General features: G+C 47.3%; 5 protein-coding genes across 9 annotated transcripts; 2 read left to right on the top strand and 3 right to left on the bottom strand.

Annotated features, from left to right (window-relative positions):
- Nucleotides 1-320: 320 nt before the first annotated feature.
- On the bottom strand, nucleotides 321-34,171 carry LOC149349962 (uncharacterized). 3 transcript variants are annotated; one of them, XM_089578940.1, is made up of 8 exons: nucleotides 34,039-34,171; nucleotides 33,881-33,944; nucleotides 32,693-32,784; nucleotides 28,132-28,207; nucleotides 18,098-18,281; nucleotides 10,248-16,058; nucleotides 4,618-4,676; nucleotides 3,736-4,208 (listed from the first exon to the last, which is right to left on the bottom strand). In XM_089578940.1, the coding sequence occupies exons 3-8, from the start codon at nucleotides 32,782-32,784 to the stop codon at nucleotides 4,167-4,169; spliced, it is 6,264 nt and encodes a 2,087-aa protein (XP_089435066.1). In that variant the 5' UTR covers nucleotides 33,881-33,944; nucleotides 34,039-34,171; the 3' UTR covers nucleotides 3,736-4,166. The 3 variants fall into 3 exon arrangements, with proteins under 3 accessions (XP_089435065.1, XP_089435067.1, XP_089435066.1); XM_089578941.1 differs by lacking the exons at nucleotides 33,881-33,944; nucleotides 34,039-34,171 and adding an exon at nucleotides 33,195-33,732 and having other exon boundaries at nucleotides 3,735-4,208; XM_089578939.1 differs by lacking the exons at nucleotides 3,736-4,208; nucleotides 33,881-33,944; nucleotides 34,039-34,171 and adding an exon at nucleotides 321-487.
- A 6,996-nt stretch (nucleotides 34,172-41,167) lies between these two features.
- Nucleotides 41,168-43,319, top strand: LOC149349963 (membrane metallo-endopeptidase-like 1). Its single transcript, XM_089576839.1, has one exon. The coding sequence runs from the start codon at nucleotides 41,319-41,321 to the stop codon at nucleotides 43,176-43,178; it is 1,860 nt and encodes a 619-aa protein (XP_089432965.1). The 5' UTR covers nucleotides 41,168-41,318; the 3' UTR covers nucleotides 43,179-43,319.
- Nucleotides 43,320-55,853: 12,534 nt separating this feature from the next.
- On the bottom strand, nucleotides 55,854-64,073 carry LOC149349964 (docking protein 1-like). The gene is made up of 4 exons (XM_089578944.1): nucleotides 63,861-64,073; nucleotides 63,568-63,747; nucleotides 63,259-63,433; nucleotides 55,854-56,348 (listed from the first exon to the last, which is right to left on the bottom strand). The coding sequence occupies exons 1-4, from the start codon at nucleotides 63,921-63,923 to the stop codon at nucleotides 55,873-55,875; spliced, it is 894 nt and encodes a 297-aa protein (XP_089435070.1). The 5' UTR covers nucleotides 63,924-64,073; the 3' UTR covers nucleotides 55,854-55,872.
- Nucleotides 64,074-66,849: 2,776 nt separating this feature from the next.
- Pstk (Phosphoseryl tRNA kinase) lies at nucleotides 66,850-106,258 on the bottom strand. 3 transcript variants are annotated; one of them, XR_016290181.1, is made up of 7 exons: nucleotides 105,796-106,246; nucleotides 101,524-101,773; nucleotides 100,689-100,872; nucleotides 87,810-87,967; nucleotides 82,924-83,103; nucleotides 71,156-71,463; nucleotides 66,850-69,599 (listed from the first exon to the last, which is right to left on the bottom strand). XR_016290181.1 is itself a non-coding variant. In XM_089578942.1 (6 exons), exons 1-5 carry the CDS (start codon nucleotides 105,982-105,984, stop codon nucleotides 82,934-82,936), a joined length of 951 nt encoding a protein of 316 aa, XP_089435068.1. In that variant the 5' UTR covers nucleotides 105,985-106,246; the 3' UTR covers nucleotides 69,768-71,463; nucleotides 82,924-82,933. The 3 variants fall into 3 exon arrangements, 1 of the variants encoding a protein (XP_089435068.1); XR_016290182.1 differs by lacking the exon at nucleotides 66,850-69,599 and having other exon boundaries at nucleotides 69,768-71,463; nucleotides 82,924-83,119; nucleotides 105,796-106,258; XM_089578942.1 differs by lacking the exon at nucleotides 66,850-69,599 and having other exon boundaries at nucleotides 69,768-71,463.
- Nucleotides 106,259-120,307: 14,049 nt separating this feature from the next.
- On the top strand, nucleotides 120,308-123,553 carry eRF1 (eukaryotic release factor 1). Its single transcript, XM_089578945.1, has 4 exons — nucleotides 120,308-120,727; nucleotides 120,844-121,019; nucleotides 121,073-121,966; nucleotides 122,031-123,553. The coding sequence occupies exons 1-4, from the start codon at nucleotides 120,627-120,629 to the stop codon at nucleotides 122,183-122,185; spliced, it is 1,326 nt and encodes a 441-aa protein (XP_089435071.1). The 5' UTR covers nucleotides 120,308-120,626; the 3' UTR covers nucleotides 122,186-123,553.
- Nucleotides 123,554-139,435: the final 15,882 nt, after the last annotated feature.

Below are 139,435 nucleotides of genomic sequence, written 5' to 3' on the forward strand. Positions count from 1 at the left end.
TGAAAAAAACCCTAAATCAAATCAAACCAAACCAAACCTATTCTTTTCCATCTTCACTCAGCATTTTTTTTAAGGGCACTTTCCAAGGCTAGCTTTTTGAAATGCAACTTGATTTCTCCCTTTCTTTTACTTTCCGTAACCTTTACGAAAGTCTCCTTTAAAGTCGAGGTAAGAGAAAGGTAAGGCCAGCTTGTGAACATGGCGGTTAGGGTTTAGTCCCAGGCTTGCACCGATATTCATTGGCTGCTTGCGAGTACAAGGCAGCAGCTGGTGCTTACCATGGGAAACAATATTCAAGCACAAATGACCACAAGGAAGAGTTTTTGACAGCTATGCATGGAGCACAGCTGAAGTCAATGTATTTATTGCAAACGAAACAGGATGGTAGCCGTTGACAAAGATATCTGACCAAAGTGAGAAATGCAAGTGGAAATGCAGACAGCACTGCCCACTACACCTTCTTACGAGTCCGCTTTGGGGGTGGCACCTGCAACAAAAAATTATCGCGCGATCAAAAAAAAGGGGAATGCACAAATATGACAAAGAAAACATTTCATGGGCTGATCTGGCAAGAAAATTTTTAGAAATGGAGAAAATATGCGACACACTCTAAGGCATCCACACTTTTGCTCTCAATACTCTGACCCTTCTTGATTACATTTGTCGAACAACCTAAACTGGCCAAAGCAGCAGTGCAGATAAGTGTGCTCTCTGCGTTACCGTGAAGAATGCAGGGGTGCCCTTGCAACTTTGCAGCTGTTCTGCCTTGATGCTCCCGACAATATACATGTAGTAAAGTATTAATGGAGACGTGAAAAAGTCACTGCTGCACCCTTTTGATCTTGGAATTAGGCAACCATTGCCCAGCCTTTTGCCAAACATATGTTGATGCAAGCAGTTCTTGACACTTTTTATGCGAAGCATATTACTAGAGGTACATTACAGCCCTTCACCGTGGTTACGCGCCGTGCACACCACGTGGTACAGTGACGTCACACCACGTGACATACCACGCGACACATGACGTCACGACAGAGAAAGACGGAGGTAAACTACAGCCCTTCGCCGTGGTTACACGCCGTGCACACCACGTGGTACAGTGACGTCACACCACGTGACATACCACGTGACACATGACGTCACGACAGACGAAGACGGAGGTACACTACAGCCCTTCGCCGTGGTTACACGCCGTGCACACCACTTGGTACAGTGACGTCACACCACGAGACATACCACGTGACACATGACGTCACGACAGAGGAAGATGGGGGTCCACCTCGCGCCGTCGCTGTGGTTGCACGCCGTGCAGACCACGTGGTACAGTGACGTCACACCACGTGACATACCACATGACACATGACGTCACGACAGATCGCCGTCACGCGCTGGGAGAGGGAGAACGATGCCATCGCACAGACACCGGAATGTCCTCGAGCGGCATTCCCGCGCATTTCGAACGCGCGTTCACACTCGGTGTAGGTGAAACGCTCGCTCCACCGGGCAGGCGGATGCGGCTTCCGTGGCAATCCAGGCGCCCACCCAACGCGCGTCTCGCTGTTAGTCGGCGTTCCGCTGTAGCCATGCCGTTGTCTTCCCCCACGATGAAGGCTTCTAGTGGTTGTATTAAAATGACCAAGTATTCAACCAAGGAAAGCCATGTATTACCAAGCCTAGCCATCAATATGCTTCGCATCTGACCAGGGTTAACCAAGTTAAGCCTCAGCCATTTTTTTTCTTGGGGAGGGTCATTAGATTTGAACATTTTTTCCAGTCCCTTGAAGTTCTAATCAACGAGGTTTCACTGTACTCGAATTCCCAGATGGCAAACACAGAGCACAAACAGCAAGCAGAGAGACAAGCCGATTACTGAAAAAAACTTGTCTGCCAATTACAGTACTCCCTAACCCAAAATTTAAGCGTAGCATGAATATGCGATATATTGAGGCAGAAAACGTGGATGAAACTTAAGCTACCTCGAAGAGCACAGTGTGAAGCTTTTGCACTTTGTCAAGCAACTACTGCACTGAACAAACTATCCTCAATCGTGCAGAGCAGCGCGGTGCAACTCTTGACTGCCTGCGGCGTCCTCTCCTGTGTTAGCTGCTCCCTGCAAGAATGCGTTGCACTGTGCTTGTCTCACTCTTCATGGAAGAACACCGATGCCGCAAAAGAAACATCTTTGTTTGGGCCAGGCCACAAGATGCATGGCCCGCACATTCAGAGTTCTCATGGTAAACAGCGTGGACTCCACAAATGGCCCTTATAGACGCCCATGCATGTGCTGGCTGACCTTTCTACTGCTGATTCAAGGCTGACTCAAGATGCGAATAGAAGTTTTGTGGTAGATCGTACGCTGGTTGAACATACAGCAGAATCTCGATGAAGCAAATCCTATGGGGTTGCGAAAAAAATTATATTGTCTTAAGTTTTGTATCATACAAAACAACCAAAATCAGTATGAAGCAGCACGGAAAATGTACTCGTGCAGATCTGTTTTTGGCTGACGGTATACCTTTATTTACGACCACGTGGCCACAGCTCACTACCGGCCATCGCGATGTCGGTGATGTGCAGGCAGTGCATACATACTCACTGCTCCTTTTGCATACAGCACGACTTGTGATCGCGGAGTCGGTGATGTGTGGATAACATTACCATAGCGGAGAAGTATTAGTGTTGATGCATATACAGGTTGCACTGTGATCAGTGAAAAAGCAATCCCATGAGATGGGTCCACCATGTTTATGAACCGCCAGCTCAGTTTGCAAGCCATCGTTGCAATAGTTCATTGCTTCAGCAGCGATGGTGCTGACTGTTCTGCCAGCTACATCGGTGAAACAAAGAATTTGCCACAAAAACTTTGCAAGCACACAAACGACGTGTAACGAGAGCACAGTGCAATCGTGGAGCATTCTGAGGACTCGGACCACCGCATTGACTTGTAGACACCGAGCCGGATCCATTGAAGCGACAGATCGTAAAATCCTGACACATCTAAAACATACCCGGAAATGTAAACTGCGCTCAAGGCTCTCTTCCATCAGTGTGCGGCCTTTGTGACAACCCACTATATGTCCCAACTCATGTGACTCACACGGTAGGACCCCCGCAATCTCGTTGTGACCTACTTAGATTCACACGGTGGTGACCCCGAGAGGCAGCAATTAGAAAAAGCATGTTTTTTGCTTCCACCCAGTCAACCCTAAAGGAGGTGCTGAGTTGACAACAAAACGCTGTTCTCTCATGAGAATTTGTTTGGAGTATCACAGTTTTATCTCTAGAATGCTAAAAACGCAAGCTTCTCACAAATCACAGAGGACCAATCTGAGCTAAGGCGCTCAGCCAAAGCAATGAAGCTTGAGTGCAGCATGCAATTAAGCATGTGAACTTGGAGCGTGAAAATTGCAACCTCTGTGGCATGCAATTCATAACAGGTAAACCCACAAATTCGCATGTTGATGGCATGCTCAAGGCAAAGCAGGGAAAACACCACTGTGTAACCAATTGTTGGCGTTGTAATGCAGACCCCCCCCCCCCCCCCCCCCCCCCCCCCCCCCCCCCCCCCCCCCCCCCCCCCCCCCCCCCCCCCCCCCCCCCCCCCCCCCCCCCCCCCCCCCCCCCCAAGTAATTCAAGAAGACAAATCCTGACTGAGCCCAGTTTCCCCTTCTCGGGTACAGCGCCAAGCATGAAGATTCCACATGCCACCAGCACCCAGTGAAAAATGATGCAGCGTAAAATGCAAGCTGGGGCCCAGAAGCAGCATGCTGCAACTGATGTGACGGATACAGCGATTCAGCTTTGCACTGTTCCACTGTAGCTGCCACCAACCATATTCGTGTGGAGAAATCAATGTTTTTATAAACTGAGTTTTAACACCCAGAAAGTAAAAGGACATGGACAGGGAATGCTGCTTTGATGCCTCGAACTAAATTCAACCAGACAGAAAAGCTAAAAAAAAAAAAGTGTGCTGACCTCTCCAAGAAGGGGGTTGTTTTCGTGACAAGCTCTTTACCCATGCACAAGTAAATATGCAATGAAAGCGATTAGTACGCTTTATTTCGATGGTCCCAAAGTAGACAGAAACCACTAAGTAGTAAAAATGTTGCCATGTAAGATCCGGGAGCAGGCCGACTCTGGCGCATCACGAGGGGTCGTAGCACTGTCAAAACTTTTCCATGCGTTTAACACATGCCAATCCAACCAGCTGCTCGCTCAGAAGTGGAAGAATTTTCACATGAAAAGCAAAAAGGACTTGGTCGCAGCACAGAACACATTCATTTATCCGGGTCCTGAAGCGTGCACAACAGCAGTTTCATAAATATGGCTGCCGTAACAGCAAGTCTGCTGAAGTAATACCCCACGCAAGTTATGTATGCCAAACTGGGTGGGTGCCTGCTGTGCATGTGCAATTTCCAGGTGGGGACACTCACCTGTCACTGCTCATGAGCAGCAGGCACTCAGCCAGTCCTGTGTATACTTACACTTGTATGCATTTGGCAAAACATTACAAAGAGAGGCTGCATTACTTTGCTGTGTCCCAAAGAACAACAATACCGCATTTCAAACTTGCATGCATGTCTTATTCAGAAACCTTTGCAATTTGGTTTTCTCACCTCCTCAGAGTGATCTTTTGCTGTCTTTCGAGAGGCACCAGGTTTGTCATCTGTACACTCTGCATGAGGAAGACACAAATGAGTGGATCAGATGCAGTTAACCCTATTTCAGTCTCATGTGCAGTCACGCATATTAGTACGGTGTAGCTGCATGACATTCCTTTGCAACATTCTAGTAATCATCCCAGGGTGTCTACCAAGTTGACCATTTCCAAATTCGCCATGTTTTCCCGAGTACTTTAAAGGGGCCAAGACATGGTCTACCAACAAATTGTGGTTTTACGTTGCAGGTACTAGCAATGACACTGTTATGCGTGGTTGAAAAAGAAGTAGGGCTCTACGCGCGCACTTCAGCTAGAAATTGTAATTAGCAGTTGTCGGCTCTAAGCCCCTCCCCCTGGCAGCGACAGACATATCGAAGCAGCCTGAGTGACGTCATGAACTGACAGTGCCGTCGTCTGCCGCAAAGCTGCCACGCACACGGTTGGTGCGAAGCAGAGCCTCAGAGCGCGCGCCTACTCGAGTCTGGCCGTGACACATTGTGGTGAAGTCACAAGACCAGGCAGAAGCTAGACAGAAACGGGAGGGACACAGGCCTTTGTCCCCTTGTCAAGACTTCCCCCTTCACCCATTTGCACCCCTAGCCCAAACAATGAACAACCTGCTCCCCTAAGCTCACTATACGGCAGTGCACAGTTCAGCCACCAGCAAGCATGTGACTGTCAGTTTGTCACATTATGTCACCACGGATAGCGAGCTCACCAGTGCTGCCCGACTGCCACATGGTTCAGAAGTTTTAAACCATAGATTACAGTACGCATTCTCTGCAGTGCATTTCTTGCTTGACGACGAGATAGTCTGAATTTTTGCAGAATTCCCTCATCGACAGACCACTTCGTTTTATGTCAAGAGAGGTTGGCACGGTGCCACCTGCATCTCCCGTCAGCCAACACTGTTTTTTGAGCTCAAGCTCTTTCACAGAAGTGGCTTTCCAGTTCAATCCTCAATGCATCAGCCTCCTTTTTTTTCTCTTGTCCTCTCCAGCTCCTCTTTCCACCATGCGTTCATCCCCACGGTCCTTTTGAAGCATCCTCTTGGTCAGCTGTACACTGGAAACTCTCCAGCTGATGACACAGCGTCAAAGAAAATTTCTTGGTTCCTTCCGATTTTAGACAAGGCATTCCTTGTTAAAAGAAAATCCTCACTTGAAAGATGCTTTTCCGCACAAAAGAGAGAGAATCATCTTAGCAAAAGTGAGTAGCACCGTGTTTGAAACACAGAAGCCTTCCCAAAGGGCATCCAGCTGATCCATGCTCCTGTTAATTTTTCACACTGCTTGCGTCGAGGCTAAGGAGCACACTTGCTTGTAGGAGCGCATAGCCCGACCAGCTTATGCTCCGGTCATCCATTAATGTTCCGTTACAACTTCGACTGCAACAATTAGAAGCCTTTCCTCAAGCTCAGGAATGAGCGCACACTTGAGATCCAGAAATGAAGATCCCTTTGACAGCTTGAACTTCAGCAGCGACCTTTCCACAATCTTTTTGCCACAGTTCTTCACGAAAGCGGCGCAGTCCCTTCTGAATTAAGGATAGTAAAATCAGAAAGCTTAGAAACCTTTCAGAGCGTTCTCCAAAACAAAGCCAAGGTAAATCTTGGGCACCGCAACAACGTTCGCAGGGTGGTCCATGGCGACCTTTATCAACTTTAATGAACTGTCCGCTGCCATCAACCCTTCTTTCTTCACCATTTTACTTATCAATGATCAAAGAAAGGTTTCCAATGCTGCACCAAGAAATGAAAGCATAGGTGAATCACACTGGAGCTGAGCGAAGAATGGCTGCAGTCCCTCAGCAACAGCAAGCATAAAAGTTAGTTTTGCAAACAGCAGATGATCATGAATGGCTGTTTTGATCATGCTGAAACTGGTGCTGGTTGGCTGCTTGTTCTTGTCTCGACACGACTCGACGTACACTTTTAGTTACGGCAAGACCTCAATAACCCTCGAAATTAGATGGACATTCTCGAGCCAAAGCACAACGCAAAACTTCAAAAGGTAAACATTGCTCCTGGTGATGCATGCATATTCAGCATGTCGGGCAGGTACACACTTGAACAAGTTGTACATAACCTGCAAAAGCTCCACGAGCTGCCATTCACTGCCACATGTCCAGTTTTTAACACGCCGTTTACTACATAAAGGCCACAGCTTCTTTCGACAGCCATCATTGGATTCACACAGCTCTTTCTTGGAGAAATTTTACATTCACGTTTGGTCCGTCCATTGATATCTTAAAGATTTTCAATCGAGAGTCCATCTGTAGCATTTTTAAATGCGGACACCAAATCTTCACCTTTAGTACGCCCAAGAAAATGCGACATCAGGTAGCGCATTTTCACGCTCTGCTCTGCATCTGACCAAAAGTGAACCAACCCGCCTATTTGACCTTTTTGTGCAACTTCATTTAACAATTCATCAAATGCCACGATGAGATGAGCGGCCTTGGAAACTTCCGACACAAGGCGCTCTTTGAAGGTGCGAGGCCACCCACCTCGTCTTTGCAAAGCTGCACTTTCTTCGCCATAGCTGATAACGGGAACATCAATGGGAATGGAGCAACCGATGCAGTGGCAGCATGGAATGATGTGCGTCTCATAAAAGCACTGAGACACATCACCTCATCATTTATGAACTCAAGTACCGCTGAAAGATATCCTTTCCTGCAAGCTCGGGTTGCATGTACGTGCCGTAGTTGAAGCAGTTAAAGGCTGCGCTGAACCTGACACCGCTGGCCCGGCGTTGGTCATAACGGTAGCTGGCGGGGCCAAAGGGTGCTGCAATGGATGTCCTGGCTCCAGTCGTGGCCAGTCGGTGCTTCTTTCATTGAGCGTGACTTGTCACTGCTCTTCTTCCCGTGCTGCTAAGTGAAAACTGCTTTCTGCACAGTGCACAGTACGCCGCGTTAGCGTTTCTTTGAATGGGCCTAATCCAGGCTGCAAGCTACAATGTTTCGGATTCGTCTAGTCATAGACGAAAGTGCACTGAAAGGCTGACATACTTGTCATGCCACACAAAGCTTGCCTGCACCACGGCCCCATCGCAGACATTATAACTAAGTTCGTTGAGAACGAAGTAACTAAAGTCCTGATAATTAGTTACATTGCAGCTATGCCAGCCATGGCAGATCGCTGCAGGGTGCGAAGCTATATTCCCCTTCTCCCAAAGCTACACAGCCTGCAGTCTGTGCATGCGCCCCTTCAAGCACTGAAACGTTTTCTGCCGCCTCGCTGGAGCTGTCTACTGGTAAACCCAAGAAAACAAGGGGAGGCTGTTGGTCATCGAAAAGTCCTCGTGCGAGCTGTACGACGCGTGCTCTCTGCATTGCATGGTCTCAGCGATGACTGTGCTGGGCAAGTATCCGCTTTCAACTCGCTCTACAATTCAAAGCACCGAAAGGATTTTTGTCCTTTTGCTTTGGGAGGCCGGTGGCCGCTAAGAGCATCGTGTACGAGCCGTACAAAGCGAGCCTAAGGTGCGTCCTCTTTGTTACGAGAGCCAGTATTACAAAGACTCTCGTTCCCTTTAAACAAAATTACAGCTCATTTTCCCTGGTATAAGCACAAAGTCTTCATTTTTCCAAGAGATTTCCAGACTATTAAAATTCCCTAAGAATTCTTGGTTTTTTTGGTTGGAAGATACAAATGTGCATTAATCAACTAAGTCATTAAGAACATTCTACGGTGCAACTTTTTTCAACCATTTACGAAGAGCAGGAGCTAAGAAGTCAAACTGGTGATGAAAAATGTCGTTAAGAGTAGGGACACACAACAATCATGCATACAAAGTAGAGACTGTAAGTGCAGACAAGTGAGCAGACACATAGCGAAAGTAAAAGCAGGCTGGTCAACATGAAAATGCTATGTACAGACTTTATGAAAAGTATAAATCCCAAGGGGTCTGCTTCTAAGCACTCGAGAGCGGCTCCTCTTGCATACTCAGGGACCCTAATCTCACGAAGGCGAGACGTTGAGGACGAACTGAAGTCCTCAACACTCCCAAGCTTAGGACTGTGAAATGCACTTAAGAGCCGCGTTACACGGCTTGGAAGCCATGAAACCTCTTGGGCTGTATATTTCTGACAAAGAATGTACAATAACAGGTGTTTAACAGAAATGACTAGGGACTCTGCAGCAGATGACAGTGGCTTTCAGAAGTCACTTTGCAAAGTCAATACAGTAGCCGACCGATCTTTCGGACTCCAATAATTCAGACTTCGCTGAGGAACCGTCGCGCACCTCACAGGAACGTGTACATTTTCACGACCGATATTTCGGACTTTGTGGAGACTAAAAGTTTGGATTTTCGAACTAATAGACGCCAACAATATTGTGGAGGTCGTTTTTCAACCGAAAGTTTGTTATTCTGGCCTGATATAGATGCGAGTGGGCATCACTGTCACAACCAACCGTTCACCGCCACCGTGAAAGGCGCCACCTTGGATTTAAACAGAATCGGTGGGTGTAATCGGAGTGGCTTGGATAGGCTTGGCTATTTGTTCTCCATGGTTGCCATTCGAGATAATGGAATGCCCTCTGTTGCCATTGAGATGGCTTACAAAGAGCATGCAATCGCATTGAAAACGCGACAGTGGGACAGCTGCAGCGTCCGCCGCGGCTTGGACGACGGCCCCCGCGGTGTGGGGCAGCAAACGTGGTAAAGGTGGGAAGGAGGGACTGCATTCGGAGGCACTCGCTTCTGCTCGAGTCTTCCCGTGGGTTACCCATGGGTTACCTCTCGGTCTTCACAAGCGTCACTGCCCCATGCAAACTGACTGTTCTTGCTTCGCGTATCGAGTGCATTCATTCACGGCATGACTGCGGCAGCGTCGCACTGTCTGGCTGATGATGTGATCGGGTGCGGGCATGATGAAAGCATGGCTATGACTCAGAGGCTAATATCGCTTGTAGGCAGAACATGGGGAGCAGCAATTTTCGAGATTTCGGAAGCCAGTTTTTCGTAGAAAAGGTAACTTTTTTCAAGTTAACGGACTTTTCTGACTGTTCGATTATTCAGATCATTTTTCGGGTCCCGCGGAGTACGAAAAATCGGTCGCGACTGCATCTTGAACCTTGACCGACCGACTGACCGACCGACCGAGACAAGGTGTTGCACTTTCGTAAGTTCTGTAAATTGGATTTGCGTCGAATCAACAGCCTTCAAGACTGCTATTTCAACATTCTGCATTAAGACAATTAAAAGGGTAACTAGGAAATTTTGGCTAATTAATTAGTCCTATAACCATGACCACTACCTCGTCACTACATATACTCAGTGAAATTATCTATGTGACCATCAGTGTCACTTTTTTATTACAAAGCTGTAAAGATTAAAAAGAATCACCAGGTACAAACATGTATAGCATCACACCATGCATGATATTAACATGAATGGCACACTTAGAACAATTTTAATAATAGCACACACGTACTTGCATGCGCATTCTTGGAACTGAAAAGAAAAAACCACTGGCAAAACCTGCCTATGGGTCTACAAAGCAAAAAATTGAACCGCAAGGGCTAACCCCCATAAGACGAGCACATAAAAGAATAAGCTTCAATAGTCTACTTACCAAGGACAGTCTCGAGTGCTTTGGCACGTCTTCCCCGGGTCTTCTTTGGAGTCTCCTCAGCTGCTGTCTGGGCCATATCAACTTTCACAGCAGCAATCTTCCGCTTGCTTCTTTTTGGTTCCATGGTTGTCGCTAATGCTTTGCCTCCGGCGTTTGCTGGTTCCACAGTAGGCTTCTCAACATTTGGAGAAGTGACAGCACCATCAACCGCTTCTTTATCCCTTTGTGCTTTCTTTGCTCCAGCAGTTGCACGGCGTGATCTGGTGATTTTTGGATAAATGGCCTGTTCCATGCTGTCTAAAAGCTGTGCACCATTCTGCTGAGGTGCATCCTCTGCAGAAGTAACACGCTGCTGGCGGCGCCCCTTCTTTTCAGCAACAGTACCAATCAACTCTTTAGCATCAGTATGCTTTTCTGCTATGGACTCTTCCTTCAAATCAACCTTGCGCTTGCCACGGGTTTTCCTAGTGACAGTGACCTCTTTAGTTAGGGAAACCTCCCCCTGCAGATCCTTGTCAAATGTCATATCCTTCTTTTTAGGAGTACTGGCCATTACCAGGCCCGCAACATCTTGCGGGGTTTCATCTTCCTTACAAGCTTTCCTTGAACCCCGAGTATGCTTGGCTCTGGTTGCTTTTGTACTTTGTGGGTGGTCTACTTTCTCTTCCTCTTGGGCCTCTACATTGTCCTTCCTTGAGCCCCGAGTACGGCAACCTCTTTTAGGCCTGGCAGGTTCATCTGCCAAGACATATACATTGGTTGCCGATGAGCATTTTGATGGGGACTCACCTGCAGCTTCTAGCTCAGGGACCTCTTCCCCTTCATTAGCCTTCCTCACGGACCGTGCTGTCTTTGCACGCAAAACTTTTCTTGAAGACTTCTTCGTATCTACTGCTTCCAGTTTTGGCGATTCTCCAAGCTCCTTGCTTGAAGGCAGCATTTCTACAGCTCCTGAAGTTTTCAAGGGGCTCGCTGTGCATTCTGCTTCTTGCCCTGGGATCTTTACGTCGGCTCTTTTGTCACTTTCTGCATGTTTAGACCTGACAGCTCTTGTGGCCTTGCCAGATGCTGCCACAGTAGCATCTGTGTTGTCAAAAGCCGCATGCTTAGATGGTGACATGACAGCTTTCTCTAGTTCTGTGGTGTCATCTGCAGCAGTTGCCCTTTTTGATGCTCGTGTCCACTTGTCTTTTGAAGGCTTTGAAGAAGGCTTTTGATTTGAGTCTACTGTGGCTTCCTTCTCTTTCTCTTGGACTTCTAGTTTCCCCTCACTTGAAGACGTCCGGCTTGATCTTATGTTTCTCGTCCTGTGAGATGCTTCCACTGTACCCTGCTCCAAGGTCCCTCCATCTGGAATCACCTCGTCTGAAGGTTGCACTTCCTTCACTCCTGAAGCCTTTGATGACTTTGGGGTGCCTGCTGGCTTCTGTGCTGGGGCCTTTTTGTTCTTCCTAGAAACTGTTGGCCGCTCAGCTCCTGAGCCTCTCGTGGTTTCCTGTAAATGCACTTCCTCCAGCCCAGAAGTCTCTGCAGTGACATTCATTGAGGCAGGTGTCCGGCCAGATCTTGTAGCCCTGACTGACTCCTCAATCACTACACACGAGTTATTTGAAAACACCTGCTTAGATGGTGAAGTACCTGTTTCTTGCTCAAAGTCCTCTTCTACTACATTCTTTGCAGGTGATGCCCACATAGCTGTTGAGGCCTCCAGAGACTTCGGTGTGTGTGGTGTCTGCTGCTGTGGAGTTTCTTTTTTCAGCTTCTTTGAAACAGCTTTCTTTGATTTTGCAACTTTAAGAGAGTTTGGTGTGAGGCCTACCGTCTCATCCCCTGGGACTCCTTCTTTTGACTTTTCTGAAGCTGGGGAACGGCTAGACCTTGTCCTTCGAGTTCCAGCAGATTCAAGCACCACAGGACTGATGTTCATTAAAAGTGAGTGTTCAACTGGTGATGTGCCCATTATGTTCTGCTCTGTGGCCTCTTCGCCCGCACTCATCTTGCCTGAAGCTGGAGTTTGTTTGCCTCCTGAAGTTTTCAAGGACTTTGGTGTGTCCACCGTTTGCTGTGCTAAGGCTTTCTTCCTCGATACTCTTGAATCTTCCAAGGGATCCTGTAAGCAGACATCCTCCAGCCCAGGAACCTCTATATTCACGTTCCTTGGAGTTGACGAGAGGCTAGATCTTGTAGATCTGGCCAACCCCTCAGCTACAACACATGTGTTATCAAAGGACACACGCTTAGCTGATGAGGCCAGTGTTGTTTGCTTACGGTCCCCTTGCTCTTCTATCATCTTTGCAGCTGATGTTCGCTTCACTCCTGCAGCTTTCACAGACTTTGGTGTACCCGTTTCTTGCTGTGGAGTTCCATTATTCACCTTCCTTGAAACAGATTTCTTTTGTCCGCTAGCTTTCAAAGAGCTCGGTGTGGAGTGTATCGTTGCATCCCCTAGAGCCTCTTTACTTGAATTTTCCAAGGCTGATGTACAGCTAGACCTCGTACTTTGTGGCTCGACAGATTCAACCACCACAGGACTGACGCTCATAAAAGGTGAGCGTGCAACTGGCGATGCATCCATTATGTCCTGCTCAGTAGCCTCTTCACCTGCACTGATCTTGCCTGAAGCTGGAGTTTGTTTGCCTCCTGAAGTTTTCAAGGACTTTGGTGTGTCCACCGTTTGCTGTGCTAAGGCTTTCTTCCTCGATACTCTTGAATCTTCCAAGGGATCCTGTGAGCAGACATCCTCCAGCCCAGGAGTCCCTACATTCACATTCCTTGGAGTTGACAGGCTAGATCTCGTGGACCTGACCAATCCCTCAGCTACAACACGTGTGTTATCAAAGGATACGCGCTTAGCTGATGAGGCCCGTGTTGCTTGCTTACGGTCCCCTTGCTCTTCTATCATCTTTGCAGCTGATGTTCGCTTCGGTCCTGCGGCTTTCACAGACTTTGGTGTACCCAGAGTTTCTTGCTGTGGAGTTCCGTTATTCACCTTCCTTGAAACAGATTTCTTTTGTCCACTAGCTTTCAAAGAGCTCGGTGTGGAGTCGATCGTTGCATCCCCTAGAGCCTCTTTACTTGAATTTTCCAAGGCTGATGTACAGCTCGACCTTGTACTTTGTGGTTCAACAGATTCAACCACCACAGGACTGATGCTCATTAAAGGTGAGCGTGCAACTGGCAATGCATCCATTATGTCCTGCTCAGTAGCCTCTTCACCTGCACTGATCTTGCCTGAAGCTGGAGTTTGTTTGCCTCCTGAAGTTTTCAAGGACTTTGGTGTGTCCACCGTTTGCTGTGCCAAGGCTTTTTTCCTCGATACTCTTGAATCTTCCACGGGATTCTGTGAGCAGACATCCTCCAGCCCAGGAGTCTCTATATTCACGTTCCTTGGAGTTGACGAGAGGCTAGATCTTGTAGACCTGGACAACTCCTCAGCTACAACACATGTGTTATCAAAGGACACGCGCTTAGTTGATGAGGCCCGTGTTGTTTGCTTAAGGTCCCCTAGCTCTTCAATCGTCATCTTTACAGCTGATGTCGGCTTCGCTCCTGTGGCTTTCAATGTGGCTGATATGCCTCCTCTTTTGTGCTCCGAAGCCTTTTCATCCGCCTTTGTCGAAACCAATTCATGGCTAAACCTTGCACTTCTAGTTGTTCTAATGGATCCTTTAACCGCAACATCCGCATCATCCAAAGCTTCATGTCCAGGTGACAATGTGCTTACGGCTCGGTTCATTTCTTCGCTTACATTTCTTGAAGGCAAAGTACGTCTAGACCTTGGGGCTTTCAAAGGGCTTGGTGTGCCTGCTGTCTCAAGCTCAGAAATCTCTTCTCTCATTTCCTTTGAAGTTGGTGTGTGGCTAAATCTTCCACTCCTGGTAGGCGAAGTGGCCTTCTCCAGCGTACTTTCAAGACTGTTTTCAAACGTTTGGCTTGAGCGTTGGAAAGCTTGCTCAATCTTCCGAATTTCTGGACTCTGCCCTACCAATTTCTTTTCTTGAGCCTCTATGTGCACCTTTGTAGAGATTGATGTGCGGCTAGATCGCTTACTAACAGCCACCTTGGAAGATTGTGCCATGACGTCCATGAGTTCCAATGACTCCTGTTCAGATTGTGAAGTGTCTCGTGCAGCTTGCACTGGTACACCTTCTTCCTCATCCCCTTTCTCAGAAGCAACTGCACCCTCTTGCTCAAAACTGGCTTTTCTGCTTTTCTTGTCAGAAGCAGGTGCATGATTTGGCAAGCGGCTGAGTCTAGTGCTTCTAGTAGTTCTCTTTGAGTCATCTGCAGAGACATTGAAGACATCCTGCAATAAGCCTTCACTGCACAGTTCACTCCATGTCTGTGAAGCTACTGCACTTTTAGTTATGCTGCTTCTGGCAGCCCTAGAAGAAGTTTCAGCAGGGTGTCCTTTGTCTCCTGGAGATTCCTTAAAGCTTGGAGTACTGTTTGTCGGGATGGAACGCTTGGACCCTGTCTTCTTGGCAGACACACTACCTTCCTGTTCTAGAACGCCCAGAGTGCTTGCACCAAACTGGCCTTCACAGTTAAAACCATGAAGTGAACCAACAGTTTCATCAGCAGTGGCCACTGTTTTAGCAACCGTGGTACATTCAGAGTTCTGACCAAGAGATGACTTGGCCCTCGTGCTCCTAACACAATGGTCTGAAGGTGTCTGAGCCCCATTAGTACTTTTCTCCAAGGAGTGCCTTGAACGGCTGCTCACAGGGCTTGCCTGGCTTTGCTGAGAGCTTTCATTTGCAACTTGTGAAAGCCGTTTCTGGGTACGCTTGTTGCCAAGTGAGGAACTAGACTCATCTTGAGCTGCAAGACGACCCAACTCTCTCTCCTTGCTGATGGAATCCGTATGGTTGGGTGTTTTGAACAAGGACTCGCATCCTAGAGAGTCAGCTGACACGCTCAAAGATGTGTGGGGCAAACTTGCTTGAGAATTCCTGAGTGCTCTCCTTGAAAGGCCAGGTGAATCAAGGAATGATTCATATGTTGTAGCATTACCATTTGGGCGGCAGCTCTGTGATCCTGGGGTTACAAAACCTGAGTTTTTTTCCAGATGCGAGAATGAAATGCCTTTAAGACCCTTGTCGCTCCGCAAGCGACAATTTTTTGCTGTTCTTGTCAGTGGTGTACTGGCAGCAAAAAATTGAGCAGATGTGTCCACGTGCGTAAAAGCTTCAACGCGGGCAGCGCAGTCTTCTGTAGAACTTGAACGACTTGAAGGACCAGACAGTCCATTGGCATTGCTGTGGCATGCCAAAGGTGTACGCTGAGCAGGTCCACAGCTACCAGACCGCCTCTGTTTGCAGAAACTTTCCTCTACACTATTTTGGCGGGACCTTCTCTTGAGCGAGCTGTGGCTCTGTCTTTCCTGGAATGCAGGGTGCGATTGTTCAAGGGGGCTGTTAGCCATGCCTGCCAAAGAGCTCCTTGAGCGTGTCGCTCGTGTCCTTGGTTCATCAAGCAAGGGTGTTGATGAGGTACTTGAATGCAAAGCTCGAAGCTTTGGCTCATCAATCAAGGGTGTTGATGATGAAGAGCTGTTAAGGTGGCTGTTGCCCAAAGTATCAGCCTCTGGACCACCCTCACCGCCATTACACTCTTTGTCAGAATCTGATGCAGACAAAGGTGACACAAACACTTCTGGTGGAATGCGGGGAGTCTTGAAGAGTGATTGGTCAAAGGAATATGTGGTGGGCGTGCAGGCACCAGGTGTCCCATCCGATTGTTGCACAGGGTGAGCATCATTATCAATTTCATTCTGCAGTCTTGAACTCTCTCTTGAATCTCCTGCAGCTAAAAACAAAAAAAAAAAAAGGTTTTCACAGATGCATGTTACATACTTGCTAGTAGCTTTCCACACTTTTTTCCTTAATGAAATACTTTGTTGTCCAAAGATATCAAGCACCTCATCTTAGATGCAACAAGTAGCAATAGAAAGGGCTAAGCTCTTGGTACCTCATCAGCAATTACAATCTTGGTACCTCATCAGCAATTACAATCTTGGTACCTCATCAGCAATTACAAGCAGGTACACAAGGCAATACGCGTGCCTTACACAGCAAATAACAATACTGTTTTCAATTCTTCATAAACTCTGCCACAAACGAAGACTGACACAGAAACGTTACCTCTAAAAAAATATTCTGCATCTTGCCCATTCCTTCAGAGATTGTACTCTGAATAAAATTGTTGCTTAATTGACAGTCATGTCATGAGGGGCCATGAGCAATATAAATGGCTACTGTACAGTCATCGAGTCTTTGTTCAAACAATAATTAAGTGTTGCTTAACCACAATACCCAACAACTACTGTATTGTATACTGAAAGGCCTTAAAATGCATAGTGAAAACTGTTCGCCACATTATGCTAGTACAAAATCACTGAACAGCTCTCCTCTCCCAAAAATTTAAGACATTGAAATACTTTCACGACAATCTCCAGGTACTCAACATTCCGTCAAATGAACACTTTCTGCGCACACCAGTCAATATGCCACTCCAGTGTCGGCTTCATGGCAAAGCCTGCAATCTCAGACTAAAGTGACCTGAAGCATCCAAACACTTGGTATCCATTTTTTTCCACTCACTTGACTACTGAGATTCTACTAGCCCTTTCAGACCTACCACATTAACTACGGCAGAGGGAAAAGCTCCTGCTGGTGTCTGCACAGGATTTTATCAAAACTGTGTCAGAGGTAGCTGATTCACCCGACTAACAATTCGACATCCATTAAGCGTGGCCCGCATGGAGCGTTTTTCCGGGCGATTCGTCGGCGTCGACGGCACCGGAGCGTTTTTTTGCCGCCGGAGAGGACGCTTTTGCAAAATCGTCGGGTTCTGGCGGAACAGAAAAAAACGCCGATGCTCCGCCGACGCTGGGAGAGGGCAGCAACAGAAGGCCAATGAGAACCGGAGCGGGCGTCATGTGATTCTGGACGGAGCCTCGCCGGCCGAGCAAGACGCACTCGCGAGCTTGAGATGGCACTGCAGCTTGACCCACAAAACTGCGTCGCGCTTCCCGGAAAGACGGGTGTTTGGCACTCCGAGGGTGCTTGGGTTTCGGGTTTCTCGCCCGAAATGGCCGAGCAGCGTGTTGTGTTTCGGAGGAGTCGCGTTTAGCTGGCCGTGCCGTAGCGTCCCTCAGGGGCACGTGTAAACGGTAGCGCCATCTAGTGGCAAAACGCCAAAGCACATCAACGCTGTGTTGAAGAAATTTTTATCCGTAATTACTGATAACTAGGGTGTGTGCATTGTGAGCCTTTTTTCGTCCCAAGAAAAACTGCAAATAGATGAAAGTGTAACAAGTGACTAAAAGCTAGACAACTGCTTTGCCAGGTGTCCTTCTTGAGAGGTAAACACACTGCATTTAGTTAGGCCTAAGAGCTTGAAAATTGCCAAATTATCTGAAAAACAGGGGGCTAGTTGTCGCTTATACCTCTACGCGTGGACGAGAGTGTGCGAAATGAAATCGAACCGCTACCATTTGAGCGAGCTATCGCATCAAAGAATCCAGCGGTGACATGTATTTATTCCGAAGCGGGCGAGCAGGGCGCCGCCATCTTGTCAACGTATCCCGTAACGTGGCCGTAGCGCGCGCCGCTCGGCTGCTGACCATGCGGGAGTGAATTCATAGACGCCGGCGCGGGCGTCGGGCGCGCGACGCGATTTCGCGGGCAAAAGACGCTCCATGCGGGCCAGGCTTTACTAATCAACATCAGATGTCAGTATTGCATGCTGTGATAATGATAGCATAAAATGGAATAACTGAGGTAGTAATGCAAACTGTATAAAGTAGTAGGTATAATTCTGCACCATCCAGGAAAGTACCTTACCTTTTGGCTGGTGAGAAGCAGCAACTTTAGAACTCTTTCCTTTCTTCCGCTTTTCCACCCACTCAAAGCGGAACTGCCGTGAACCAATTTGGACAACGTCCCCATGGCTGAGGAAAGACTCGTTGCCTACATCTTCCCCATTGTGCTGCACGTCAGCGGTGCCAGTGACATTGACAACATGTGCCTGCATGAAAATCTTAGAATTAGTCCCCATACAGCAATGTAGAGTACCAGCAATATAGCTTGAAGGTTTGATAGCGTTGCAAAGGTCAGTGTACAGCACCTTCGTGGTACAAACCACTATCTTCTAACAGACAAACTCCGCTTGTTCTCAATACTTAGCATGTCCCACAATACAAATTGTAAATTGTGGGGTTTAGTGCCCCGAAGCGACAAATGGGCTATGAGGGACACTGCAGTGCAGGGCTCTGGATTAATTTTGACCACCTGGGGTCCTTTAGACGTGGGTCTTGAAATTATTATTAAGGATACTGCAATCAAATTAGGTGCATATATGTGTTCCTTCTTTCTGTAGTTCCCTTACGGGTCGTTAAGACACTTTCTATATTTTTTGGTTTCGATTGAAATGGGGCTGTAGCCAAAGACCTGCCATCTGGAGCTATGATAATTATAATGCTGTATATCATCATATAAAATATTAAACTCTGTCCAAGCACCATAACTATGCAGTACAGTTAGGTGACATTATGGTTCACAAAATTTGAAATTTTCGACTCAGCCAAACAAAAACAGCATAGCTCCACAGTTTAGTCCTTTCTGAATTCAATGGCATAAGATTAATTGAAATTGCAGTATCAAAACATGATGAAAACTTCCGTAAGACAACTCATGTTGGCAAAAGACACGCAGCTGAGAAAATCACATTTGAAGTGCACACGCCAGCCATTCAGAGGTTGCTGTAGGGGCCTCAAAAAACAACGGAATACGGACATTCCAAAAAAATTTCACAGTAGTGAGTAATACCAGGTAGTGGGGCAGGGACCTAACTTTCAAACAAAACCAAGACTGCAGCCATCAGGGTCGCGGTCGTGGGAATCGACAGGTGCGAAGTCCTGCCACATTTCGGTCCGAAATCGCCATTTCCGGGCTTCGTAGGCGCAAAATATATATATATTTTTGTAGTTGGAGGTTGAATTTAGACCTTGAACTTTTTTAGGCAGGAACTTTATAGTGTATTGATCCTGAATATACCATTTTTTGATCATTTCAAGACCCACGTCCCCCTTGACAAGCGCTAACCTCACACACAGTGACTAGCATTTTGCCTCCATCGAAACACTGTCACCAAGGCAGGGATTGAACCCACGTCCTTGGGCTCAGCAGCTGAGCACCCTAACCACTCAGCCACTGTGGCAGGGCATCACAACACAATACAGGGAGCAAGAAGTGGATATCATTTGCTGTATTGAAGCTCCAGGTGAGTATGTCTGACAGCATCAACAAACACTTCATGTGAGGCAGTTTGTTGCATGGTAGTAACCTGTCTGCTATTGAATGCAACGAGATTACCAGTGCCACAGGACCTAATGCATGGTGAACAAAGATTTCAGCACTTCAGACTGTTGAGCATGAAGAACCTGCAAGGACCATCTGGCTCCGTACTGTGCACTGGAAACACTATACTTGCATTGTGGGTTTTTTGCGCAAAAGACACGACACAAAGAAACGAGGTAGACAGGACTTTTGTGTCGTGTCTTTTGCGCAAAAAACCCACAATGCTTAGGCACCAACTAGCCTGCAAAAACATACTTGCAAACTATACTTGCTTCCCACAGAAAAGGAAGCCTCCAATCTCAATGCCATTAGATCATTTTTTTTGCCACCTTGCGGCACGAAATTTCTGCTTGCCATGTAAGCCATGCAAGCTCACAGCTGACAGTGGGCTGCACCTAGCAGTGATTTCTTTGTTTCAGCTGGATTTGCATCTTTCATGTCGCAAATGGGGCAGTTTTTTTATGCCACATAGCGAATGCAGTAAATAATACCTCGCGAACTAGTGAGTGGGGTAGCCTGTCTTCCACCACTTTTGTGCAAATGTATTTTGCCACAAGTAGTAACATACAATAATCTTTTTTTCGTAATTTCAAGCGTAATGCGAATTTTCAAAATGAATATTATTTCCACGACCCTTCAGATGTTTACTTGAAACGATGCGGCATTTCGATGTTGCTATTTGCATCCATAATGACAGTCTGTATGAAATTTTGCACATCCCTCTAAAAAATTAACTGCTCGTACTTCGCAGGAAAACTAACAAATTCCTGAATGTTATTTAGGTGGAAAAAAAAAAATGTTTCTTTTAAATCGAAATCAAAAAGGCGTGTAAACAATACCTTATCAGAAAACCTCGCCAGGGGCATACCAACTTGGATTATAATATGCACAGCTGCCATTTAATCTGGTTGCGCACGCCTGCTCAAACTGCCAGGCGCTCCCAGCTTATCTTACTCGTCGCTGCTTAATGAGGCAGTGGGCCGTTGCCGTGTAATCTTCAGTCCCTGGCCGTTTCGATATCTAAACGATAATTGTAACCCCCACATCCTGCGCTGTAACTGTCAATTTGTTGCATATTTTCATGCCGCGAACTCTGAACTCCAAGGTGTCACAGATGAACCACAGCTCATCACACCACAGTGCAACAAGAGCACGTCGCCACGAAACGTGGCGTTATGCACACCTCCCGCCTGTGCAGGCACACGCACATAAAACCTAGAAAACAGTGCCAGCCATGCAAAAAATGCATTAAATAAAGACTGGAACTCTAGATAATAAGACGGATTTAGAGTAGTGGAGACTTACTAGCATAGATATGTCCCGGCTCAGTGGACGCCGGCTACGCATATGCAGTAGGCCCGCCTGGCCGCGCCCATGCCACTGTGTGTGCACAGGCATCGTCCGAAAAACTGGTACACATCAATGCTAATACGACTCTAGTATGCTAAATCTCTCTATTCACAACTTGTGAAATTTTCAGCGATTTTACAGAAAAACACAATTTTGTTTCAATTTCCCTTCAATACCACTTACTGTGAGCTTACTTTTCCAGCATCCGCGCTTTTGATTCTATGAGCAAATAGCAAGCTAAATGATGTGATATAAGTGCAAGATACTGTCATTTGGAAACGTCGCAACGTTGGGCCGCGGGTCTGCATGAACTGAATATGTCGCAATTTCCCAGTGTTTATTTCCAAACACTCTGAATAGTAAAAGTTTGGTGCAAATCAAATAGTGAACAAGTACTATCCACACATACGTATGAAAAATCGAGATTGATATAGACCGAAGCTTTTTTTTTCTTCAATGTGCAAGGTTTCTTATGTGGCAGTGAACAATGGCAGTAATTATTTATGGTGCAACTTATGAAGAATCTCAGACAGATCGCACGGAAATTCCACCTTCAACATTAAGAACCATTTTGCTCTGAAGAACATCTTTAAGCACCATATTTCACTAGGCAAAGCAAGAAAAAACTGAAACGATAGGCCACTTCCATGTGCTAGACAACAGCTGGCAGCCAAGTGAAAATGGTGTGAGCCAAGATAACCTAATACAAATAAAAGGAACCCTACAGTTAGGTTGCAAAGAATCACTCTTAGAAAGCAACAAATCACAATGGAACATTTGCTAAGTGAAGCACAGAGATACTAGACTGCCTAAAGGCAGGCTACTAACACTGGGAAGACAACAGTGCCAGTCGACAAATTTTTCCAAAGATGAAACCATCGACTTTCAGCAGAAGGAAAGAGAAAGCAAGACAGATAAGGACATATGCTTGTTAAGGACAGTGGCCACATGCCACAGTGGGAATAGTAATTTTGCTCAGCTGTGCACTTATGTCTGTGTGAAGGTGAACAGAAACAGACATTCTGAAGAATTATATTGCATTAATAGAACCCAAAGAGGTCAAGATAGAATTCCGAGTAGACTAAGGAGCCGGAATCAACCTGCATCAGAGAAGAAGCTTACAGGGACAATTTGCGAACTCCACTGCAGCAAGCAAGCATACACGTAGCACCGTACGAATTGAATGCAGCCCATCCAGTGTTGGGAGTGTTTCAGGCCAACATGAGAGCTCAACACAAGAACACAGAGTCAAATGTTTGTTATCAAAAGAGAGCATGCATCCTTGCTAAGATACAAAACAGCAACACTGGTCTGATAAAAGTTCTATATGGAATTGCCAGCAAACCACACACAGATGCCAAGAGGATTTCCAAGCCTTTTGCAAGTTAATAGGAAAATCAAAAAACAACTAAGAAAATATCCAAATCAAATAAGATTCAAGACCAGTGGCCTGCCCTAACAGAAAAGAGTAGAAAAAAAAAAGAGAAAATTACAAGAACTTGACACTATAAGGCAGCAGCAGGACTGACAACATGGGTCTCTGACAGTAATTGTCCCTCAACAAAACACCCAAAGTGCAGTTAAAATGCATGCAGACATGAGGAAACCAGATGTTGCCATCAAAAAAAAAAAAAGAAGACATGTCATGACACAAGTGCAAGACATAATTGGTATCCTGAATGAAGCTAAATACTACTTTGCAATATTCGGCCTGAATGGAGGTTATCACCAGCTGGAATATGAGTGAACAGAAAACCACATTCTCAACACACCAGTGTGTGAAGATAAAAAAAAAAAAAAAGACTTCCCCTTGTAGTAAATGCAGCAGCAGAAATCTTCCAAGACATCATTTGAAAAGTTCTTCCATACAATGACGAAATCATCACCATAAGCAATGACATATCAGTCTCGACACTCTCTCGAAGGGCACTTATGAATGGCTTTGCCACACGCAAAGGACACTGCAAGAGGCTGGGCTAATGCGGAACATGAATAAGTGCATGCCTTTGGCAACATTCTCAAAGTCAAATTGGGCATCACAGCAGAGGCTGACAAGGTGGAGGCAGTCGAAAGCAGGACCCACCCATACAATCCCTCAAAAGATCGCTGGGAACGGTGAACTATTGCGGGCAATTCATCCTACACCTCCGGCCCAGACTGTCTATCCACTATGTGTGCTTACTCAAGTAAAGAACACATTTCAGTGGACCAGACGAGAACAAGAGCCCTTGACCCAAGAAGAGAATGGCAGCAACCCACTCTCCTGACCACTACAACAGCAAAGAAATGTGCCGCACCACAGATGCAGAACAAGAATTATTTGGCACAATGCTGCTGCAAGATAGAACAGACAAGAAAATTAGCATTCTTGTTGACTACAGCTCAGTACTGACTCCTAAAGAGAGACATTATCCTCAATCAAAAGGAGACATGTTAGCAACAGTGTCAGCAGTCATACACTTAAGGGTATACAGCCAGCATGTCTCCATCCTCCAGAATCTGAGTGTAAATTATCAACCAGATTAGGCCATGTAAGTTGACGACTACAAAGTTGAATACGTATCAGGAGAAGGGAATCTGGCTGACTAGTACTCAAGACATGCAAGAAGTGTTTCATCTCATAAATGAGAAGGTCAAACCATTCAACAGCGCGCACTCTTAGTGTACCACCTGTCCCCAAAGCAATGACGATCAATGTGGGAAAAGGCCTACAAGGATGACCAACTGGTGCAACAACTAAAGGCCATCCAGGATATAACAGGAAAGCATCTGATGGGGCAAACACTTGTTTAGAAGCCTTTTGCCCAGACTTGCCAAGAATCCATTGAAAACAATGTCACCCGAACAATAGCAATCACACACAGAACACACTTGGGCATCATCAAACCAAAGAGCTCATCAGGGAAAAGAACCGGCTTCCCAGTCTTCACTAGAAAGTAGAAGCTGTCAAAGAATTGCAGTGCATGCCACAGCACTGAGAACCTTGGCAGGTACTATCAGCCAATTTCAGGTGAAAAGTACAGCGTGGCAATGATAGAAGGGGCGTTCAAGATTCCATCCGGTTGCTACACTTGCAAAGGTGCACAACCAAAGAGTGACACCCAAAATGCTTGAAATATTTGCCACTTATGGACACTACTGAAAATCAAGACATACAGCGGCCTATTTTGCAGCTCAGAGTTAGTAAAATTCACACCAGCGAATAGGCTCGAGCACCACAGAATAACTCCACAGTGGCCTAAGGCCAATGAAGCATACACGAAAAGCTGCAGTGAAGGAATGGGAAACAGAACTACAATAGTGTTGCCTCCAAGAGAAAAAACTAAAAACTAAGCTTCCCCAGGCCCTTCACAAGGAGGACAATAACCTCCCGAGAGTATACTGAAAAGAAGCAGTACACTGTTCCTTATTCACTGTGGAAAGGACATCTGTTCTCATGATTCGCAAATTGACAATGACTCACGAGTCCCATCTCCAGGCCACATGTAGTTACAAGAGTACAGGACCAGCACTAAAGGCATCAAGACGAGACGAGGACTTTTCACTACAAAGCCCCTGCGAACCCCAGCAAGCCAAAGGCGACTGGCATGACTAAGTCAACCCAGCTGTGTCCACCAAAACAGATGGAAAGACAGCACGGCATGCGAACTCAGTGGAAAGCCCTACAGCTCCAACCGAAATGAGCAGCATCCCAAATCATGGATACCAGCCAGAAAAACGAGAAGACGCTAACATGTTGCAAATGCTATTTAGTAGAGTACTAACTGGGACATAGGCGTCTTTTGCAGGCAGGAAGGAAACATAGTTTATGCACTGGAACTTCGGTTATGTGCCGAAAAACATTTCACGACGGATTAGTACAGGCTTGGCGAACAATCATAGAGATATTGCATTAAAAGCCTTGATTATATTCCTTGATACAAAATTACACATTTTACTTCAAACGACGGCCTGTGGGAACTGCACAGAATGCAAAACGCTGGCATTGCACTTTATTGGCAGAGATGCGCGTGTATCAACGCGATCCGGTGCATTACTGCCTCCAATGGTTTTACTGACAGCTCAGACACTACACTTTACTGACAGCTCAGACACTACACGTTTTACCCGCAGCTATCAGTGCGAGGCTAGTCTTGCCTGGCCTGCTTTTTCATTTGCTTCACTGGCAAAGGTGCTGCGGAAATTAATTTCAGCAAGAGATGAGCTCAAGTCACTACGGCTGTTCACTCGTGACGAAAGGCCCATTTGCTTTGCCCGCAGCATCGCCCGACGTGACCCGCTACAGTCTCAGTCGTTCTCCTCCTCCTCTTACCACCATCTGCATACCTGTCTTATATGTAGCAAAGCAGCACACACCCTGGTCAGCAGCTTACTTCATTCTAAGCTAACCACCAAGCTGCAACCCCTCACCGCTTCCCTTCTCAGCTGCACTGTTCACCTCACCGATGCACCGCCAAGTAAACCTTCCCAATGCAGAAAACTAGTGTGTGCAGTTCTCGAGGTAAGCGCCCCACCTTCGTCGAAATCTACAAGGCCTCAGATGTCACCCACAATTGCCATTGATGTGTTCGCGGAAGGTGTTGTGATGTGTGCTCTCGTTGATACCAGCACTGCTATGGACATGAATCTCTGCTGACAAATCAAGAAAGTTACGACACCATTCTCTGAGGTTTCTTTTCGCACTGCTAATGCCCAGCAAGTCAAGCCACTCAAAGCGTGCATAGCACAAGTCGTTACACAAAAGGCCTTGTACACCGTTGAGTTCACAAGGACGGGTAGTAAATGAGCATCATCGTGAGACCCACGAGGATATCAAGGACAGTAGGCGGCAGCAGCAAGTTCTTGCGGAGGTCCAAAGAAGTGGACGTAAATAAAGCTGTGATGGCTGACGAGGCAGGACATGCAAGAGAAACAAGCGCTGAAGCTTCCGGTACAATTCAATCCTCAACTGTCTGCAGTGTTTATTCCTGCATGAAGTTATAGTGCTGGTGGTAAGCGGTAAGAAGATTGGACCTTTTTTATGATCAGAGGTGGCTAGATCGAAGGTGCTTTCTGCTGAAACTTTAGTGCGGACCAGCCAGGCCTAGGAACACCAAGCAAGCATCCACTGTCCCATCACACAATCCAAGCGAGCATAGGATTATGGGATGGGGGATTAATAGTGGCCAGCAATGACCACCCCACATACGATGCGCCAACATGCACCTGGTAGAGCAGCATACTGCAAGCATGGGTGTGCTCATCCCACATTCACCGCCAGCGAACATCACGACTTCTTTTCTTTTATGAAGCAAATGAAGGCACTGCTGACTAAATGGTGAAGAGACAGTGGTTCTATAAGAAGTTTGAACAGAAAAACATGTCACTGGCATGATCATGCCACTCGTCACAAAACATCTGCGATCAGTCGAGCAGTCGCATTTCTGATGTGTTGTCGGAATCCTCGTTTTCGAGGCGGATGCGGCACCTACTTGATGCGTAGCGACAGGTTAGCATGCATGCCTCATCAGCACCGAAATGCCCCCTGGCTGGATGGTCTGTGTACTAATTCTAGCAGAAAGAATAGAGGGCCCATTTATAACATGCAGAGAAATGAGATATAATTCATTTTACCAGCCAGAGTATAGCAGGTGCATTTATTACATGACTGCATCCACTGTGCAAGATTTCCTATAATACACAATTTCGAGTGGCCCCCTGAAAGTTGTTTGATCAGGGTTCTCCTGACGCTTGAAATAGAAGGGACACCAGACAGCTGACACCAAGCTCGGGGAAGAACGAAACCAAGGAATCTGAAACCACAGAGCACGGCAGACAGAAGAGCAGACTGCGAGCGCCAAGACAACAGCCTAGCCTGTACAAATGCGAATGCTCACAACAAATCAGTTGAGTACTCTATTCGGCCTTCAAGAGAGACCAGCCAGCAAACTCCCTCCATAAAAACTCCTTTCTTAAGGAGGTTCCTTATCCTCGGCATCAGTGTGCTACAAATCTTAGAGGAGTGTAAATCATAAAAGCATAAGACGACACACGGCTGAAAAATAGCAATTTTAGTCTAAAAATAATATTTCTGATTTATGCTTGTTTTATTATGTGCAATCCTTCATCTTTCACGTCAAACAGTACTAGAGTAGAATACAGAAGTGGAATTGCTTATACCAAAACTGCGACACAAATACGCCAAGTGACTGAAATATGACCAGTGCTGAGCTACTTTCATGGCCGCAACAAATTTGAATAGCACCGTTTCCTGCCAGTGAGATGTTTCAGGCAGGTAGAGACAGCCTTCCTGATTCAAACGAGTCTTCCAGCAGCTTCACAGCTCGAAAAAGACATCAGAAACGCGTTTCTGGTGCCTCCCGAATCTGCGTCACCACTGTCTCTTTATACCACTTGGAATGCATTTTCCTTCATTTATCATTCTCATGCTACCTCAGAGCTTGTGCATTACATTCTTGAGCCACAACATAATTAAATTTGGTATGGTCATGCTGTATTATAAGCAGAATGCAGCTGTACTATTTTTATTGGAATTTCTGGTAGCAAAAGTTATTGAAATTTGCTACAACCATTGGAGCCCCATCAAAGAGACATTCTAAAGAGTGCTAATTTTTAAGAAGTCTGGAAATTTTATACACAGAGCACTTTTTCCTTACAGCATAAAAGGAATCACAGAGAGCAAAAGGAGATATTTTTCACTGCCCTCTTGTCTATACTGACGACAATAGGTGCACAAAAACACCCCTATATTTCAACTGCATGATTCGCAAAAATTAACAACAGATTTAAAAATAACAGGGAAAAACCTATCAACTGTGAAATTTTCAGTCACCTGGAACAAATATTACCAAAACTGTTTGTTCTGGAGCATGTCCCCCTGAAGACCATTTGGAACTTTTGTTATCATTGCAACTTGGGAGCTTAGTAATTCAAAAAAAAAAAAAAGCATTCAGAGCCGGCAAGGAAAGCTTAAATTAGCAGAATAAGCTGCCAATACACGTCATATAGGCATGCACACATACACGCAGACAAAAAATTCCTAAAAACACTATTCAACAGCTATTAGTAAGCAACGTTCTGTGGTGACAAATAAAAAAACCAATCAATCCCTGCAGTGTCTCCACAGAATTGAATTAAAGCAACATAAGTCAACAGAAACACATATTCACCTGCTTATTTTTGTCCACAATGAACAGGCAATGGGTCGAACCAGCTCCCCGTATGTAGATGTCACAGCCAGCGATTCTAGTGTAACCAAGATAGAATTAGTTTCAGGGCATGCCTGTGGTGTGTACAACTTACTAATGTTAGAAGTCCTGCCACCAGTGCAGTGCACGACAACTTTTTCTTGCAAAGGTGCAAAAGCTACAGAACCGAAAAACGCCCTCTCTTCCTATACAGCTGAAAACAGTCCCTGCTTGCAGTTATTAGCTCTCTCTTAAAGCATAATATATTGTCATATTCATTACTTAAGGCATATTTGTAACAACTGCAACTTTCAATGTTGTAGGTCAAGAAAAAAAACACTTTTCTCAATTGCAAAATTGCTAGGCACATCTAGTCGCAAGGAGCTTCTAAAAATGCTGCCAACTGCCCCAGCAAAATAGTGCCAGTACCGTGGAAAGAGAAACACACCAGGAGACCTGGTGCACTGTTGTGCAGTCGAACACGGCCAGTGTCAATGGCCATCGAGTCGAGGGCCTTCGAGATTTTCGATCGCCATCGAACTCGAGGGAGTTGTGATGCTACTACATGGCAAATCGCTACGTTCGGTAGGCAAATCGCTACAATCGCTACGTTCAATTTCGCACAAATAAATAATTTTTGTAAAACCTAACTAAATGTTGAAATACACTGTTTTTGCAGTCATAAGGCACGTTCACACTTGTCCAAAAATCCGGAATGCGAAGCGGATTCGCTTGATGCAAATACTGGGACCTGTTCTCATCTGTTGACGCCCGGGTGAGGAGGAACTGCCAAGCCACTGCTGTTTCTCGCTTTTGCACACCACGTCGGCGCTCGCGGAGTACACAGATACAGTGAGAAAAGAGCATAAATTTAAGCTGTCTACGTACCACAAGCGTATGCATGCTTACATATGCTAAATGCACGCGCATTCGCACTTTTATTTCAGCGTATGCTAGCACAGACGCAAAAATAAACTCAGTCTATAGTGCCGCCATCTGGTTGTCAGGACGGGAACCATTACTGTCAACAAACCGACTCTGTTCTTAAGCCTAGAATCGGCAGAATCATCACTCTAAATAAACAATAAAGCAAATTTATCACTTATGCGCTTCCTTATAGGCAAGGTGAGATGAGGCGAAAGACCGGTGCCCCATTTATGACCAGTGAACGGACTGAAAAAGGCAGCAACAACGAGAATTCAGTTCGAAGCGAGGGGTTTGGCTTTGAAGGGCGCTGCCATGTTTGTCGCCGCGCGGCAGAAATCAGCCTGGGCCGATCGGCTTCTGCGATGGAGAGCATAAAAATAATGAGCTTTAAACCAGACCAATACAATTCTTAAATTATTGTGCAGACTAATAGTTTACTGCTTGCATTAAAGTTTGAGAGAATAATGTTTGTTCATGCTTATGTATCGTGCCGTTCGAAGCAATGCTAGCAACCTTGGACAATGCTCGAAGGCCCTCGAAATCTTGATAGAGTTCCGGGCTGCTCCGTTGACTCAATAGACTATTGACTCGATGGCCATTCAAACTGGCCGTGTAACAATGCTCGATCGCCTTTGAGTCGATAGACTATCGGTTCGAGGGCCTTCGAAATGCCCGTGTGACAGGGGTATAATACAGTCATGAACACTCCACCCCTAAAGCTTTCCCTTCGCTGCCAAGAAAAGCTGTCGTCGAGTGTAGTGTGTCACCTTTTTATCATCACACCTCTGTAACATTAAAACAAACCTATGACAAAACAACATGGAAGATAGACATGAAAGATTTCATAATCTAGAGTGTAGATCATTTATGGTGCAGGGGCCACAAAAATCTGCACTATAAGCAGGTACCGCACTATAAAAAAAAAAAAACTCAAAACACACACCTGATGGGTAGCTTCCCTTTCAAAAATGCTTTATCTATCACTGAACAAAAAGCAGCCCACTGAGTCCACTGCACGCTTAGATTAGGTTTAGCCTACCACACACAGCGCAACCGCAACTGCAATAGAAGCAATTTCACCACGGAGTGGGGTGAGGGGTAGATGGACGCACGGTGCCGACAACGTGATGACTGACATTCCTTCAAGAATTAACAGCATAACCAGTAGGGTGGTTACAGAAGACAATAATTGGGGTGTGCAAATAGTGGGCTTCTGGTTCAAAGTGAATTCAAACTGAATGTTTCGAATACTTCTGGCACACAAAAAAGGTTAAATGACACAATAAGCACTTTCAAAATCATGTATTCTTCTAACACACAAAGCCATCACATTCTGTGTCGACTTTTTTGCAAAAACGGCCATCGGAAATTTGGGGGGTTAACCTACATGCAGTGCAGACACATTTGTGGGACGTCCGAATGTTGTTCTTAATTGCGACTTCGTCCTTGTGCAGCTGCTGTGCACTGTGTGCAGCCCTGCGTCAGGTGCCGGAAAGGGGCACCCATATCCATGTGTCTTGTGCTAGCTCCTTCTTGTACTTTTAAAATACCAAACATTAGGATCGAATCGAATACTTTACGACTTGCACACCCCTAGCTCATAACCATGTACAAGCCAAAATATTTCTGACTGAACGTCCTGTAGCTGTGACACATCTACAGTGGGTTCCACAAGAAACACAATACTACCAACCCATGCAAAAATTTGCACTTCCTTGCTTGTTCATTAGTGTCCAGGCAAGTGTGAGGTGTTGCACATTAACACAGTTTTGGAAATCAAGCTCCATTTAATTAAATACTTATTTAAGAATTTTACAGCTTTTATGGAATATATCGCTGTATGTTTCATTTTAGTTTTAATTTGAATGTTTCTTCACCACAAGGCGGTAGCCCTCAACCAGAATCGAAAAGCTCAATCGCACTTCAGGAACCAGCTTCTGGACAAGCAGGCTGGGATCAACCTCAGTTTAATTGGCCACACAGCAGCACCAGATCTGCATCAAGCTTGATCCCTATAGACTCAATAATGATAAAAGGTGCATCTGTGACAGCAGTATGATGAGCTTTTCTTGTATTGGCCTCAGAATCAGGAAAACCACAAATATTGTAAAACAAGACTGCCCTCACTCAACTTCACACACTTCACCCTGGAATGAAGTGCCAGTGTTTCCTCTCTCAAGTTCTGCTACTTCCTTCACTTGGGTTCTCAACACCAGATTTAGACAAGACAAGTTCAAAAGAAAAACATCAAGCAAAATGCTCACTTTACTGAGCTCAACAAACTATTAGGTTACAGTAGGGGCAGACACTTTCACCATTTCCTGCTTTTTACCGATAAAAAAATTTAATGGCAATTAGACAAATGGTAATGTGGAAAATCAGTGTCAATAACATGCAATAATAGATTATGCAGAGGACAATGCAGGCCGGGGGTCCCAATCAGACTCTGCTCCAGACGCAAAGACACGAAATGACGCCAAATAGACATGTGCATTTCCCATAACCTTTGCACGACCTTTGCAATGTCTGTTTTCAGAAAATTAGCACAAGACACGAACTATGCATGGAGCATCGTAACGTGATCTCGCCTCCGTGGTGTCGCACCTCGTGCAGGGTGCATGACCCACTCCCCTCCTTCGGGTCACGCTTGGCTCCACGGACGCTTTTCAGCAACCATGATGAGACAATTTGCCTGGGAGCCTTAGCTTTAACAACTAGCTAGTGCTGTAAAACTAGCACCCAAATTTGTCATAATAATACCTGCTAAATGTCTACCGTAACTGTTGCCACTCAAAACATTTGTTGCAAAATGCACAGAGGCGAATGATGAGACAAGACAAAAGAAGTCCTGCATGCTTGGTTTATCGTGCTGCAATTCAGAATGGAGTACAAATATGCCCAGCTTCTGTTCTTTCGATATGTTCACTAATGTTACATAGTAACTGTATTTTGACATATGCTTCCTATCAAGTGACCCCAAATGCTCGTAGTAGGCTGCAGGCTGTTTCACACCTAAAGGGAAACTGGGAGCGCATGGCCGACACGCTTCGAGAACTGCTGCTGCCGAGAGCCAGCAAGAATGGGCGGCATCATGAGCACGCGAGGCAACAGCACCCGGCTGTGGTTATTCCACACCAGTCTTTGCCGCCGATTCTTCCCGGCTGTCGGAGACTGTGGTTCTCGGAGCGCGTCGACCACGCTCTCCCAGTTTCCCTTTCAGTGTGAAACAGCCTATACATACCTGATGCAAAAGAAGCTTTCTAAAAATGGTCAATGAAACTTGAATACTTGAGCTGATAATAGAATTCCGAAGCACTTTGGAGCCCCAGTGACAGCGATACAAAGGCAGAATGCAATGCAAATTCACTGCAGTAATAGTATGGGGAACGGTGCAGCAGCAACTTGGGTCATCATGCGCGAAACACATAAGTCACTGCACCTTCACCTCGGACGCAGGTTTCACAAAGTGAATGTTACTACTGCCATACTCCCAAGGTAACAGCAGCTCTCACACAAAGCAGCAGCTAGCAAAAGCAGTGTTTTTGTTTTGAGGCTGAGCATGATGACAATGTGATTCCTCGTATAACAACCACAACCATAGAATAAATATACATACCCGCCAACCGAGCATCGACCCGTTGGAAATGGGTACTCGGAGCCTGTGGTTCCATCCTTTTTAACAGTGACAATCTTCGGATACCAGGCCATCTAAAGAGAGAGAGAGAAAAAAAAATGAGTGCGCTTAAGGTCGAAGAAAACTGTGCATGTTGAAACCCTCCTCAACTAGGGCAAAACGGCCCCCAGATAAACAAATTATGATAAAAGTCTGCCATAACTACCGAGCAGCGAACAGTGGACGTAGCAGCAATGCAGGGTTCAAGTCAAGCGCGCTAAAAGACGGACAAAACCGCGCACGTCGAAATCAGTCCCCCAACACGCTAATTATGATAGTTCGCAGCGACCATACACCACCTTTCGCCTTTCAGCATTTCGCATCGGGCCTCAGCCTAAACAAATTGTATCAACGATTCCGTGCACATGAAACGTAAGTGCTTTATTAAATTCAGAATGCTCATCGCCGACTTCCAACGATGCAAACAAGCGTCATTTGCACTCACCACGCTGAAGGGGGCTCTCCTCCTAAACGCGCTCCAGTTCAAAGTCCACCGTGAGGGATTTCGTAAGATGCATACGACACCAGATGAGCAAAAAAACGTCCGAACGCTTTTTAAGCCAACAGCAACGCTTCATGCACTAGGACAAAAAATTCACCAGCGTCACTCAGAAAAAACGGCGATCGGTGCAAAGGCTGCGGGGGAAACGCAGCACAAGCGCAAGCTTCAATAACGCTCGGCGCCGGCTTATGCATTCGCCGAGGATAAATTTTGAACAACGAGAACAAGCGTGGATCGCTGAACTTCACAACACGTAGAAGGGGCTCCTTCTCTTATAACAAAGAAGAACGCGTTCTAGATCCACAGCAATTACAATGTTTTAACAAAACCTGACCGTTGCTCAAAAACATCAACAAAAGAACAAGAGACTGCACAACAGAGAATCCCTGAACGCTTCCATAGCCAGAAGCAACGCTTAATATAGTGAAACAAGGAATTAAACGTATGAACACGCGAACGCTTCCAACCACATGGGCTGCCGCCGTTACCATAACACGGGAACCGGCACAAATGTTGGAGAAAAACGCAGCAAAAGCAACCAGTTTCAATAACAACATTACATGAGCTTAAAGATTCAAATTCATCCCAAGAACTTTTTTTTTTTTTTTATAGCAAAACAAGGTACTCACTTAGACCGGTGCGTCCGTTGCGCGCGCAACGGTTTTTTTTTTTCCACAGTCCACTTCAAATTTCCTGAGGACAAAATAAATATTTATGGCATCATTAACAGACTACCAGGATAGAGAAAATACATGTTACGTAAACCAAATCTAGAAGGTGTATTTACCGCAAACTTCTTTTCCCAATTCTTCAAGTACCGCGCGTTTGAAAAATGAACCGACGGAAAGTTCCCCCGCCACCAACACCGCTCGCGCAGACTTACAACAATGAGAGCACCTCGCAACCTCCGCGCACTAGCGCGCCCAAGTGGGGGGCATGCGCAGAAGGAGCGCAGTCCAAATCGCAGCCTTCCGCTTTAAAACGTAGATCTTTCGGCGCTTTGGGTACTTTGGGCTATGATAGCTGGGGAACGTTATTTCAACAAGTTTTGGTGTCGTGTATTCAAGAGTTCACAAGGGACTATTCAACGCTGTGTTAAGTGCATTTCTTGAATTTTCTCTCAGATGCGCTATATGTGCCCCCAACTCGAACTGCGATTGTGGGGAGCGCGGCCGTTGGTTGGAGCACTTTTTTTGTTTTTGTTTTTTCGCTACGTTGTTCATGTGGCGCGAATCCGAAGGCGCTGGCCTTTGAGCAGCGGTCTAAGATGGCAGACAACAGCCAACTTTAATGCAAGATTCCTGCTTTGGAACGCTGCTTCTAGTAGCTGAGTTTAGGTGATTGAAAGGATAGTGCTCCTCTTCAAAGCAAAAAAAAAAATAGTCAAGGAAATGCTGGTTTGGTTTGGTTTTGTGGGGTTTAACGTCCCAAAGCGACTAAGGCTATGAGAGACGCCGTAGTGAAGGTCTCCGGAAATTTCGACCACCTGGGGTTCTTTAACGTGCACTGATATCGCACAGCACACGGGCCTCTAGAATTTCTCCTCCAAAGAAATTCTAGCCGCCGCGGCCGGGATCGAACCCGCGTCTTTTGGGCCAGCAGCCGAGCACCATAGCCACTGAGCCACCGCGGCGGAAATGCAGACATCCGTTAAGCCGGTATACGTTAATTTTGAGTATCTCAATTACTGCACTAAAGAGGCGTAAAAAGGCGGCGGCGGCAGGATTGGTAGGAAAAGAGGGACGGCTGGTCTGTGTGTGTGTGTGTGTGTGTGTGTGTGTGTGTGTGTGTGTGTGTGTGTGTGTGTGTGTGTGTGTGTGTGTGTGTGTGTGTGTGTGTGTGTGTGTGTGTGTGTGTGTGTGTGTGTGTGTGTGTGTGTGTGCGTGTGTGTGTGCGCGCGCGCGCGCGTGTGTGTGTAATCGTACATTCGCACAATCGTGCTGTAACTCAGCCGCTAGCTTGATCTGGGTACTCCCGTGCGCTGAACTCTCGGTTGATATTTTCAGGTGCAGTGACTCCTGCGCATTCTGAGTACCGTTTCAGTGCGACATATTCCTTACCGTCGGGTAAGCTGAGTTTGTATGTATGAATCAGTGAGATGCATGAAATACTGCGGTACCCGCGCGGATCTGGTAGGATTTCAAGCGGCGTTGTTTGTTTCAAAACCATGGAAGCCGGCTGCAATTCTGGCAGTATTCCCACCCCACGGATATATTTGCAACGGACGCTGACAAAGCGATCGTCCTCCTGAAATGTATTAACCCAACTGACTATACATTGATATGTTATAATTGTACTCTTTATATACAGACTGGATACAGGCATGCATGAAATGCTTTTAACTCCCGTTGACGGCGCGCCGCAGGTGATGCCTCCAGAACAGAAAACACGGAGTTAGGCCAGCCTGAACGAACTTAGGCGACGACTGGCGTTCCTAAGGTGATCTAAAGGTGCACCAAAGAGTATTTTTCGGTCGCACATAACATACTAGCAAATTAAACTCACGGAAATAAAAATACGCGTGGACTCCTTGCTTTCGGACCCAACCTCATCACCTTTCGTTTGCCAATGAAAACCGTGAAGGCAGCCAAAGTCATTTTTATTACCCTTTTTGGACGTCACGTAACAGTTTGATAAAACTGTACATATGGTTCAGAGAGCATATCATCGAAAAAAAAAATTGGCAGTGGCTTAGCTCTGGTTAAGCTTGGATATACAAGCGAAAAGCTGCAGTTATGCTTTGTTTGACGTCATGGCTGTCGCAGTTCGCGCACAATGCACTGGGAGCACCACGATAGCGGTATAGATTTTGAGCCAACTCCCTCGCTACCACTTCTTGGTCTTCTTTTCTTCCTTCCATGGCGAATGTCTACGTCTCTTCTACGGCCGCCGCCGCCGCTCACACGTGCGTTCTCGCAACGCCTTGCGAAAAAACCATCTCTTGGGGCGGCGGCGGATACCGCGCAGCAGCGGCAGGGGTAAACCGGTGGCGAGGAGAAGTCGCGATGGAGCGCGCGCCGCGGCGCGCGGCCTCTTTTATGTCCGCCGCCGCCGCCGCTCGGGCGTTATCGCAACGCCTTGCGATAACGCGATAAGAACGCGATAAGAACCGCTAGCAGCGGCGAAGGGTAAACACGTGGCGAGGAGGAGAACGGAGGGGGTGGAGAGGAGGAGGAAGGGCGCGCCGCGGCGGCGCCCAGGGGTGGCCCACGCGAAGCGCGGTGTTGACGAGCCTAGTGAAGCTTTTCGCTTCAAAAACAAGTCCTAAGCAAATGGACTCCTCGTCTGCTGCCGCGGGGTGATGCCCCACAGCCCGATCCGATGCGCACGCCTCGCTTCTTTCCTTGTGGTGCGTCCGCGGTCACGGTTCCCCTTACTAGAGGGTCCCGGGCGTGTCTACCCCACTCGCCAAATTTGCAGTCCCGCGACATCCATGGATCTACACTTTTTCGTTCGACCTGTGGGATGCCGTCGCGCTTTGTTGCGCACATTTTCGGAGGTATATCTCCGCGTATTACTACGTATTACTCCGCCGATGGCAGAACTGCCAGCCGCAACGCCATAGTGTTCCTTAATATCAGAAACTATATGCGAACATGCCGCGGTGGCTCAGTAATTAGGGCGCACTCGGCTACTGAGCCGTTGTTGCCGGGTTCGAACCAAACGTGAAGACGCCCGTGTGCTGTGCCATCCGCCGAAGCCCCCACTACGGCACCTTTTTCTCCCTCTCTTCTATCACTTCCACCTACCTGCCTTCCCTTACAGCGCGGTTCGAGTGTCCATAGAGATGGGAGAGGATTACTGCGCCTTTTCCTTTTTGGAAAAACCATTTCCTACGCGTCTGCCTGAAAAGCACTGGATGGATGGATGGATGGATGGATGGATGGATGGATGGATGGATGGACGGACGGACGGACGGACGGACGGACGGACGGACGGACGGACGGACGGGTGGGTGGGTGGGTGGATGGATGGATGGATGGATGGATGGATGGATGGATGGATGGATGGATGGATGGATGGAAGCGCGCCCCTTCGAAGTAGGGTGGTGGTACTTGCCAGAAGACAAAGTAAATATGTGGTTTAATAAACATAGAAAATGGAAGGAAAAATTTTTAACTGCCATCGCTACAGGAAGCACAGCTGGGGCAGCGGAAATAAAGGATAGCAGGTAGTGTGTAGAAGTGAAATGAAATAGGTGAGGGGACAGTTAGAAAGGATATGGGGAGAGGTACACCTTGAAAGAGATGTTGCGCTAGTTGGATTTGTGACAAATTATACATATTTTTAGCGCAACCAAGACGGGGACACAAACAACGAAAGAGAAACACGAGCGCTCGTGTTTGTCTTTCGTTCTTTGCGTTCCTGTCCTGGTTGCGCTAAAAATATGTATCATTTGAGAGGTACAGCCTTTGTCAGAAGTCTAGAGCCCAGGGGGTTTGCTGCTGGGCCACACTGCTTTGCCCGTAATGCGTCCTCAGCGTCCAAAATCTCCTGAAGGTAAGAAGATTTTTGGTCCTGCTCCCTCCGATGCGTAGGACTTCCACAAGCGCCACAATAGTGCTTAGAAGCAAACCGCCTGGGCTCTAAACTTTTGACAAAGGCTGTACACTGAGCAATAAATCTATTTACATATTAACATATATATACAGGTCGCATGCGCGTGACGATCTTTCCAAGCAGCATGCAAGCAAACGCACACGACGCAATGCACAGTACATGCCAAAGTAATTTTGAAGCGAAAGCTTCAGTACGGTACCTTAACGACCACTGTTTTCACCTCCAAATGACCTCGAGCTTCGAAAGCAAGGGAGAGGCGCATAACTGGCCCCCCTGGCACAGTGGACTCCCTGTAGCCGCGCTTTAAGCATGGAGCTGGGAAAGCAAAGGGAAGGCACATAACTGCCATCTTGGAACATTGGACACCTCAATCGTGCTTTAAGTTACGCGGCGGGTGTGACAGATGTGCGCTGCATGCGTTGGTATTGACAACGTTGTGCCAGAAACGCGGCACTGAAGCCATAGGCCGTGTGAGACAGATACTGCGCCATTTCCTTCCCTCGGAAACCAATTTACCTTTAAAAAAACAAGCCCGAAGCAATAGGACTATGTTTTCTCCTCGTCTGCTGCCGCGGGGTGATGCGCCCCACAGCCAGTGAAGCTCGGAAACGAAAGTATTATAGGGAGCTCAGCCAAGATTTCCTCTGCGGGTGGCTGGAAAAACAAAACGACAAACTGAAAAACCAGCGCGCCCGGATGGCGCAGCAGCTGCTGTGCCGCAGTGCTATGGGTGTTGTGGGGGGTGGTGGTGGTGGTGGAAAAAATCTTTATTGGTCGGGTTGAGGTGGACTGGTAGTGGAGCCCTTAGTCCAGGGCCTCAACAGCCCTCGTGGCCACCGCAGCCCAGCCGCCCAGCTGGCGCTGATCAACCAGGTCGGGCGACAGAAGGGCACGCTTCCAGCCGGCTGCATTTTGGACGGGCACCTGAGGGGCTGCCCGAATGGCCTGGCAGATCCAGACGGTGTGAAATAAAGTGGCATGCTCCCTGCGCGGTGTCATGCCGGGAAACCCGCCCGGATTCCAATTCTGCCGGCCGCTTTCTCCTACGAGCGTCCCTTTTTGACAAGCCCTGGTGCTGCGCCGCAAGGCACGCGCCCTAACGCTCCCTGACAAGCCACGATGCTGCGCCGTACGGCAGCGGAGTCCTAAGGAGAAGCATCTGCAAGCAACACGCCTGGACCTGTCGCAAGAGGCCAGACAGCGAGGCGCCAGATTCCTTCTCTCCCGGACGCCACCGCGCGCGGCAAAATTTGAAGCGGTTGGCCCGCGCGCTGATTGGTCCTTTCGGACTGCCGTCGAGTGCTGCCTTTGGATTGGCCAGTTCTGAGGGGCCACCGTTCCTCAGGCTATATAAGCCCCAACGCTGCAGCTTGGAAGGAGTGACGGTGTGACGGAGTGACCGAGTGACCGACCCACCGTGAGTCGAGTGCTGCTCACGAGTGGAGTCGGATGGTGTGACGTGCTGGTGTCTCGCTGATCGTCGCTGTGCGAGAACAGTCGCGTTGTATAGCTCTCGGCCCCCGTGCCGATGTTGAACTATATTATGCCCTGTACATAATGTGTAAAGCATTTTCTTAGTCTCACCGACGCCTGACTCGGAGTCTTCGCTACCGCTAAGAGAGCTGGCAACGCTCAGTCACGAAACGGGTGGCGAGCGCAACGGGACCACCTCTATGGCACAACAGCGAGCAATTGGCATGGTAGCGGGTAGGGTAAATGCGGTGGTAGCGCACGAGGTTAGCGGGTAGGTGCCGGTGTGAAGTCGGCGAAGGGAAATGGACCGCTCACGGTGGAGGCGAGGGTGAGAAAGGGATCATGGCGGCGTTGGGAACGAAAATGCTCTAGAATCTCGGACAAGACCGGGTATGTGGGGTCGAAACGGACTTTCGCGTCAGAGGAGGCCGAAGGGAAGTCAACCCGGTAAGAAAGAGCGCGGGCCCAGGCATGCGCCCGTTGATTTCCCTCCAGAGCCGCGTGACCCGGGGTCCAGACCAGAGTGCGAGGCGAATCTCGAAGAGGTATAGGTGACGGAGGACTCGCACGACAGTACGGTCGACGGTGAGATCGCGGGAGCTGCAGCAAGCAGAAGCGGAGTCGGACAAGGTGTAACACAAGGGTCGGAGCTATACTGCAGGTAGCGGAGCTAGGAAGGATCATGGCGAGGGTCACTGAGAGCTCTTCGGCCACATGAGGGTTCGAGGAGTGAATGGAGGCAGCCGTAAGCAGGCGATCGACCACGACCGAGGTAAAGGCAGGAAGGGCGAGGTGGGCGACAGTGTCTATATGGCCTGGAATGGGAGCGACGAGCGCAAGGAGCGAGGAAAGTGCATAGGGACGCGAGAGAACTGGGTGGAGGACCGAAGGTAGAGGTGAGCGAGAAGTTGTCATCCAGAGGCGGAGAGAGCGAGGCGGTAGTGTTGGACGGCTGTGGGCCTCTCGCGGACAGCGTTGTGGAGGCCGAGGGCGAGGAGAGAATGGGTGGACGTATATACTTCGGGAGGCTAAGAGACACCTTGTAGACTCGACGAAGAAGCACGTTGAGGCGATCGAAGTCGGACGACGTGATCGCCAGGTACAGGGTAACATATTTAAAACGGCTGAGAAGGGCCTGGACCAGTCGAATCGAGTCTTGTTCGGGCAGTCCGGCGCGACGATGGAGAATACGGCGGAAAAGGCCCAGAAGCTGTGCGACCGTGGTGGAAAGGTGGTTCAAGGAGGCCCCTGAGATGCCGTCCGCTTGAAGGTGCGGGCCGAAACCGCAAAGGTGGGGGACAACGGAATTGGTTGAACCAACAAGGCAAGGTGGATTGGAGGAGGTGGAGGCGAGCGAGGACGGGAGCGGCCGCGCACGACGAGAAGCTCTGACTTGTGCGGAGAGCAAGACAGACCGCGAGGACGAACGACGCGCGCGCAAGCCTCGACGTTGCCGTAGGCAAGACCCGGCAAGCCAATCGACGTCATGGCAAGACCGAGGAACGGCGGGCGACGAAGGCCTCGCAGCAGAGAGAGCGGCGCCGGCGATAACGCGCAGAGGGCGGACCTTCAACTTTCGGAACTGCCGTCTCAGACGAAGTCCGTGCCAGGAGTGCAGCGCGAATCAGCAGCCGCCGCGCCGCCGCCCAGTTCTCTCTCTCCTTTAGACATCCAATGCATAATTTCGCAAAATTTGTAACGAATGTATTTTGTGAAGAACGCATAAATTTTTTTTCTTCTTGCTCGCAACTGGCCGGTGTCCATCATTCTGAGCCGTATTTACGTATATGCGCCGCCCTCTTTGCCACCACGCGTACACCTTGCTGCGCGAACCCCGCGTTGCCACGCTCACTTCCGCTCTTTCTGCCCGTTTTCGTCTTCCTCTCTCAGCGTGCGAAATGCGAATTGGCTGCAGCAACGGACCTTGGCAGCGACGAAGAAAAGGGCCGAGCGAGGCGCGTGACAGACTCTCGCGACAGGGCCCCACCCGACCGCACCGGCAGCAGGCACAGACGACATCTTGGAGGCGGCCAAATGTGCGACCAAGGCGGCAGCGGTCGCAGCAAATGGCGCTGCGGCGTCACCGGGGCCATGCTCGTGGGCCTGCCCCTGTCGCTTCTGGGGCTGGCCACTTGCCTGGGCCGCCGCGGAACGGTGGGCTCCCCGGGGGTATGTTCAACGGCAGCCTGCCGCACGGCCGCGCTTGCGCTGAACGTATCGCTGAGCAGAAAGGTGGCGCCCTGCGAGGACCTGCAGCATTTTGTGTGCGACGGCTGGCCGCGCATGGAGCGCGCCAGCTCGCGCGTCCAGCTCATCATGAACTATGCCTGGACTTCGTACGTGGTGCCGCACCGCAAGCAGTCGGCCGTCGACAAGGTGGTGGCGCTGTTCCAGAGCTGCGTCGCCTCCCTCTCCCCCGGCGGCGGAGACCGCGGCACGCTGCGCGCCCTGCTCGCGCAGCTCGGCCTGACGCCCAGCACCGCGTCGCTCGGTAGCGCCTTCCGGGCTGTGCTGGTACTCTCTTCGCGCCACGCGCTGCATCTCCTGTTCGCGGTGGAGCGCAACGCCACTGGCATCACGCTGAGGGCCGTTCAGCCGCCGCCCGTAAGCGGACCGCCGGCCTACGTGCGACGCGTGACCGAGCTGGCCCTGCGGGACGACCCGGAGCTCGTAGAGCGCGACCTACGGTTGGTGGAGAGCGAGCTGGCTGCGCGCCCCGTTCCCAACGAGCAAGAAGAGCGCACCGTGGCCCTGGAGGTGGTTGCCGACGAGTGCGGCACCCTGCGCGACTGGCTCACCGAGCTGCCGGGCGCTAACACGCACACGCCGGTGGCCGTGCAGGCGCCGGTCGCAGTGCGCTGGTACGCCAACTTCTTCCGACGCCACCGGTCGGATCCTGCGTTGCGGCGCTTCGTGGCCTGGCACACGGCCCGCGTGCTCGGCTCGCTCACCCAGTATGACCTGTTCCGGACCACCCTGCAGAACTCGCTGGGCCGCCTGGAGCCCAGCCCCGCCTTGGTCAAGGCCACATGCGTGGCGCACGCGGCCAACCTGATGCCACTCGCGTACAACGCGTTCGTGGTGCGCCACTTCGTGACGCGCCGCTCGCGCCGCGCAGTCGAGTCGATGGCGGAGGGCCTGCGCGCGGCCGCCGCGGCCCGTGTGCGCGCCAGCCGCTGGATGAGCGACCGGCCCAAGGCCATGGCAACGGCCAAGATGCGCAAGCTCACATGGGTCCTGCCTCGACACCGCCACGAGTTGCCCGTCAACCGCGCCTACTCCCACACGGGTGACCTCGGGCTCACGGACTTCCTCAGATCGTACCTAAACGTGACAGAGCACAGCGTCCACGGAGACTCAGAGGAGGTGAACCAGGCGTCTGTGAACGTGGCTTACTCGCCACAGCACAACAGCATCGTCGTGTCCGCCGGCATGCTCAACACGCCCTTCTTCGAGGAGACGCTGCCGGCCGCCTTCAACTACGCCGGCTTGGGACAACGCATGGCACTGCAGCTGCTGCACTCCGTGGATGAAGAGGGGCGCTGGCACGACGAGCGCGGCCGGAAGCGGGACTGGTGGGACGATGCCACCGCAGACGAATTCCGCAATCGCCTCCAGTGCCCCAATGGCGGCGGCAAAGCAGTGCTGGAGAGCAGCGCCGTGCGACTCGCGTTCCAAGCCTTCCGCAGGACTCACCAGCACGTACTTCTTAAAGGTCTTGAGATATATACTCCTGACCAGATTTTCTTCATTAGCAGCTGCCACAAGTGGTGCGGGCATGAAGAAAGTCCTTGCAACATGGCTATGCGCAACCTAGAAGAGTTCGCAACTGCCTTCAAATGCAAGCCAGGTCAGTCGATGAGCCCACGCGAGCGGTGCCCGTTGCTGGTGTAACGGAGTGGACGCCACCCACCAGTGTTGCCGGCGCCCCAGTCTGCGCACAGCGGCCAAGAGAAAAAAAAAACACTGAATAACTCATAGACTGGTGGGTAGCAAGTTAAACAGTGCTCGTGGATGCCGACAGAAACTGCAAGAAGCCAGGCAACAGCGCGGAGTTCTCCAGACTGTCCAGTGAGGCATCTGAATCTAGAGTCTACACGTGTGGCGATCCACTTTCACCACGGCGCCTGCCGGAAAGAGTCATTTCATTAAACAACATGTGCCGTGCACTGCTTTCTCAGAGGCTACCTCTTTTTTAGCGATAGCTGCACATGGGAGCTAAATTCTTCGGGGGTAAACGGGGAAAACTGCCGCGTTCACCAGACGGCCAACCGGAAAGCCATCGAGCAAGGGCGCGTTGGGAGGAGGAGGATACGGTACAGCTACCGCGGCCACCCCACCTTTGCGACCAAGGCCCTCTGATGGCCAAAATTTAGCCTTTTGTTAAGGACCTGAAAACTAATTTTTTGAATAAGTATTTTCGCCTCCACAAAATATTCTGCAACCGCTGGCAGCCGCTCAGGCTTGGCGGCGTGCTAAACAGCTGCTGTTGCTTCCCCCTCGGCACACCACGAAATTATGCAACTACTGTCCGAGGCGCCTTGGTATTACTCCGCTGGCCAATCACAACAGTACAGGGTCATTCCGAGCCAGACAACCCCCTCCGGTCTTTGCCATAAAATTTGTGGCCTTTTATTGAACAGTCTAAAGTGCTTACATATTGTAACTGCGCGAACGACAAGGGACGATAGGACGGAGCGCGGAACTTCTTCTTTGTCTCTTGTCGTTTGCTCGGTTACAATATGCCTGCTAGACCACCTTTCCCTGTGAATTACCCATATTGACTTTGGGGGAAAAAAATTTCTGGTCATGTGACAGCCCTTTGAATTTCTCGGACGAGTGCAAAAGGTGGTCTCGCTAAACAATTTACAAAAAAATCAGCCATTTTACTTTTGCGCTCAAAAATTTTTTATACATAATGCATGCGCATTGTGGTCTTTTATCGACAGCAAGGAATATTGAGCAGTTTTCTGCGTTGTTTTAAAACATTATTTCACCACAAGAAACATCGTTTTTGCAATTTTTCAAAAACCTGTTTCGCGACATGCGCGAACAACTCCACATTTTTCGGCGGCTCTCTGTCATCTGGTATGCAATGGAAGGCTTAATCTATATTACAACGCAATATAGTTCAGAAAAAAAAATGAACTCAGAAAAAGGTGTGGGGCCGCGTTTTCGGCGATAAATTTCGTACACAGGCGTTCCTACTAAATATGAAATGTGACCCGATGTGTAGCTAATTTCTTTGTAATTTTATTCAGAAAATTTTATTAGAGTAAACGAGAAAAAATTTTGAATATGATTACCTCAGGAAGCAGGCGCCTCGCCATCTCTGCGCTCTGATTTCTTTTGCTCTCACCCACCTTTCAGCCGGAGCCGACGCAATTCTCCTTCCTCCCAAATTTTGTAACGGCAGTTGTTCACCTAATAAGGAAGACGCAATACAGCCCTTATTCCAAATACAGAATACATATTTTCTAATTTAAAACATTCTATTATTTTACTTAGCTTTTTTTCCCGCTTTTTTTTTCCTTGGCATTCACCACCGTACCTTGGCCAATCCCCCCGCGTGGGTATGTGCCATTTTCTTATGGTGAAGAAGAAGAAGAAGAAGAAGAAATGCATTTTGCTCCATCAGTGCAGCAAGTAGCGCAGTTAGGTGTTTTGTTCCAATGTTGCCCCAGTAAATATGGAGCACGCAATGCTTTGAATAAAATGAGTCGATATATATTTTCCGGAACATTTATTCTGAGCGTTCTTGTTTTGCGCGAACTTTTTAAAAAGGCAAAAAACGTCGTCGTGTTTCCCACCCTTTATGCTTCGTGCAATCTCTTCCGTGTTTCGTGCCGCAGTCTGACTGAGATGGAGCCAAGGGCGGAAGAGCAAGCTTTCGCGTTTCTCAGAGGGGGTGGTGCCGCTTTTCTTAGATGATGGGAGGAGAGCTGCGGGGGTTACAAGGTTCTCAAAGCAGGTGGTGCCGGTTTCTTTGGTGATGGCAGGAGGACTGCGGTGGTTAAACGGGCTGTGGACGACAACGGTAAGCAGGTGAGCTGGTTCGCCCGCTGAATCTTACGGCCGCGTGGACTTTGCTTCACAGCAACCTTAACTTTCACGGCAGCGATATAACTTTCATGTCGTGGTCTCTTTGAGGTGGGCATCTGGCCGTGCTGCCAGCACCTCAACATGGCGAATGGATGTCTCTCTCCTGGAGGACGTGCTGAGTGTTCGCGACATCCGCGCGGATTTGGCTGACTTCATTAGCCGTATCGATGAGTTTAGGCCTTCGATTTAGGATGCCCTGAAGACACGATGGCGCGACTGTCTAGTTCGAGTAGGCAGAGCAAGGCGCTGACGGAACACTGCCGCGCTCAGTGATGTGCTGCGCCGCATGCGCATAGTGAAGCAGTGGGGGGAGAACTCGCTTTTGAGATGCGAAAGTACTTCGAAACTCTTCGCGTCCGGTATCACCGCATCCTTGAGGAGGGATCCAAAGCTTTCCGTTTCACTGCGGTCTTACGTCTGCCCCAGCGCATCTTATGCATGTCAGTATACCTTCGCCATTGGAATGACCACCTAGCCCGCATCGAAAGAGTCACCATGCCCAACGGCGCGGTCTCAGAACAGCCTGCCGACATCGAGCGCGTCTTCCGCGATCACTTTGCGGCGCTCCTTAGATCGTAAGGTCGCGGAATGGGTTTGATGCTGCCATAGCCGCTTTTTGCGCCACTCTTCCCCACCCACCCGACGACGCAGCTGAGACTTTTGATGATGATGATGATGATGATGAGAGGGGAGAGAAGAGTTGGGAAGCACAGCACGGTAACTGTCTCCTTACTGGGACCACCTCAACCGCACTGTGCAGGGTTAGACAGTGATGGGAGGAGTCGGAGGGGAGGTACATACAGGAAGCGAAAGCAATACGCGCCCGCCTTGGTTATAAACAGGGGCGGAGGGTTGGGAAGTCACAAAGGACAGGAGGAATAAGAGGACACGTACAGACTTGCCTCGCGGGCCATGGGGGAATAGAAGAGCATTACGGCCATTGCAAAGGAGGCCTAACTTGCGATACTCCGCTTGGAGGATCGAGTGAACGTCCTTGGGATAAAGCTGTGCACAAACAAAAGAGATGTTCAATAGTTTCACTCACGCATCAACTCATACCGCACAAAGCACTGGTACTAACGCGAAGACGGTATAACTAACTGTTCCGCAGTCCACACGCAATCAAGTCTGAGGCGCAGGAGAAGGACGCAGTCAATTCCGGAGAAGAACTTAGAGGGATGGGACCTTGCCGCAGCTACTTTGCTGTCAGGATGGTGTTGTGTGATGTGTCTGTGTATGATGATACGTGCACTGTCGCAAGACGTGACGTCGTCTGAAAATGCAGGGTCACGTGTCGTGCGAGCGAGTTGGTCGGTATTTTAATCTCACTAAATATCGATGTGGGAAGGAACCCACTGAAAGAGGATATGATATCCAGATTCACGAAGTTCATGAAGCTTGGCGGAGCTGATCTGTAGGATAGGCGTTCCTTTTTCAGGGAATGTGAGAGACTGGAGAGCAGCTTTAGAGTCGGAAAGGATGGCCGCTTTTGAAAATTCTGGGCGTCCCCTGAGGAGGTCGACGGCAAGAGAATGAGCGGCTAGTTCTGCTGTCGTTGTGGAGGAGGGTGAGGGGAGCTACACTTCTTTTGGATGCGCAGAGATGACGCAATGCAAGCAGCTGCCGCAGATGTGGCTGTGACGAATCCGTCAGTATATGTGAGGAGTCGGTCAGTGAGTTCAACAATTTTGGTTGATGTCTCATGGCGAAGGGCACAAACGGGAGTACTCTTGGAGGTTACTCCTGGTAATGAGGTGCAGATGTTGGGTGTTGTTTGTAAGTGCGTAAGCCGCGGGCTAGGTGCCGATGCTGGAGGTGGACCACAATGTTCTTGAATTAGATTGGCAGCCTTGCCAACACGAGTGATTGGCTTTGATAGCAGCCTACCGAGAGTAGCATTAGAGTCAGGTGAGCGGTGAATGCGTTCAATGTAGTTGAGTAGGACTTTTTGTGCACGAAGTGAAAGTGGGGAGGTGCGAGTCTCCGCATGTGACTGCGACAGGAGAGGTACGAGGCAGTCCATAATACTTTCGCCTGGCACTACGGTGGTCTGCATCAATGCTCCCCCATTGGCTGGGCTTGAGGCTGAGGAGGGGCAGATCACACAAAGCCTTTGCTCAGTTAATAGCTTCATATATAGCCGAGTACACAAAGCTGGCGAGGATCCCTTGCCTCGTGCTGCAGGAGTCTTCGACCGCACCCTGCAAACACGTTTCATGTCTGCGGAGACAATTGATAACTGGGGACCACGTGAGCCGGGAGTCACTAGTGAGCCCCACGTACCGAACTGCCTTGCGTCAGGGGATACGGGAGCTCATGAGGTGAAGCCTTGACATACTTGCGCGCTTTGTAGCCGCAGGGATGAACAAGTAGAGCGTCGCCCTTGCCTGCAGATACAAAGAAGCCAGTGCTTCTTAGGAAGTGTTCAACTGCGTCGAGAGAGCGCTGAAGCCGTCGTAAGGAGTATGCACCACCGCTAGTTGGAGCTGTAGCATAAACAGCACTATCATCAGCGTATATTGCTACGCGGACAAAATGACGTGAGGAGGCTGGTTTACGCACTGAGGAAGGCGGGCGCAGAATCGGGGCTTTCTGCTCCTGCAACAAGAGAGAGGAGGTTTTCAGCGTCTTCAGCAGAATGAGACGCACATCCACTCTAGCACGAGATATGGACTGGAAGTCGGTTTCTACTGTGTCTTTTTTGACGGCCTTGGCGATTTCTCACAAGCTTGGTTAATGCGTTTCTTGAGCAAGGACAAAATCCGCCGTCCTTTAGCGCAGACCGGATTGTGCTTGTCCATGTTGTACAGTCTGAGGCCGGGGGGGAGGGCGGGGGGGGGGGGGGCTTCAGTCCCCCCCTCCCTCCCCTGAAATTTTTTCGAACTGTCACGCACTTTTGACCAAAACAACCACCGGCGCCGAAAGTCATTCTGGATTTTGTTCCCTACACTGTCTTTTTCAGACTAGAAAAGACATTCTGGCGCGAACATTGCTAACTGGGGTCGGATTTCGTGGGAACGCCCATGCACCTGGAGTCCCGTAAGGCAAGGAGCCCCATCCTAGCACAAACTTTCATGGGCCTATCGATGGCAAGCGGGCTCTCCGCGGCATCTCGCGGCGGCCGCGGAGTCCACAGAGCCACGCATTTCAATTCCGAAACTTAATAGGTATAAACTTCCCACAAACTTTTCACGCGAAAGCTGCATTGACATTTCAAAAGTCGTGCTTTAGATTTTCAAATCGGGAACTTCAATTAATTGATTGTTCTTATAAACTTATGACGCCAAAGGTGCACTGACTTTTTTAATCTCGTACATCGAACCATACAACGCGACAAGCCAAATCAACACACAATCAGACAAGTTGACAAAGCACGCAGCGAGGTCCGATGAGATGAAGCGTTGTGGTGATTCATTTGTGCCGTAATGCCACAGAAGAGAATATTATTCATTTTATCTTCGCACTTCTAATCTATATTTTGCAGAGCTCCTCGTTTATGCATGTACTCGCTGTTGAGACTAAAATTTCGGTGCAACTACTCGCAATACATGACCGGTGACAGCTGCTGCTGCGCAGTTCACTGGAACGAAGGACAGCGTCATTGAGATTTTTCCATGGGCGTTGCAATGTAGAAAAATGTAAAGGTTCTTGAACGACAAATATTCATTAAAATGATTTGTCCTCTGCTTGCTCATTTCATGGCCTTTACGTTTTTCATATCAGCAGTATGCACTGCTTTGCTGGTTTCGGAATGACATAGTTCTACATCGTGTGATATTTTCCTTACTTATTAAATACGCAAAAACATGAAAGCATTGGTATCAGTTATGTCTGCCATGGCTTTTAAGGCATACGAATACATTTTATTTAAAAAAAAGACATATTTCACTTGTCTAAACAGTGGGTAGCGTTATCTAATACACAATGGCATTGTCAATGGAAATGCAGTTATTATTGTTGCGTTTGATCCCTCCACAAATTCTATGAGGAGGCCGCGCTGCAGCATGAGGCCCCCTCCCCCGAACAAAATTTCTGGCTGCGCCGCTGCTTTTTATTATTATACTTTTTGAAGTCTCACCACAACATTATGTCGCCGCGGCGTGGTGGCCGATAACCCTGCTTAGTACTGAGCACAAGCCGGTAGCTTCGTTCCTGGTCGGGCGCTTGCGTCCTTTCTTGCAACACCTGTTCTGTGCCAGGACACTAGGTTTTCGGGTCTCTCACGCGAGATGTGTACGCATAAGCACATCCGAAGGGAAGTGGCGGGATGTTTCCTTAGATCAGGCCAACGCTTTCGAAAGCGTGTACCCCCAGTACTTGTTTTCGGCCCCGAGGCTGCTTCGGACTGCCTTCGAACTTTATCGAGCGTACCGCTCTTATGCATCGCGACCACACTGCAGAGTTACAGGTGAACGGTTCAGTCTACCTCCCTTGTGCGCCAGGGATGCAGTTAAAGAAAAAAAAAAGGTCGGATATGGCCGCGGTTGGTCTGATCGTATCGTAATCTGGGCTTCACGCCTTCGTACGCTCGTCCGGCGACACGTTGCCGGTTGGGGCAGCAACTCCAAACTTCTTGAGACAAAACTGATTTATTGAAGACGGGATCGAATACAAGAACTTGGAGAAAAAAAGGCAGTTTAAAAAAGGCTGTTAAAAGAAGGGCTGTAGAAAAGCGGCCGAGACTGAGACTCGGCGCGCTCGTCCTGCTCTTTGTTTGTAGCGGTTTTTATCCCCTCGATTATTGGGCGGAGCTTTATTAAACCTGCACTCGCCCAATTCCAATCAATACCGCTGCAATGGCGTCGTAGATACAAGTGGGCGGAGCCCAGTGCTCGCCAGAGCCCGACTCTAGAGGCGCCAGTAACGTCCACTGCTTAGCTAGACAGTCAGGGGTTTAAGAAGTCGCCGACCTTATTGTCCCCCACCCCCACTTCAATGTTCGTCAAGGGATCCTTTCAAGGGGTCGTCGGCCCCTTGGTCCCCGTTTCCCGCAGCCTTGGACAGCGTCCGAAGCGTCCGAAGCGCGCGACCCGCTATCGCCATTCCTAACCCCTCCAGACGGACACGGTAGGGGGAAATTAGCTACTGGCGCCATAGGCGTCTAGCTTAACAGATGCCCTCTGTGCCCGGTCCTGTAGTTGGACCCGCTCTTGCGGCGCGCTGCCTACAACCAGCGCATCCGCGGCTTTCCAATGCCAGGGCAAGAAATGGTCGTTGTCTCGGCTTACGCCGATGCCATTTCCATCTTCGCCCCGCCGCGGTGGCTCAGTGGTTACGGCGCTCGGCTGCTGACCCGAAAGACGCGGGTTCGATCCCAGCCGCGGCGGTTGAATTTCTTTGGAGGAGAAATTCTAGAGGCCCGTGTACTGTGCGATATCAGTGCACGTTAAAGAACCCCAGGTGGTCGAAATTTCCGGAGCCCTTCAGCGTCCCTCATAGCCTGAGTCGCTTTGGTATGTTAAACCCGAATAAGCCGAAGTCCATCTTCGTCCGCGAAACCCGGAGTTTCAAAGAGCCCCTGGCCACGTTTGATAACCATGCTGCACTGTCTGGCGCCCATCTGAAGGCAGACAAGAGCCACGCACTTCGCTTCGGCTCTTTTCGCGGCCCCCTTCCAATCCCTATTCCTTTCGTAGACGCCGACCGAGTGTTGGGCGTCTTGTTTCACCAGAGCGGATGTCCCGACGGATATGGGATGTGGTCGTCACTCGATCCACAAGCGCGCTGTCAAAGGCTGCGCAGTTCAGACTCGTGTGCAGCTACAGTATCTGTAGAGCAGTCCTAAATCACGGTATGATCTTTCATGCAGAGAATTTCATGCTTACACTTACTCTTGACGAAGAGATACTCTGTGAATTTTATATAGAGACGACGTGCACAAGAATCGAAGGTAGGCCTTGGTGATATGTGTTCATGGGCGACAGCTAATAAACGTTAACAAAACTTCGTGCTGGGCTAGTCAGATAAAACAAATCAGTTGTAGCGCTCCGTGTGTGTTGTTTCCTTTATTTGTGTTCGTCTTTCGCGCTGAACCAAGTTTCAGCTAATAGACGTCCGGAGACGTCTTAGCGCAGACGTATACAGGTTTACCAGGCGCCGGATACGCACGCGCGGTGACCACGCGTGGGCCCAGGCGTTCGGTAAGCCCCCAGGCGTTCGGTAAACCGGTATACGCCTCCGCTAATACGTCTCCGGTGCTAAAAACGTGTTTTGTCAGATACAACTCAAGAACGAAGCGGCTTTTCCCCGACAAAGGACCCCCTTCCAGCCAATGGTGTCGGCCGCTTCACACGACCCCTCCAGCGTGACAATGCAGGGAGTGGCAGATGAAAGGGGATAGTACCCTCCATGCATTGTGTCACGCTAACAGCTTCATGAGAATCGGCCGACGCCGTTGGCTAGAAGGGGCCCTTTGTCAGGGAAAAGCCGCTTCGTACTTGTCATCCGACAATTGTATGAATATGTAGACGGAAGACGAAGCGTCGTCTGCGTTAGAGGCGGGTGTGTGAAAACCATAAAAAAAAAGTCTTCGACTAGGAAACTTTTGTTAAATGCAATGCGCAAATACAGCCTCCCACAACTCCACATAACCACCCCCTCCAAGAGGTAAATCCGGCCCTAGTCAGCGTGCCTTCTCTTCTTTCGCCTTCCATCATCTAGTCTTCCACAACGTGAGAACCGATGTGACAACGCGTATTAATATGTAGCAGCAAGCGATTCGTAGATGCTACCACTTCTATAGATATATTTACTCATGTTATAGATAGATAATATGGTTTGGTTTGGTTTATGGGGTTTAACGTCCCAAAGCGACTCAGGCTATGAGAGACGCCGTAGTGGAGGGCTCCGGAAATTTCGATCACCTGGGGTTCTTTAACGTGCACTAACATCGCCCAGTACACGGGCCTCTAGAATTTCTCCTCCAAAAAAATTCTAGCCGCCGCGGCCGGGATCGAACCCACGTCTTTCGGGTCAGCAGCCGAGCACCATAACCACTGAGCCACATCGGCGGCTGATAGATAATATATTGCCGATAATTATCTATATTATCAGTAGGAGCCTTCACATCGATGGCGCAGGCAACGAAATGGTAGTGGCGGGTACCATCCTCGTCGCTGGAAATGCGCCAGTGGCTTTTGTTCGGTCTGCCACCGGACGGACGGACGGATGAATGGTGAATGTTTATGGCGCAAGGGCATAGCACAATATGTTTTCGATTACTCAAGGTGGAGTCACAGACCCATTTTCCATGTATTTCACCCCAGACAAGCCGAGCACCAGGCCAGGGGAAAGCTTGTACCCACCGTATCCTCGGTGGGTACCCAGCGGCACTGGGGATCGAACCCCGAACCTCCCACATGCGAGGAGGATGCTCAAACCACTAGGCCACAGCTGCGGTGGGATGGATATGATGGATGGAAGCTAGGGGCGTCCCCTTTGAAACGGGGTGGTGGTAGTCGTCACCATGCTAGGCTTTTCTTCTTTGTAATTCTTTAAGCAATCCGTCAAACTTAACGGTATTATCTATAAATTGGCTATTTTTGTTTAAATAACTATTTTAATTCTGAACTTGTAACCTTGCACCTTACGTCACCGCTCCAAATTTGAACCACCGTCCAATAGCTTTTTGCTAACTTCCACCGCGTCACGTGACGTGATTCATTCATGTGGCCATTGTTATCTCCAAAACATAAGGCCTCAGGGAGAGTGACTGCGCCTGCACTGACATCCAGATGGACACCATCACATTCGAGAATAAGATGCTCAACTGTATCTACAGATTTGCCCCACACTGCACCTGTGTCATCTTCTTGGTTATTTTTGTTTGTAGGTTTTCATTTGTAGGAACTGCTGCGCGCGCCCGCCGCAGACTCATCCCGTGTACGGCGCGCTGAGGCTTCTCCCCAGTTGAGCCTCGTATAACAGGTTCGCAACAGCCATGTTCGCAAAAGCGACAACGGCTGCTGATTCATCAGATACGCCCCCCCCCCCCCCCCCCCCCCCCCCCCCGCTCCTCCATTACCTACTGACTGCTGGTTTACCGCATGCTACGAAGTTCAGCGCGCAAAAAAGTAACGGATGAAGTGGCAGATTTACCGAACATGACTACACCAAGAATGTAACGTAAAGCAAAAGGGTGCAAGCGCAGCCTTTTACTGACGCTGTACTAAAGACATGACATCAAATTATAATCAAGTGGAACAGTTGAAGCTGTCATTAAAGCGGAAGGTCAAGAACTTGTGCCCACCTCCTGCTGCACAGCCGGTTCTGCCTGCCGACTGTTCACAGCGAAGCTGGTCTTGAAAGGCTCCCTGTAACCGCTTTCGCTGTAAAAAGTCCCGGGTTACTATATCGGCTATGTATAGACACAGGCCAGGGTTCAGAATGCTATGGTGGCTGCCTAGCAGAAATAGAGCTCACACGGGCTGCCAAGAGTGGCCAACTGAGCGATAACTTCGGCTACAAACATGTCAGAACGCGAGCTTCCCCTCAGATGTCGGCAAAATGAGACTGCACATCACTGCTTCAAATTATAGCTGACACAGTTAGTGCAAAAGTTAAAAAAAAATGGCTGTGGTTTAACTCTGGTTGACCTAAAGGACTGCGAAAGCAACCAGTCTTTCTTTAGGCTGTTCTTATGTTTCCTGCACAACGTTTTCACACAACTGCAAAGCTCCTTCCTTACCGCGCACCGGCGAAGCATAGAAATAGCGGCCAATTTCAAAGCTCTTAACGAACCGTACTTGCCACAATTACGCTTTCGGCGGCAAATTTTTGTGCGGGCTCGAAACGCGCGGCGTGCAACTTACCCTAGCGAATTCTTCCCGACAACCACCCTTCAGCGAACGGCGCCAGCTTCGCGATTTTATTTACATTTTGAGTTAAAAACTTTAGGGTGCTAGTTGTAGCGGCGAGTTTGAAGATGATACCATATAATCGGAGTTCAGTGCGGTTGACAAATGCTCCAAAAAGCCAGCCCACCACGGTGGCTCAGTATAGTAAAGCCACTCGTCTACTGAGCCGGAAAACACGGGTTCGTACCCGACCGCGGCGGCCGCATTTCGATGGAGGCAAAACGCAAAATGCGCCCGTGTGCTGTGCGATGTCAGTGCACGTTAAAGATCCCGAGGCGGTCGAAATTATTCCGGAGACCTCCACTACGGCACCTCTTTCTTACTTTCTGCTTTCACTTTCTTCCTTTTCCTTTCCCTTACGGCGCAGTTCGGGCGTCTACCGAGATATGCGAAGACAGTTACTGCGTCATTTCCTTTCCTAAAAAAAACCAATTTTAATTTTCCAGCCCAGAACAACGACTGCTACACACATATCCGCAGTTTGGTTATTAATTTTTGGTGCGAAAGCGCTACTTCACTGGAAAAGCTGAAAAATGCGAAGTGTGAAGCCTCAACCTTTGACGGAGCACCAGCGGCAGAGGCCTTGCGTAGCTGCTCTGTCAACGCGCGGAAGTTTTTCTGTTTCACCTTGTTGCACGCGAGTAAGGGCAGTGAATTTTTTTCTAGCACAGACTATTTTTATTTATGTTATTTCGAACTTTATTTGTATGCGGCTGTAATTTACCAACATTTAATATATTCTGCGCACCTTATGCATGCTGGCCAATTTTTATAATCCTTTTTATAAATGTCCTTCGTTCACAATCACTTACTTTAGTTTGCTTATAAACTTCCTCATATTTACCGATTAAGACTGCATGGTGAAATACAACTTGCAATTTCGAGCTTAACATTTCTGTATAAATATGTCATAAAGTACGTTCATTTATCTTCATTTTGATGTGCTGCGTATTAGTGTAACCAGAGTGCTTCAGTGCTTTCGTGTCACAATGGTATTCAACAAACGATAACGTAAAAAAGAACTGCAAAAATGTCTTTTCCTCCTTTATAAACGCTCCTCTTTCCAGCAGTTCAACAGCCTGTGTCTTGGCCACTTCCCCGCAGTGGGTATGTGCCATTTTATTTGAGGCCAACCAACCAACCTAGGAAGAGATAAGTTTCAGTATTGCAGAGAAAGAGCCATCTGGCTGCCAGTACTTTGTACCCTTCAGCATTGCAAAAAGATGGCGGCGATGTCCAAGAGATGGCGTTAACTCAGCGAAGGTACCCAAGCGAAATCCCCGGGGCGGCATTCAAGCGAACGTTAAGTTCATTTATTCGTGTCTCATTCGGACGTAGCGTGCGCATCCGCCCATACACCGGGGGATGTAAACTGGCGCCTGATTCGGGTTTGAATCCGTAAGCAGGTCCACTGCAGCAGGGAGGGAAGCGGGCCACTTGGTCGCATTCGCGAGCTCGTTTGGATTATTTCGCGGAACGACCGCCCAGCAGGCGTCGCGGAACATTTCCGCCTGTGCAGTGCTCGAGCCTGGAGGCCCTTCACGTCCTGCCCGCATTTTGCTCAGAGCAACTGCGACAGTGGTTTTTCAAGAACAGCGGCTGAGAGAAGGAGGACGCCCAGCGATAATTCTTTACTGAAAGAGTCGGCCGGGCTTGTTCACCACAGCGTACTCGGCGCCGTTGCGGCGCACGTGCGGCACGGCGGCGGCGGCGGCGTCGTCGTCGGCAGCCGGCGGCGGAGGCATGGGCACGTTCTCGTAGCAGTGCTGATCGAGCTGGTCGAGAAGCGCCGAGCCGTCGGCCGAGGCACGCACGCAGGAGGCGACGGCGCGGAAGATGTCCTCGGCGTCGGCGGCGTGCCAGCTGAAGAGGCCCTCGCCGGACGCCGCCTTGCGCCCGGCCTCCAGCGAGAAAGTGCCGGCCAGCAGTCCGTAGCGCCGGATGCTGTAGTAGGGCCAGCAGAGCAGCACGGGTCCCAGCGAGCCCTGCGGCCCCCGCTCGGCCAGCGTCACGCCCCGGGGCCCGACCAGCAGGAAGAAGGAGCCGTGCAGAAGGCCGCACCGCTCGGCGGCCTCCGTGGGCAGGGCGCGCACCCGAAACACGTGTGCTGCGCGAGGAGGAGGCACACGGTGATGACCGGGCTGTTGTGTCCCGCATTCAACAGCGTGGAGTCCGTGAGAAGGCAGAAAGACACAGCTCGGTCTTAAAACTGACGGTCCGTTAGAATAGATGCATTTTATATGTACAAAACCAAGAATAAAAAGATACAGATGGGGGATCCCCATCATGCAACCGTTGGAATAGATCGCGCTATGTCGGCGTGTCTTTCTGCCTTCGTTCGGTCCGTGTCCTTACTCCGCGCTGTTTCCTCAGCAGAGAGACACACACAAAAAAAAAAGAGAGAGAAGAAAAAATAAACATCACGTCAATAGCGACTAACCGACATCGAATGTATTGACTTCACACTGTGCGCTCACTCTGGCATCGTGCAGGATGTGGAGGTCATCTGAAAAGTGCGCTGTAGCGACCACGTGATGGTAAGGCCGCGAATTAGCCCAGACTTGAAGAGGGAACGGAAGAAACTAGGGGGGCGGAAGCCCATCAATGAGTTGGCGGTTAGAGGGAACGTAGAGGAATAAAATATCGCGCTGCAGAACAGATATTCGGCTTTAACAGTGGACGACGACCTTGACATTCAAGCAATGAACGATAATCTAACAGCTATCATTACGGAGTGCGCAGTAAAAGTAGGCGGTAGGATGGTAAGACAAGATACCGGCAAGCTCTCTCAGGAGACGAAAGAACTGATCAAGAAACGCCAAAACATGAAAGCCTATAACCCCACAGACAGAATAGAACTGGCAGAGCTGCCAATGCTAATCAATAAGCGCAAGGTAATCGATATACGGAAGTTTAACATGGAGAGAGTCGAGTATGCTCTAGCCTAAAAGCGCTGCAGACGAAACAAGGTATAGGCAAAAATCAGATACATGCTTTAAGAGACAAAGATGGCAATGACATTAGCAATATGGGTAAGATGCTCAGAGTAGCCGAAGAGTTCTACATAAAAATATACAGTAGCCAATATAATTAGAACGTTAATGAGAGGGGCAGTAGAGCAGAGCAATGGGACCTCCAGCCAGTAACGAAAGAGGAAGCAAAGAAAGCCTTAGGAACAATGCAAAGGGGTAAGCGGCTGGTGTGATCAGGTAACAGCAGATTTGTTGAAGGACGGAGGGGAGATTGTGCTAGAAAAAAGTGGTAGGGATTTAACGCAATTAAACTCAGTAAACGCGCGAAAACATGTGAAAAGCGTTCTTCAATTGGATGGGACAGGTAAGCTCCGCTAAGGGTATGACGAGATATATTTAGTGGGTTAATGCCCATATATGGAGAACAGGCAAGGGCGTCCGCAGAATTTTTTGCAGGAAGGGGGGGGCATTGGTTGTTGGCGCCGGAGGGGGGGGGGGATATGTTCGTAGCAAAAAGGCACTATTTGCTGAGTAAATTTATTTATTTATAAATAAATAAAAAATAAGTAAAATACACACATGAAACAAAAATTACTAGCACCAAATTAAAGCGTGGCTAGGAGAGATGCATTGGAGTTTATCAACGAGGAAACAATTAAAATTAATAAAAAATGCAAAAAGATGTTATCACTTCGTGGAGAAGAGTGCTCAGTCTTGCTGGATACGGGTTCTTGACTCGCCCGGATTGATGACCAGCACACAGCAACTGTACGCGCCTCGGATTTTTCTGGGCGAATTGCGTAATTACACGGGTGATAAATTCATTTCTGTGCTTCATTACACGCTCTCGGTGCACACTCATCATACACATTGATTGGAAAAACGGTAGAACGCGTACGTTGAAAACAAAAGATGACTATATATACAACGAAAACTTAATTACAAGATGAATGCACGCTCGCAGCTTCATACACCTCGCTCCATCTTGCTCGCGCATCCGCACAGTCGAGCAACCGCACACACTCTGCTCGCCGCTCGTCGTTTTTTCGTCCGCTGTTTTGGTTGTTCTCAGCTTCGTTGACAACCGGCCACTAAAAACACCGAAGCACAAACACAGAGGCGCGCGCACGTGCAAGGGCTTACTTGCCGCAATATCCCCGAATGCGCACTTTGGGGGGGGGGGGGGGGGGGGGGTGAAAGGAACGCCGCGCGACTTCCGAGGGGGAAGGGACACTCACCACTCCGGTCGGAAGATTTGTTTTTGTGTTTTTATGGGGTTCAGAGCCCCGAAACGACTCAGGCTATGAGGGACGGAGTAGTACAGAGTTCCGGATAATGTCGACCACCTGGGTCTCTTTACCATGCACTGACACGCACAGTACATGGGCGCTGTTGTGATTTAAGGTCAAGCCAGAGGTGACAGGCGAGCCAGGCAGGCGCCATCGGGCTGCGTTGACCAAAGGCGCTGGTTTTCGGAGAAGACGCAAGGAACGCTGGTGTGGGGGCGCCTCTGGAGACTGCGTTGCCGTGAACAAAGGCAGCTAATCCCCTTTGCCGAAGATTCTGAAAGCGGCGCTTCTACCGAACTGCGCTCTCCCGTGGATCGGAGGAGACAGCGAGCGGCGGCGGCGCCAACTCATCGCCCGCTTCACCCTGAGCAGCCCGACAAAGCGGGGGTGGACACGGCTGATTTGTCCTTCCCTCCTGAAGAATTCATCGGTGGCCGGCGTAACGAAGGCGAAAACAAGATGCCCTGTGCACTGTCTGCCTCTGTGTCGCTATCTCTCTAGAGAGCAAAGAAACAGACACCCATCTCAAGACGGCTCGAAACACATGCTCGCCGGTGTCGCTGTATGCCTGCAACAGGTTGCCCTTTAGTAGAGCTAACGATGGCATGGTTTGAAAACGGCGGAACGACGCGCGCCCGGACGCGGCATTTCGCAGATGTGACCCAAAGCGTGGAAGCGGGGCTGCTTTTACCCTTTTGGCTGAGCGCACCACCGCCCCTGGCGTGCGGCCATCACTCACGGTTCGAGTGAGTGATTTTCCAGGGGGGTGCAGCCGCCCCCCCTTGCTCCGCCCCCCCCCCCCCCCCCCCCCCTCCGGACGCCCACGAGAACAGGTCATTCTCTACATAACACTCATAGATGGCGGCGAGTCCTCATACCGCTACGAGTGCAGTGGCGCAGCAGTAAAGCAATACACCAACCACTGCACTAGCAGGTGACTGTTTCTATCACGGCCACCGGTAGGGATTGTGAGACCCATGTTGCTCCTCCCCAGCAACCTCCCGAGACCAATCATTAATTTAGCCGCCACCTGCCTCACTACTAGCCACCCTGTATACGCAATGCCTTAGGACCTCTAGCGTATACCAGAAGCTTGGAAGAACGCTAATACCATCTTAATGCATAACAAAGGAGACGTCACGGCCTCGCATCCCCTTTCAAAACACAGAAAAGCACGCAGCGTTGTTAGTAACAACTTTCTATCAAGTAGCAAATGGCTTATTCATTATTTTCAGCCAAATGAGGCACTGCATTTTCGATAAAAATGACGCCATTTTTACCGGCAATTCTGACCGCTACATTCGGCTTGCGCGCTGACACGCGATTTTATGGCAACTTTTTCGACTTGTTAACCTTTAACAGCGGAATTTTCTGCAAAATAATCTTAATATTACATCTGGACAACACTGACGACATTTTACACTCGCACGCGCTGTTTATAACCGGGTAAAGTTTATCACTGACTTGCAGGCGTTCTCGTCATCGCGACGGACGCATAATGGCATGAGCTTTTTAAATGCCCAACTCTGAAGCAGCGTTTCAAAGACGAAAACTTCTATTGACAATGCTCGTACGCTTTCCAAAATAATCGCGAAAAAAAAAATGCAGCCATATTTAAAATGACTAAGCGTGTTTTGTTTTTTTTTTTTTCTCCATTTTTTGAACACTGACGTTTTCCAAATACAGGATGCTAATGTCTGAAACACTTTTATGGTCTGTGCGGGGCGAATTTCTGCTTCTTGCTAACTGATGAGACCCTCTATAATATGAAACTGCCTAAACTTTTTTTTTTACGCCGGAAAGACTACTATTTAAAGTAGTAACAGACACTCCCGCCCCGTTCAAGCCGGGGCTCTGCCTCGAGCGCTTCATCATTGCACGGGCGCAGCCAATGCACAGCGATCACCAGCGGCTACATGGCAAAGCAGTTGCCGTCACTTCCTGGCAGCGGGCGCCGATATTGGCGGAAGAAATCCGGCGCGATAAGGCCCCGCAAGGCGGAACTTCCGCCTCGCTACCAAAAACTTCCAGTCGGGAACGGAGGGCGCGCGCTCGCACTGCTCGAGCGCACCCCCTCGTTCACTTGACGACCTGCGGAGGCAGTAAATCACGTCGCAGAAGAAGCCCACTGCGACAAGCACTCGAAAAGAGGCCGCCAGCAACGAAAAGCTGCGGCGAACGGGAAATCCCCTTTCGTCCGACGGGCAGTCATGAACTGAGGTCAGCGCGAGACCAGTATACGTCCACGCGCGGGAGCAGATTTCAAAGACGGACGACGCAGCCGACCACTGCGCGAAGAACGACGTCCGAAGCCGCGCACCGTCTATCAATCGCGGATTCTTGAACTCCGCCACACTTCAAACCTCACACGCCAGGTCCGACTAGCTCAGTTGCAGCTAATGTTGCTGCAGCAGCTCGTTTCAACTCGAGTCGAATCTTCGCTGCGACCCAGAGTGGGTGTTGCATTCACTTGCAGGCCACTTCAGTTCCTTGTCTCAGAAAAAAAAAAGGGGGGGGGGGGGGGGGTGATTATCAACAGGTTTGCACAAAAGGCGACGCAGAGCGCGCATTCTGCACATGAAACTGTTTCAAGACAGCACGCGCGGCTCAGTACAACGGGGCACGATACTGTCCCGTCTACCTTTCTGTGTGTTGTCTGTTTCGGCGCTGTAACCCTTTTCTGGAAACGATACTTTACCCTCGCTCTCTTTTTTCTGAACCGAGATGTTCCTTCAGAAATCACTACAAAAAACGATCATTCCGTCAGCATCAAAGTAAACTGCTGCCAGGTATTTTTCCTAATTCACAAAAGATTGGTTTGGTTTGGTTTGGTTTATTAGGGTTTAACGTCCCAAAGCGACTGAGGCTATGAGGGATGCCGTAGTGAAGGGCTCCGGAAATTTCGACCACCTGGGGTTCTTTAACGTGCACTGACATCGCACAGTACACGGGCCTCTAGAATTTCGCCTTCATCGAAATTCAGCCGCCGCAGTCGGGATCGAACCCGCGTCTTTCGGGCCAGCAGCCGAGCGCCGTAACCACTAAGCCACCGCGGCGGGAATTCACAAAAGAGGGAGTTGAATTAATGCGTTCCTCCGACGAAAGCTGCACACAGTGTATACGGACGGAGTTTGAAAGACGAAGGGGGGACGAAGGCGCAGCGGCTGCATGCAACCGCCCGTCCATCTTTCCCCATCCGCGCGCTCGAAAGCGAAAAACAGTGATCTCCCAGATCTCCACGCGCGTGCGACCTGTATATATGTATATGTTTACTCTGTAGATATGTAAATAGATTCATTGAAAGTGTACCCCTCCCCCTGTCCTTTCTACTGTCCCCTCACCCCTTTTCTTTCACTTCTACTCTCTGCCTGCTATCCTTTATTTCGCTGCCCCAGCTCAGGTGCTTCCAGTCGCGATAGCAGATGCCGGGGCAGCAAACATTCTTTTACCTTCCATATCAAATGTCAATAAATAGCCACTACTACTACTACTACTACTATGTAATAATGGCTAAACAAGGAAAGTGTCACTGATTAACCTGAATGTTTTGCGCTGAAAAGGTGAGCCCCCAAGTAGCTCGAAGAGAAAAATCCAGACTGGCCCCATCGCTCATCCTTGGGTACAGCGCCAGGCATGAAGAGTTCGCACGACGCCAGCGCACAGTGAGATGCCATACAAAGCGAAAAGCGGCGAGATGAGGCCCAGAAACAGCATGCCGAGGCCAACGCGGCGGGGACACCGATCGAGGACTGCGCAGGGTGCCTCCATGTTCCGTATCGAGGCACCCTAGCCATTCGCCGATCTTCATGCCGGCAGCTGACAGCAGAAATCGACGTTTCTGTGAACTGTGTTTTAGCGGCGAAAACGAAACTAACATTTACTGGTAGTGTTACATTAACGCCTCGAGACAAGTTCACCCAGCTGAAAAAGCTTAAAAGTAAAGCTTTGCGCTGACCTCTCAAGTAAAACTTTGTCTTCCTCGAGCTGCGTTGTCGACAAGCTCTCACCTACCCACTAACGAAGGAAACTTGTAATTATTGCTGTTTGTGCACTTTCAATCGAGGGTCACAGGTTACCGTGTACACTGTCCGCAAACAGGCTAACGCCGACGCTCTTCTCCGCTTCCAGTCGTGAGGGGCCGACGTTCTCGCACTGCCGAACCTTTTCCTCGCGCCGAACGTGCACTGATGCGATCAGTTGCGATATGTAGCCCTCGTGAAAGGACTGCACATTTGGAAGATAAAGGCATTTCCGCACAAAAAGCCCGAAGGAGCCGGTCGCAGCACGAAGCACCTCTTTTATCCGTGTCTCGAAGCGCGCGCGGCAGCCAAATGGTTCGTCAAGATGGCCGCCGAGGCAGAGAGCTCGCAAACGTGACGTCACGTGCAAGCTATGTATAAGCATGCAACACAACTCAATACTTAAGCCCTACCCCACCGCTTCCAATACTCTGAGCCTAAATCCCTGGTGTATACGCAGAACATATATAACAGACTACGAAGAACGACGAATGGAAACGAACGAACCTACAACCAACACTAATCATACGCTACCCTGGACTACATCTTTTCTGCAGCTGCAACTATTAACAAGAATGCAACATTGAACAATGCAGCACTAGAATTGAGAAAATTGGCGCAAAACGCCGGTGCGACGCTGTCGAGAGCAAAGCTGCGGCTGTTTCGCGCACCGGGGAAAACTTTCCACGCCGCCCCTCGTCTGCGATAACACTTACTCGCCACGAGGTGCCACTTACGAGCATCCAGCGAGCCGTACAGGGTGTTCTCCTCCTCGACAATGGGCGAGTCCTGCGTCGCTGGATTCGAGACAGCCTGCTGTCCAAAAGAGACGCCCCTGATCGCCTCGATCCACTGCGTCATCTCGCCGAAGGAATCGGCCGAGAAGTGCTGGCAGAGCGTCCGCGTGTGCACCTGCGACGGAACTCAGCTGTCACAAACCGGGCAAAAAAGCGCGGCGCGCACGTTCGTTCGAACGGTCAAGCGAGCTCCATTTCGATGACGGCGCCGCACAGCACGCGCTCAATTGACAGTTAAGAGTTGCTCACCTCGAAAACATTGGGCTGGTTCTTTTGCAACGCGGGCACGACCTTAATGCAGTCCTCCAAGGTGATGCACTTCTGCTGGGCATGGCGAGAGAAGCTCTCCTCCGAGTCGTACACCTCAAACCGCTTCACGCCGTGCCGGCTGCTGTCGTACAGGGCGCAGTACTTGTGCAGCCACGACTTCTGAAGAGGCAAACAAGGCCGTCGTCGAAGCTTTTAAACGAGCGCACGGGCACGCCGCCGCGAAGCGAAACAACGACGCGCAAAAAGCTGCCGGGTCGCGACGCGGATACTACCTTGAGGAATCCCTGGTGCAGGACATACAGGTAGCCAGTCTTGGCGGGTTCCTCGCTGCCCATCTCACCATGGTGCACGGCGCCCCGTCTGCGAGCGCAGCAGCCGCGACCGGCGACCGCACGAGGAAACACCCTCCGGATATGGAAACGTCAGTGGACGTTGCAGCAGCAGCGGCGGCCGCGCCAGCACCATCGGCGCGATCGCGGAAGTGCCTCTGAAAATCGCCCGCCGACCCGCTCTGTACGCCGCGCGCGCGTCGGCGCTGCGGGCGCCGCCGAACAAGTGGGTAAAGTGGACGAACACGTCACCAAACAGGGCGGCGTGCAGTCGGCGTCGCGCTCCTTTAGGAACACGACACGGCAACGCTTATGAAAACGCAGACGGCCTCCATCAAGGACGCCCACACGGCAACGACGGAGTGCTGGAGCAGACGAAACAATTAGCGGCCGCCAGTTTCGGTTTCGCGAGCGCGTAGGACCAAACACGCATGCGCAGCAACGCAAGGTCACGTGGCCAGGCGCGCCACAGTCAAACGAAACGCTCAGGCTAGAAAATAGCAAAATATCGCAGATGCACTGGAAGAATACAAATGCACGCAAGAGAGGCAGGAAGTGCACACGCAAAGTGGCAAGAGTGTGCTTGACAGCTGCTGTCATCTCATGCGCCTCTAAAGTCAGCTACAACTCAAGAATGCAACGGCGAATTCCCCTAAAAAGAGGCTCCAGTTCTGGTTCTGCAGCAGAGGCTAGGCAGGGGGAGCGGGCGCCCTGCGGCACCTACCCTGAAACCCTCCGCACCCCTAGACCGAACAACTCGCTCTCCGGGGCATGGGGACGAACAGGGCTTAATAAAGTATGGCTCCATCGGAGTGGGGTCTCTAGTGATTCAAGCACAGGTGGAGAGGGTAACAGAGGGAGAGAGATAAAGCGACTGGCAACCTGTTTTAAGCAGTTTTATACAAAGGGGAGAAATAAATTTAAGAGTGACTTTTTTTTTCTCAGTTTATAACATAGTTTCCTCGATGGTATCTGAAGTAAAATATCTTACAGTGAAACGAAACGTCGGTAATTCTACCGAATGCACGTTCATGAAACCACTAGTTTACAGTATTTTTTAAAACATGGATAAAGGTAGCATTTCTGAACAGTCTCGACAGGCTGTGTGCAGATTCCGATTCGCCAGCACGCAAAGACAATGAAGGCGAGGGGGGTCTCACACCCCTCATCAATATTAGAGGGGGTTTGAGACCCACTGAGATCCCCCCGACTTTAAGCCCTCGGGGCGAAGGCCTTTCTCCTTCACGTTCTTGCCTAGTCTCTTCCTCATGAAAACCGGTCGACGCCATTGGCTGGAGGGCCGCCTTTGAGAGGCTTCGCCGCTGCATTCTTGAGTTGTGACATGAACAGCGAATGCGCAGTAGGAGCTGCCGGTTTGTTCTCAACCAGTGGAGCTCTCGGTGTGTATAACGAACTGGCGGGCAGCACAAAAGCATAGTGCGAAGATGTAGAGTGTGGGTAACTGAGTGTTCTATTTCACGTATGAAACGGATAAAAGGGATTTTCAACCGAAATGAACACGGTCCTATCTCTGCCTTCTCTAAGACATCTCACAGGCGATAGAAGTACTGGCGGGAAGGGAACATAATTTTGGCGGGCTTCTTGGCCTTGTGGTGAGTATGGAGCAGAAGGCTGGTTCTATGTCAGCCCCATTTAAGATCTTACAACAGAAGTTAGGCGGGAAAACATCCAATTTTGGCAGGCTTTTCGGGCTCGTGGTGCACCGGGTATAGACGAGTTCTATCACTGCCCTCTTTAAAACATATAATAGACAAGAGAAACTTCTGCAAAAAGGCACCTAATCCTGGCTCTTTCTCAACGAATAGTTGCCTGTCTCGACACTGCCAGGCTGCAGCCCTGCCATCTGTGCGAGCTGCCCGGTGCATACCTGGAACAGTGCAAGCTCTCTTCCGAATTCCTGCATCAAGACTGATTTATGATGTGTTCGCATGTAACCCTTACCGCAACTCTACTGTGTCACAGTAGCGGATCCCTCGTCGCTCGTCCGACTTCTCCATTGCACGGCAGCCCTTGCTTGCACCTTCGTGCGCACTCCTAAAGCCCCTCGCTCTCCTTGCTCTTCGCACCACCACTGTGCGGCGGTACCCAGCGGACTTCCCATCATTGCCCGTTGCTCGTCGTGCGGAGGACCTCGCGCAAACCTTCACGTGGTTATTTCGTCTTTTGTGCTGCTTCCTCGTTGCACGGCATATATCGCGCGTTCTTCCCTTCGCCCCAGCGCTGCGCGGTGGCATCAAAAGGACCCTCCATCGCAGTTCGACCTTCCCGCATTGCAGCGACTATCGAGCGCACACACCTCTTCACACCTTAGCTGTGTAATGGTTCCTCAGCGATCTTCCCCTGCTCGTGCGGCGCCTTTCCACGGTGCTGCGTCTAGTCTGCGTGCCTCTGAGTGTGTGCCGTTGCCCAGTGCTCCGATCCAACCACAGGGAACTGTCCCTTCTTTGGAGCTATTGCAGCTGGCTGCAGCGTTTCACCAGACTTACGGTGCCTCCATGCTCTGCTGCTACCTGGGCGGAGCTGGTGGAGGCAGTGAATGGTGATGGCTCGTGGTTCCTGCATTGGACGCAGCGACTCTGTAATATCTCCAAGGGCTGGTGTCGCAGTAGCAGATGAGGTCGCCAGCCAACCGCAGCAACTGCAAGTGGCCCCTCTGCTCATGCGGGTGTCATATTGACTTACCTGCCACTGCATGTCTCGCCACCCATTGTCATTGTCCCGTAGAAGCTGCGGTCTAAATGTGTGTTCTGACTATTCTCCTACATGTCCTCCATTAGCACTGCAGAACCCCATTCCCACCTACTCGCTCCGCGTCCCCCTCTGTCCTGAGTCCTTGCGCACCCAATCCCCCTCAAATCTCATTCTCCACACCCGGGTTTCAAGGAGTGCTCCTTTTGAAGAGCAGCAGAACTGCCAGTGTTTATGCCCCAATATTATAACAATATACCCCCCTACTATCTTGTTCACATGTATGGGTATGGCTTGATTCGCTTCTTTTATCAAGTTAGTATCAGAATCTACTTTATGTCTAGCTAAGATAATTGATTCGCTGTGCTTATGTATCCCCGCACCTTTCGGATAGGCTTTTCGGCTATTTTGTCATCGTGCTTGTACTTTCGAGATCGGCCTGTGATGGTGATACCTGTATTTTAGTTCTCGATCTTTTCTACTTTACACGAGCTTTGGTTTCAGTGAGAGTGGTGTTTTTGTGATTAGGAGCTGGTAGGTATTCTATCGATACAAGCCAACTTCAATTTCTTCTCGGAGTCCCTTTAAGGCTTTATGCTTGTTAGTGCCGTTATTTTTGGAGTTGGTGCTACATGTCCAGATTTAATGCCATTGTACTTAAGTCACAATGATGATAATACCTGCAAGGCAGTCAGAAAAAATACCTGAATATAAACGGTGATAATGAGTACAATATCTCGGGAATGTTGTTCAAATGAAATTTAAATATTATTTTGTGGAATCCTGCTTGACAAGTTGAAAATGTAGCCATAAACTCGCGTGCGAGCACTCAAGCCAAGAGCATGTCAGAAGTGCAAGTAAAAATGGCACCCTTTGCGTTGAAAATGAAGTCGAGGTGCCTCATTTGACTGAAAGTTACGAATAAACCATTAGCTACTGCATAGGAAGTTGTTACTAAAAAAGTTGCATGCCTTTCTGCATGTGGAATGGATATGAGAGTACGCATCGCTTGAGCATATCTCGAGCGAATGTGTTGCCACAAACTCAATATGTCGCAAATGGCAGTAAGGCTAATACCATTATATTTGAGTGACTGATACACCGCGAACGGAATTAAAATTTAAAGGGGCTCGAAACACCTTCCGAACGGAGCACATCAACTCGCTCAATCACTGCATAGTGTTGTCAGGGGGGTGAAACTTCCAATACCTCCCAGTGGCCACGAATTACAGACACTGTACTCTGTTTCATACATCAGGAGCAACGCTTTGAAAAATATGAAAGTAGTCCGTGTGAAAAAATAAAGGAAGAGGTGTTACACCTCGCTTATTTCGTGGCTGAGTGATCTACGGTACAATGAGGCGACAACTTGTTAGCAATAAATGCGCATTTACTCAAGCTCATGACGAATGTATCATGAAATAAGCCTGCAGGCAAAGCATTTACTTCTTTTCGCTTATCACAAGGAACACACTACTTTCTGACTGTGGCCTGACAGTGCAAACAAGGGCGCTAGCTTTGATAGGGTTGCATCTGATGTATAAAATGGAGTTTAGCGCCAATTCCTACTCCAGTTACGTTCATAGCGGTCGGTGGACGAATAATGGCGTATTAAGCCCCATGACAACAGACGGCCGAAACACGCAGGCGCAGGAGGCGTTTGCAGGGCATCTGCTTCACGTGCGGACTAGTCCCAACTAGGGTCCGCTAGGGGAGGTGGGCAGATGCATCACCATCTGCCTGCTCAGCACGCAGCTGCACGCCCCGCTTTACTTGGGTTTTTGCACACCATTCCTTTGCTGTTGTGGCATGTTAAAATTTGTTGCACTGCTGGCCAACAATGTTAACGCAGCACTGAGCCAATGTACGGAGAACAGAGGATATATTTTCCACGGTTTTATTGACACATATATCCTTCCCACTACTTTCAATCTAAAAGAGATATTTTACAAAATACACAATATGTCCACGTTACAGCATTCTGCATAATACAGACAATGCGTGTCGACGCATCAGAGGTGTTAAGTTTCTCTCAAAAGGCACAACTGACATTTTCAATACACCATTTGTTTCATCATTCACACAATACATGTGCGATCATTCCGTGCATACTGTGCACGCAATACAGAAGGATCATTCTGTGCAAAGTGAGTGCACGCAATTTAATGCATGCACAACACACCTTACAATTGTAGATAATTGCAGAAAACTGTAAAAAGCGCAAAAGATTTCGATCAGTATTATGCAACACAGTTTATTTCAGGATCAGGAAGGTCGTTTCAGTTGATTGCCCACCTTTAAAATCATGTAAATCACCGAAGAAGACATTTTTTAGAGCAAAATATTTTATGAGGCATGAAAACATAAGCTTTTCCAGCCATTTTAAAAAAACTGGAATAATGCTAATCAGCCTATAGTTAGTCGCGATGTTCTTATGGCACCGTTTAGAATGATAGAAACTCCAAAACGTTTCATTTCATCGTGAAAAACACCAGATTCAAAAATTAAATTAAATATATGTAAACTAGCATGCAAAGAAGGAACCCTAGAACATGCTTTAGCAGCTTGATTTGCAAATTATCACAGTCTAAAGCAACAGAGTTATTTAGGCCACTAAACATTCTGGACAGTCTGTAAGTTCCATAAAGTAACTGTTAACGGGGCTGAAAATTATATTTTCATCCTGTGTCACAGGGTGTGATGTTCTGCCTTTGCTGACGAAATGTTTATTGAAAGCGGTTATTACGCGTTATCATTCTCAAGTGACGTCGCGTGATTCAGGGAGTTTTGATTTTCTTTCAAGGTTTACCTGCTTTGATAAAAGCAGAATATGGCTCATCTGCGCATGTCTTTTTAAATATAAAAGATCAGTCACACGCACTTATTTTGTTTTTGAATGGTTCCATTGCATTAGCTGTAATGCACTGAAAGGAAAAAGTTTCATGGAATGCCATCTTCTTCACGTTTGTGCGCCTGGAATAAAACATGAATACAGGGCAGTGGTCGCTTACAGCACAAGCAACTGTGCTAGTACAGTGAATGGTTTTCCCCGTTGGTGATAATTAGGTCTAGTGCCGATGAACCTGACAATGTGATGTAACTGGGTGTAAAAATTATGTTAATAAAACCAGATGACAACACTACAGCAGTGAAATCAAAGGCGGTATTGCTCTCTTCTAAAACACCGATGTTGAAATCTCCAGAACATGTTAGTTACATTTTGTTTTTAGAGATACATCCCAGGAACTCATCAAAAACATTCGAGAAAACACATGTTACCACTGGGAGGACTGCATACAGCTGATAAAATTTCATCCTTGTTTCGCAACAGTAACATTTCATAATCAACAGTCACTTTAGTATGTTCACGCAGAATATCGTAATTTCTAGAGGCATCAGTATAAATGGCAGTACCACCACTTTTTTGACCTGGACAATTAAGAAAAAAGCCACCGTACCTATCAAGGTTATGGATATGATATCCATCACAGTACCATGTTTCAGTCAACATAATTGTATTAAATTTAAAGGTAAATTGATTTAAAAGGCTACTAAAGGTGTCACCATTGTTTATTGCTGAATGGATTCTCAAATGTATTACAGAAACGCTCGACAGAGAGGGGGGGGAAAGTGGATTCTGGGAGAGCAAATTCTTGATAGTCTATAGTGCGCAACTAATGCACTTTTCGCAAGTTAGTTACCTTTGAAAGGTCATGTTCCCCGGTAATCAATATTATCGTCGAGCCTTCTCTCTGAATCTCAAAGATTATATTTGTGCTCAGTTTTCTTCTTGATGGCCACACCAAACAGCCTTTTAAGCGCGGGACAAAAGTGCCCACTGACATATGTCGGAGTTAGTAAGTCTGGCCGCCTTTGCTTTCTTGACTGCCGCATCACACTTGGCGCCTCGACCATGAATGAAATGAAGGCTTGAAATTGCACTATTATGTTAGACTTGGCTGGATTGAGTGTTGGCACTCGGTGGCAAACTTCAATATCAGCGGCAGTGACTAGGACCTCAATAGCATTACCCACTTTGGAAACGACGTCCAGAACATTCTCGTCTTCATGTCTTTAGATACCTTGGATTCGTTCCTCGAGCATTGCTCTAGACTCACAATTCTCTACTCGTATACATCGGCCTTACTCTCAAGAAAATCAAACTTTGCACAAAGCACTTGATTTTCATTTTGCAGGGCTGTGTTTTTTGCAACTTCAGCATCTAACCTACTTTTTAGTTCTTCAATTGTGGAATCCGCAAATTTCATGCTTTGAGCTAAATTTTTTTGTTCATTTCACGTATTATGCAGTTTGATGCAAAGGTATCGTTTGTATGCCTCATGTAACAATTTCAGTTCTTGGTGGAGCTCATGTTTCAGGTTCAGGAAATATGCTTTTATTTCCTCTTTAAATTTAACCAAGTTCTTATCCATTGAGGTAACACTCAAAAAGTACACAGGCACAGGTAAAGCTTTGTAGCAGTGATGACAAGACAACAGCAAAGAGAAAAGTGCACACAGGACACTGACCTGCAGCAAAGAGTAGAACGGCATTCAGGCACTGTTCCATTTGCCGTCGCCACTTCCAAATGAGTTTGGCCTGCTGATTGTGGCTCCTTATAAGCCCGATGCGTTGATGGCCACACCACCTGGTGCTGAGCAATCTAGATGCGCTGCTTGTGCTGGTGCGTACGGCGAGTGGACAAGTCACCGGAGCGGGCACATGCGGTGGGCAGATATTCCAGGCTCAGTAATGCTTAACCAGCGGTAATGTGCAGTGAAGAGCAGAACGACGTTCAGGCGTTGTTACAGGTGTCGTCGCCGCTACAGTTAGGGACCTGCATGACAAGACACGCGAATGCCTGTCTGCAAAGACCTCAGGGACAACGAATAATGGTCGCTCACATACCTTGCCGCTTGCGTCCAGCCCCATGTTGCTAGTTGCTCACCTGTCTCCATGACTCCCCGCACACCCCTAAACAGCCTCCGGAGCAAGCGCAACTTTGCGTCTACATCACACCCCCGTGGCCCAATGTGAGGACCACACTTTCGACAGAGGACACTTCTGACAGAGGAAGAAGTGCCTATAATAGAGCTAGTGCCTCCCAAATTTCACATTTTGGAGGTTATGAAGCTGTACAACTTTTCCCCTGTAGCTGTTCAAAAATATACTGCGTTCCGTATTTATCACTCAAGGTTGTAAAAAATTCTCCAGCGCAAACTATTAAGGCCGACCCACATGGAGCGAACAGACGCTGCAAATTTCATGCGGCGCGGCGGAATGCCGACGCCCTGTCGTCGTGCTGCACCACATACTGCGAAAAACAGGCGACCACCACCAGACCGCAGCCGTCTTGATTTCAGTGTTGCTAACAACATGGCCTTAATCTTAGTAAACTGCAACAAAAAAACATTTTTAAACTTGCTCTAAAGCAGGGTGTCGAACCGGAACTGAACCCGAACCCGAAACCGGAACCGAACCCGAATTTTCGCCCGGAACCGGAACCGAACCGAACCCATATTTTTTTCGCCATCTTGGAACTGAACCCGAACCGGAACGATTCAAAGGAACCGTTCCGAACCGGTTCGAGACCCGGTTCAGCCCCACTTTTTTGCATCCCGGCATACGTCTTGTTTTTCGACAAAATGAGATTATCTATCGCACAGATTTACGCACCCGTATAGCTGTCTGCGCTGGGAAGTGCGGAAATGGTACCCAGTATATGTGACAGCAAACTTACAGGAGGTCTGGTGCCTGGGTAGAAGCCTAATGGACGCTTCTGTAATGTACTACCGCCAATTGTAAAGACTTGCACGTCAGGTTTATGTGAAATCTTGAGTTATTACTTCTCCCCTTTTACATATTTGCGTAAATCTTTAATCAAAATGTTAGGACTGATCTAACTCAATAAAGTACTGTTTGGTTTAGTTTGGTTTGGTTTATTAGGGCTTAACGTCCCAAAGCAACTCAGGCTATGAGGGACGCCGTAGTGAAGGGCTCCGGAAATTTCGACCACCTGGGGAATAATTTCTACCTGCTGGGGATCCTTAAAGGGCAGCTGCATAGGTTTTAGTACTATAGATACCAAACTTTTGCTTGCGTGCTTTCTTCTTTCAAACAATGCGTTAGACATTGGTGTACATGGAGCACCGCGTGGTATTCACCAACACATAATAAATAATTTATATCTGAATTTCTTCTTGACCCTGTTTCGGTTTCACCAACATAACGATGGCTGTGACGTGTAGTGGAAATTAGGTCGCGTGAGGTCCTATAAAACGGCAATATAGCTGCTGATACGTCGTTCGTTGCAAATATAGGTCTTGAAGTCGGCTGATATAAGTGCTAAAGTGAGTCAGAACAACGTATCAGCGTTTGTATCAGTTTTCCCGTGCCTCACGGGACCTAATGTTGAACTCACGTCAAAGCCATCATTCGGTTGATGAAACCGAAACAGCATGGGAGGAAAAATTATTTTCTAAATTATTTAGTGGCAGCAGGCGAATACCACACGGTGATCCATGTATTCTAATATCTATGGCGTCATTTGAAAGGAGAAAACACGCAATAAAACTGGGTGTCTATAGTCATTTTAGTACCGATTGAGAATGTGCCTTCCTTTTATTTGCGTCATTTCCCACAAATAGGCGAAATATTATCGCGAGTAATGTTGCGATGGTGGTTTCTGAGGTAAGGAAATGGTGCAGTCTGTCTCACTTCTTGATGGACACCTGAACCGCGCCGTGAGAGAGGGAGGAAGGTGGGAGTGAAAGAAAAAAAGAGAAACAGGCGAGTAGGGGTGGGCTCCAGAATAATTTCTACCTGCTGATGATCCTTAAAGGGCAACTGCATCGGTTTTAGAAATCGACGAGCTTAAAAGGGTCGAATGTGTGAAACTTCCAGGTAAGGTATGCGAAGTCCTTTTGGTCTAGCATTTGAAACGGTGACGTAATCACCAATTAAAATTGCGACGGCCTTCAAGCTTCTCCGCAGCGCACAACGCTAAAGGGGGGGACGCATGATGACGTCATCGAAAGTATCCGTACATTTCAAATGCATAAACGCCTGCTTTGAAGGAAAAAAAACCAACGGCACCGAAGTCAAAGCCCGCCGAACGTTGTTTGGAAGCGTCCAACGGAGCACGGCAGGGTGTGGCTGACGGCAGCAGTAATTTGAAATCATACCTTCCGTGACATCACACTGAACTTCCCCGCGCTCCTTTGTTGCTTTGAGGAGAAGTGCAAAATTTAATCGTCGATTACATCACTATTTTAAATGGTAGTGCAAAAAACTTAGCATGCTTTACCTACAACCTATATATATTTGAATCCTTGAGTATCGTGAAATTCTCAAAAAGTGGCGCAGTTGCCCTTTAACGTGCACTGACATCGCGCAGCCCACGGTGCCTTTTGCGTTTCGCCTCCATCGAAACCTGGCCGCCGGGGCCGAGTTCGAACCCGGGTACACCGAATAAGTAACCGAGCGCCCTAACCAATGAGCAACCGCAGTGGGTAGTGCAACATTTACTTTTGTAGGCGCTCACTGTCTTAGACGGCAAGTTCTAAATAAAACCCCTAACGATGGGCCTGTAGAGCAATAAAGAAAAAACATGGCTCAATGGTTGTGGAGCTCGGCTGCTGATTCCAAAAGTACAAAAACCAGCGTGCTCTGTCGCACGTCGAAAATCCCCAGCTGGTCTCCGTTAATCTGGAGTCCTCCACTACACCGTCTGTCATATAGCCCCAATGTCTACTCAACACGTTAAACCTGAGATATTACTGCTAGTATTACCAAAAGAAAATGTATAAATTGGTGCAGCTTCTTTTTTTTTTTAGAATCCGCATATTCTTGTTTGCGCGCGACGGAAATAAGCAACGAAAGGCGGGTTCTTGGCAAGGGTGGAGATGTACTAATAAGGAAAAAATTAAGTACCTATTACACAAAAGGGCAATGCGGAAATACATGTGCTCGCTGGCATGCGATAGTGATTACGCCCAAAAAGATGCTACTGCGATGCAATGTAACTACGATGAAGTGATTTCGTTATGCCGATTCACTGAAATCGTTCTGCTTCTAAGAAAAAATTGCTGCCAGCCGCCAGCGCGCGGCTCCATCCGCTGTTCGCGCACTGTTCGATCTTGAGTTCTCTGTCTGGCGACTTATATCTACTTTTCGCGGCCGGGATCGAACCCCGGTGGCGGCGGTTGAATTTCTTTGGAGGAGAAATTATAGAGGCCCGTGTACTGTGCGATGTCAGTGCTCGTTAAAGAACCCTAGGTGGTCGAAATTTCCGGAGGCCTTCACTACGGCGTCTCTCATAGCCTGAGTCGCTTTGGGACGTTAAACCCCATAAACCAAACCAAACCAATTCAGTTCTTTCACTATTTGTTTAAGTTTTGAAAAGATACTATACATACCCCTTAACACATACACATACAGTGCATTTCTACCTGTGCGAGCAACGAGAAACAATTTCAGCACTAAAATGATATTTTTGTCATGATGCTGTATTCTTTTGGGCACGAAGGTACGTCCTAACATGTAAGGTCCATGTCTGAAGGGTGAAAAAGGTTTTTGTGGCCGATTAAAACTAAGTCGAGCCCACTTATAGCGAACCTGACGGTCCCGCAGGTTCAATTTGTTATATCTGATGTTCGTAGCAAGTGGATTCTTCTTACAACAGCCAAAAATACTAAGGCCGCTATAAGTGGCAATTATTTCTTACAAAGCTGCGTTAAGCGTGCCTACTTGTGCAAAGCAGAGCCTGCCGCGGCTTTTTCCAGGCTATCTAGGGCGGTCATTTAATCCTCGTCGAGGCCTTGCTGCCAACTATCAAATTTAGGGACGTGTATAACTAATCATGGATGAAGTCTGCATGGCAACTGGTGGCAGGTCGGCCACGTAAATGAGATTCCTGGCAGTAGGATAATCTCGAACTTGGTGTTCAACGTCTCCGTCAGAGCAGGCGCTTCTGCGACTTTGTTGTCCGCAGGAACGTAGTTACCCGAGGAAACATCCGGTCGGCTATAGATCAACAAAGCGTTGCCAGAAATCTGCAATCCAGATTTCTTGTTTTCGAGCTTCATCTGTCGTTACTGGGCTGATCCAGCGACGAAGTAGCGCAGCGCTTGTGGCGCAGAAGGCGTCCGTTGCACTGTCCGCTATATGACAATGCCTGCACCTGGCAACGGCGCCAAAGATTGAGACGACTGGGCAGGCTATGCATACCACGTGGCTGGCATGGCCAGCAAGGATTTCAAAATTATCTAATCGCTGTTTTAAGTTGATCCGCGAGATTGGTCAGTTGCTTCGCTTTCGACGAATACCCTGTCTCACGCGCACAGCGCTTCTTCGACTCAGGATGCTTTGCCGAGCCGGCGAACGCGCTAGGCAATGATCGCCCTCGTTGGCCATCGACGCGGGTTTGGCCAGCGGCTACTTACTATTTCAATAGAAAATTGTAGCACATAGTTACCGTGTTTACTTTAGCATTTACAGTGTTACCGGACGCCGGACTTTCCGGTTAGCGCTGCGCACAGCAGTGCCACCTTATAATTCCATTTCTGTGTTGACATGTTTTTTCCGGGGCGGTGTCGTGAAGGTTGAGAGGCGCTATTTCATCTGCGTACTTAGCGGAAGAACGATGTCCACAACCTCGGGCTAGTTCACCACGCCACCTCGTTCGCTATAACCGAGTGGTGTGGCCAGAGTTGTTCGCTGTATCTGCGATGAATTTCCGTTGCCCTCATGCATATTTTCACGCGTTCACCACACCCGCTCAAAATAAGCGAGGGTTCGTTATATCTATGGTCATTGAAGTGGGCTCCACTGTACATCCGCTGATTTCGCTTTAATACACTAGTATCAAGAAAGTTTAGGTAAGGCTGCAGATGTATGGGTAGAGGAAGTAATGACTGATCGCAACATTTGTCATCTGCCTTGTGGAGAGGCCGTACAGGTAAGTAAAAGCCAATAGTGAGAAAACCGAATGAATCAGCAGTCGCGAGCATGTCCAGAAAAGACAGGCAAGCACTTATTCACCTATTAAGCATAGCTGCCAGAAAGGGGTTGTTTGTGGCTTTGGAAATAAACGCCTGAAACAAGTTGGTGGACAAATGGTGCATGCCATATAACCCCTCCTTATCACTCTATCAGGGGCGCAAAAAATTTTGTGGACGCAAAGGTTGCATTTGATAGCGCCCCAGGAAAAGTCACAAACATTCTATCACAAATAAATTTCTTACTTTACTATAGCGAGAAGCCACGATTAGCTGAGTTTTGGAAGATACTGAGCTATAGGGGCTCAGGATATATAACGTCAGTTACAAAGGCGATGTCGAATAGGTGATTTAAATAAAATATGTTTGGTAAGTTCTGGATGTTAGAGAGAGCCAGTGCTCCCACGAGGCTCTCGTTGGGTGGGGGATGGGCGGTGGAGGGATTCTCGAACATTTTCTTACCATGTAGTAAAGGAGGGAGGACAGGCAAGTCGGTTTCGGTGTGACGAAAAGGTATCTGTCTGTATGTATACGGGCCGATACATGACAGTTTCGTTTCTCAGTAGTACGCGGGACGTAGAGGGCGCGTGCAGCGGCAATTTTGGGGCCCCGTAAGTACACTGCGTACGAGAAAGTCCCAACTCACTAAAGCTTCAAGGGAGACCTATTACTCGCGCTACGGGGTCTCCCAAACTGCTCAAGCAGGAGGGTCTTGTAGATGCAAAATGTATCGGCTTTTCATCCTACACCTCATAAGGTGGATTATAGCGTATATACATAACCGATTTTCATTAATTTCGAGTTCATTTGATTTTGCGGCTCTTATCGTAAATTCGTCTTTTTGCTGCGGACAATAAATAAAATGGGTAAAGTGAGAACATCTCGCATTAAATAATTTTTTCATGCTCAAGTAACGCAGTAAACACGACAAAAGGAAGACAGAAGACGACACGAGCGCTGACTAACAACTGGTTACTTTCTTCTGGGAAAAGGGGCAGGACACAGGAAACAGCCCCAGAAAAACAGAACAAAGGTTAGAACTTAAAAACCATACTGCGCATGCACATCACAGTCGAGTCGTGACGTCTTTTTCAACGAAATTCGAAGAGTATCTTCGATAGTAGACGGCACTCACCTATCTCCTGTCCTGGACCTCACACAATGCCAAGAAAGCCTGACTCCTTATCTGCCAAACTGATAGATGGTGAAGCAACACACTCATCTGCTTCCCCACTTAGAAAGACAAGTCTCCTGTTTAATCACTCTGATCGAATTTGTAGGGAGATGGTGGAGGCCTGTATGATCAGGAAGGATGCAGATGAGCGTGTTGCTTCACCATACATCAATTTCACAGATAAGGAGCCAGGCTTTCTTGGCATTGTGTGAGGTCCAGGAGATAGGGGAGTGCCGTCTACTATGGAATATAATCTTCGAATTTCACTGCAAAAGCTGTCATATGACTCGACTACGATGTGCATGCGTAGTATGATTTTTTAGTTTTAATCTTTGCACTTCTGTTTTTTGGATTGTTGACTGTGTCCTGCGCCTTCATATACTTTTCCGAGAATGTAATAACCAGTTGTTAGTCAGCGTCTGTGTCGTCTCCAGACTTCCGTTTGTCCTGTTTACTGCGCTGCTTAAGCTACCGTTACCAACTTGCTCAGTTTTATGTTCTCGTAAACAAATCTTTGCATTTTTTTTGTATAGCGATGTGCAAGAAAAAAGAAAACGCATATCACTGAAACCCACCTGCGTTCTAATTTTTTTTGTCCTGAACCCGTTTGAACCCGTTTGAACCGGTTCGAGATGGTCCGAACCGGTTCGAACCGGAACGGAATGGCTCTCTGGAGCCGAACCCGGAACTGAACCCGAAAGGCGTGAACCCGAACCCGAACCGAACCCGAAAAAATACCGGTTCGACACCCTGCTCTAAAGCCATTGTTTATTAGAGGACGGCAAAGGAAACAAATTATTATTTAGATTTGTTTCAATTTTATCAACAGACCGTAGGCTAGAATAGGCAGAGTAAGGGCGCGTTCACACTTGTCCAAAAATATGGTGGCCGAAGCGGATTCGTTCGCTGCAAAAACTAGTACCTGTTCTCATCTGTCGACGCCCGGGCGAGGCAGAACTGCCGTGCCGCTGCTGTTTCTCACTTTTCTACACCATGCCACCACTTGCGGCGTACACAGATACAGTGAGAAAAGAACATAAATTTACGCTGTCTACATACCATAAGCGTATGTATGCTTACGTACGCTAAACGCAGGTGCATTCCCACTTTTAGTTCAGCGTATGCTAGCAGAGACGCAAAAACAAACTCAGCCTATACTGGTGCCATCTGGTTCACAGGACGGGAACCATTATTGTAAACAAACTGACTCTCCTCTTAAGCCTAGAAGTGGGAGAATCGTCACTCTAAATAAAATAAAAAAATAAAGCAAATTTATCACTTATACGTTTTCATATGGGCAAGGTGAGACGAAGCGAAAGACCGGTGCTCCATTTACGGCCAGTGAACGCACTGAAAAAGGCAGAAACAGCTGTCCCCACGCGGTGGAAATCGGTGTGGACTGATCGACCTCGCCGCGCCGCTTTCCATCCCGGTCGGCGTCAAAAGCGGCCAAATCCGCTTCGCTCCCCGGATTTTTGGGCAAGTGTGAACGCGCCTTAATACTCAGTGCATGCAAATTTGGACGCCATGTTGATTGTGGTTGGTTTGTAGAATCAAAAGCGGCTGGCGGAAGCTAGATGCGAGAGCAGAGCGCCCTCATTGATCCATGCTGACAGCTCGCATTCGCCGCTTCTGGTGAGCGGCTGACCACCAGACGAACGTATCTAGCACGGCTTGGTCGGCGGCGAACGGCCATTCGCAGGTTTTTCGTGAGAAAATCGCTCCATGTGGGTCGGGCTTTAGCCTATCTGGGCTCAACCACCGACCACAAGTTAGCTTATGATAGTCTGCATTTTTTGGCAAATAATCTAACATCGCAACTTGCCTGGATTGTCCAGAATCGGTGAAAAGCTGTAGTCGGCTGTGGTAGATTTTTCGCTGCAGGAAGCGGAGCAGCCGATTTGAGAGGCTGCACCATCTGGAGCACTCAGAGGCAACAAATGTCCCTGCCAGAGCTGGGCTGAGTCTCGCAGTTCCCCTGATGGTGCAGCCACTCAAACCGGCAGCTCCGCTCGCCGCAACGAAAACTCTGCTGCAGCAGACTGCAGTTTTTCACCAACCCCGGACGATATAGGCAAGTTCCAATGTTTGATTATTCGTTGAAAAACGCTGACTGTCATAAGGCTACCTTGTGGTTGGTGACTGAGCCCAAATATGCCAATGTTTACACAATAGAATTTTTTACAACCCGGACAGGTAAATACAGAACACATGGTATACACAGCTGCTCAGAACTATTGTCCTAACTGATATACATTAGTTGATAAAGGAATTGGAGATGTAGCAATGTGCACTAAACAATAATCAACACAAATTTTGAATCTTCCTCTTCTATAAACCTTTTTTTTTTTTAAATAAGAACTTTATTGGGATAACAGCAGATATGCACAGACACTGTTTGGACCGATAGCTACGAAGGCTAGCAGCTGGTCCAGTACAAAAATGACTTCTAGTTCAGTCGTAGAGCGCGGAAACTAAAGAGTTAATCATTATGTACACAACAGTACAGGCTTACAAAATAAACGCAACAAAAAACCAAGAATAAGATAGGAAACTGCAAGAAAACTACAAAGAATACAATACACTAAGAAATACAAAAATAAGAAAAGAATATACAGAATGCAAAGAAAAACAAATACCAAAACCAAACACCAAAAAAATGAAGTGTCAAGAATTCACAAAACAAGAGTTTCAGGCAAAATTTGATTCGACTTGTAATGCGGTTTAGAAGTCATTTTAAAATTTCTGGCTTCTTTTACCTCGATCGGCAATTCGTTCCACATTTTTGCGCCATTAAACTCTATCCGGCATTCACCACATAACATTGCTCCATTTAGGAAGGTTAAATTTACAATTGGATGCTTGTCTTGTTTTATGGGAAGGTAGGACAAAAAGGCCCAATGGAAGGGGAGAGCTAGTGTTTATTATGTTGTTTATCAAGAGCGAGATTTTATAGTTGCACAAGGATGGGAACGACAGTACATGATTAGCATCAAAAATACTGCTCCTAGAGTGATATGAATCAGATCTCATCATGTTCAATGCCCGTTTTAGGAGACAAAATAAAGGTGACAAGCAGGTTTTATATGTTTGGCCCCAAGATTCACAACAGTAACTGATATGTGAATGACAGAAAGAGTAGTATAGGGAGCGTAATACATCGTACGGAAAATAATATCTTGCCTTAATGAGCATGTTGCATCCGAAAGTAAATTTTTTGCATACGTTGTTAATTTGTTCTTTCCAGTGTAAATGGAAATCAAAAATAACTCCCAAGTAATTGAAAGACGAGACTGGTTGTATTAACGAGCTACGTAGAGTAAGTGTCATTAAATTGTTGGTTGTCTTGTACCTAGAGTGAAAAATGGCATACAGTGTAGACCACTTATAACGTATGTCGCGGGGGCCGCGACTATTTGCACTATAAACAGTACCACACTATAACGAAAACATTTGTTTTTTGACGTCAAAATAAATGCCATATGGGTAGCTTCCTGCTAAAAACTAGTCTATTTATCACTGAACAAAAAGCAGCTCACTAAGCCCGCTGCCCGCTTAGATTAGTTTGAGTATACCACACGCAGCACGACCACGGAGGAGTGCAATACAAGCGATTTCATCGTAGAGTGGGTGAAAAATAGACGGACGCGTGGTGCCAACAACAAGATGACTGCTGTTCCTTCAAGAAGTGGCAGCATAATCAGGTGGGCGATTATGCAAGACAACATGCTTAAAGTAGTGCCTTCGACCGGTGAAAGCAGTCTATGTGCTAATTACAAAGCGAAATTGAAAAAGCGTAACCTAAGCAGCGGAGTGTCAGCCACCATGGAATCGGTTCATGCTCTCGCATTTCCGTCGGACTGATTATCGATCACCGCATATTTTTTTGTTTTGTTTATTTTGCGGAGTAGGCGGCCGTGCACCTCAAAAGCCACCAGTGCAACACAGGAAAGCACACTTGCTGTTCCGCGTGGTCACCAAGCAGCTTTGAAAACCGCATTAGAACGGTATTTAGCTTCACGTGACCGCATATTAAGTGGAATGACTACATTGAGCCCTATGGGAGGCTGACCGGTGGCCACCAAAAGCCGTATTATATCTGGTCCCTCACTATAAGCGGTTATGTTATAAGTGGTCTCCACTGTACTTATTTTCAGCCACATTAAAGGTTAAGCGATTTTCAAAGAACCACGGAGAGAGGATTTTCAGTTCACTCATTACTGTTGTCTGAATTACAGGAAGAGATTCACCGGCAAATATTAGGACGGCATCACCTGCATACATTACTAACTGTGAAGAGTGAAGCGCCTGTGGAGTGAAAACAATACGAAACCCATAACAGAGCCCTGTGGTACACCGCAGGATATATTTTTAATATCTGACATGAAATCAATAATAACTGCCCTTTGTTTCCGTGAAGATAAGTAGCTATGAAAGAATTTATGTGAGCTCTCTACAAAACCATAGCTTTCAAATTTCTGCAACAAGATGGTATCACAGACTGTGTAAAATGCCTTTTTAATATCTAAGAGATGTAGCAATGTCACATGAAGCACCCTGAATTGTAATGCGTCTGATAGTAATTTTTTTTCTCATTAGAACCATCAATGTCTAACCTTTTTCCCAACTGGTTGGCAGTTGAAATGCCAGCTAAGTCTTAGCAGAGGATAAGATCCAATGGTAACAAGCATGTTGCGAAGTAAAACAGCTCTTGCATGTGCACCTATGTAGCACAAAACAGAGTAGTAATATGCTAGAAAAGCTGCAGCATCTGAGTGAAAATTATCCTTAGAGCCAACTTTCGGCAAGATTTACGAAGCTTATCTTCAAAAGCGTCACGAGCTGTACATGACAACTGGCAACATGCATGCCTTTCAACTAAATTTTAGATGTGCAGCCCCTAGAAGTACCAAAGCACTTGAACAGTCACCCCTCAAGGCCAGTTTACATCTTAAATCTAGCCCTAAACTTTGCTGCATGCAAATAAAATATAAATGCAAGGCAAGCTGCGGTGATACATTTGCTAATCTATACATTCAGTGACTGGATCGTTTTCATTGAAAGCCACAGAAAACTTTGCTCCAATTAACATTATATGCATCTAAAACGATATACAATGACAAACCTTGGTATCATCAGCTGCCATCTTCAGTGCTGGAACCTAGATGTGCTTGCATAAGTTTTTCCAGATTCATCTCTTTCCTTTCACTAGCAAAATCCAGGCCTCTTAAATAAGCTAACACATCCTGGCGGGCCTTCTGCACCTTGACAGACCATGAATGAACCTGGGACTTGGAGGATTTTTCTGAAAAAGGCAAGCACTGCTGCATTCAGGAAGGGGGCTACACGAACAAAGGAGTTGCTGAAAGACATTAAAGGAGTCGAGACACCAAATTACAGCTGCTTTTTCTTCCTTTAGAATGATGTGCAGCATATTAGGAAACATGGAAAGCCACATGGACTGTGCCAACAAGCGGTAAATAAATTATGATTGAATTTTTTTCCCACAGGCTGTTCCGGTTTCGGTTTCAGCAGAAAAACGATAGCTGCGATGTACAAGATTCGTTCAGGTCAAGTGAGGGGCACAAGAACCCTAGTATGGTCACTGCTTTCTTTGTTTTAATTCACACTAACTCTTATGCAAGCCTGCTCAAGAGTTGGAATGACAAAAATAAAGAAGCGGCTATTACAAATTTTTTGCATGCATTAGGTGACCAAAACGCATCTTGTGCATCACAGCCACCTTTCGGCTTTTGAAACCGAAACCTAAACAGCACGAGAAAAATAATTCAATTATAAATTATTCAGCTGCCATAGGTGAATTCCATGTTGGGACTCATGTATACCCTTCTCCAAAGCATCACTCCAAAGAAAAAATATGCATCCAAATATTTGGTATCTCTACTCTTTTATAGCACGCTTCAAACAGCTCAAAAACGTGTAAAAATCATAAAACAGAAGACACTTTTAACAGCAGGATGGTTTAAAAATTCAAATCACAATCAAACATGTTAATACTTTGAGTGAAACGCTCCAATAGGATTTTACTCTGGCTTAACAAAACATATACAACAGTTATGCATACACTTTGCTACTATGCTTGCAGTTTTGTTTGCAGGCAGAGTAAAATTCTTTAAAATATGTGCACAAATTTTCGCACAATCCAAAGAAGATCAGAACACTGCGAACAAATTGGGCATGAGACTGCATTTTTCCACCCGGTATAAACTAGGAGGACTGTGCAGGAGGGCAAACCCCAAAGAATGAATGAAATGCTGCGGGAAGACACGCCAGAAGCTTGTTGATGTTGCTATATTTATCCGAGTTTGCTATTACGCGGTCAATTTTACACTGCTGAGACAGGCACGCAAGCGACATAAGAAACAAGTCATGCCAAAACCACTTAGTTATTCACTGTGATCACTGCAAAGAATGTGAGGCTTTTTTCAGCACCACCATCATCGCCATATTTAAAGAGATGATTGCTAGACTCATTTCAGGTGTAAAATATTCATACGCACGTTAACAAGTGCGTCAGTCATTCATGCACAGCATTACTAATTAATTACAAACGACTTTGTACCGGCAGTTTCGGTCTCAGTTGGTGCGAGCGCAGAAGCCTTGACATCACAGTCGACCAGACAACCTGAATTACCACATTACTGACGATGTCAGTGTCGCTAGCAAGCACTGGTTGTTCCTGTGAACAACCACTGGGCTCGGTGATGGCACAATACACTCTAAAACACGAATAAGCCCATATGGGACAAAAACGAAGTAAGCTGTCCTCTACCACACTCCCTGTTAGGGGCAGGGTATGCTGTCCAAGTTCCGGAGCAGATCTCGATCACTAAATATGCGGAATGCTTATTCTCTGAAACGGAGGTCTATTCCCATTGCAAAGCATAGTAACCTGATGCAGTTAGCAATGGGTAGAGGCTTATAAACGCACCACCGGGGGTCTCGACGTTAGCAAATAGAAGAGGTTGAAATCTCTGTTAAAAACTTCGTACCTGCTAAACTTTGCATGTTTTGAAGAGGGAATTTCTTTCCATTACCAACCTTAAGTACTCCTTATTTTTAGTGATGGAAATCTACCCCAGGGCTTGGGCAACAAACCCTGTTCCGTAAAGGAAGTGTGCTACAGGACAGCTTGCTCACTTTTTTACACCTTTCATGTTTAGAGTGTAACTGGGGCAAATACACCTTTACATCACTCGATGCGAGTGGAAATATCGGACAACATTCAAAATCATATCAAATTACGCTTCACTCAATGCCTGCAACTGAAGCTTGTTAGAAGGCATCTCCTCACACCCATGAAACAAATAATATCATCTGTTCGAAATTTTGTGGCTTCACCCCCTTAGTCAGCGACATGTGAAAAAACTGGAGGCTACATCACACTTTGCTTTTGAGTTTTTGTGCTCGCTGTGTTTCCTGTATATGTGCTGCCCAGCCTGTAGCGATAAGATCATTTGACTGTTAGCCAGCACAGTTCTCTGTCGTCTCCTTACTTGTTCCGTTTCTTTGTACTGTTCCCTGCTTTTGAGTCAAGAAGGGCCAACCAGCCTGTCACAGCCCTCTTCAAAAATTGTTGTGGTGGTGTGACGAGTGATGGAATACCCATTACTCGTCCTCTTTTCTTAACATCAGTAAAAAAATTGGAACGGACACTTAAGCTCCATCTTAAGGGTATGACACAATAGCATAATGGGTTAATTCCCATATATGCAAAATGGGTCATTTTCGACAGTTATAGAGTCCACATATAGAGTCCTGGGAGTCCTCATACCACTCTTAGCGCACTTGCGCAGCGGTTAAGCGATGCGCCACTACCCTGCTATGGCAGGTGCCTTGTGTGACCAAGGATGCTCTTCCCGAGCGACCAATCATTAATTTAACTGCCACCTGTCACGGTGGGCAGCTTTCACACAATCCGGTGGGCAGGTTGTGATGACACCGCACGGTCACGTGACATAGGTAGCCCATCTGCCTCCTAGGCTGCTTCTCAGGGGATTTTTGTGTGGATTTTTCACTCACGGTCAACGATGCTGACTACGCTGGATTTTCTGAGACACGAGCTACTAAATGCTGTCGTGTTAATGTTGTTTCACAGTCCCTTTAAGCAATTTAGATACGTCCATTTAGTGGATACTTCCAGAATACAGACTCTCATTAATTCAACTGTCAATAATTTAGCTGCCACCTGCAATGGTGGGCAGTTTTCTCACTATCCAGTGTTCAGGTTGTGACGCTGCAAGGTGACGTGACCTAGGTGGCCCATCTGCCTCCTAGGTTGCTCTCTGGAGACCATCTGCTAAAGCCATTCCTGCAATTTTTCACTCACAACACCGGAAACGGCAACGCCGGATTTTCTATGTAACAGGGCCTTTAACGCTATCACATTATGGGATCACTCAAACTCGCACTCGCAAGGGCCCGGGCTCACTCAAACTGATGAACTCAAGCCCACCTAGGCTTACAATTCACTTGGGCTCACTCAGATTCACAAGTCATTCGGGTCAACCACATTTACTGACTCACACTCATCAGGGCTCACTCACCCATTTTGACCCCCGACTCACTTGGGCTCACTCACTAATTTGGGCTAACTCACTCATCTCATCTCACGAGCCATTTGGGCTCAATAACTCATTTCAATGCATGACTCACATAAGCATGGGAATGTGCTGCATACTATAGGTTCAAGCCATGCAAAAGATGTGTGTCAGAGGACCCCCGCCTCCTGTGCCTTGGCAAGGTAAAAGCTTCCAACACGTAACACATCCCCATGTGGCTCATTACCCCACCTGCATGAACCATACCTCAACAAAATCATGAGTGCTCACTCAGGCTCCCTCAAAAAAGTTTGGTCAATCTGTGGGCTCACTCGAACTCAGACTCACAAAAGCCCGGCCTCACTCAAACTCATTTAGGTTCAGAGTCAGGCAGCTACTACGGCCACATAGCACCGGCGGATCAGGAAGCTCCGCCTCGGCGATTGGGCCGGCGGACACAACTCATCTGGACTCACTCATTCTGACTTACGACTCATTTCGTCTCACTCACTTGTTCCAACTCAAGACAAACATGGGCATCCCTACGCGGCTCGTTATCACACCTATTTAAAGTAGCAAAGGGGAAGGGACAAAACGCTGTCTGCCTCGCTTCCACGCAATTCTCTTCTTCGGTAGCCCACAGACGGTAGTCCTCACACACGGTAGTCCTCAAGTGTTCTTGGTTGCAATAGTAAATCATTCCTCCCCTCTCCTGTCAGCATACAAGGAGGAAAAAAAAAACTAAGCGCACCCAACTGTTGCAGAAACAAAAACCCTTATCTGAGTCACAGCTTGGACTCACGACTCAAGAAGTCGCGATCTGAATGTGAGCTACAGTGAGTCGGCTCATGAGTCAGTCTGCCTAACTATGGTGCAAACTAAAGGAAGAAAATGCTGTCTGCCTCGTTTCCACAGAATCCTCTCTTCGGCCACCCACAGATGTCGAGAAGCTGCCTCACCCTCAAGCCTCCTTGGTCTAAGGAGTAAATATTTTCTCCCGTCTGCTTTCAGAAAACGATCGAGGAGGGAACAAAACTCTAAATGCACACAGTCGTCGCGAAAACACAGATGATGATTTGAAGCCTGGACTACTAATGCTTAATGCACAAAGTCAGAAACAGGAACTGATCTCACTGTGTAACATCAGTGTCAAAGGAAATGCGAACAGAATGACTGAGACACAAGCCCAAAGACACAGAAAAATTACCTGCTGGAGAAGAAATATAGGCAGGGTCAATTAACACTTCAAAGCCATGGTCTTCACACCAGAGAAGCAAAAGTAAAGTACACGAGTATTCGCCTCCCTAAAAAAAAATCTGGTTTTCCTTTGCACATTTCAACTCTCCTGTTTGCATTCCATTTGATGCTGACTACATTAAGCATCTTGTGCTAGGGTCAATGCACTGAACACCATTAATATAAATGTCAAAAGAAGTATTCAATGCCTTACCTCCTTGTGCCTGCCTTATGAATTTGGACACAATTGCACGAAGCTCTAGGTCCCATATGTGAATCTGACTGGCAGGAACCGGTTCTCTGATGGGGCTTGTGACCACAGGGGACCATGGTTGCCTTGACGCAGCCTCTAAAATGGCCATCACTTTCTCTCTGCATAGGTAGTGGAGAGACAACGGCTGCTTTTATTAAGGCCAATGAAACCTGGCACCAGTCCTTCCAATACAAAAACTGCGCAAGGCAATAAACACTCCAATAAAAAAAATGTTAACTAAGCCATGAAACACCTTCCACCCAAGCAACCAAATATTTGTTCCTTAGCTCTTTTTCCTCCTCTTACATTTACCAGTACACAGACAAGGTGTAAAGACTCATGCAGTACATATATCCATCTTTATTATCCTTATTACAATGCACTCGTGAATGCCCAATTCTTCCTTATTGTACAACAAACTAACATTGACATAACAGGCATAGGACGCCAAAAACGCACACTCCTGCTTTCGTGTGCTTTGCTAACGCATAAAAAATACCTTTAACTACTTCTATAAAAAAGCAATGACAGAGAAAATTATGCCACTTGTGGTTTCTTTCGACAGGCTACAGCTGTCCCATGCACAGGTAATAGATACTTTTTAATATTGCGCGTACCGCTACCGCTTACCGCGTGCCGTGCCCCGCAGCCGAGCACACGCCGATTGGTACTGACACAGCAGGCGGGCGCACTGTTGACGGGAACGTGGTGCCATCTGGCACCCTCAGAGCGATCTGCACATGTGCAGTGGTGGGGCACAGTAGGCAGTAAGCAGTAGCAGTATGCGCTACGGTAAACATATCTAATGTGTTCCTCCAGAGTAGGAAGCTTCATGGCACCATAATCAGCAGCAGCAAGGGTTCAAGTGTTCAACGACTTATTCCAATAGTCTCCAATTACTCCTGTGTTACGCCAGCGTCACCCTACCCCAAGAAACTTTCTAAACTCACCTAATCTGGGCTTCTACTGCCATTAATGACACTTCCCGTCACTTCATCTCCATTTTGTAGTGCTAAGAGTCCCCCAGTAATTGGTTCTGCACATAACGTGCCCTGATGAACTTTACTTCCTTTTCTAAATTACAGCCAGAAGATCATAAACTTTCACTTCTACTCAAATTAACACTGCTTTCTTTCTGTCTCCTACAGGGGGTGTTAAGTCTTGCCTCCTATGCTGAGAGTTTTATTATGAGATGGAATCAAAAGACATTCCATTCAACTAAAAGTTTTGAGTGACCTCTTCCTCAGGAGAAAAGCAATGTTCAATACAGTCCACACCAGCAGCGTTGCACTTCTGCCACCAGTCCATTAGCTTCTGCATGCCATCTAAGAGGAATGGCTGACGGGGGACAAGCTGTTGACGACCCTGACGGCACACTGTATTACTAACCCATTCATCAGACACCAAGCACATACCCTTCACGTGTGGTGTTCCTTCATCTTGAGAAACAACCAGAGGTGCGAAGCTGTGATTTGCTGGCTGTAAGTCAGGTAAGGCAAAACAGCCACCCTCACTCTTTGATGACAACATGCATTAACTAGTGCACTGGTAATGAAAGTGCTAACAGCTGGTGGGGACTCTACTTGTTTGAAAAGTGATGTGCTTCTGGAAAAGGGTACATTTCAAGCTTTCACAGAAATTCCATTGAGTAATAAAAAGGTTAAAGTCCAGAAGCGAAACATGAACACCCCTCATCATGTTATGCCCAATCCGCCTTTTTCACACTGCCACTCTGCACATGCATACCTCTTTTTCTCCAGCTCCACTAGTTAAAAACAAACCGTCAGCTCCTACTACGCACGCGCAGTTAAAGTTAATGACAGGCACAAATGCCAGATGGTGGCAGCTGTCAAGCACACACTTTCCATTTTGAAAGCACAGTATGCACCTCATAGAACCGGATCGCACCTGTCTCTCCTACATTTGTTTGTTTTTAGCCAGTTTTCACCATTCCATAGAGGACACCACATGTTGTGAAAAAGGCAGATTAAGAGAGCGTAGCATACACCGAAACGCAGCCATATGGCTACAAAGGAAAGCTATATACAGCTTTCTTAAAAACTTCGAAGTTTAAAAAAAATTTACCCAAACTCAGGGCTGTATCCGCAGTTTTGTTTCATTGCCTAATGCACTCTTTTAAATCTAAATCCAAGCTTTTCCATTAGCCTCCAAGTGCATACCTCACAGATAATCAATTTTATTAGGTATCCTATACACATCAGGGGTCTCAAACACGCGGCCCACAGAACTGTGGCCTGTGGCCCACCAGCCCTCCAAGTTTCATCTTTTATTCCGAAAGCTCGTGCCAGCTTCACGAGTCAGCTTCACCACCAGACTTGTTTTCCAACTGAAATCGGCTAACAAGTTACGCCCGCAGATGGCACTCATTCTTTGAGGAAAGGAAAAGAGGCATGCGCCCCTTAATCTGCATTATCTTCAGACTGATGTCAGTTTCCTTCAAGAGCGCACAAGGGGCGAGACACTGGACAACCCTCTCTCTCTGCCTCTCTTTCACTCCTCCAAACCCTAAATGAACAATGAACCCCCTCCCCATGGCACGGGGACAAAGGCCTGCTGCCTTCCATTTCCTGCGTATTCTGTAAATTGAGCCATTTCCCATCTCTGGGGGCACTACAGCAACAATGCTGTTATGCTCATTCGGTGAAATCACATTTCGAAGTTGACACGGACAACTACAAGCAACTAATGAAAGATCTGAAGACGCTAAGGGCACACCTCGGACTACACACAAAGCATGCCTATGTAAGTAGGCCGGAAGAGCCACATGGTTTGGGGGGGAGTGGTGCCTGCAGCCCTTGTTAAGTTCTCACCTCTTTACTGAAAGGAGGAAAAGCATGCCCATCTACCATTTATCTCTCCCCTCTCAAGCCATGAAGTTCCCGACTGCCAGCAACCCTATGAAAACCTCCCTCATTCCTTGAAACCCTACTCTTGCCCTTACGTAAATTCCGGCTCGAAATACCAGGACAACCAAGGTGAGAAAGGTTACAAGTATGAAAGGCTGCACATTTAGCTGGTGAAGATTATCATCTAGCAATTTTTAGCAATTGGAGATCAAGGAATTCCAGATGAGTGTTAAGGTACGCAGAATGTAGTCAAAATTAAAGAGGCCCTGCGACATAGATAAAGCATGAGGTCTTTATTCTTTGTATGCAGAGTAAGGGACATTGTGATACCAGTACGCCCGAACAGATCATCGAAATCGTAGTATTTAATATGTTTATCTTCTCCAGAAATGCTCGTTTCGAGCTGATGGTGTCGCAAGACAGCGGCTATTTTCGGCAGCGGAAATGAGGTGGCATCCTGGTTGGGAGTCCAGTTTGAATGTTTTCTTTATACTCGCGAAAGGGTTCAAAATATTACATCTCTGAGTACTGAAAAGCTTTCCGTATGCCACAAAAACTGGAAGAAAGCAGTGAAAGCAAACAAAAACTAATAAGAATAACGCTGGGGGTGACACTTTCCATTCCGCTTCAAACCTTCGTGGGGGCGAGCGCTGTTCAAACCTGTAACGTTGGTTCAAACCACAGCAAGAAGGCAACGAAAAAAAATAAAGCCAGTTGACACACCTTGCTCAAAAATGTGAAGAGAAAGTCCGGACAGGAGACGGGAGGCGAGGCTGGGAAAAAGGGAACGGAGGGGAGGGGGCCAACAGCATTTCAATCCTACCAACAAAGAAATGTCGTGAGCTTCCTTGTCTCTACGGCACCGCGTACATGGGGGGACAACGCCATCAAACTGGCAACAAGTGCACGCAAGCTTCCGCTGCGTGCGTAGGCGCGGTTCTGATTGGTAGCGCCCGATCTCAGTACTGGGTGAGTGAAATGAGTGAGTGAAACACGTTTTCGTCTGACCTTTTTATTTTGAATTTTCAAAGTGGAATAACTTTCTTTTGCATGCTCCGATTTCCATAATTCCTTTTGCACTGGTCTCTGGAACGAATGATGAATCTATTCAATGATATTAATCGGTACTGAGGAAAGCATCACGGTGCCCCCTTTAAGCTGGCCGCCACCTTTGCTTGTCTCCTCCAGCGCATTCAGTGGGTACCGACAATCACAGTGCCATGCAAGTATTCTTACAAAGGCATACAGTCTGAATTAAGGAGTGGTCCTCTTAGTACTTGTTGCATGCCTCATAGCAGACTTGTCACTTGGAGACATTGAAATGCACATACCACATATTATACCCATTTTTGGGGACAGCTTTTGCTGTTTCACCCTTTGTGACATTTGGGAAGCTATAGTAAGGTTTGTAACCTTACCAAATGCCATTCGGCGATAGCATGCTTTAACTTCTGCTTGACTTCTGTCACATCTATTTCAATATTTTCTACAGCTTTTGTGGCAGTAAGAACACAGGCTTTTTGCAGTGAAAGTTCAGCATTGGAATGTTGCTGTCAAAAGCTACAACAAACAAAAAGTTGAAGATGAAAAGTGGTGTTTTCAACCCAAATGGGAATAGTCGTATTTCTTCACTGAGTCACAGGACAAGGTGATGTGTTTAATCTGCCATTGCACTATATCTGTACCGAAAGAGTAAAACGTGCGACGGCACTTCGTGTCCTGTCATCATGACAAGTACGGTGCATTAACTGGAAAGATGCATGACGACAAAGTGGATTAACTGAAGGTGTCACTCGGAAACAGCAAGAATTTTCCCAAAAGCCTGCCAAAACAGAGGAATAAACAGTGAGAGCAAGGTTCATTATTTTCCAATATGCAGTTACATTTCAACAATGGGTTATTTGTGAAAAACTGCTTGCTTGAAGCCGCAGGCACTATCTGTCCCAGCACAAAAAAGAAATTCGAAAAGATAAGCCTTTCACTCAATACTGTTGCGGAGAGAATTATTGAGACAGGCCACAACATTTAAAATGCCTTAATGTGAAGTCAGGACTTCGAAGCCTTTGAAGAAAGCACTGACATTACAGTTAACGCCAGTGTGCCACCTTCATTCGGGGCATAGACAAAAATCTCAATGTGACAGAAGAATTACTAGACTTTGTCCCAATGAAAGGCACCATTAAAGGAACAGATATCATTTCAGCGCTTGAAGGAGTTGTTGAATGCACCGGCTTGCAGTGGGAACGCATGGTGTGTGTGGCAAGCGACGGTGCTCCATCAATGGTCAGAAGCAGGAGCGGCCTTGTAGGACATTTGTGAACAAAGCTTAAAGGGATCGGCGTCACTGAACAGTTTGTGGCAGTGCACTGCATCTTACACCAAGACGCACCATGCAGCAGGGCAGTGAATATGATATCTGTCATGGACATTGTGCTCAGCACACTGGACTTCATTCATTCAAGAGCACTCAGCTACCGTCAGTTCACACCTCTGTTACAATAGGAAGAATGCAATCATAAGGAAGTCCTATACCACATGCACACGTGATGGCTGAGCCCCGGAAGAGTGCTCAAGAGATTTTTTTTTAACCTCAGAGAGAAAATCGACAGCCATCCGCAGCCTCTCCAAACAGTTAGCAACTTTCTCTGTACCCTTTGCTGTGCACTTTGACAATGTTGAGCCCGGGTTGCAAATGGAGCTTACTGAACTTTAAACGAGCACCATATTACAACAGAAGTTTAAAGACGTAGGTGTCCCGGAGTTTTGCACTTTTTTGAATAAGACAATGCTTCCAACTCTGCAGCACCAAGCGACAAGAACCACTGCAATGTTTGGGAGCACATACTTTTGCAAGCACCTCTTCTCTTTATTGAAGGTGAACAAATATGCTATCATTCAAGGATGATAGATGAACACCTCAGTGCCACCATCCGAATCGTTTCCGCACAAGACCTAATGCTGGATAATGTCCCCTTGTCGCTGATAAGCGTTGTCATATCTCGAGCCAGCAGCATGCCTGAATAGAAGGGTAATTACTGCAAATAAAAAAAAAACCTATTCTTGACAAGGCCAGTTATCTTCGTAGTTTCTTTTATTTCCCACCGTGCAATGTTGACACTCTTCCCACACACTAAAAAAAAAGGGGCCATTGTGATTGACTCCCCAACCAATCTTTTCGTTATTTTCTGACTTCTTGCCCACGGGCGACGAAATTTTCTCAATGCGGCCTGTATAGCAATATGAATTTCAGACCCTTGCTATCCAAGCAAGGCCCTTAACTTTCGGTTTTACTTTTTTTTTAATCAAAGGGCTAAGTGGCAGGTGTTTTTTTTTTTTTTTTGAGAACTGGGCACAATGCAAGTGTACACAAAAACCATATTACTAATTGGATTTTCCTCATGCTCCTTCCACCAATGAAAGGAAGTGACCTTGAGCACTCATTTTATCATGAGACATGAGACATCATATACAGACATTCATCAACTTTTTGGACTCTCAAGAAACCGCAAAAATGTCCAAAAAACCTGATTTCACTAAAAGAACCACTCCATGTCAACTTTAACAGCCAAAATGGTGGAGGAAGGGGTCAAGAGTTTTGTGCACCTTCTGAAGCTTCACGTGACCTAAAATCTCGGGGTGCAGCGCCTGCACAGAGAACAGGTGGCGACCACTTTCAGAAGTTCGGCGTTCGACAGGTGTACTGTCATCGGCATGTTGCAGACGAACACGGGGGCTAAACAAAAGTAACAATTGGTACCAAATGCTTTCAGTCGAAACGAACTTAGAATTAATCGATAAACTGGTGTGTATAAGCTCCTTTCTTTGAAAAGCACTGCCATTTTCTTCCAGGCACAGTTTCCTAAAGCCATGCGTCTCTCACAAGCTTCGCTGTTGCCTCTTCACATGTTCGGGATGAAAGGACTCGGAAAAGATGAGTTTTGCAAACTGTCACTACTGTTCAATATCATGCACCGAACGATTACCGAGAAAGGTACAAGCTCGCAACAACGCATGCGCAATGTGCCAACCCGCGGAGAATATTGGCCTCACTTCCTTACAGAATGAATTCCACTTTATTCAATCAAACTTTCAATCCCTCTTGAGGGTCGAGTTAATGAGGTTCCACTGCACACGTGTGGCGGCTTGGCTACTGGCAGGGGTGCTCCAAAAATCAAGGTACAAAAATCAAGCAAACAGCTGGGATGCGACCGAAATTTCCTACCTTTTCACGACCCTCGGAGCAACCAGTTTTCTGCGCTGTGCAAACAGCATGGGTCTAGTGCACACAGTCTACTGCACAACAGCAAACTCAAGCTGGAGTTTGCTCCTTGATATAAGCACTGGATTTCTCCCCTGGTGGAGAGATGTGACCCCCCGTGAGCGCTGGGCCTGCTGGCAGCTGCCGGCAGAGCCAGCGTAGTTCACCTCTGCAGACACACACACGTGCTGCAGAACACGTGCACAAGAAGAGAGACAAAGACACTTTGTCTCTTGGTCAAATTCAGTGCTTTTGACCAAACAAGGGTGGTTTCTTTTTTTATTTATATTTTTTTATTCCTGGGCCTACAAAGAATCTAATTGGAATCTTAATTTTATCAGTGCTCCAGAAACCGAGAAATAATGACTAATCTAGATTTCGTGACCCCAGCATCCTGCCTCAAGTCCTGAAAAACGAACAGCAAAGTTTTCAAAGTGCGCATGCGGGCCCTTATTTCAAAGGTCGTTTTTCGCTCCTTAAAATACACATGCTCTCCTTTGTGAAAGGCACTAACACGAGAAAAAAAAATAAAACAACCCCTACACTCCTTGGTTTTGGTGACTTGGTTTCGGTGACAGCAAGCTTTCCTAAGAGCTTGGCGGAGAGCAGAGTGCCGTGCCGAAACATCCGCACATGACGAGTTCACGAGCTGAAGAAAGAGCTGTCCTCACTGCACACGCAACAATCATGCAGTTTGTTGGCGCTAGTGTCACTGCAACGCTGGCACCTTCCCTTGTTAGTTAAGGCAATCAGAAAGGAAGCACTGTGGGGAAACAAATCCTACGGGCACGGAGTGGGGCAGGTCCCCACAAACTCTGAAACGTAGGAACATGACCGCGCAGCGCCATTGCTGAGGGTGTTTCTAAAGCTACATCATGCAGAATATGTGTTGTTGTTATAAAATGACAGGTTTCTTAAATAACAACACTATCTGAATAGGTGAGGGAAGAGAAAAGAGGGGCTCGTTATGACATACATGACGGAAGCCAACGGTCACCAAAACCAAAGGAGTTCGCTATGATACATCTGATGGAAGCCAACACTCACGAAACAAAGGGAAGGAAAAGAGGGGCTTGTTATGACATATATGGCTGAAGCCAATGGTCACCAAAACCAGAGTGAACACACAGCTGTCAAATTTGGCAAAAACTGTCTCCAATTTTAAATAATTACATACAGAAAGTCTCAGTCTAACTGAGCGGGCTTCAAAAACTGTTTCTTTAGGTAGTATTCCACTTAAAAACAAATTTAGAGACACGGTAGAGTACAGAGCTGGGCGAGATAGCACATAGTTACAACTTACAAGAATAAAGCCAATGGAATAAACGCAGAGTGACGAACACAGGAGACATTTTGTCCAGTAAAAGGTTAGGAACCTTTTGGCTATCTGGGGAATTTGAGGTGGCATCTCTCGTGTTGTCAAGGTGGAGGGGGGCCAACAAATGTGTGACAACCCAGCGCCATCTCCTGCTATGCCAAGGGAGCGGTGGAGTCCCCATTCCGATTACTCAGGGAAGGGAACAGTGCATTGTTTACTTGTATACGATCCATTGACGTGTGTGTACACAAAACAGTGAGTGCTAGAGAGGGTCCACTTACACTCTCTTTGATAGCAGAAGTTTCTGGAAGCAGCCCTGGCAAAGTCAAAGGAACTAATTGTTGCCACCCATGACTACTAGATTTCTGTTCATTGGCAGAAATGTGCGAGAGAAGCTGTTCTCCTTTCTTCACAAAGAAGAATATTCATTTCTTTCATTTCTTCATTATCTTTTTTGGACTACGACGGTGCCAAGGAATTGGAAAGAAAGGGCACAAGTGGAGAGGAGTGGTGTTGTGCATGGAAAGGGTGACAACACATACTTCATGCACACAAACACTGAAATGCTGCACGGAGCAGATGACGCAGCTGCACACCTCACTACAGTTTTTTGGGTCTCTCCACAAGGAGCACAGACGCACGTGCCAGGCAGCACCCTCTAGCCCAGGTTGTCTCCCCTATGATCTCTTTTTAAAAGTCGAAAATGTCTGAATAATCAAGCATGTCCAAAAATTAGAGGTCCTAATTTTCGGTCAGTAAATTATTCACAAAGAAGCTACGTATGATGAAAAACTGGTGTTGCCTAAGTACATTTTTCAGAAGAGCTGGCTGAGCAGCCAAAACAACAGGCTGCACCCCTGCTAGTTGCAGAAGCAAGCGACAGCTTGGCTCAGTGGGTGGGCAAGTTGTGCGGTTCTTTGACTACGCCATTTTGTCTCCTCATTAAAATTAATGCCAAAAGGAAGAGCCATCACTTCTCTGACTAAAATGCTGCAAAAATGCTACAGTAACCTTCAAAACATATGCATGACTCATCCACCCACCGAGCCGGACTTGCTTCTTCATCCGGCAGGCGCAGAGCAGCCTATCGGATCAGCTGCTTAGCTCACGTCTGCAAAAACTGTAATTGCAGCCGGCAGCAGTTTCTCCTTAATTCCAGAAAATACGGTGTTAAGAACAGCATCAGCATGTTTTGCTTGGAAACAGCCAGCACACGTTTCTCCTGGGTGGCTCTGAGTACCTCCTGTCTACTGGACAACGACTGCTCCAAGGCCTGCCGTAATGGACCACCAGGAAAGGGCCCTGTTCTCATCTGGCTTCAATTAACGTGATTTGGTGTGTCAGAGTGTGGGAAACAAAAGAACGACGGGCTGAAGTTTGGACACAAAAGTGCCCAATTTCTGGTGTCAGCTCGCGTGCGGAGAGACACCACAGCAAGCAAGCAGGCATTATCTTCCCCAATTGCCGGTTGTGCGCGAAAGTGAACATTCAGGCCACTCCCTCCTGGATGAGGCCATCCTCTACCTAGGGACTTCAGGGAATGAGAGGCCTATATAACTCAGCTGTGAGTGTGGCAGAGACTCTCCCGTTTGCTCTGACGATTAACATAATGTAAATAAACCCTCTCGTAATCTTCCTCCCATCACCCAACTCCTTCACTCAACGGCACTCATGTCCTGGTGGTGGGAACGGGCGTCAACTTGACCGAGGTTCAGTCAAGCAGCAAGCTGCGACCACAAACCCCACCTTAAACAGCGGGCAAGTACCAATGTTAAATTACGTCTCAAAGAACGTAGACCATAATATGCTATCTTGTGAGTGATGTTAGTTCCCGATTTGGCCAGTAGTTTGTGCACAGGAATTTTTAAAAATCCGGCGACAAATATGGAGGCCTCTATATGATTATCCATGTTCATAGCATTTCTGCTTCAACACTAGACTTGCCTGCTCTTGCGAATGCTCAGTGAAAACTTTTTTTCAATGCATCTGACGTCTGGCATGTAGATTAGCCTGAGCACAGGCAAGCATCTTCATAAAATTATGGTGAACATTTAAAAGTATGAACAGGTACTTTTTTGAAGTCATCTTGAGTTAAGCTAGACCCTGAATGACTACAGTCAGGTAAAACTCAAGAATATAGCAGTTAACGCCCTCAAAGGAGGCCTTCTAGCCATTGGCATCGACCGGTTCCCACGACAAGCGGTTAATCCTCTAGCGTGAAAGTGCAGGCAACTGGCAAGTCCCTCCGTGAAATGGGATTAACCCTGACATCATGACCAGCTGGTACCACTGGCAGGAGGGTTTCGTTTGAGGGGTATTTGCATAACATTTTTGACCTGTATCCACAGTAGAGAGAAAAGAAGTTTACAATTGGCAACTATTATTGAAAAAGCCTCTCTTGAAAGAGCATGAGGTTTTAGCTAGTCTTCATAAAATACCTTCAGCTGTTTTCAATTAAAACTTCCTGTTGGGCGAGTTGGTAGTTCATATTGAATTAGAAATATTATAGCGCAAACAAAGACACGGACAAAAAAGAGAGGAAACACACACACAAGCGCTAACTGTCAACTGAATTTATTCGGTGAAAGCCACACCTTTTATAGGCCGAAGGATCGTGAGAAAAAATGACAAAAAAACAAAACAAAGGTTGAGTCAGAGCCAACAAATCGCGAGCGCATGCGCGGGTAGACAAGGGCATCACACGTCTAATGAAGATATTGGCTTTGGTTTTTCTATAGATATTCAAAACCTTTTTTATTCCGTGCCCAAAGATCAGATTTTACTTTCTGTTAAGGGATGCATTGAGGAAAACGGCGACGTGTCATTCCAGAACTTAGCAGGATTGTCTGTAGATAATTTTTTAGCCTTATTGCAGTTTTACTTGAATGCTACTTTTATTGTTTTTAACGACCAGCCTTTTTTGCAGCGAAACGGCATTTGCATAGGGTCATGCGTAGCCCCTATTCTCTGCGACATTTTTTTAGCTAAGGTAGATAAGCGGCTGGATGAGCATTTCAAGGCGGGGGGGACAGTTTTAAAAGTTTTTAGATATGTAGATGATTTTTTAGTACTTTTAACAAAGCAGGAGACCATCACCTACCCCTCTACCGTAGGTGATGTTTTAGATACTTTTAATAAACACGGTCTTGGTTTGTCTTTTACCCATGAACTGCCCGAAGTTTCGGTTTTACAGTTTTTAGACCTTAAATTAACGTTCTGTGAAGGACACGTCTGCTGGGGCTATTACCCACGAGCAAAGAAGGAGTTGTTGCCGTATGACTCGGCGCACTCCAAGACTATCAAGAGAGGAATAGCGTCGCTATGCTTGGAATCTTCTCTCCAAAAATCGTGCCCACATCAGATGTTCCAGAGCTTTAATTATCAGATAAGCCGGCTTGTGGCTGCAGGGTTTCCCTGGTCGGTTCTGACAGCAGTCTCTGAGGCCATCCTTCAGAAGTTCAAACGTGGAACGAGACAAAAAACGGCTGATGCTCTTCAAAAAGCCCCTAGGCCAGAAGTTGTGCCCTACCTCCACAAAATCTCGCACAACCTCAAAAAAGTTGCTGGCAGGCATGGAGTACCAGTTTTGTTCTCGGCTCCCAACAAGTTGGGAAAGCTCTGTCCGCGCATTTGCAGTGCAAAAAAGCGCGAGTGCCTGAAAAAGCATCAGAAGCCGTTTGTAAGGTGTTCCACTGGAGTGGTTTATTCCATTCCCCTGTCTTGTGGAAAGTTTTATGTAGGCCAAACTGGACGTTGTGTCAACGACCGTCTAGGGGAACACGCCCTAAATTTAGAAAATAAAAGCGATAAATACAAGCATCTTGTTGCACATGTAAGTAAGTGTGGAGCATGCGTGGCCCGGTTTGAGGAGACAAAGGTTCTTGGCAAAAGTAAAGACAGGACAGCACGGATAAGCCTAGAAGCCTACCACATACAGAAACTTGGCAGCGAGTGCATCAGCGAACCTTCTTTATCTCTGTTCCAGGCTGAGATTGACTATTTTAATGCAGCTACTTAGATGGAAGATAAACCGAAGTGTGATGCCCTTGTCTACCCGCGCATGCGCTCGCGATTTGATGGCTCTGACTCAACCTTTGTTTTGTTTTTTTGTCATTTTTTCTCACGATCCTTCGGCCTATAAAAGGTGTGGCTTTCACCGAATAAATTCAGTTGACAGTTAGCGCTTGTGTGTGTGTTTCCTCTCTTTTTTGTCCGTGTCTTTGTTTGCGCTATAATATTTCTAATTCAAGCTGTTTTCAAAGGCGAACATAAGCTCGGCAAGCTTTCTGGATAGAGAAAAAGTACTGAGAAAATTCAGACACTGACAACGAGCCCTACATGTATGGTGCACACCCTCGAGCAGGCTGTTACACTCAAGAGAGCAGCAAGGTACTTACATGCTGCCTGGTGTCCCGTCCACAGTTACTGTGAGCTGTTCCCAAGGCTCATCACGAGGTGCCTCAAATTTTTTCGCCATGGTCCTAATTGTCAATTCAGGAACAGAAAAGGCACGACTGGCATTTCTTCGAACAGCTTCTTCCACTGTGCACAGCAGGAACACCTGGCAGAAGCCCAAGGAATCTGAAATGGTACAGAGCAAGCACAATACAGAGAAAGGTACACAAAAACCCCATACATGCACTCCCATGTAATACACCACTTCATACTTAATTGCAAACCAATGCAAGAGGTAGCAGGCAAACAAGGCACGCCGTGTAACATAGAGGGCCAAGGTGAAAACTATGTTTTGTACAAGGGCAAGAACTATGTGTAGTCAATGGCAACTGTCTTGCACGAGTAGCAGCACTTTTTAGCTGCCAATTAAATGACCATAATTAAACCTTTTCATAATAGAATTGTCCAAACAATGAATTCAACAGATTAAAATACCACCCACATTGAAGCTTCCACAGTACACAGAACCCTGTTTGGAGTGTTCCATACAACTTCAACCAAAGTTTAAAATGTACTGGAGCACTATAACAGGGCGCAACAAAGCATCTTGTTCACCACTTAAAAGTATTTCCATATTATAGTTAACTAACTAGCTGAGTTCATTGAACTGATTTATGAAGGTTTGAAATTAGGTCAGAAGTTTTACATAGGTGTCTGACAAGTCTCTTGCTCTTTAAATGCAACTATCATAGCCAGAAGCCAGATCTGTAGGGTCAAGACCACAAACAAAACTAGCCAGCTAAAAGTAACACTGGCAAAAGATATCTGCAAACTCACAATTACGGGCCAGCTTAAACCACGCCGCACGCATGCTCCGATAGTAGAGATTGTCATCAACCATTATCAAAGCCTTCTCATTGGGTTGTATCTGCCTTGGGGCAGCCAACAAGCGGCCAAGCATTTCATTCACAGGGTCCTCGTACACATGGCTTGGCTCATAGTTGTCGCCACAAAGCTGTCCAATGTAGCAATCAGCAGCTTCAAGCAAATGTTGCCGGCATTCTTTAGTGAGGCCTTTGCTGGAAGCCTGCATCAAGAAATACAGCAAAATAAAGCTGCAAATTAACCAACCCAATTAACTAACTTTTCAGCAACAAAGTTCCATGAGTACACAGACAGCAACGGAGACGTCATCATGCAAGATTTTCAAAAACAGTACTGTTTCACAACAGCACTTGTGAAACAGCGCTTGTTTTGCGTGTTGGTTTGTCGTGTCTTCCCACACTTTTAAACCATGAATCAGTAACAACTTGCCCACATCACAGCCTTAATTAGCAAATTCCACGTACATATTATCATGGGTGGCGATTTCAACTTGCCTTCCAGTCATCATTTGAACTTACTCCTTGACGTTGCCTACAGTTTCAAGCCAGTGATAGATAAACCCAACAACAATCACACCAGACCAAAGTTCTTGCCTTGATCTTCTTTTTCTTTCTGACGCAGTTAGCTGCCCTCGTTTCACAGTCAATAATCACAACGTGGTAGTCCTCAAAGAACTCAATGGCCCTAGATGCAAGGGACAAAAACCATGTTTCTAGACTGTAATCCCAATGACAACACTAGTATTCAAGACGCCCTCAAACTAAACTGAAGTGTCTACGGAAGGTACCTCAAATGTTGCAGATTTAAAGATGCATTTTAAGCACACGGTCGATGAGTGTGTACAAAAGTATGATCCTCTTAAAAAAGTAAGCAGGTCTAATTACATGCGAAATTATTCAACTAATCCGTCACATTAAACACGCATGAAGTGCTCATCCACAGACAAGGTAAAACTTGCAGGTTCCTCAGGAAAAGTTGCAGAAAAATATTAAATTATCTGAATATCCCCCTTTAATAAAAAGATGCGCCACTTCCTTACTGGTGACCTCAAAAAGTTCTAGAGGCACCTAACAGACAAGAAAGATCCTGTAAGCAAAATTTGCCTGAACAACTTTGATGTTATGGACGCAAGTATAATAGCGTCAGATTTTAACGACTTTTTTCCAGTGCATTTCTGTGCAAAAGAGATATTGTTGTCGCATTCAAAGGCAGAAGCTTAGATATATCTGAAATCCTTATAAATGAACTGGGCATTTTTTCCACACTAATTCACCTCGACACTTAGAAGCCAACCAGCCTGGACGATGTCCCAAATTGCTCCTTTTAATCATTATCTTCTGTGTAAGTCTGCAGAAAGGTGAAGTTACTAAAGACTGAAAAATAGTAAAGGTCATTCCAATCTTCAAATCTGGTGATAAGCATACTGTGACCAATTATAGGCAGACTTCTCTGCGATGCACCACCAGCAAGGTTATTGAACATTTCATTTTTAAACACGTGAGCTCATTTTTCGCGAACAGCCAGCATGCTTTTCAGCATGGCCTATCGATGGTGTCACAACTACAGAAGACTCTTGTTAAAGGGGCTCTGAAACACCTTCTGAGGAGAGCACATCAACTCGCTTAATCAGTGCATTGTGTTGTCAGGAAAACCTGAGCCAAACAATACACTTCTACACGCAGCAGAGGACCCACAATCACGCGCCAAAGTTGGCGAGCCCTTTCCAGCGACTTTTTCGTGCTTGCTCCCTCCTTCGTCACTTGAACTTGCATATACAAGATGAGAGGTGCCTATTGGTTACATTCCTTCAGACGTCAGGCAGCTACCATGGCCGCGGCCGATAAGCCGCGTAGCTCTGGGCGGTCAGCACGCTCTGCCCCCAGAGGTGGGGCCAGCGGAGCAGCGCCGACCTTCCAGCATGCAAAAAGTTACGAGAGGAGAGAGAAAGGCGCAAAGACGCTGAAATACAAATTTTGACTCAGCTAACTCAGCTTCTACAAAGCGCATTAAAAAAAATCCTGCTGGACAATATTCATGAAACGGCATGCTTTAACATCTCAAGCATATCGCAACTTTATTGAGCCCCTTTCAGAGCCCCGAATTCTCACATAAGATGAATATTTGACACCATTTGGTTGGTTTCCCATAGGACTCAGTGTAAAAAAATCCACTTAATACGAACTGTTTCGCGTGTCCTTCGGTTAAGATGAACTTTCGCAGCGATCGCAAACTACGGCGACTCTGCCCAATGGCACTCACAGGGAATTTGCGCAGAACTATGAAGGAAACAAAAATAAATAAAATGCTTCTACACAAGAAAATACACCCGCACAAGACGGCTCCCATGCACCTTCGCACAAAAATGTGGGGAAGCTGTTTTGTAGGAGGACACTCTCTTGGGGGAGATTTCTTGTCGACACGAAGGCATGGCAATAGCACACAGGCTTGACATGGTCAGATTTTGGCATCGCACGCGCAACGTGCAGTGCGTTGCCCCCCCCCCCCCCCCACAGACTAAAAGGTGCATATGCACAAAGTGCATCCGCTATTCTACTTGGGGATAAAAGACTCTCGGGCAACATTTTACACTGACAGAATGTCGCAACTTGTGTTATCGCTGTGCAGAGATGGCCAGATATTGTCACCGCGTGCATTGCCTGCGGCGTACTAAAAGGTGTGCCGTGTGTGTGCTGGTGGAGTTGGTAATGGCTACACTACAGAAAGCGCGAGATAAGAGAGAGACGCACGGCAACCCTGCTGGGCATATTCGAAGCATGCATTCAGAGCAAGATGGGAAGCAAAAATCATAAGAAAACACACACACGAAGAGCAGCTGCTGTGGATACAGTGAGAAAAAGAGATGGTGAAAAAGAAAACTAGACCAATCACATTTTCAAGTAAAATAATGTGACCGTGTTCCATGTCCTGTCTTCAGCTCACTTGGTGTATGGTGGAATAAATGCTCTACTTGCAATTATCCTCTCTCTGAAAAGCAATTTTATTCATTCCTTTCATGTAACATATATATACGGACACACCTAGCGTGCTCACACATTTTTTTTTTTTTATGGACACTTCTATTAAGACGAACTTCTAATAAGATGAAAAAATTTTCTGATCCCTTCAAGTTCATCTTAAAGGGAGTCTACTTTAATTCATATTATGAATGAATTCTTCGCAACACCGGACAAAGGCAGGCAAACAGATGTAATTTTTCACAACTTCCAAAAAGCCTTCAACTGAGTGACCCACTCGAATTTGATGACAAAGCTAAGGACCCTGTTAAAAAACAACCAAATTGTACAGTGGCTTGACTCGCATCTTTCAAAGTGCCGTCAGTATGTCAAAACAGCAAAATCTAAATCACAAACAGCACCATTGATTTCTGGGATTTTTCAAGGCTCAGTACTTGGGCTCCTTCTTTTTCCTGTTTATCTGAATGACCTGGCCACTGACTCTCCTGTGCCCAGTTGCTTTTTTGCAGACGATTGCACTGTATACCACAACACTGAAACAATTGAAGATCATGCCACACAAATAATTATTAACTGGTGCCACATGTGGGAGATGACCTCAAATATCTCAAAATGTACTCAAACAACAGTAACACATAAAAAAAACACTTCCTTATGTATACAATATTAACAATAACCAAATTGTCTGCACTGATGAGTTTACTCTACATTAGGCTGGAACTCTCACATTAAAAGCATAGTCTCCGCAGCATCAAAATGACTGTGGTTGTTTAGGCACTGCTTGAAACACTGTACCACAATACAAAACTAGTTGCATACACATCCCTCGTACACCCGTTGCTTGAGTACGCAGATGTAGTTTAGGATCCACATACCAAACCAGAAACTAACCACACAGAACGTATTCAGAAAAAAAAAGTCTTTACAGGTAAGATGATTTTATGAAGTACAATAGTGAGCGATGGTACGGTCCCTCCCGCTACATTCAGGTGTCGGATCCTTTTGAGAGCAGGGCAGTCCCACAGTGAGTTGCAGTTTTCGTATGACACTTTCTCGGTTCGCACGCAATTGTAAACGGTATGCATGTAAATTAAGAATTTCCAGAATTACAAAGCACCCCACTGCTAGATCATGTTGTGCCTTGAATGCCTAATGGTTACTGCAAGATTCACAGAACGGCACATTAATTTTGTTCCTCAATAAACAGTACGTGTGCGCGTAACTCAGCAATATTAATGAAGTGGCTTACCATTTCAGCTTGAACTTCCTTGCTTACAAGCTCATCATAGCAGATCACAAACGGGCACCACGACAGGCCGCGTGCTGATGTTGATGGACGACTTCCTAACGCTGCGCGAATGTTATGCACAAGCGTAGTTTTCCCACTCGCCGGTAACCCACAGAAGAGCATCAGCACCGACGCACAGTCTGTACCCATAATGTAACAGGAAAGAGAAACCTCCAGCACAAGCTCTAGAGAAATATCCAGGAGGCACCCACAAAGCCACTCACAAAGCTCTCATGGCTCTAATCTCACATAAAGCCTCTAGGATCTCACAAAGCTCTGATACAGCTCTGACACACATGTTCTCCTCAAGATTATCGCGCGTATCCACTGCGGGAGATTGGCCAACACTAGCCACCATAGCCAAGACTAGCCAAGACACACGTACACAGGCGGCGACTGACAGGTGCTCAAAACGTTGAAGAATGAAATAAAATTAAAGAAAAAATTATAAAGGTAACAATAAAAACAATATTAATAATAACAATAAGTGAATAAATAAAAATGAGCCACATGAGCGCTCCTAGCAGACGACCGCAAAGAGTGCATTGCCCGCTGTTAGAGCTCTCAGACGAAAACAGTGGCGCTTTTATGTTCGTGAAAATGGCATATCGGGCTTTAATGGGAATAAAATACCGAAAAGCACAGCTTTTCCCTGAACCCGCCTTACGTCTTCAAGTGAAAGAGTTTTACCGCGATTTATAACAGCAGACGTATACATTCTGCCACAGTTTCGTCTGTTGAGTGCAGGCGCTTGGTGTTGGCAGCTGCCGAACGGTTATTACTTTGGCACCCTATTTACATTTTAAGGCGAAAGCCCTTCATGGCTCGTGAGTGGCGTGGGCGGAAGTTGTAGACGGAAGTTGTCCGCATAAGTGTCCGCACAAACTGTTAATTATAAGTTGTGTGGTAATTAAAATAAAATGTAAAAGTTGATCAAGCAGCAGTTGATAAGCATAGGTGACCCTGCATATTAATAAGACTCATGCCAGCATACCAAGGTCACTCTGTGTACTATATAAAATTCGAGACCTTGTTCCGAAATGAATGAAGTGACAATTATATTATACCCTAATTCAATCACATCTTCATTATTGTTTACTTGTTTGGGGATCTACAACGAAAACTAACCTCACGAGGCTGATAAAGTTACAGAAAAAAGCAATACGATATGTTGAAAACCTTGCATACAATGATCATACAGGTTTGTACTTCTCAAAGCATTCGATTCTAAAAGTCAACGAATTAATTGCTTTCTTATGTGTTTAACGATTTCAAACATTATCCCACTAATTATGTTCAATTAAACTCTAGTAGTGACGCGCCTTATAAATTAAGACACGTCAGTTACAGAGTACCACTCGTAAGGACTAACTATGGAACCGAAATTTCATATTTAATTCCCAGTCTTCTAAATAAACATACACAGGCCATAGAAATTATTCAGAAATCTGCTTCCCAAAAGTCCTTCAATAGAAATGCTAAAGCTTACCTCCTTTCTCGTCCGAATGATTAAAGGGTTATTCACGCAGAAATTCTTGATGTCCCTGTTTTTCCGTTAACTCTGTGAATTCTCGTGTTTTTATTATTCTGATGTGCCTTGTAAATATTTACTTTATAATTATGTCATTGTCTCCTAATTACGTAATTGTCTATAATTACGTCTCCTAGATTTACCGTGTATAATTATGTGTTTTTTTTTAATGAGAACGTATGAATTTCTTGCTTCTTTTGCCGCTTGTACTGAGCACTGTGTCGGGTGCTTGGGCCCCGTCAAGCAGAGTGCATCTGCCTTTTGCCCTTGTATCCGAGACCTTGTTGTCTGAAATAAAGATCTATCTATCTATCTATAACATATATGTAATGATAGTAGTGTCAGTAAATAGCAATAATGATCGCCACTGATAGTGAGAGTTAATGTTAGATGGTAGTGATAGTGATAACGATATAGCGATAGTGATAGATGGTGATACGATGATGATGATAGTGATTGCGATAGTCAGTTATTGCGATGGTGATGATAGTGATCATGTTAGCGGTGACGATAGTAATGATGATGATAGCGATATGGAAAAAAGGTCGTGGGTCCGAGTGCCGCAAAGGTCGTAGGTTCGAGTTCAATGAAGATCGTGGCTTCGAGTTCCGTGGAGGTTGTGGATTCGAGTCCCGTGAAGGTCGTGGGTTCGAGTTCTGCGAAGGTCGTTCGGGCGTCATACTCCCCATAACATAAAAACGAAAAAGGGATGGAGAAAGAGAGGAAAGGGAAAGGCTTTCGCATTTTCGCTCCTAAAGGTGCACTGAAGAGGAATCTGAACTCGTATTTTTACCGCTGGAACTCGATCTACACGTTCCGAGCGTTCCTGGAATCTTCGAATTATTGCCCTGTGCGGCCGCAGACGGTGGGAGGAGTCAACCAGTCCCGTGGCAGCTTGCCGCTCTGCCATCGGCGGAGTAATACGTCGTGATCGGCGAAAGCAAAGAGTCCAGCGTATTTTTATTTCCGTGGGCCTAATTTGCAGCTATGTAGCCTCTGTCTGGATCTATTTGTTCACGGAAACCTAAAAAAAAAATAAAAGCGAAAGAGAAGCCGCCACACGACTGCCTGAAAGGCACTCCACGGGTTGGTTGACTCCTCCCACCGTCTGCGGGGAATTCGAAAAAAAAAGGTGGGAGCCGGACGTTAATCCGATTTAAATTAGGGAAATCGGGCTCCCGCCGTCGGGCTCCCGCCTTTTTTTTTATTGAATTCCCCGCAAAGGGTGGGAGAAGTCGACTAACCTTTCACCCACGCGACTGCCTGAAAGGCACTGCATGCGTTGGTCGGGAGGAGTCGACTAACCTTTCACCCACGCGACTGCCTGAAAGGCACTGCATACGTTGGTCGACTCCTCCCACCGTATGCGGGGAATTAAAAAAAAGGCGGGAGCCGGACGTTAATTCGGTTTAATTAGGGAAATCGGCCGCACATGGCAATAAAACGAAGTTTCTAAGAATGCTGGGAACGTGTAGATCGAGTTCCCGCGGCAAAAAGAGGAGTTCAGATTCCTCTTCAGTGCACCTTTAAGCAGTCCAATCTTCTATTTTTTTTTTTTCAAGGATCTGCTTAGTTCGTACGAGGCTTGTCATCATGCGCGCGACTGCTGCGGGCCGCAATGTAAGTCGAGTCACCGAAGAAAAAAAATTTGCTGGGGCTTAGCTTTGGTTAAACCTGGTAGGTTGCGTAAGCATCCATAGCGTTCCATTCGGGATCATCACCGGTTGTAGACGATTCGGTTTCGATAGAGGCGCGGTGCGCCCGTCTAGCAGCGTCTTGAACGCGCCGCTTAGCAAGGCGCTGTTCGCATTCTTCATCTGTCTCCGAAGCCCGTTGTCGTTTCCTGGCTTCGTCAAGCCGACGTCTCCTCCCTTTCTGTTTATCAGGCGGCATAACGACGGAGTTGTTGTTGTTGTTGTTGTGACTGAGAGAAGGATGAAAAGGAAATTGCACGGGCCTGCTACTGGCTCGAGCCAAGCCACCACCGCTGCCACGTGCAGATAGAGGAGAGTTAAAAGATCAGAGGAAGGAGAGAGAGGAAAGGAAAGACGCGCGTCGCAGCAACAACTGCGTCCGCCGGAGCGGACGCTGCTCAAAAAACAGATAAGCGGCCGAAGCCGCGCTCGCCGAAGCGAGAACAGATACTCCTCGTCCGACGGAGTTGTTGTTGTGACTGAGAGAAGGATGAAGAGGAAATTGCACGGGCCTGCTACTGGCTCGAGCCAAGCCACCACCGCTGCCACGTGCAGATAGAGGAGAGTTAAAAGATCAGAGAAAAGAAGTAAAGGAGAGAAAAGACGCGCGTCGCAGCAACAACTGCGTCCGCCGGAGCGGTCGCTGCTCAAAAAGAAGCGGCCGAAGCCGCGCTCGCCGAAGCGAGAACAGATACTCCTTTTTTCACTCCCGACGGAGCCGGCAAGCGAGCGAACGCATTTTATACCCCCCCCCCCCCCCCCCCCCCCCCCGTTCTCCAGCCTGCTCTCCACACTCCGCAGCTGGCGAGAGCGCGGCGAGGGCAGCGCCTCCCCTCGGCAGCGGCGCGGCTACAGCTGTAGTGCTTGTAGTGCGCCGCGCCTCGCGCCGCCCTTCAAGGTCAAACGTGCCTCGCGGCCGCCCCGACGTGACGGGCTGAAATCTGTCGTAATATTGCTTACGCAATAAAAACTTGGCGTATCGTTTCATGAGATACCAGCAGAAATTAAGTGGTTTGCGTGAACGATGGCTGCAGGCAATATCAAACAACGTCTTGGACACTGTCGCAATCGCAATTTCCAGTCATTCCAAGTACTGCCTACAGTTTGCATTTCCGACCCTCGGATTTCAAGGTCGGCTGCGATACGATTGCTGAAAGCAGGCGCCGTACCTTGTGTACTCAGTGACCACGAATTGAGCCCGGCAGAAGAAGGAGGTCGAGGATGTCAATAGAACAGAAAAGAGTAAAGGAGAGTCGCCGTCCACTGGCACACCGGTACCGCCCAGTAGCGCACAAAGTTCAGAACACGAGTATGTAACTACCGTAGCAATTCAAGTGAGCCCGAGAAGTCAACAGCGCTACGCAAAACGCTTTGCACTTTCCACAAGTTCGATCTGCGTCAGAATTAACATGAAAAGAAATTTAGCGAGCGTCAAGAGTTTATGCGAAGCGCTCGATCAAAACACCGACGGCGCATAACTACTCATCAACTGTGTACCTCGAGCACAAAAAACGATGGCGCGAGAAGGAACGAGTTTTGAAGTGTGACGGGCGACGTAGCCGCGCCTTGTGAGGGAGAGGCGCGATGTGCGATGAAATTTCCCGGCGCCGCAAGGGGCGCTGAAGCGCACTGGAAAGTTCAGTCTGAGATTATAGACGTAAATCAGAGAGCTGTTGGAAGATTCCACGCCAAAACCACAAACAAGGCAGTACAGGGGTATGTGGGCTGGGCATCGTTCGAAGCACGGGAAGCTCAGAGTAAAATACCATATGAAGAACGTCTGAAGGAATTGGACGATAACAGGCGGGCAGCTAAGGTATTTAATTATACAGAGCGTTCACTCACAGTGACGGAAAAAAACTAGGAAACTAACCAGTAAGTATGCCGGACACGGACGGCGAAAGAAATAGCATTAAACGACGGGTTAAAATCGCGGAATGTAAAAATTGGATTAATTCAATGGAAAAGAAGCACAGTGTAGAACTGGAAAAGGCAGATCAAGAAGGAATCATTCTATGATTACTCAAGAGGCACTGCCCTACTCTTTGAAGCTATGTCAGGGTGTCTTGGAACGCGCAGCTACAAAAAAAAAAAAGAAATTTAACAAAGATGATGACACATGTGCAGTGTGTGGTAAATCTGTAGAAACAATTTTTCTCACGCATTGTTAATTGTTGTTAAAGCTCTGTTTGTAATAGAGCCTCTTTAATTGCATGCTTTGCGTTGCAATTGAGAACGTTGTTAGTGTGAATTCCGCTATGTCGTCTTTTGTTGTATAAGGTTTGTTTTGCTTGTTAACTCTGACTCTGACCCTTTCTCTGGCTTTAACCGGCGAAAGCTGGGCACCAAACGACCACCTACTTCCGTCAGTATAGACGTAGCTGGATTCTGGTTGAGCTTGTCACGCTAGTCTAGGGCATCTCCTTTGAGACCGAACAAACTGCACTCACACTAAGGGTGTCCGAGGGCATGGGCGTCCGGAGGGGGGGGCAAGGGGGGGCGGCTGCACCCCCTTGGAAAATCACTCACTCGAACCGTGAGTGATGGCCGCACGCCAGGGGCGGTGGTGCGCTCAGCCAAAAGGGTAAAAGCAGCCCCGCTTCGACGCTTGGTCACATCTGCGAAATGCCGCGTCCGGGCGCGCGTCGTTCCGCCGTTTTCAAACCACGCCACCGCCAGCTCTGCTGAAGGACGACCTGTTGCAGACATGCAGCGGCACCGGCGAGCATGTGTTTCGAGCCGTCTTGAGATGGGTGTCTGTTTCTTTGATCTCTAGAGAGATAGCGACACGGAGGCAGACAGTGCACAGGGCACAGGTCGCTCGCTATAATCATGATACGTTCGTACGCCGGCCACCGATGAATTCTTGAGGGGGGAAGGACAAATCAGCCGTGTCCACCCCCGCTTTGTCGGGCTGCTCAGGGGCAAGCGGGCGACGAGTTGGCGCCGCCGCCGCGCGCTGTCTCCTCCGATCCACGGGAGAGCTCGGTGCGGTAGAAGCGCCGCTTTCAGAACCTTCGGCAAAGGGGATTAGCTGCTTTTGTTCACGGCGACGCAGTCTCCAGAGGCGCCCCCACACCAGCGTTCCTTGCGTCTTCTCCGAAAACCAGCGCCTTTGGTCAACGCAGCCCGATGGCGCCTGCCTGGCTCGCCTGTCACCTCTGGCTGGGCCTCAAATCACAACAGCGCCCATGTACTGTGCGTGTCAGTGCATGGTAAAGAGACCCAGGTGGTCGACATTATCCGAAACTCTGTACTACTCCGTCCCTCATAGCCTGAGTCGTTTTGGGGCTCTGAACCCCATAAAAGCACAAAAACAAATTTTCCGGCCGAATTAGTTGCGGGTGTCCCTTCCCCTCGGAAGTCGCGCGGCGTTCCTTACACCCCAAAAGTGCGCATTCGTGGATATTGTGGCAAGTAAGCCCTTGCACGTGTGCGCGCCTCTGTGTTTGTGCTTCGGTGTTTTTAGTGGCGGGTTGTCAACGAAGGTGAGAACAACCAAGACAGCGGACGAGAAAACGACGAGCGGCGAGCAGTGTGTGTGCGGTTGCTCGACTGTGCGGATGCGCGAGTAAGATGGAGCGAGGTGTATGAAGCTGCGAGCGTGCATTTATCTTGTAAATAAGTTTTCGTTGTATATATAGTCATCTTTTGTTTTCAACGTACTCGTTCAACCATTTTTCCAATCAATATATATGATGACTGTGCACTGAGAGCGTGTAATGAAGCACAGAAATGAATTTATCACCCGTGTAACTACGCAATTCGCCCAGAAAAATCCGAGGCGCCTACAGTTGCTGTTCAAGGAAGACTGGCTGAGTGACTGTAGTTGCGTGTTTGTGAACATATTGCGCTGTGTGCTGGTCATCAATTCGGGTGAGTCGAGAACCCGTATGCAGTAAGACTGAGCACTTCGAGTATTGATAGTATCTTTTTGCATTTTTATTAATTTTAATTGTTTCTTTGTTGATAAACTCCAATGTATCTCTACAATCCGCGCTTTAATTTGCTGCTTGTAATTTTCTTTCATGTGTGTATTTTACTTATTTTTTATTTATATATAAATAAATAAATTTACTCCGCAAATAGTGCCTTTTCGCTACGAATATACCCCCCCCCCTCCGGCGCCAACAACCAATGGGCCCCCCCCTGCAAAAAATTCTGCGGACGCCCTTGTCCGAGGGTGTGCGCAACAACGAGTGGCGCATCGTTAATAGATAAAATTATAAACTGATGACATCGTGTAATAATAGCACATAACTGAAACTTCGGCACATTCTTCCGCTAACTGCATATTAAAGCGAAAACTTCACTACGCCATGTAGCAGTCAACCTGTCCGGCCTCTTGACCTTCAAAAAGGTGGTGGGACCTTGACCTGCTTAAGTGTAGGTCTCCACCATTCCATGGTGTTCACCCAAAAGTATACTGCGCTTTCCTTTCCCCAAAACTTAACTTAAAGAAAAATATAAAAAAGGCTATTGAAAGTGGTGTCACAGGGTTTGGTTTGGTTTGGTTTATTAGTGTTTAGCGTCCCACAGTGACTCAGGCTATGAGGGACGCCGTAGTGGAGGGCTCCGGAAATTTCGACCACCTGGGGTTTTTTAACGTGCACTGACATCGCACAGTACACGGGTCTCTAGAACTCGAAACGCAACAAAACTCTTTGTGCGCGGGAACCTACAAGAAAGGAGGAAGTTGCTGAGCATTCCCCTCTTTCTTCCAACTCCCCCCTCACCATCTCTACCTCACGTATTTCCATGCGTATTTCCTTCGTACGAGGAAATACCGTCAGCGGTTCTACGAGGTGGTGGACACGGTACATTCTTCGCTAAACGACATGAGATTGAGCAGTTTCTGACAGGAAATGGTGATAGCACATACCTGTTGAAATACTACGGGCAGGATCTTGAGCCTGCACGGCTCAACCTTCACCGTAGTATTGTCACGGATAGTGCTAGTCAGCACAATACACCTTGAAGACATTTTAGGACGTTGTTGAGATGCTTTCTGGCGATAATGGTGAGCAGCTGCGAGATGTTTTGCCTGAGGCGGCTAAGCTTGTCAAAATTGCTTTGACTATTCCAGACACGTCATGCACATTTTCGGTTTCGTGCCCCCGTCGCGTGAAAATGTATCTCAGGTCAACAATGGGATAAGCTCGATTAAATCACATAGCACTTCTCCATGAAAACAAATAGCTCGCCCGCAAACCAAATCTCAGTGACATCGCGGGCGGCTTTATTCAGAGGTCTACTGTCCGAAGAAACACATTATGGATTCTGCGGTAGCCCTTATATAATGTGAAGGACAGTGAAGTTCATCGTAGTAAAATACGTCAGCTTTCTTCAAGCTGTCACTATCCATGAGCTCAAATTAGACCCTCCCATAAATCGGCCCTCAGTTCCCTGTGTTGCCGCTTCGCCATTACAACTTCTGCTCTTTGACTCCTGTTTGTGTCTTCGTTTATATTTTTGAAAGATGCATGAAGAGTTCATATTCCTTCTTTAAATTTTAAACTGTTAGCTTGTTGTGAGGATGTTTGTATGGTCCATTGTTTCTCAGGCACGAAGAGTTTAAAATATATTTGTATTGAAATTGTATGTCGTCCAATGCAGTGTCCTTGCAAAGTGTTTTTTGTGTATCCGGAATTCATGATTAAACTGCGCGATAAAACACGGACAGAGACAGAAAACACGTACACACACAGAGTGCAGAACGTGTTTTTTCGTGCAGTTTAATCATGAACCACAAGCACCAATTAGCCCGCCAGAAAACCCTTCTTGTATCCGGAATAAACCGATGTTTTTAGAAGACTGGATTTGTTCCTCGTCGGGCGAGACCATGGCTCTGGACCCGTTCGTTAGAAGTCGGGGCCTTTAGTATATAGTAAGTAGCGCTGTGTGTGTCTACTCGTTCTTGGTCCCTGCCCTGTTTGCGCTATTGCTCCGAAGTATGAACCAACAAGCCCGAATTTCAATGTTGTTAAAGCCTCTACTCCTGTCTACATCTTGTACTAACATCATCTGAAGATATGCATGTCACACGTAATACATATGCCCGGCCTGAGCGATCACGATACCTTGCACTTCACGTTCTATTTATCGCATGCACCATAGTCAAAGATTTAAGACTCGACGCGTATGGAGTATGGAAGAGACGAATGGTAACTGGCTTGTCTTTCAAATGGCAGGATATGTGGCCGGAAAGTTTCGCAGCGAAATTTCTTGTCAGCATTGTGCTTCTGGGCTCACATGTCACCAGAGCAACAGCTGAATGCAATGCAGATAGCGTACGTGTTCACGCAACAGTTCGACAGGGGAGGTCTATTGTACCCTGGAGCTAAGTTCAGAGGATGCATTTACATTATTATTTTTTTTTCAACAGAGAAGCTCTATGCTTTCAGTATGCGTGATTTTATGCAGTTTCTCAGTAGTCTAACACTCCCCCAAGTGGGATGTGAACTGCATCGCAAAGAACTCAGAGCGAAAATTATCCAATTTATAGTGCTAACTAGGCATCACTTTTTTACGAAGTCTGAATAAGGACAAGGCTATTCAAAGGAAGTGTCGGAAAGATTTCAAGTTGAGTCAAGTAGGTATACCATTGTTTTACTTCGAATGTGTGCATCTAGATAACTGCACTATTTAATAAAAAAAAAACATCATTCATGCTCTTGTGGACATTGTGTGCATGTTGATTGCTTTGTTATGTAATAAATTGTTTCCTCTGGTCTTGTAGACCTGTACAACAAAAGCAGTGATGGAAAATATTTAGTGCATGCTGAGGTTTGCCAAAGCATGCCCACACCAATTTTTTTTAAGCTACAGCTTCTATAAAAGGCTGGCGCATGCGGACACAGACAGTGAGCGAAACGACGAAGACGGGATGTCGTTTTCGCAGGTTATCCCGCACGGCTTTGCTAGCACGTTTTTTTTTTGTTTTTTTTTTTCTGTGGCTAATTTGTGGCGGATGGCCAAATCACAGGCAGCGTTCCGAGTAGTTCGCTGTCCAGGTTCACTTGCGCTAGCATCAAGCCTTTAGCGAAAACCAGAGCATACAGAGAGTGAAAAATCTGCTGTGCTTGCAAATGTGAAATGAGATCCTTTTTTAATATCGCATGGCTAACCATCTGCTGCGCGCTGCGATGTCGCAAATATGGCACCTTTTCATTATCTGCTCTCCGCAGAAGCTTCTCTTTTCTTATTAATGCATTTTTGAACTGCTGACATTTCGTAATGTCTGCACCATGTATCACAATCAAAAATCGACAGTGGTTTAGCTCAGGTTAAACCTGGAGGATTGCGAAAGCAACGAGGAGAGAGAGAGAGGCGATGGAGAGCGCGCGGCAGCGGCGGCGGCTGCATCGGCACGCTAGCTATGCGCCGCTACTGCGCATGCGCAACTGGCGAGCTCGGCGGCGGCACCTCTGAGTCACCCGCGCTACCCGCGCAGCGATGGTGGCGGCGCGCCAGCTGTGCGCCGCGTGACGTCACTGCTCCTCGCGCATGCACAGTATGGCCTTTCGTCAGCTCCGCGAAATGGCTCGGCGACTCGCGTAGCGTTGCTTTCGCAACAAAAATTCAAACGCAGCGCAAAGTTCACGCCACGCGCGTGCTAGCTAGCTGCCCCTCGCCGCCCCCTTCAACAGCCGCGACAGCTGCACATTGGTCAAATGTTTTAGAGGAATCCCCCAAGGTGGAGTAGATTTGTAATAAGAAAGTAATTACTCCCTTATTACAGCTGCACATTACCTGCAAGTGGCGCCATCTACAACCTTCATCGCTCCTCTGCGCTGCCCGCTGGCTCCCATCCGTCACACTGCACCGTTGACTCATACAAAACAAGAACTAAAAAGACTTAGAGAAGAGTGCTATGTGAGCTCATGGTCACATGGTGATCACATATGGTCCCTCAGAAGTAGGTTACTATTCGAACCTAATTGCTATTCTGGTGACAAGCAGCAGTTAGTCTTCAACACTCTCGAAACGGCAATGTAATACGTTACGGTAGAAAGGGCGCGTACGCGGCTGCCGTGATCCAGCTCCCCACCGCCACGAGATGCGGACGCCATGATGCGGATATGGACGGTACCTATCGCCATCTGCCTGCTCGGCACGTGCCTCGTCGCGAAAGCTGCTGCGTATGATGGCTCGGTTCCGACAGGCAGTATTTCGGCTGATACAGTTGTAAAGGAGAGGGAAGACGACACATGTGGTTTGGCCAAAGCTTTCCGTTTTATTGCATCGCTGGGAGTGAAAAAAGCGCGCATGCACCATATAAGCGAATATTCGAGAAATATCCGCCAACGGACGTACTCAACTGGACGTCCGTCGGCGGGAGAAACGTATACGTTTGGCCTCTATCGGACGACCGACGGACGTCCACCGGCTGGTCTCCCGGCCCTCGGCGTTAGCTTGTCGGTTTCGGAGCCGATGCTCGGAGTTGACGCGGTGCTGTGGGTTCATGCCGTTGCTCGAGAACTGGCTGCCCTTGTCGGAAGAGGACGGCAGATGCCGTATTGCAGCTTTCGTTACTGCGACCTGACAGGCGCTGCCATTAGTGACAGTAGCAAGAGTTTCCTGTTTTTGATTGTGATGAGGCCCCCAGGACGGCGTTCTTCCGCACGGATCCTGCATCCCGGCACGCAGCATTTCATTGCGCAGCTCAAACGACCCAGCCGCACTTCGCGAAACACACGGGCGTACTGAGGCACTGGCCTCTCGACACATACAAACCTCCAAGCTCCATGGCGTGTGTGCGCTTCTCAAATTTCGAGCGCAGCCGTGTTGGTCGCCTGACAACACAGCGCGAGAGCGAAACCAAAACCGAAATCCGGCTAAGAGCTTTCGTTGCCTTGTCACGTGAGGGCCTATTTCCCATGATGCTTTCCATTATATTTTTTATGACTATGCTTCAAGATTCTGACGTCACGCTCCCTCCTAGGTTTTTTCCTCCATGCCTGCAGTGAACTAAAGCCAGGGCTTTACAGTGAAGTCAACTGTGGCGACACCTCGTGGTACCTCCGCGAAGCGGCAATCTGTTGACCCCATTCCACAGAGTTATGTCCCATTCTAGTCCACTTCGAACGCGGGCTTCTGCTCGTCATCATCATCACCACCATCACCCAACGGGAACGGCACAATGGGCGCAGCCATGGGTACCCATGGTGCAGCAAACAAAGCGGCAGTCGCGGCGACATGCAGGAAGAAAAGGAGTTCTCATACCTCCATGCGCAGCGACGAAGCGCCGCTAGCCACCTTAACTGAGTCAAGCATGCGTCAAGCATGAGTCAAGGATAAAGGATGTGTCATATAGTTGGTATAATAGCTCTATGCCTGTAGAGGTATGGGGCTGTTTTGCCTTTTTTTTTTCTTTCGAAGGCGACGGTGGCGGTGCCTGGGAGCGGCGGTAAACGCATGGATTACTCAAAACTCCCTGAGACAAGCTACAAGCTCAAACATGGAGGAAGGAAACATGGAGTTCTTTCCTTCCTCCATGAGCTCAAACAAGCCAATCCTGAAATCCAATATGGGGACGAGGCGGTTGCATGGGTACAGTGCCTAGAATATTCTAGGCACTGTAGCATGGGCGGCATGTTGCGGTCGGTTGCTCGCGTGTTCGTGGTGCTGGCGGGCGCTAGCTGGATTCAAGCTTCGTACAACTGCTCTCGCGTGTATTTCGACGTGTCTGTTGAGGTGGCATGGTGCATATATAGTGGCAAGGGCGCAACTGCATAGCAGCTGCTTAGGGCGCTCGCCCGAGAAGCAAAAGCGCAAATTCTTCGTTCCTCCATGAGCGTAAACAATTCCGTGCAAACGACAGTTTATTAAAGAAAACATCACAATAGATGTACTGAAGTGGTGATTCTAGGCATCAATGGCATGGTAATATCAGTGCCATCCACCCTAAACAATCAAACTCGAAAAATGCCGGTCCGTTTCAACGGGAAGGCCGCACTATCATCATCACCAAGGGTGGGAAGAGGGAACGATTCATGGAGGAAGGAAAAATAGAGCTACTATGTTTGTCACAGAGCTACTCCTTGAAAATTGGAATAGGCTTTAACAGTAGGTGGTGTTGACGACACGGCGGAACAGACTCCGCCGTAGCGTCTCAAACTTTGCTAAAGACTTTTCTTTAATGTCCAACCGTTATGAAGGGATAAGCCCCACATCCAATCCAAACGAGTGGATGAGAAAAGCGTGGCATAGACGAAGGGGAGGTTAGAAGATTGGTGGAGAAAGTCAAGGGAGCAGTGAATCTGGAGAGAAAAAGGTAGTCAATCTAGACATTTTAAAAGCGAAATAAAAAAAATTACAATGGGGAAATTTTAGGCTAGGCGGCGCAAGCTGTTGCTCGAAACAAAGAGTAAAGCCATTAACATCCCTCCACCCTGTGACGTCACTATGCTTTCTGATTCCTGGCCGATACCCATGGAGACAAAAATACTGAGGAGGAAGCATCCGACGACAGCCGTAAAGCCTAGTCAAAAAAAGTAAAATTGCAGTAAACAAAAGTTGGTCCTTTTGATTACACTACGTGATAACGTATCTAGCCTCGCTGCGCGTGCGCATGCTCGGACCAGCCCGGCAAGCTGACTGTATCTCAACCTCCTTGCTGTAAGCGACAGCGCCATGGAGGAAGAGAAGAAAAGCGCCACGGGCCGCTCAGACGCGCGCACTAAAACATGCCAACATAAGGGACTGACTGAGAGAGCGAAAAAAAAAGAGGGCGAGGGTGGCTTCACAAGCTCTTGGCTAGCATCGCGCATACATCGCGCTCCCTCCTCCGCCCTCCTCAGCTCCTCTTTTTTTTTTTCCTCCATGCCGATACCCCAGTGTGGTATGTGCCACCTTTTGAATCTGATGTAACGCCAACAACAACAACGTAAGAAAGATGTAAGTACACGAGGAAGAAAATGCTCGACGCACGACGAATTAAAGAAATAAATAGAAAACTAAAATAAACTTACCCGACCACATAGAGCTAATATACCAACGATACCAGATATACCAGATAGTTTGAGGAACGGCATAAAATTCTAAATTGTTTCATTACTCTCACAAAATGTAAATTCCAATTTTTTATATTCAAACAAGCACTTGTCAAAAGATTTGTGGTGATTGCTCAGGCAATAAGATGAAAACGATAGGATATGTTCTACGCAAGTAGGCCGCCAAAAGCAGGACGCACCATTGGTATGCGAATAGTTGGCTGGAAACCATGACCGACCCTGTAACAGCGGTCGAAGCATGACGTCGACTCGTGAGTTCCACATGGGGACACGGTCGTAGTCACGTTTCGTCGTCTACTTCTACTCACCTGGTGGGGTAGTCAGCACTGCCAGTTGTTGATGTAATCACTGTTGTAGTCGTACTTCCTCGCAGGACCTTGTGGAACTCCAAGAAACCCATACCTTGTTATTGGCAGGCCGCTGTTACTGTTCAAGACACTCCTGACGACCGAAACGCGGAGCGCTTGGGGCCGATATTAGGCCTACGAGCGTTGGATCCCATCATTGTAAGCCGGCCACGTTTAAGTATTTACATTTTAATTTAATTTAAAGATGGCTTCTACCGGGTACAACTTGGAGGAGTCAAACGCCGATAGAAATGTAGAAATCTGGAAGATCAAGAAACTCATCAAGAGCCTGGAAGCCGCACGGGGGTAAGTGACATTTTGCGAGTAGTCCGGCATATGTTAGGGTTAAAGGCTAGGCCTATAGTGACTTCGTACCGGCGTTCAAATCCCTGTTGCTCTGATGATTCACAATTTCTATGCAGCAACGGCACGAGTATGATCTCCTTGATCATTCCACCTAAGGATCAGATCTCCCGGGTGTCAAAAATGTTGGCAGACGAGTTCGGAACGGCCTCCAACATCAAGAGCCGGGTGAACCGGCTGTCAGTTCTCGGTGCTATCACGTCTGTCCAGCACCGGCTTAAGCTGTACACAAAAGGTGAGCACTGTTTTACTTAGTGGCTAGTTGCTGATGGTTCCCTCTGTCTGCAGTGCCCCCGAACGGATTGGTCATCTACTGTGGTACGATCGTAACAGAAGAGGGCAAAGAGAAGAAGGTGAACATAGACTTCGAACCGTTCAAGCCAATAAACACGTCACTGTACCTGTGTGACAATAAGTTCCACACCGAGGCTCTGTCTGCGCTGCTTGCGGACGACAACAAGTTTGGCTTCATTGTGATGGATGGAAATGGAGCTTTGTTTGGTACTCTCCAAGGCAACACGCGCGAAGTTCTTCACAAGTTCACAGTGGATTTACCCAAGAAGCACGGACGTGGAGGTCAGTCTGCTTTGCGATTTGCTCGGCTACGTATGGAGAAGAGGCACAACTACGTGCGTAAGGTAGCCGAAGTCGCCACAACACTTTACATTAGCAACGATCGTCCAAACATTGCAGGCCTCATTTTGGCTGGCTCGGCTGACTTCAAAACCGAACTTAGTCAATCAGACATGTTCGACCCTAGGCTGCAAGTTAAGGTGCTTAAACTGGTTGATGTATCATATGGGGGTGAAAATGGCTTCAATCAAGCCATAGAGTTGTCTGCCGAGGTGCTGTCCAATGTGAAGTTCATACAGGAGAAGAAACTTATTGGCCGCTACTTTGATGAAATCTCTCAGGACACGGGCAAGTACTGCTTTGGTGTCGAGGACACGCTGAAAGCCCTTGAGATGGGCTCTGTTGAAATCCTGATTGCATGGGAAAACCTTGACATTGTGCGCTATGTGCTGAAGAATCACACAAGTGATGAAGAGAAGATCCTGCACCTTACTCCTGAGCAAGAGAAGGACAAGAGCCACTTCTTAGACCGTGAGACAGGTGTTGAGTTGGAGCTGGTGGAGTCCATGGCGCTGCTAGAATGGCTGGCAAACAACTACAAGAACTTTGGTGAGTGGCCAGCATCCTTCTAGGCAGCCCCTGCTGATGCTTCTCTTTTTGTTGCATGTTGCAGGTGCCACACTAGAGATCATCACGGACAAGTCACAGGAGGGCTCCCAGTTTGTCAAGGGCTTTGGTGGCATTGGGGGCATCCTGCGCTACCGTGTAGACTTCCAGAGCCTCGAGGTGAATGACCTTGTGGATGATTTTGACTTGGATGACCTGTAAACGCTTGGCAAGCTCGGACTGGTTGCCGCTATGCACATGGGGCCGCCAGCTTTTTCTACGCACACTTGGTCGGCCTACCTGCCAGGCTGCCTACCTGCCTGGCTGCCTACCTGCCCTGGACATGCTGTACAGTGGGCCACGAGGGTGAGCGGCATTAAATGAATTGGAAACAACACCCACCCTTGCTGCCTTCCTCCCCACTTTCTCCAAGCCAGATGGTGTGCGTGCCCTCCCCTTTGCTTCTTTTCCAAGACTTCTTGTGATGGGGAGGGAATTCCTAGTGAAGCAGTGCTTATCAAGCAGTGCTGCTGCTGCCTTTGCTGCACATATTTGTCTCTCCAAAGTGTAATCGTGGAATTTGGATGAACAAGTTGTGTGCCTTTGGCAGTGAGGCAAGCAGTAAACTAAAATGCCCATGCCAAGAACTGAATGAAATTGCAGTAGAATTTGTATTTTTGCATGCGGTCTAAGTGTGAGTGAATGTACTTTCTTTTTATATAAATATATATATATGTGAGGTGCATGGCTACATATGTTCAACTGCTTCTTGTTCGTGGCTGTGGTCATTGCTGTCATGTCTTTAGCAGACACTCAAATCGCTTCATTGAATAGACGTGGGCAAGAAAATTGTTTGTGTGGACAGGGTATGCACACATATAGGATCTTGGATGCTATGCAAGATTGTGCTGCAGCCATTAACTAAATGCTTTTGGACTGTCTGATTTGACGTAATGTTTTACCATTTGTTTAATTGCCCTGATCCTTTTTTTTTTTTTTCATTGGAGGCTAGAAACTTGAAAGATGGTGTTGGTTGTTGGAGGCCTTGGTGTTTGTTTTGAACATGTGTGCATGTGGAATAGAATTGTGGATATCAGGGGACTGATTGTACTGATGCAATTATTGTTCTGTACTTGGTGCTGAAGCAAGTGAAACTGATAATGAATTGAGCAATGTTTTGTTAACCAGTGGTGTAGCCAGAAACATGGGGTGGGGGCAGAAGTGTGTGTATGTGTGTGGCCTTCTGGCAGAAAGTAAGGTGTGAAAGCTGTGCTCTATACAAGTTCATGCATGTTTTGGAACTTGAGCGACTTCTATTTAGCTCTGTGTGTGGCCTTTTGGCAGAAAGTAAGGTGTGAAAGCTATGCTCTATACAAGTTCATGCATGTTTTGGAACTTGAGCGATTTCACCCTGTTGAGCTCTGCCCCTACCTCAGCACTGCACTCTGGTGTTAAGTCACATCCAATGTACAGATGTGTCGATGGAATACTTGCAGTGCGTGATACTTGCAAAAATGCATCAGCAGCGTCTGCCTGAGGCAACCTTATTGTTGCAAATATCTTTGTTCTATTAAAAGTTGGGGACAAGTATCAAGTTTCTTCATTTCTTTGGAGCACTGCTCGATAGTGGTTTGGATTTCATGTTAGGACAGCGTAGATATTGTGGCAATGTCCTTGAAGTGTGGCTCATTGTTTCAGTAGTGATGCTACATTTAGGTGTGCCCAACAAGTGCTGGCAAGTGTTTTTATTACTTTACCATGAAGGCAAGCAGAAGAAACTTTTTATAGCTTCTGCCTGGCTTCAGTGCATGCACAATAAATGAGGCACTGAAAGCTTGAAGCTTGTGTCCTTTTCTGTGGCAGGGTTTCTTAGTCTGATGTATGCTGTGAACACTGCTGGCAAGGCTGAAAAGCGGAAGTGTGCTTCTCATTTCTCTGCCGGCTTATTTCATTGCTTCATGTATTTGTACAAGGTCTGCCTGCTGCGCAGTCTCTGAATAATGTAAACAAAGAGTGTGCATGTGCCTGGCTAAAAGCATGGTGCCAAGCTTCAGAGAAACTGCAGATTCAGTACTAAGCTAAAATGAAGTGCATATTGTTAGCGAATGTTTTGAGAAACTCCTGGTACTTCATTATTTTGTTTCAGATTACCTTGCCAATCTATCAAAGTGCCTAGCTTTGGTTTAGTTGTAGACTGCTCTTAACACTCAAACATTTAATTCAACATTTCTTGCATTACTCCCCTCCTTGCCACAGGTGACCACAATATCTGAAGCCCATGTTACAGCAGCACTGCTATTGTGGCACTCCTCTTGGAATCATTCCAAATGAATGAATGCCCTCGCCCAGCGGCTCCATGAAGGTGGCAGTTGCTGTGGTTGTGGAAGCTACAATTGTGTCACCTCTTGGTGGTCGCCTGGGAGTACACCCGGTAGTTACTAGTTACTGTTCACTTTGAGCACTTTGTGAATGTCTAGGGTGCGTCCTATTTTCCCAATGTAAGAGCTCTTTGTGCCAAAGCCACTGCCATTGGCAGGATGGGCACCCTCAGCTGCTAGGGCACATGCTCAGGAAGATGGGGCTTCACCATAGAGTTTCTTACTATTACCTAGAGGGAAAGCTGGCGGCGCTGCACTTTAGCCACCATGGACGCCCAAAGCATCATGGGGCGGTGAGCTACTTGTTGCGGCACAGTCGTAATTTTTTGGGAACATGGAGTGGCACTACTAAGACGTTTCATTCCGAAAACTCTGTTCGTGTGTGCGCAGACGACTTTTGCGCGAACGCAGTGGGCAAAACCCATAGTAGTAAAACTGCGACGACACACGACGCCAATAAAAGGTTTCACTCTTCCGAAATGCCATTAAAAAACCTCTTATAGTATTTAAGCAACAACATCTTTTTTGAAAACATATTTACTTTTAAAACTGCACCTGTTAATTACGAAATATTAGTTTTTATAGTGTTCACTACTTGGCCAATAGGAGAGCGAGTCGTCTCTTATTTTGGGCAAACTTTGCACTTAAATGCTTTTCTGCTCGTTTGTTGCAATCTTTAGACAAGATATTGAATGCTAGGACGTTTGTAGTTATCGAACAGCTTTATTTTTCTATTATTTTTTGGCCAAAAGTTGCAGTTCCGCAACAAGTAGCTCACCGCCCCATGATGCTTTGAGCGCCCATGGTGGCTGAAGTGGTCTCGAGGGGTCGCCATGCAAACTCCCATAGACAGGCTGCCAGCTTTCCCTCTAGGTAATAGTAAGAAACTCTATGGGCTTCACAATCTTTCCATGCTGATAGCGATGGTGCTTCAGTTTAACCGTTGCAGTAGACAGAATGTCTCCTTTTAGAGCAACTTGTACATGATTTAGGCGTCCTTGCATGGCGTGGAGAAACCTGCTGCTTAACCAAGCAACTGCCCCAAGCGGGCGATGACAGTGAGCAGCCCTATGATAACATTTGGTGACATGGAGCCTCCTGGTTTGCAGAGGTTTGGGTAGCAGAGTGATGCTGCAAAATGCACAGTTGCACACTACTTACTCAAATGGTAAACCACCTCGCCATGCCCTTGGCTTCCACACTGTGAATTCTCCTTTGGCCAAGCGTAACTCCTACTTGATGACCAGCTAGCTGTGGTGCGCATGTCTAGATAATAACTGATCTATGTCAGTGAAAACCAAATTTCGGAAACTGAATTTGACATACTCGTATTTAATTTTTATTTCCTAATTTTTTCTGGTTCAAACTGAAAAGTCCAACCCCTAGATATACGGCATTCGGAGCAGATCTGCCCTTGTATGATGAGGCCGTCTCCGATTTGCATCTGCTTCTACAGTAGAAAAAGTGATCTGGCTTAGAAGTGACAGCATGCTGTGAACAGTGCAATGCCTGCAATGGCAACCTGCAAGTACTATTTTGCTTCCTGTTTCATTGGTTAGGACTTATTTGCTTTTGCATGCAGTGAATAATCATACATGGCTTTGTGTTTTAATGAGCTTCGGTTTTGTTATGGAGCGCACCACAATAGTATCTAGGAGTGGCAATCATGAGTGCTTGGAAATTTGATGTGCCATCTACACAGAAGCTGCCAGAAGCAGGTCAATCCATGATGTCAACTCTGTTGGCCTACCCTGGTTTCATCGAGATGGGTGCTGCACTTTCAAGGTGGTGTCTCGGGTAGTAATTTCTCAGCTCTGTTCATCATTAAAGTTTGTGGACACACTACATACACAATTTTAGCCACACTGATATCTCGACCCTGCATCAATGCTACATTGTTACACTGAAATTTTTTTAGCTAGCCTACCTGAATGAGTGCAAAAAATGGCGATGCTTTTGCATTGAAAGTTCTGGTGGCCATAGTTTCATACTAAGAATACCAAAGGGAAATCTGGCATTGTGGTCTGAATGAGCTGCCAGTACAGTTCAGCTGTCGTAGGAATGATGGCATGTGCATAGAACTTGACATCGTTGGCTTTGGTCATCGTTAGTGGTTTGCATGAGCCAGTATGTCTGCATGATATGCACACTTCGTTGTTCAATTAGGTGTCCAAACCATTTTCCTTCTTGTAAAGCTGTGATGAGATTTTTCTGGCAGATGCATAGGTTAACAGTTTGCCGATTCTGCATGAGGCGCTATTTTGATACCTTGCACTACCTTACGAGTGTGACTTACATGAATGCTTTTGCATAAAAAAAAAGTGGTATGTTAGAAATTGAGCCAAGAATGTTTTTCAGAACTTAATGAAGATCCACATCGTTTATATTCTTGGCAGCTGGATAGTTGCAGTGCCAAATTAACTGCTTGTATTACCAGAGAAAACTCCGTTCTGACACTACGCACTGTAATATTAATGCAAAAGCAGTGCTTCTGTACCCTTCTCTCCCCTTCTCGGTTTCGTGAGTAGGTACCAAAGCGAACCATCTCATGGCTTCGGCCCGTGGTGTCTGTTGAAATGAAAACCTTTCGCTAAAGTGAGGAACCTCCTCATGCACCCGCCTAGCTATGGGGCTGACCACTCGCCTTCAGCTCGAGAAGCCGGGTAAAATATCAAGAAGGTGGGTGGCGGTGCTTCTGGAGAATGGCCATGGGTAAATGGGTGAGCAATACACCCAGCACCACCAGGAGATGCCAACAAATCAGGAGAACTAACGGGCTCGAAAGGTGCTCCAAGGGTGCACCGCAAATGCCTCCCAAATTTTGCAGACCGTGTTACAGAAAGGCCCACCGTGGGAAAAGACGCAGTGGGAAAGCCAGCTGCCCACCAGAAGCACCAACCACCTCTCCACCCTCGAGGAAAAGTATGTTGGCTTTGCACATGCAAAAAAAAAAAGTAAAAGCATTCGCAAGAGTGAACATATGAAAGTAATCATCAAGAGCAACTCCAATTGCTTTCACAAAGTTGTTGCATCAGATGTCCGATCACCCTCTAATTGTTTGGTGTACAGTCTGGACTATTCATTTCAAGAAGTTGAAATTTTTTGCTTTGTAAGCTATTTATAGCTTACACGAAATTGTTCCGTGCCCTCACTCTTAAGTATTAATTTTTTTTGCTGCCAGTTCAAGCAACGATGGGGCAAAAGGTTGCACGCCATGTATTGCTGCTTGTCCGATTATCTGCCCATGTGGAAACGTTGTGTCATTTGTTTTGGTCAAACATTGATACAATGTTCTTACCATCCTTTGTTCTACCACTTCTGAAATTTACTTGTAAGCATTGATAAAATGTTTCTGTGCCAAAATTCTAGAGGCCTGTGTACTGTGCAGTGTCGGTGCACATTAAAGAACCCCAGGCAGTCGAAATTTCCGGACCCCTTCACTACAGTGTCCCTCATAGCCTGAGTCACTTTGGGACGTTAAACCCATAAAAACAATGTTTTTATAACATTACTAAGATGAGCAACAGACTAGTAAAAAGAGTATGCACATGAGCTACCTGCTTCTATCACCTCTGCACAAAGCTAGCTGATATGCAATGACAGAAAATAGAGAAGTACACCACAGTTGTTCAGCATCAAACATACACAGGCTGGCTTTATTTTTACCGATATCCTCGGTTCATGCTTTGTCATGAGCAGTGTGCCCAGAAGTGTTAGTGGTGAACTGTTAGTTTTCTAAACCAATTTTGGCACTGAGCATGTAATCTATGGCTGGCAGGAGCCAAGAGATGTAGTGGAGAGGTTCTACGGAAAGAAGCTGTGGAAAAGTGCTTGAAGTAAACGTGCCAACACCCTGCCGCAATGGCTCAGTGGCTGTTAATCCATAAACGATGCTGAAACATCCCTGGAAAGTTAATGCGAAGGTTTGTCCTAAATTCCGTTATAGCTCATTGCTCTTTAGATACTGAGCATTGATTCATAATGGCAAAACACTGCATTACATTTGCGTGTTAATTTTCAGCTCTTCTATTGTTATATTTTCAGTTATATCTAACATTGTATGTTTCGAACATAAGTGATATGCCAAGTTAGAATTTACCAATTTTTGAAAACTAAACATTTCGACAGAATTGCTGGTCTGGTTGGGTTTTATAGCTTATAATGAACTATGACAAGTCTCCAACCTAAAAAATGTTTTGGTTCAAAACCTCTAGGAGTTTATTACAAGAAACCAATTTCTGTTTTCTTTAATCTGCCAACAGGTTAATGTTCTGAACATGACAGATATGTTGCACGTTCAATTTTAACATTAGGTTACCACTGTCGCAGCATCATCATCAGCCTGACTATGCCCACTGCAGGGCAAAGGCCTCTCCCATGTCTCTCCAACTAGCCCTGTCCTTTGCCATTTGTGGCCACTGTATTCAAATTTCTTAATCTCATCCACTCGCCTAACTTTCTGCTGCCGCCTGTTACATTTGCCTTCTCTTGGAATCCACTTTGTTACCATTAAGGACCAGCGGTTATCTTGCCTTCGCATTACATGCCCTGCCCAAGCCCACTTCTTCCTCTTGATTTCAACTAATATGTCATTAACCCGCGTTTGTTCTCTCACCCACTCCGCCCGCTTCCGATCTCTTAACGTTACCCCTATCATTTTTCTTTCCATAGCTCGCTGCGTTGTCCTTAACTTAAGCTGAACCTTTTTCGTTAGCCTCCACGTTTCTGCCCCATAGGTGAGTACTGGTAAGATACAGCTGTTGTATACTTTTCTGTTGAGGGATATTGATAAACTGCCATTCATGATCCGAGAGAACTTGCCATATGCGCTCCACCCCATTCTTATTCTAGTTATTTCCCCCTCATAATCCGGATCAGCTGCCACCAATTGTGAACTGCTGTTCTCTTGCTAGACTTGAATATTACTTTGGTTTTCTGCATGTTAATTTTTAGCATTAATAAAAAATTAATTAGAATTTTAGCTTTAATTGATAATTTTTTCCAGCATTCATAACAAATGACATTGTAACATTTTGCCAGTGGGAGATTGCAAGGTTGCTAATGTTTGGATAGCCTTTCATTAAATTGACACGCTGGGTTTACAACATGGAGCAACCTTGCTTTATAAGACTTGCCAGGTGGGCTACTAAAGGATGCTTTCATAGCTGTTATTCACAAAAGTGGTGTGTCCTGCTATACCTTGTCATATAAACCCTTCCAATGCTTATTCAACTCTGCTCAGCTTTCTGTTTCTTGGGGTTAAAATCACTTGTTTGGCTCCCTGTGGCTGGGTGGATGTGTTTGGCAGCGAAAAACATTTATTACTGAGAAGACTGGATTATATGGAATAATTCTTCCCGCCACTTGATTCAAACTCGTGAAGCGAGTACCGAGAAGGGCTCAGCACTAAAGAAAACAAAACTCCATTGATACATTGATATCGCAGTTTGCTGGTGAAAACGGCCGGAGGCAGTAATACCGGTATTTTTTGGCCTTTCATAGCTAATTAAAGCTCCGTTTGCAGTGAAAGAAACCTCTTCGTGCATTAGAACGCGGTACGCTTCGATACAGGCCGGTTTACTCGATGAGTAAGTTGATGCTCGCCGCGGTGGCTCGGTGGTTGAGCACTCGGCAGTAAAGCCAGAGGATGCAGGTTCTGTCGCGGCCGCGTTTCGTTGGATCGTTGGAGGCAAGACGCCCACGAGCTGTGCGATGTCGAGGTTAATACCGAGCCTTCCATTACGGTGTCTCTCATGGCCCACGTGTCGCCTTGAAACTGCCACGCATGGATGGCTGAAACTGGAGAGGCCCTCGCAATCCGAGCTGCACGCTAGAAAGTGCGCCGGAAGTCACGCGCTTTCCCAAGGACCACTGGGAGACTGGCCGCCGGCGCAGCCAATAGTCACGCTGGACGCAGTGCCGTCGTCTGCTGCGCAAGCGCGCTGAGACGGCGGCCAAGTAGGGGTAGTTCACTGTAGTAGGGGGTAGCCGGCTTCAAAAAATGACGTAACTGCCTCTCCTTCGTTCTTTCCTTCCCCCATGGTTCAACGTATTCTACCGGTACTCGCATTTGATTGGCTGCTAAGGGCGTGGTGCGAATTTTTCTGTGCGTTTAACGGCCGCGATTCCCCCGCCACAGTTCATTTTCACCGCTGTCGGGAAAAGTACGGCTACAGCTTGAGAGTGCCTGTTATTTTTTGCGGTCATTCTTGGCTGGAGTGTCAAGCATAACGGATACCTGCAACGGTTTTATTACTTCGATAGTAGCCACTGAGCGTTCATCCATGTACGACTTCTCCAGTAGTAGTGGTTTAAGAAGTACTTTGATTTGGGCTAATTGGTTCATATCTTGAAAGTAGTTCGGACGGCGCGAAAACAACAAAGACAAAGGAGACACAAACCTGTGTGTTTGTGTCTCCTTTGTCTTTGTTGTTTTCGCGCCGTCCGAACTACTTTCAAGTAGTGGTTTGTTAGTGCAAAAATACGAAAAGCAAGGGAAGGATACTGCCAGCCGCGGCAGTGGGTAAGGTGCATTTCCGAAGTAAAAGCGAGAAATCGTGGGAAAATCGTGTGCCAGCTACTTCCGGTTCCTGTTCTCTCCATTCCTTTACCTGTTGCACTGCCGATTCCGTGCGTGTCTGCTCGTTTAGTCATTAATTTATTTGTGCTGCGACATCGCTCATAACACAGATTAAGAGAGAAACACTTTATTTGGCGACAAATTAAGCGTCTAGCAAGTCTTCGGCCTGTTGTACCAGGGCTAGTTGGTCGGCCAGTTCTGCCGACCCCGGCCAGGCACGCCAGGTGAGGGATGTAGTGGGATTACAGTGCGATGGGGATTAGAGGAGCCAGTGCCTTAGGCTGGGGTGTGTGGGTGGGGAAGCTTGGACAGGAAGGGTGGGGACGCGCCCGAAAGGAATCGTCGGGCTGGAGACAGGAGGTGGATATGAGCAATGGAGATTCGCTCACAGTACGTCATCGTAAGATCAGCGCGCGCTGCCTATGAGCGTATCCTGAGCGCGTTCTGCCGTGGTTAGTTATAGGCTGGCTGTTCATTGTATATTCTGCAGGTGGTTTCACGTGCGTTTCAACTTGTTTATCTCATCGGTAATTATATTTTTGTTTTTCGCTGAGCAAATTATATCTGTATTTTCCTCAAAACATGCGAAGGCTGTCAAAGGTCTGAGGCGGGGGAAAAACAGCAGGGTTGGAGGTGAAGCCATGGCGGCAGCGTGGTCAGCAGGGGAGGGAGCCGGGTACGCAGGGACCCGTCCTCGAGGCCGTCGTCAGGAAGGGACTCACAACCTGGATTCCAGGCCCGTTGCCCGCAGGAACTCCAGCAGGAGCTGGAGAGGCGCCAGCTGGTGTCGGGCTGGGAAGGTCGGAGGCCGAGCCCAATGGTAGACCAAGTAGACGGTAGCCGGCCACCAAAGGACCACGCCGGGCCTGGTTGGGCAGGAAGGTAGCAGGTGCTCGACAGTCTCGTCATCTCCACAGGAGGGGCAGGCAGGAGACGGCGAGAGGCTGTCCAGCAGCACCAGGTGCGAAGTCGCAGCAGCAGGCGCTGCTCGTGTCGGGGTAATCTCTGCGGAAGGCGGTAACACCATGTGCCTGCGGCGACCAAAGGGTCGGGGTGCAAGGCGGTTGCCGCCTTCCAGAGGACGTGCCTCGAAAAGTCAAAGGCTGTGACAGCCTCGGACTGGGGGCGGTGGCGTCGTTGTAGGCGGCCTTCGCGATCCTGTCCGTCTCATTACTTCCGGCAACGTCGAGGTGACCTGCAGTGACACTGCAGTGTCAGGGCCCTCCTCAGGTCTCGCATGACCAGGAGGCGGGACCGCAGCAGGGCGACGGACATCTACCGGTTCCAGGGACGCCTCATCAGGTGCTGCCCGCGAGTCGCACAGAATGGAGACTGGCAGGTGGGGTGGGACCTCAGCCCACCTGCCTGAGCCTTTTGTTTTCTTTTCTTTTGAGTTTTTTTTAAATGCTCTGTTTTTCGCTTAATTTTTTTTCTTCTTTGGAACATTTAGTTCTTTTTCATTTGTTTTGAATTGGCGTTAAGCCTTGCAAAGCATTGCTGGTCCAGGCATCCTCTCTCTTTCTTTTATGTTCTTTTTACCCTTTTTTTAGAGGACCAATAAAAGGGTAAAAGGGACCTCAGCCAGGTCAGCAGCCAAGTGGAGGCTCAAGCCCGACCACGCTTACGTTGAGATGTTACCTCGACGCCGGTTCGCCGCGCGCGCATTTTTAATTGGCTTTTTGTTCTTTCGGACGGTTGGGTGGCATTCATGGGGAGGTGGTTCACGGAGCCGTGAAATACTATCTTCGCAGTGGCACGTAGGGACGGCTGGCAGGACATTCGTGGTGGGGCGAAGCAGCAGGGAGGGGGAGGGTAAAATATTGAGTAGGCATGATGCCTCTGTGGCGTTACTCTGCATTAAGAAGTGTCAAGGTTTTAACGTAGTTACACCGAGCAGTCGTGCGAAAGCATGTGTTTAGCCTGGCGTCGAAACTATTTGAGCCAACGTTTATAGTTGATTTGAGCAAGAGTCTGAACGATTCGGGGAGCTATTTTGAATACACGTACGGGCCTGTCTGGAGTCTCGCGTGAGTTGCTGTCATTACGAAATGCGCGCGCTGGAGACACAGGTAATGTGGCGCCAACTGCCGGCACGGACAGTTACCAGCTCCGATAGCGTGGGTCACCCTCAAGGTCATGCTTCACTCAATTTTTTTGGCTGAGGTTGGACCCCGCTAAAGACTGATTACGCACTAAAAAGAACGAAGTGCAGTGGTGTCAGCGTCACATATCAGCGAGGAGTCCTATGCGTGCTGTAGTATCATGAAATGTACACCTCGTCAGGAAGCCTTCGGTACGTTTCTGTGGGCCGGACACCCTTCGTCACTGGCAGCGCGCTTATATCGGCCGCGTTTGAAGTAATAATGCCAATGGAAAATCGTCATTCAGCAGCGAAAGGTAGCCTTCTTGTAGCTTTTTCTATTTATTACATGCGAAGGACAAAAGGGCGTCACAGGCAGGGGGACTGATACGTTGATTAAAACACATCGGCTACTTTTAGCATTTATATTCAATACACAGACGCTTAAGAAAAAGCAATTTAAGATTCAAGAAAAATCAGGGGGAACACTTAAGTCATCTTACGTGCAGCTAAGCGAATGCCTTTGTGCCATCCTGCTGAGCTCTCTGGAATGCTTCTGATTTTTCATTGTGTGCATTTGTTTGGTGTTATGTTCGTTATAACCAATTTCGAGTTCGGACATACTACACTTTCTTATATCCGGTCTGTTCGTTATAACCGACTTCGAGTTGCGATATAATACACTTTAGTTATATCCGGTGTATTCGTTTAATCGATTTCGATTTACGACATACTATACCTTCGTTATATTCGGAGTGTTTGTTATAACCGAGTTCGAGTTACGACATACTACACCATTGTGCAGTTAATTTTTAACTCATTAGCCATCTTTGCTATATCCGGTACAAATGTTTCGTTGTATCTGGATATCTACTTTTTGACGCCAACGCATAAGCGCAAGAAGACATTGTTTGACAGCACTCCGAATGTCCTAAGTCAATTAGTTTGGCCGTAAAGACCGTTTGAAGTTTCAAGAAGTAACGGTTTGCAGAACCAAAGGTCGTCGGTGCGAATCCCTGTGAAATGCGACGCTTTGATTCGACTAGTAATCTTATGCTCCGTAAGCGCTGAATCGCTAATACCACTCCGAACATTCTACGCCAATTAGGTGGTCCACAATCTGAGTACCAATGTTACTGCCCACTGGTCCCTCCTCACTCACTGGAGTATGTATAGGGGAACAAGGGTATGTTACCATATGCGGGGCGCCGCGCTGTTTAGGTAGGTTTGATTGACAGCTCGCGCGGACGGACGGACAGACACTACATATACGTCAATTTGAATGGCAGGACAGAAACTAAACAAAGAAGGGAGCGTGCTTTGCTGCACTGGGCTTTGCTCTCAGACTAGTCCCCACAGCGAGGGTTGAGGGAAGCTCGAAGCCCTCATTGGGAAGGCTTCAGAAAAACTTTAGCCTGAGGCAGGGGCGTTGCAAGGGGGGGGGGGGGGGGGGGCTTGGCTTCAGGCCACCCCCACACGAAATTTTTTCGAACTGTCACCGACCACAGTATGACCCAAGTACATATCACGACTTTTGCTATCATAGTTTTGTTCTTGCCTAGATCGTCTGTTTTCCGTGTGTAAAGTCTACTATCTGTTATTGCGCAAGATGATTATTTGCCTCGTTTGACGCATTATATAAAGTGACTTTTGCTTAGATACGTAGATTTAATGGAGACATACGTGTATTTAGATATCTTGTTGCGAGGTTTTGTGTATGCATGCAGCGACTTTGTTTCCAGTGACACATTTTGTCATTTATCAAGTTCTATCTTCGCATTTCTAATACTCCATTTTATCTTCGCACTTCTAATGTATATTTTGCAGAACTCCTAGTTTATACATGTGCTCGCTGTTGCGACTAAAATTTCGGTGCAATTACTCGCAATACATGACCGGTGACAACTGCTGCTGCGCGGTACACTAGAACGAAGGACAGCGTCATTGAGATTTTTTCCTGGCCGTTGCATATGTACAAACATGTAAAGGTTCTTGAACGACAAAGATTCATTAAAATATTTGTCCTCTACTTGCTCATTTCATGGCCTTTACGTTTTTCATATCAGCGGCATGCACTGCTTTGCTGGTTTCGGACTGATATAGTTCTAGACTTCGTGTGATATTTATTATTTTTGCGTTTGATCCCTCCACAAATTCTATGAGGAGGCCGCACTGCAACTTGAGCCCCCCTCCCCACGAACAGAATTTCTGGCTACGCCACTGCCCTAAGGCGCCAGGCCAGACCTGCCTTTCATCTTTCCCATGCACTCGGTTGAACAAACGAGCGGACGGGCTTGAGAGAGACGACGGCATGGACTGTAAGCATTGTTTTTTTTTACTGTTAGATACTAGGTCACATATGGCTGCGTAGACGGGTAACTTAAGGCGGCCATCACATGGAGGAAAGAAAGCTCGCTATCCGAGCTGCACGACTAAAAATGGGCGGGAAGGCGCGTGTTTTTGCAAGGGCCACTGGGAATAATTGGCTGATGGCAGAGCAATAGTGATGTTGGGCCATGTTCGGCGCAGCTGCGCATGCTCAAACGCGGCGAGACGGCGGCCAACTAGGAGTGTGTGTGTGGGGGGGGGGTGAACTAACGTCCGGTCCGGCTTCAAAAAATGAGACGTAACGGTCTCTTAAATCTTTCTTTCCTTCATGGGCCATTGTCTTCTTAGTTAGCTTAGCTCCCCTCAGGCTGGGCTTGGCTTTGGCCAACTATGGCTTCCTTGACATCCCCCTTCTCCGAGCGCCACCTAACAGATGCCCCACCAAGGTTATCCACTGTAACAAACTTGATCCGCCCTTTGATATCAGTGAAGTCGGTACAATGATGCGGAAGACACTACTATGCATGAATCACCACAAAGTATTCACCTATGACCGGTAAATAATTTATAATCAAATTTTTCTGTCATGCTGTTTCGGTTTCAACAGACGAACGATGAGTGTGACGTGAGCGTGCGCCTATAGGTCACGTGAGGCATTTAAAAAACTGCAATATAATCGCTGCTTCTACATTCGTTGTCATTCCGGTTCTTGAGGCAGGCTGGACTTAGCATTGGAGTGAATTCGGCTGCTGAAGCCGAAACAGCACGAGAAAGAAATTCAAATATAAATCATTTAGCGGTTGTATGAGAATATCGCGTGGTAATCAATGTATAATAATGCTTTACGCATCATTACAAAGAAGAAAACATGCACCCAAAGAGTAGGTATCTACACTTTTTTAAAAGAACAATGCAATATCATCCGAGATCCGTCCTGCGCAAATACTCCTCCTCTTTCGTGTAGATTCCGTCTGCACGCCCATATATGTGGAATACGTCAGTCTCTACTTTCATACATAGATCGCGGAGAGTCTTCATACAGTTACTGACGCAGTGGAGCAGCGGTTAAGCGATGCGCCACTGCCCCGGAAGGTGGCTGTTTAAAACACGGCCACAGGGTGGGGCTTGCGAGACCCAGCTTGTAAAGCTCCTTACCGACTTGCTCTTACCTTGCTCCCGCAAGTCTAATTTTTGCAGATAGTTCTTTCCGTAGTTGTCTTATCTCTCTACCAATACGCTGATGCACAGTGCCACGGTAGGTAGCTAGGTGGCAATTATAATGAATTTATTTGAATTTCACTGCCACGGGGGGCAGGTTGCTCACAACCCGGTTGGTAAGTTGCGATGACGTCACAAGGTCACGTGACCTCTCTCGACCAATCGTTAATTTCATTGCCACCTACCATGGTGGGTAGGTAGCCACTTAAGGTGGACCATCTGCATTTTCGTGACATGGACGGACGCAGCTTTTTCTGAACAGGACCTTAAATGCTAGCGCAGTAAAAACGTCCGGCAATACGTCGGCATGGCGTAACGCTACGTCACCTATATATTACACAAAGTAAACTACCAAGCCAAGTGGCGCATTCGCGGGTAAACGTGGTCACGGCCTGTAATTTTTTTTTTTTTTTGGCGCGCTCAGGTGTATCAGTTGAGAGAGAAAATATGGTGGGTCGTTTTTAATCGCTCCCAATATTTATCGCTCTCGCTTTTCTTACTTTGTGTGCATGCCACTGCAGGGACCCTTTAAATTTAAAAGATCAGTGCGGCTCGATGCAGTCAAAAACGGAGGCAATTAATAGTTAGCCCCAAGAGTGACAAAAAGTTCAGGTATGCTCCGCATTTCGCTAACTGAACGCTTCAATGGTGTTGTCAGCTGCCGACCCTAAATACGCGCGTTCGATCCCGGCCGCGGCGGTCGCATTTCGATGGAGGCGAAATTCTAGAGGCGCGTGTACTGTGCGATATCAGTGCACGTAAGGTCGAAATTTCCGGAGCCCTTCACTACGGCGTCCCTCATAGCCCGAGCTTCCTTGGGACGTGAAACCCCCATAAACCATCAATGGTGTTCGTTGCTCCACGAATGCTGGGCCTTATTTAGCTTACATGAAGACTACCTCAAAAAGATAGCCAAAATACATCGCTGCTTGCAGGCTCTCGCTACCCAAGAAGCATGAAGTTAGGTTTCCGTCGATTAAAATATATAACTGCGGAGTAGCACGAAATGTCCGTGGTGCTTTCCTGACAGACGACTGTGAAAGATTACCGAAAACCAGTACGCGCCGCTTCGTTTTCTGTACCCAATCAGAGGCGAGTGCCGAGAGAATATCCTGTCGAAATTCCTGCCATTGTTCACGATATGATGATTCTCATGAACTGCTAAGCATAAATGAAAACAGCATAAACGCAGAATTTGTGCAGTAAGAAAAGAAGTAGGGCCAGTATTTTGACTTCGATCCTTGCGGGCGCGGGTGCATCGGCACCTGATTTTTAGTTGCGTGTTTTCTTCTTTGTAATGCTGCATAAGGCATTACTATACATGGATCACCACGTGGTATTCGTCTATGACCGCTAAATAATCTATAGTCGAATTTCTTTTCTCACCTGTTTATGAACAGCTTAGCGATGGCTATGACGTCCAAGGTGAAGAAAAGTGCGACATAATCCCCGCTTCGTCGTTTTACGTCAATGCAACGCCAAAGCTAGCCTGCCTCAAGAGCCGGAATCACAGTGAGTGAAGAAGCAGAGATTATACTGCTGTTTTCTTCATGCCTTCATAGCCATCGCTCGGTTGTTGAAGCCGAAACAGGTGAGAGGTGAAATTCAATTATAAATTATTTAGCGATCGTAGACGTATACAAAGTAGATCCATGTAATGTCTTAAGCATCATTACGAAGAAAACATGCGCCTGAAATTTGGCATCTATGCTTCCTTAATTTTTTTTTTTCCATGGAGGAAGGAAAGGATTTTGGAGAGGCCGTTACGTCACATTTTTTTTAAAGTCGGATGTACCGGATGTGAGGACACCTCCTGCATTGAAGCTCCGCCCACATTCAGGACCGCCGCACAGAATTCATCCACGTCAAAAAAGTAGTCCGCTGTTAAAACTTTTCTTTTTACCCAAACAAATAATCACGAGAAAAAATGTATAAGCTCTAAAATTTTCATACACGACTTGTTTAATATAGTCACACAATTTTGTTTATAATTGCGATTAGCCAGTGGAGTAATACAGGTCACCGCGACCGTGGCCCAGTGTTAGCAGTTGTATCCTACTATTACAAGAAGCCAATCACAAGAAGAAAAATTAAAAGCTCTAGAATTATGATGCATGGCTTGTTTAATGAAGTCAAACATTAAAATCAGATTTCGTTTAGTGTTGTGATTGGCTAGTGGAGTAAAACAGGACGGCTCGGACCGTGGCCCAGTATTAACCGCTGCTTTTTTTTTTTTTTTTTTAAGTTGTATCCTACTACAGGCGCTGTCTCAGTGCGCTTGCGCAAGCCCAGCTGACAATGCAGCAAATGTATTAACTCTATGGCAGCAAACGACGCCATGGGTACGAAACTTCCTATACCAGGTGTTTCAGGGAAGCCTAATAACTAAAAAATAGGTTTTTCGGGGTAAACATATGCCTTTTGCGGTATAGTATAACCGGTGTTGGCGGACACCAGAAAACTGGTGAATCGTTTTAAGTAGTAGGCTTGCTAACAAATTTTTAATAATTAACTTTCTATTAGATTTAGGCACCTAGTTGCAATTAGAGATTTGCAGCCGGTCGTTAGTAATAGCCATATTCGTTTTTAGAATTTCGGAAACGCGATTACCCTCGGCGCTGTGGCTCGACAAAATTTGGCTACATCGTGCCAAAATACATGCGCTTTCGAAAAGCATGCAGGCAAACAACCTTTCCAGTGCAGTCAAAAATTCAAAACTACTTTAAAAAAAAACTGCAGTTGGTAGCAATGGACCATGGTCCACCGCGTCCTGTGTTACTCCGACCAATCGCAACAATAAACGGAATCAGGTTTTTAAGCGAACTGATGAAATGTGATTTGGTTTAGGGGCCTGGGGTCTAACATCCCAAAGCGACTCAGGCTATATG

The sequence above is a fragment of the Amblyomma mixtum genome, chromosome 3, assembly GCF_055824585.1.
Source record: "Amblyomma mixtum isolate Tamu chromosome 3, ASM5582458v1, whole genome shotgun sequence".
Taxonomy (NCBI): domain Eukaryota; kingdom Metazoa; phylum Arthropoda; class Arachnida; order Ixodida; family Ixodidae; genus Amblyomma; species Amblyomma mixtum.

Coding starts and splice junctions, on each gene's coding strand:
- LOC149349962 (XM_089578941.1), bottom strand. CDS start 32,784: ATGGCCTGGTATCCGAAGATTGTCACTGTTAAAAAGGATGGAACCACA. Junction 28,208..32,692: donor GGTCGATGCTCGGTTGGCGG/GTATGTATATTT, acceptor TGGTTACACTAG/AATCGCTGGCTGTGACATCT. Junction 18,282..28,131: donor TTGTGGACAAAAATAAGCAG/GTGAATATGTGT, acceptor ATTTTCATGCAG/GCACATGTTGTCAATGTCAC.
- LOC149349963 (XM_089576839.1), top strand. CDS start 41,319: ATGTGCGACCAAGGCGGCAGCGGTCGCAGCAAATGGCGCTGCGGCGTC.
- LOC149349964 (XM_089578944.1), bottom strand. CDS start 63,923: ATGGGCAGCGAGGAACCCGCCAAGACTGGCTACCTGTATGTCCTGCAC. Junction 63,748..63,860: donor TGCACCAGGGATTCCTCAAG/GTAGTATCCGCG, acceptor TTGCCTCTTCAG/AAGTCGTGGCTGCACAAGTA. Junction 63,434..63,567: donor ACCAGCCCAATGTTTTCGAG/GTGAGCAACTCT, acceptor GTTCCGTCGCAG/GTGCACACGCGGACGCTCTG.
- Pstk (XM_089578942.1), bottom strand. CDS start 105,984: ATGGGTACAGACTGTGCGTCGGTGCTGATGCTCTTCTGTGGGTTACCG. Junction 101,774..105,795: donor AGGAAGTTCAAGCTGAAATG/GTAAGCCACTTC, acceptor TTCTTGATGCAG/GCTTCCAGCAAAGGCCTCAC. Junction 100,873..101,523: donor GTTTAAGCTGGCCCGTAATT/GTGAGTTTGCAG, acceptor GTACCATTTCAG/ATTCCTTGGGCTTCTGCCAG.
- eRF1 (XM_089578945.1), top strand. CDS start 120,627: ATGGCTTCTACCGGGTACAACTTGGAGGAGTCAAACGCCGATAGAAAT. Junction 121,020..121,072: donor GCTTAAGCTGTACACAAAAG/GTGAGCACTGTT, acceptor CTCTGTCTGCAG/TGCCCCCGAACGGATTGGTC. Junction 121,967..122,030: donor AAACAACTACAAGAACTTTG/GTGAGTGGCCAG, acceptor TGCATGTTGCAG/GTGCCACACTAGAGATCATC.